The sequence below is a fragment of the Equus quagga genome, chromosome 3 (genome assembly GCF_021613505.1).
Source record: "Equus quagga isolate Etosha38 chromosome 3, UCLA_HA_Equagga_1.0, whole genome shotgun sequence".
Taxonomy (NCBI): Eukaryota; Metazoa; Chordata; class Mammalia; order Perissodactyla; family Equidae; genus Equus; species Equus quagga.
The window spans coordinates 95,959,252-96,082,064 of NC_060269.1; the positions used below are offsets into that span (position 1 = coordinate 95,959,252).

The 122,813-nt window shown below is 41.2% G+C and overlaps 2 protein-coding genes across 2 annotated transcripts; both read left to right on the forward strand.

Moving 5' to 3' along the window:
- Positions 1-18,001: 18,001 nt before the first annotated feature.
- On the forward strand, positions 18,002-87,632 carry SCARB2 (scavenger receptor class B member 2). Its single transcript, XM_046656279.1, has 12 exons — positions 18,002-18,368; positions 37,848-38,005; positions 57,479-57,623; positions 58,691-58,879; positions 66,189-66,280; positions 69,982-70,101; positions 72,744-72,913; positions 75,844-75,962; positions 77,387-77,460; positions 79,412-79,463; positions 83,246-83,404; positions 84,866-87,632. Exons 1-12 carry the CDS (start codon positions 18,252-18,254, stop codon positions 84,902-84,904), a joined length of 1,434 nt encoding a protein of 477 aa, XP_046512235.1. The 5' UTR covers positions 18,002-18,251; the 3' UTR covers positions 84,905-87,632.
- A 4,661-nt stretch (positions 87,633-92,293) lies between these two features.
- On the forward strand, positions 92,294-120,786 carry NUP54 (nucleoporin 54). Its single transcript, XM_046656733.1, has 12 exons — positions 92,294-92,528; positions 96,189-96,272; positions 96,361-96,504; positions 103,535-103,761; positions 105,367-105,554; positions 106,623-106,819; positions 108,151-108,205; positions 108,634-108,727; positions 113,000-113,107; positions 116,942-117,061; positions 117,398-117,508; positions 119,897-120,786. The coding sequence occupies exons 1-12, from the start codon at positions 92,462-92,464 to the stop codon at positions 120,023-120,025; spliced, it is 1,524 nt and encodes a 507-aa protein (XP_046512689.1). The 5' UTR covers positions 92,294-92,461; the 3' UTR covers positions 120,026-120,786.
- Positions 120,787-122,813: the final 2,027 nt, after the last annotated feature.

The window sequence follows — 122,813 nt, forward strand, 5'->3', positions numbered from 1 at the left end:
GTCATCCAGAAGAACCAAGCTGAAGAGGCAATGTAATGTAGCCGCTAAGACCAACCTGGGTTTGACTCGTGGCCCCACCACTTAATGATGCTGAGCAAGTCACTCGCGGTCTCTACGCCTCAGCGGTTTCTCCTTCAGCAAAATAGACCTGATAATAATCTGTGTTAGAAGGTTGTTATGGGGATGCAGTATGGAGATAATCTAAAGCTATGCTGTCAATAGAAATATAATGCAAGCCACAATGCTGAGTCACATATGTAATCTAAAATTTTTTAGTAATCATTTTAAAAAGTAAAAAGAAACAGATAAGATTAATTTTAATAATATATCTTATTTAACCCAATGCATCAAATATATTACGATTTTAACATGTAATCAACATAAAAATATTAACGAGATCTTTTACATTCTTTTTCACATTAAGTCAGAAATGTAAGCATATTTCAGTTTGGCCTAGCTACATTTCAAGTGTCATTAGCACACGTGATTGGTGGCTACCATACTGGACAACATAAACATTTAAAAAATTTTTTTTATTGCAGTAACATTGGTTTATAACATTATATAAATTTCAGGTGACACCATTATATTTTGACTCCTGTGTAGATTACATCATGTTTGCCACCCAAAGACTAATTACAATCCTTCACCACACACATGTGCCTAACCCCTCCTTTTGCCCTCATCCTTCTTCCCTTTCCCTCTGGTAACCACCAATCCAATCTCTCTCTCTATGTGATTGTTTGTTGTTGTTTTTATCTTCTACTTATAAGTGAGATCATATGGTATTTGACTTTCTCCCTCTGACTTATTTCACTTAGCATAATACCCTCAAGGTCCATCCATGTTGTCACAAATGGCCGGGTTTCATCCTTTCTTATGGCTGAGTAGTACTCCATTATGTATAGACACCACATCTTCTTTATCCATTTGCCCCTTGATGGACACCTAGGTTGCTTCCAAGTCTTGGCTGTTGTGAACAATGCTGTGATGGACATAGGGGTGCATGTATCTTGATGCATTTGTGTTTTCAAGTTCTTTGGATAAATACGCAGCAGTGAAATAGCTGGATCACATGGTCGATCTATTCTTAATTTTCTGAGGATACTCCATACTGCTTTCCATAGTGGCTGCACAAGTTTGCACTCCCACCAGCAGTGTACGAGGATTCCCTTTTCTCCACATCCTCTCCAACACTTGTTGTTGCCTGTCTTGTTAATTATAGCCATTCTGACCGGAGTGAGGTGATATCTCATTGTAGTTTTGATTTGCATTTCCATAATAGTTAATGATGTTGAACATCCTTTCATGTGCCTGTTGGCTGTCTGTATATCTTCTTTGGAGAAATGTCTGTTCAGATCTTTTACCCATTTTTAAATTGAGTTGTTAGGTTTTTGTTGTTGAGACGTAAGAGTTCTTTGTATATTTTGGATATTAACCCCTTATCAGATATATGGTTTGCAAATACCTTCTCCCAATTGTTAGGTTGTCTTTACGTTTTGTTGATGGTTTCCTTTGCTATGCAGAAGCTTTTTAGTTTGATGTAGTCCCATTTGTATATTTTTTCTATTGTTTCCCTTGCCCGGTCAGACATGGTACTTGAAAATATGCTACTAAGACTGATGTTGAAGAGCATATTGCCTATGTTTTCTTCTAGAAGTTTCACGGTTTCAAGTCTTACATTCAAGTCTTTAATGCATTTTGAGTTAATTTTGGACAAGATAAACTTTAAGTATTTAGCCAAGTGCCTAACACAAAGGAAGTACTCAAGGAATTTGACTCAAAGACATTCTCTGGGTTTATCCACAGGTGGGTTGAATTCCTTACTCTGTTATACGCATAGAAAATATTTGTTAGCAATACAAACTTGGAACCACATACTACAGGTCACATACTTTCTCCATTTCAGTTATTCTTGTCCTGTTTACTCCAGGGACTAAGGTGGTGCCCTTTTTTCCTTCTGACAGGAGTAGAGGGTTGTTAGCCCTGGAGCTGTTCAGATGAGGGACTTTCCTTGAGAACCAAGATGAAGAGCAGAGCCTCCATAAAGCATTCTACAGGATTTTAGTCCCAGTAAACAAATTGCATTAGCCTGGGTAGATATTTAATATGCTCAAATTACCACTGGAGCACACCTGGAGTCAAAATTTTATTACAAAATGTTATTTCTTTGCCTTGACATGGGTAAGCACCCTTTTTCTCTCCTTCCCATCACATCCCTCCATGACTTCCTTGGGACCTGGCCCTAAATAGGGCAATAGATTCATCTGAATTGCCTCTTTTAAGTCTGCTCCTTGTGGCCTCATAATTGCCGTTACCTGGTAAATTCTTGGTGATCAGTGGGCTGAGCTAGGAACCCTGTCTTCTGCAGGTGGCTACGCAGATAAGTGTGAGATAAGGAGCCAAACTCCCCAGGGCCCTGGCAAGATCCCTCAGCCAACTGTCCAACTGTCTTGGAAAGACTGTATTCACATTTGTAAAGTGGTAGAAACAGGTTTCCTGAGCTGGAGCAAAATCTGACAGGGAGGTGCAGGTAAAGGAAACTCTGTTCCTAGTCCCTGAAGGCTGAGCTAGGCTTGCAAACACAGCTTAACCCAAGGTGACCTGGAGCCGTCCAGCCTGACCTGGGTCAACCCTGGTACAGAAGAATATTTAGAGTCTTGGCAACCACTAGCCTAATAATGCTATAACCTTCCTTAAAGCTTTCCACTGCTCCCCATTTGATACAGAATAAATTCAGACTCCTCCAGCTGGCATTCAAAAGCTCCCAAATCTGGCCTGCTTGCATATTTCCCTTATTTCCCACTTATTTCCCTCTCCAATTACATTATTCTACTTTCTATTCTATTCATGTTGTACCCTTTGCCTAAAAATCCCTTAGTAGTAAGTCTCAACCACTATCTTTGAAGTCCCAGCTCTAATCCCACATCTGCCTAGAGGTGGAATCTTTTCTTCCCCCTTTTAGCTTCAGTAGAGCTCCCTTCATGGTCTTCCTTCCATTAAGTGTCAAGCATTTAGCGTTTTTAGTGGACATTACAGGTGCCTCTTCAGTAATCATCCTACCCCTTCCTCATGGTGTAGCAGTCACTCGTTTGGGCAGAATGACTACACACAGCTCTCATAATTAGTATAAATCAGTATAATCACATTCCACCCATGACTGGTTCAGGTAGGGACAGTAACCCAGCCCAAGTCAAGCAGTGTATAGCATTCCCTAGGCATCTGGTCCAGACTGGTCCAATGCAAGTTCAATGGCTGGGGGAAAAGAAGACTTTTCTCATGCTCTCAATGATATTTATCATTACAGTTAATAATTAACTTTTTTATTCACCAAAAATATTTGAAGTGGTTGACATTACGACTGAATTTGAGCCATTAGAGTGCAAGAAATCATTTACCATCCTTCCTAGCTCCTAGCATGGTGGCTTACGAGGAGCTCTTCAAATGTTGGTTGAATTTATGTTCAGTCTCTGCGGACTTGGAAGATACACACCAAACTCATCCATGGACCCTGATTCCTGGGTGTGTCCTTAGAATGGCTGGACTTTAGTTTCTGTGATACTGACAATATAAGAAACAGGACAGGGACAGACAGACATCTAAAGGACTAAAAGTAGCCCTGAGTCATGCATACCTTTACTGTTCTTCATACCAAGTCACGCCAGCTTTTGCCTAAATGTGGACTCTTCCAGGCTGCAGCAGTTTCCAACCTGCATTTATGACACATCACCTTTGATCATCTCATTACATAAAACAAATATCACTTGCAAAGTTCAGACCTGGTCAAGATCATAAGACATCTCCATTACTACAGAAACAAGGGAACTAGATCATTGTGCTCATATTGGGGCGAATCATTTAATGTCTGTTTGTTTTCATTGTTTTCCTTTAAAATTCTTGGGATAACTACAAAGTGACTTAAACCTGAACAGCCAGTCTGACAGGTTTCTGTTGGTTTGGGACGTTAATTAAAGCATTCTTTAGTCTCTCCAAATCACTCCATACATGTACAAAATTCAAACTGATTATTCCTCTTTGTTTTTGTGTCAGAGTTTATGGAAGAGCGCTGAGAGTGTGAACGTTGGCACCAGACCGCCTAGATTTGAATCCTAGCTCTACTGTTTACCAGCTGTCTACTAGGAATAGTCTGCTACTGTTAACCACTGTCAGGAAAGTCGTCCAGCCTCTCTACGCCTCTGTGTCCGCCTCTGTACAAATGGGAATAATACCAGCATTTACCTCGTTGGGTTTTGTGAGGATTAAATGAGTTTCTCACGGGGAAAGGGCTCAGAGCAGTGCCTAGCATGCAGTTAAGCTCCCAGTAAATATTAGGGCTATAATTCAGAGGATTTCTGACACGGGGAATCGGAATAGAATTAGTTAATGAATTTCAGTGATCTGTGCATCTGGAGATTCCCAGGCTGGCTTTGTAAAACAGCAGGACGCGGTAATAAGGTGGTAATGTGAAGATGAAAACCACTTTCTTTTCTCTCAACAAGTTGACAATCTCTCTTGAGTCCTTAACTGGGGATCCGTATCTGTGCCTCGTTACTAGCTTCGTGATCTTGGGCCAGTTATTTAATCCTTCTGAGATTCTCCCAGTTTTTTTCAAGTGTAAAATGGGGTTATGATCCCTACCTCACAGGATTACTGTAAAGGAAGGAATAGAGAGCATGCCCCCTCTCCCACCTCCCCAGGTCCCTGCCACAAAATGAAGGCTTTCCTTTTAATGTCGACCTTACGTTTATCAAGGATAGATAGCTTGAAATTATGTTTTAAGAACTATTGCCCTAAAATGAAATTTATCTTAATTTAATTTTACTATTTAAATCAGCCACGAGATAATTTTAAAGAACGACTACTATTCCCCAAAAGAAAATAATGATGGGGCATCATTTTAAACTATTCATTCAAACAAATTCCAGTGGTCCATTGTATATAAATGGAAACTATTTACACATATACACATATAAAGATTTTAACTATTGTTTAATCAACTTTATAACTTATCATTTTAAAAGAAAGTTTCTAAGTTATTTCATTTTGTACATATCCAGCATTTCTATGTGTTGACTTTTTAGAAAGGCATAAAAACAATATGTCCCATCTGAGTGAGGCTTCTTGCCTTTTGTAAAGTTTGACATGAGAAGACCAGCAAGTTCTGTCCGCCCATGTAAACCCAATTACTGTCCTACACAGAATGCTTAAGAATGGTAGTAACATTTACTGAACACTTACATAGTGCCAGGCACATCATATGCTTCATCTCATTTAATCCTTACAACATCTTCACGAGGTAAGTGCTATTTATTATTCCAATTTTATAAATGAAGAAACAGAGACAGAGAGAGGTTAAGTAATTTGCCTAAGGTCACACAGCTACTAAATGATGGAAGCAGGACTCAAACACAAATGGGCTTCAGAGTCCACGGATAATGTTGACCTTTGTCTAGCCCTGTGCTCTCAGAAAGCAAGTGAAATATCTCTGACTTTTCTGCGTTCCAGATAGCCTCAGAGGACCACCCTGTACCAGAGATAGGAACTGTCTTCACCCTTCTTCTTTACCTGCCTCTGCAAAACCCCAGCCACTCGTCATTTCTTTGAGATTTCATTTCTCCTTAATGAGCATCTTTGACGTTGTAATAGCCTGAATAAAATCATCTCCTTAATTGTCTGGTGTGTTTGTCTTCACGCTACAAACTTACCCGCTAAGGATAAGGTCCCCAATACCTGAGAAAATAAAATACAATTCAGAGGGTCCTAAACTATTGTCAGGCAATGCCTTTTATGGTAGAATGGCCCACACACGTTTCATCCATCCTCTCATAATCATTACAGAAACTTTTGCCAACAGAGAGAGAAGGCAGATCCCTGAGAAGATGTGAGGTAAAGTCAGTTCATAGAAAACTAAGACTGCTAAAGCTGACAGCTGCTGCTAAAAGAGAGAGCTAACACAGAACTCCTTTCAAATCAATCAATCACTCTCTCACTCTGCCCCCCTCTCTGCTCCTTCCCTCCCTGTTTCAAAATGCCACCAAATGCCACCAAAGCTTTCAATAGAAAGCTTTAGCAAAACTCCCAGTCAGCATTTACAAGCATCTGCTATGCGCCACTGCACTACTTTCTAGGATACAGAAATAAGGAAAACCCATGTCTTGCTCTCATAGATTTCATACAGAAATAGAGCTCAGATCTAGGTGTATTCCACCCTAAAGCTCTCTATACAGCTTGCTCATTGAGAGCACATTGGATGGGGACAGCTGTATGTGGAATACTCTAGAACGACGAATAACACAAGGACAGAGATGACTGTGACAAAAAGTTTCAACTTCCCTTAACTAGAACCTCTAAATTCCTCCCACCTTAGTCAAAGGTTTGACATTCAACTTTCAACAAATGTTAAGAATCTACTAGGGGCTGGCCCCGTGGCCGAGTGGTTAAGTTCGCACACTCCGCTTCAGGCGGCCCAGTGTTTCGTTGGTTCGAATTCTGGGCGCGGACATGGCACTGCTCATCGGACCACGCTGAGGCAGCGTCCCACATGCCACAACTAGAAGGACCCACAACAAAGAATATACAACTATGTACTGGGGGGCTTTGGGGAGAAAAAGGAAAAAAATAAAAATCTTTAAAAAAAAAAAAAGAATCTACTATGTTCCAGGAACCCCTCTATGCACTGCAGAAGTAATTTCATGGTTGAATGTTTCTGTGTCTCGGTTTCTCCATTTTTGTAGTGTCAAGAGTAGGGTACACATATAACACAATAAAAAGTTCTATATCCTCTTCTGCATGACAATTCCTTTCAATTTCCAGGAGGGAAATCTTGAGGACATACAGCAAAGACCTCCATCTCATTTTTATAAGGCTACCATATCTGTATTGTTAGTATCCAAGATTTTACTTTTTTTTCCTCAATCCAGGGAATAACTTTCTCTCCTAATATTGCCATAGATGGTAACCAAAGCAAATTATTTTCACAGTGTCCTTGGGGCAGTTTTAATAAAACTTTTAATTAAAATGAATTTGGGAAATGTCTAGAAGAAGGGAGCAAATATTGGTAAGGTCATTATTTGGAGTACATATGTCATCAACAATAATTTTCCAGGTGTCTGCTGTTGTATGTACTTTTTTACAAAAATTATGGCCCATTTACAGAACACGTGGCATTTCTCAGCAAGGGCTTTGGTTTCATGCAGCGTTTTAATTGTCATGATAGTTGCCATTATGCTTTAAAGTCTTTCTTAACGATGAATTAATTTTATCAGAAGCTGGGTCTGCTTCTTCTTAAAAGGCAATTATTGGTAGAAGACTGAGATGGCCAGAAAGTGCAGACCCCTCTGGCAGGCTCACCTCAGGCATCTTGGGGTCTGTAGGCTTCTCCTCTCTGCCCTGCCCGGAGGAACCTGTTGGCACCATCTGTTGTCTCCCAGCTCACCTGCTGTTCCTTCCCTTGGATGCGACTCCTGCCACCACGGCTACTTCGTCAAACTAGCCTCTGGGAGGGTGGGTAGCTTCACAGTGTCCTGTGGGAAGAGCAACGTCCATCGTAATGGTAAATACAAATCGAGAAAAAATGAGTTTTCCCTGGTGCAATAATGAAGGAGACCCCTCCCCTGCTTGTCTTAGAACGTTGACTTTAGAAAACTTGTAAATTCTTTCTCTGCCCCTTTGGGATGTATATAAATCTTTTTCAAAGCTAAATAAATCTCTCGTCACCTTTAAACCCCAGGAATGTCTTTCTCAAGGACCTGGGAGTCATCTCTTTGATATATCATCATCGAGAAAGACAGCGTCCCTATATCCCAGTTTCTGTGAGGAGGTAGGAGCAGGTCCCTGCTCCAAGTTATAAAACCACCTCCTGTTCTAGAGATACTAGAAATTTTATTTTTCCTTTGGATAAAGACAATTCCTAACACAGATGTCTGCCCAATTACCAAGCGAATTTAGGATGCACTACGTGTGACAAATGGTGCTATCAGGTCCTCTTACTTGAGGACCAGTTATTGTTCGCCTTGGGAGCATGTATGGAATGGGTTATATCTGCCTGGATATATGAGAGGATGAGATTTTTTCTGTCTTTGCCATCTCTTCAGCAGATTGTCTGTGAGGCACATCACATTCTGGTTTAATGCTTAGCAATAATAAAACTATTTTCTTTCACTTCTCCCTTGTGGTGAGGTTTCCCGGGTTGGCAGGAGATTTTGTTTTTAATTACATTCTCCTAACATCATCAGAACCTGGGAAGACACGGAATGACTGAGTCACACACCCCTCGGGGACACGGACAGTTGTCCATAAGATCAAGCCTGAATGTTCCAGGCTATACTGATCATCATTGGTCCAGAGAGACCCTGGGAATGGGGAGTAAACATGGACACAGTTCTTTAATTGCAAATGCTTGTGGAGCCAGAGGTGGGAGTGGAGAGTGCAAATACCAATTCTGAGGTCCATTGGAGGAAGGTTATAAAAAAGCACAATCATGGCCCAGTCCTGAAGGATTATGGTCCAGCCTGCTGTACTCCTCACACTTTAATATGCACATGGATGATCGGTGGTTCTGGTTCAAATGCTAATTTTGGTTCAGTTGGTCCAGAGTAGGGTCTGAGATTCTCTTTTTCTTTCTTTTTTTTTTTTTTTAAAGATTGGCACCTGTGCTAACATCTGTTGCCAATCTTTTTTCTTCTTCTTCTTTTCTTCTTCTCCCCAAAGCCCCCCAGTACATAGTTGTACATTCTAGCTGTGAGTGCCTCTGGTTGTGCTACGTGGGACACTGCCCCAACATGGCCTGATGAGTGGTGCCATGTCCATGCCCAGGATCTGAACCAGCGAAACCCTGGGCTGCCAAAGTGGAGCGTGGGAACTTAACCACTTGGCCACTGGGCCGGCCCCTGAGATTCTCTATTTCTGACAGGTTCTTCCAGGTGGTCCTGATACTGCCTGTGCCGGGATCACACTTTGAGTAACAAGACATTAGAGGAAGAGAGTGAGTCTTTCAACATTAGCGAGAAAAGGATATGTTTATGCGGTAGACCCCTAGAGAATCCGGAGGTTACACAGGTCTCGAGAGGCCCCTCCAGGACAGAGCTTGGTTGGGGGCAGGGCGAAGGGAAAAACTACGGAGATGATCAGGGAGACAATCCCCTCACGTCCAAGAAGTGCGTGCTGTTTGGAAGGACTGGAGAATTCATTTAAGAAGTAATATTTTGCACCATCTAATATTAGGATTTTATTTCAGGTAAAGGATGGGGCCTGTACGGCCTCCTGAAGTCCTACATAGAACTCTGGCATTATATTTGGCTGGGGCTTTCATTCTTTTTTTTAAGACCACTTTATTGAGGTATGATTGACATACAAAAAGCAGTACATATTTAATATATACGACTTGATGTGTTTGGAGATAAGTATACACACACGATTACCACGATCTGTGCCATAAACACATCCATTCTCTCCGAAAGTTTCCTCTCACCCTCTTTATTATTATTTTGTGTGTGTGTGATAAGAACACTTAACACAAGATCTACTCTCTTAGCGAGTATACAACACAGTATTGTTTACTATAGGCTCTCTTCTATACGGGGTTGTCATCTATTGTTGAAAACTTTGGGACTAATTCCACAATATCACCCAGCATAGGTGAAGGAATAGGCTTTACTCATGAAAAGGAAAACTCAACACCAAGGTCAAGGCTGCTGGACAGTGCATGGGTTCTGTTCTAGAGGAGAAAGCTTCTCCCCAGTGCCATCCCCCTCGTCTCCTTTCTGTAGGGCAAGGCCTTGTTTGTAAAGGAATAAACAGGTTGCTTGGTGCCAGGCACTCTGGATTTAGGATGCTGACTCTTTTTGTTTCTTTTTAAAGACCTTTACTTTTTTTTGGCTGGGAAGGATGAGCTCTGAGCTAACATCTGTTGCCAATTTCCTCTCTCTCATTTTTTTTTCCTCCCCAAAGCCCCAGTACATAGTTGTATATTCTAGTTGTAAGTCCTTCTAGTTCTTCTATGTGAGCTGCCACCACAGCATGGCAGCTGACAGACAAGTGGTGTGGTTCCATGACTGGGAACTGAACCCTAGGCCACTGAAGCAGGGCGCACCGAATTTTAATGGCTAGCCATCAGGGCTGGCTCAGGATGCTGATTCTTTATAGGAGTTTAGGAATGCCAGCTGTCCTGTACCTGAGAACCCTGGGGCCTGCGGGATGTGCAGTTCCCCACAGGGAAATAAGGAAGGCTGAGAGGAAGTCACCAGTCCAGTGAGAAGCTGAGTGTGGGTACTGTCCCTGCTGAGAGGATGAGGGAGCTCCTGGGGTCCCACATGACCCCTGGTGAACACCCAGAGCTATTCTTGGACAATCTTGCCTCTTATGTAACAAAGAATTTACCTATGACTGGTTATCCTTTTTATTTTCTCCCTGGGGAAAAGATGCTAGAACTTTCTAGAATTTTCTTACCATCACTCAATTTTCAAAAGATCATAGTCTAAGAGTGATTATCACTCAAATCGGAAATGGTATATGAGAAAGAAAAAAAATCCTTGAGAATATTTGATACCTATACATTCCCTTCTTATACTCTCCCATCTTCTTATAAAATTCCTCTGTAACCTGTATTTTTTTTTATTGAAGTGAAATTTACATAACACAAAACTAACCATTTTAGGAGCCGGCCCTGTGGCCGAGTGGTTAAGTTTGCTTGCTCTGCTTTGGCGGCCCAGGGTCTTGCTGGTTTGGATCCTGGGTGCGGACATGGCACTGCTCATCAGGCCATGCTGAGGCAGCGTCCCACATGCCACAACTAGAAGGACCCACAACTAAGAATACACAACTATGAACCAGGGGCTTTGGGGAGAAAAAGGAAAAATAAAAAATCTTTAAAACTAACCATTTTAAAGTGCACATTTCAGTGGCATTAGTATAATCACATTGTGGTACAACCACCATTCTATCAAGTTCCAAACCCTTTCTTCACCCAAGAGAAAACCGCGTACCCATTAAGCAGTGACCCCTTATTCTCTCCTACTCCCATCTCTGGCAACCACCAATCTGTTTTCTCTCTCTAAGGATTTAATTATCCTGGATATTTCCCACAAATGCAATCATACAATATGTGACTATTTGTGTCTGTCTTCTTTCACTTACCATACTATTTACAAGATTCGTCCACATCATAGAATGTATCAGTACTTCATTCCTTCCCATGGCTGAATGATATCCCATTATATGTATATACCACACTGTGATTATCCATTCATCGGCTGATGGACATTTGGGTTGTTTCCACTTTGGCTATTGTGAATAGCATTGCTAGGAACATTTGTGTACAAATATTTGTTTGAGCACCTATTTTCAATCCTCTTGGGTATATAGCTAGGAGTGGAATTTCTGGAACATATGGTAAGTCAATGTTTAACTTTTTAAAGAACCATGATGGTATCTTTGTCTCCTCTAGTTTAATTAGAAATGCAGAAAAATAGTGCTGCTCAAGATAGCTTATGATGCAGTTGAAGCAATAACTAGTCACGAATATTCTGAAACATTCTTCATTGAGGCTAAAAACAGATAGTGTTTGTTGGTTATCAGAGAACTGGAAGTGTTTCTAAACCAGCAGTCTTGTAAAGTTAACTGAATAACAAACTTTAATAAAGTTGGATCCACACAGGAAGCTTCTGGGTAATAATTTCAGGGAGGTTGAAGGAATATGGTCAGTGTGGCGGTCAGGAGTCCTGTGGGCACAAGGTTAGAGTTTTTACCTTTTCCATAGTCTAATACCTTAATCCCCACCCCCAACCCTTACAGCACCCCCCATCTCCAGCCAAATACTTCCTCCCCACCACTCAGGGCCGCCAAGGACTGCCCTGACCCTCAGGCAGTCTCCTCTTGACTCCCCATTTCCCCTCTCTCCCCCTCAGAGATAAATACTGAGTAAATTTGACTATCTCATTTGAAACAACTTCTACCCATGAAATAAATCATTAAAGAATAACTGTAAACTCTTGTGTCGTTTATTTAGCTCTGATTTCATAACGTGCAGGAATCAGACAGCCCTGATATTTCATAATGTGCTGGCTTTGCCACACTGATTTAAATGGCTATCTAAACATTAGCTTCATTTGCTTCTAGAAAGTACCATCAAACTACCTCAAGTGAGAATAGATTAGAATACTTTTCACATCAGAGTATACACTAGAAATTGTATTTTTAGTCACCTTGAGGTTGAAGAGAAGCTGCAACTTGTTCCTGGCTCGCCATTCTCAGCCAACATCAAGTCCAGGCGGGCAGACGTACTCTGTCTCTCACACGACGAACCCCAACCCCACTGCGCCTCCTGGTCACCATGTCACTGAGAATGTTGGTCCACCACAGCTTTCCCATCAGTTTTCACGGCTTTCCTTTTGCTCTCAGAAAACCCAAGCCCAGAAGTCCCAAGCAGTGGTTAAGTAGCTAAAAGCCCTGCTTAAGTGTCTGAGGGACTTGGGTTTCAGTTCAATCTTTGCTTCTTACTGGCCATGTGACTTTGAACCACTTTGTCAACCTCTCTGTGCCTCAGTTTCCTCATACTATAATAGACATGGAGTATCTACTTCACAGGCGTCATGAGGGTTAAATGAAGTAATTCAAGTCCAGTGTCTAGCACCATGCTTGGCATGTATACAACCAGCTGATGATACTGTTGACATGTTAACCACTTCTGCCCACTATTTCTTTCTCCTCTGCCTCCCCGCACCCCCTACATTCTATCAGTTAGAAGAGGTTGTACCTGTGGCTTCAGGGGAGGGAAGGGAACAAGGCAAATAGGTTGTCTCCTCCTAGCTGTTGTGTTTCAAAAGCTCTGCATCCTAGAGGAACGAAAAAAGAAACACAGATTTGAAGAGGGGGATTCTTTTCTTTTTTTTTGTTAAAGATTGGCACCTGAGCTAACAAATGTTGCCAATCTTTTTTTTTTTTTTTCCTGCTTTTTTCTCCCCCAATTCCCCTAGCACATAGTTGTGTATTTTTAGTTTTGGGTCCTTCTAGTTGCGGCATGTGGGACGCCGCCTCAATGTGGCCTGATGAGCGGTGCCATGTCTGCGCCCAGGATCCAAAGCGGCGAAACCCTGGCCTGCCGAAGCAGAGTGTGCAAACTTAACCACTCGGCCACGGGGGTGGCCCCAAAGAGGGGGATTCTTATTTTCCCACAACTCCAAACAGAATAAAACCAAAACCAAACCCAAACAAACTAGAAAAGATTCCCCTAGCATAGGGTACAAAGATAATAATGGGGAAGCCACAGAGTTTCCTGGTTGGAGGAGGCAGCAGACAGGGCCATGGAGACCTTCGCAGGTCCCCTCTGCTCTGGCACGCTGTGAGTGAGATATCTTATAGTGAGCGGTAAAGAAGCTCTTATCCCAGGAGCTGGGACTTGTCTCCTAAAGTCCTGTAAATGTAAGAAGTTTGGGGTGATGGATAAGGAAAGACGGGAAGAGTACAGAAATTCTTTCTTATGAATCCTGCATTGCTCAGGGCTAAGGATGCTCCCCAAACATTGAGAAACAACTAATATCAAATCACGAGGATGTGACAATACATTTTGTAGATCACCTTCAAATAACAGTTAAGAAAGCCAAGAGTTTTAGACACCTCTTATAGCCGGGCCTATCACAAAGAAAGCAAGGCCTAAGGGCTCCTCCACTCTTTTCAGGCTCCTGGAATATTAAAATAATTAATAAATAACAAAACATGGTGTTTTAGTTATCCATCATGGTGTAACGAACCACCCCAAAACTTCGTAGGTTAATCCATAGCCATGCATTTACTCTCAATTCTGCTTTGGGCAGGTGTCACGTGGTCATCTCACCGTCTCTGTTCCATGAAGCATATGGCTGTATTCACCTGGGAGTTTGGACAGGCTGTGACATCCTCATGGCCTCTCCTTCCCCAGCATCTCTTTCCATGTGGCCTCTTATCACCCCGTGGTCTAGTCCAAGCTTCTAACACGGCAGCTGGATCCTAAGAAGGTAAAGGAAGGAGCTGCCAGGCCCCTTAAGGCCTCGATCTAGAAATGGCCACTATCAGTTCCATTATATCCTACTGGTCAGAGCAGGGCACAAAGCCAGCCCAGGTCTAAGGGGACGGGAATAAACTCCACCTTGGATTCCAGGGGCCAGGAGCCTACAAAGAGAGGAAGAGTTGTTGACAGTCACATTTGGAGATTATCTCCCATTAAGGATTGTAAAAATTGTGGTATATTTTAAATGTTTACAGTTAACACATTAACGCTTTTAACATAAAAGTACACACTGACTATATGATTAACTTCCTTTGAGGATAATATCAACATTCTAAATTTAGAGTGGGGCCCAGACAGTCCTCCTTGCTTCCCCCGACCACTTAGACGCTGTGGTCCTAGAGCCTGTGTTAGAGCCTGTGAAGAAGTTCTTCTCTTTCTGAGCCCTGAATGATTGTGTAATTTGCAGCAGGCACGAATAGCCATTCATTCCTAAGTGCACTGGGTTTTCTCAAGTTCTCATTCTTTTGATGTTAAGCACAGAGAGGTCACTGGGAAAATTGCTGACTGTCTCCCTGCCGGGGCGTCAGCCTCCCTGTCTAACCAGTAGCAGCAGTAACCTCTCCCCTTCCTGTCTGACCCTCCAGAGTGGGACGAGGGTTATCAGTCTGTGTGCCCGCCATGTAGCAGCCATGCCCTGTGTGTAGAGAGGGAGTCTCACCTGTAGGGGAGATGATTCTAGGGCAACAAAAAGACTTACTAATGCTCACCAGCATTGGAGGTGACATGTCCTATAGATTGGAAATGAGGAGGAGGTCCCAAGGGGCTTTGGGAAGCTTGTATGAAATTTTTGGGGCTTTAGGCCAATAGGAGCAAAGTCCCTGTCAGTAGCTGCCACCGGGTGGAGAAAAAGATGGAACTGAGCAGAAAGACAGCCAGGCCAGGTGCTCCAATGTTGTGTCAGCTCTTTATGATAAGACACAAATTACTGTGGGAGCCCAGATTGCTATTTTGGGAAGACGAGTTCTTTTTTTGTTTGTTTTTTAAAGCTGTCTATATTTTCTGAAATTAGGTTCCTTTTGTTCTTAGTGTTTAGTACATTTTTAAAATGCTAGTCTGGTCAGCTGTGCTAAGAGGAACCAAGAAAGAGGTTTTTGTCCAGCTGGACTGGAGGTTTAAAGGGGAAGCAGCTTACCAACTGCCCGACATAGTGGAAACAACAGAGTGGTGTTGCCTGAGCGAGAGCCTCAAAGAGAAGGTAAACTGAGGGCAACTGAGTTGGAAACCCTTGTTAGAAACTCTCCACACTGAGGTGAGGTTAGTAAATCTGAATCCATCTCTCCATCCCCATAGTCTGTTACTCCCCTAGTGGTCCAGACAAGAGGCAAGAAGGGACCTCAATGAACACGGAGAAGGAAGAGAGCACTGGGATTGGTGGCCCAGGGCTGGAGTGGGTGGGTAGCTAGGGAGCTTGCTCTCAAGAATGAAGCCAGGAAACAGAAAATCTGGTCTCAGTTGGGAGATGGGGGAAGGGGTCAATTTGAGCGTGGACCGCTGCGTGTCAAGTACTCAGGCAGGCAGGTTACCAAATTTTTTTTAGTTAATGATGGAGAAGACAAACATAGATTGCAGAGGACCCCAACCAATGCCTAGGAGGGGGACAAGAGAGTGTAGTGGGCTAGTCCGGCCCCTGAGCCAAATTGGGGTGCAGGTCAGAGCTAAGGCAGACAGCTGGAACTTAAGGCAGACATGAGGGGAGAAGGGACCATGACCACACAGGACTCGGGGTAGGGAAAGGCTGCCGATTGTAGGCACCTGCAGACTGGGGACCACCAGGCACCCTGGCCACAAGGCCTGGAAGAGTTGCATCGTTCCAGGCTACCCAGGCCTGGTCTCTGGGGCTGCTGCTCAAAGACCTGTGGTAGCTGCAGCTGCTTTGAGCTGGGAGTGGGCAGCCACTGTCATTGCCAATGTCCCAGGCTCAGTCCTGCCCTCACCATCTGCTCCAGTTATCTAAAACTGAGTAACACACGACGCCAAAACTGAGTGGCTTAAAAAGACAAGAATCCTTCCTGTAGCATTTTGGGCCCAGCAAGGCAGTGACCACTCTGCTCCATATGTCTGGGCCTATGATTCAAATGGCTGGGAACAGCAAGGGGCTGGCAGGACATCTCTCTTCCTGCAGGCTCAGGCCATCACCCTGCTGTCTCTCCTCTGTCCTCTCCGGCATGGCAGTCTCAGGGTAGCTGGACTTGGTGATGGCTCAGGCCTCCGAGACCAGCAGTTCCCAGAGGCCTAGGCAGAAGGTGCAAGGCGTTTATGATCTTGCTTCAGAAGTTCCAGGATACGGTGATTTCCACCGTATTCTATTGGTTTAACAAATCACTAAATCCAGCCCAAATTCAAAGGGAAAAGTTATAGACCCCACCTCTCAATAGAAAGAGTGTCGAAGAACTTGCCACCATTTTTAACACATCACAGCATCTCACCAAGTCCTCAGCAAAGTATCCCAGCTGAACTCCCTGTCCCCAGGTTCTCACCGATGGCAGCTGGGAGGCAGCAACACACAGGGTAGAAATCGTGTGGGCCTTGGAGGCCTGCAGACCTGCATTCTGGTCCAGGCAGGACCCGCCACTCAGCAGCTGGCTGAACTTCTTCGGTTACTCTCAGAGCCATGGTTTCCTTGTGTGTAAAATGGCAATACTACTACTATAGTGGCCAAGAAAATGTACTTCTCAGATCTTCTAGTGCAGAGCCTAACTGACCAATGGCCTGTCCCAGCTGCTGGAGCTCTGAAATCTATCCTCCGATATTCATCCCCAGCTTGGTGCAGAGGCCAGTACCCTCGGGCTGCTCCCAGCCCATGACTAAGCACAAGAGGCCTATTCCGAGGAGATGCCGGACTCCTGAGACAGGCCAATTTGGCTTGAGGACCAACCATGGCCTTGCTGAACTTTCTTAGTGCTGCATCCTTCCACCCAACCTTCCTTCCTTGCCTCTTTCCCTCGCAAAGGTCACACCTGCGTCCCGGGTCCAGCTCCCTGTCTATGTTCCCTCATACATCTCTTGCACAGTGCTCCTGTCTGGTACAGCTTTGGGGGGACTAAGACAAACTGCCACCTACTCAAAAGGCCGCTGTGGGTATTAAATAAGCACCTAGCCCAGGCCTGGCATACAGGTGACATTCATTCATTGAGTCCCTGCTGTGTGTAAGCTTTAGCCTGGGGGCCTGGGACATAATGCTGAGCCAAGCAGATGTGAACGACGTCAGGGCCACCTGCTTGAAGCTTCTTGCTGACTCCCACTGCTGAGGGATAAAGTATCAACTCTTCTATGAGACACAAGAGCCCTTCAAAGTCTGACCCCAAGGGGCCTCAACACCTCCTACCCCACACTCCGCACACCTGAACCTGTAGTCAAAAGGAACTTCCTCTTTCACCCCGTGTCTTAGCACACCTTTTTCTTCTCCTTGAAATGCCTCCTCCCGGCCTTGTACACACCCCTCAAATGACAAACCCTTACACATCCCCGAAGATGTAGTTCAATTGTGGGGTCCTTGGTCACCGGGGCAGAACGTGCCTGTTGGCACAGATCTCAGCACGCCCCTCGTGAAAGCACTTGTTAGCACTCTAATTGCCGACACAGTGTCCCTGCTAACTTGTGAGCCCGTCTAGAGCAGCGGCAATGTCGCGTTCGTCCCTGAATCCCCAGTGCTGGGCACTTGGTAGGCCCGCAGTACGTCTCCGCGGGGTGAGTAAGTGAAAGAGCCAAGGAGGCCCGGCGATTTCCCGGGGCGCCGGGGGAGCCTTTGGCGAGGGGGCGGGGCGCGGCGGGGCCTGGCCGGGCTCCGGGAGCCGAGGGCGCGGGGTCACCGCCGGCTCGCGCGGGCCGAATCGCGGCCGCCGCTCCGGGGCACATGACTGCGGCCCGGCCTCCGCCCCGCCCGCTCCCCGCGCAGCTGCTGGCTGTCGCCTCCCGGGGCTGCGGCGAGCCCGGCCGCGAGCGTCACGGCCCTGCCGCTCTCTCCCTCCGAGCTGCGCCTGCCGGGCGCCGCGGCCACCCCGGCCAGGGAAACCGAAACCAGAGCGGCGGGTCCCCCGCGCGGCCGGCCAGCCGGGCGCAGCGCGGGCCGGGAGCCCAGCCGCGGAGCCGGGAGCCGGGCGCCGAGAGCCGGGCCGCGCTGCGGGCGCCGTGGTCCCGGGGCTTCCGGCCGCTGCGGCGGCTCCTCCCTCTTCCCTGTGCTCGGCCGCCCGGCCCGTGAGCGGCGCGCAGGATGGGCAGGTGCTGCTTCTACACGGTGGGGACGCTGTCCCTGCTGCTGCTGGTGACCAGCGTCACGCTGCTGGTGGCTCGGGTCTTCCAGAAGGCCGTGGACCAGACGATCGAGAAGGTGAGGGGGGCGGTGTGTGTGCGCACCCGCGCGCTCGCGTGTCGGGGTGGCCGGAGCGGGTGGGGGGGACCTCTGGCAGCTCACCATCCCCCTGCTGAACCTTGTGCACCCGGGCGAGCTCTCCCGACTAGAGCCCTCTTTTCTTCCTTGTTTTTTTGGGGTTGGTCGGTAAGGGTTAAAGAAGAATGGGGGGCAATGGAAATGACTGTTCCCTTTATAATAATAAGTAAGACTGTGGATCTAGACTTTAAAAAAAAGGCTTTCACTTATATTTTATCATTGGCATCTCGCCCCCCGCCCTCCCTACACCCCAATCTCTGTTGGGCCCAAACTCATTTCCCTCCCACTTCACGAAGACCCAAAACTAAATGAAAGACACCGCAGAGGAGGCAGGTTTGTCGGCTGCTTGCTGAGGCCTCTGAAGTGGTGTGAGGCGGTGGGCGTGTGGTCTATTGTGTGCTTGCCTTCCTGGGCAGGGCAGGGCACTGCACGGCAGTTGGTGGCTCTGTTAGGCCTTTGGGCTGGGTGACATTTCAATCCGTCAGTCTGTGCTTACCCCGCCCCACCTCTACCCCCCAAACACTTAGCAGCTTGGCATCTTGTACCAACAGCCTGCCTTGCTTTGTCTCGCCATTGATTCTTGCTCTTCTCAAACAGCCATAAGCTTCAGGCAAAGATTCATTTAGATTCTTGAAAGAATCTGAACCTCTCTCTTCCCCCTAGATGAGTGGGTTGGAGAGCTGATCATTTCAGAAGACTTCTCCATTGTTGCCTTCACCAGTGGTCATTTCTTCTGTCCTTTCACCCACCCCCACCGATCTGTGTGGAAGGAGGAACAAAAGAGAGTTACTTGGATCACTTTTTCCTTTACAAAAGAAAATCTCTGGAGCAGCCTTTCTTGTTAGCACCCATAACCGCATGCTTAATTTCTCCCACTGGCTTGCACTTGCTATTGGCCGGATAAAAAAGCCCGGGCCTGGTCCAGCTTGATCACTGCACTTCTGATTAATAAAGTATCGTTCCAGGTGGCAATACATATTCCTTTAGTAGAGGTTTCCAAAAGCCATCAGTTACTTGAAATCTGGCAGCTACGGCCTACTTAAAACAAAACAAAAACGAAAAATAGTCATGGCAAAGCATGATATAATTTTTTAAAAGTTCACATTGCCAAGGGAAGACGAAGTCCACTGCCTGAGCCTCTCAAGACCATGTTTTTCCCTGAGCACCCACGTTCAAGGGAGAGATTAAACTGAAGCTTCTCCACCCCTGTCCCCCTGCAAATCCATGGCGAGATCGTTTAAGGATGTAAACTCTTGCTTGGGTGACTAGAGTTCAGCAATGCAGCTCTTGTCAACATGTGAATTTTCTTGTGTGGCTTTGAAAGACTGTTTCAGGAGATCCCTATGAGATGAGTGATCTTCCCAGTGTCTCAGCTCTTACCAGCCCTCGGATGCTCTGTGAGTCTCCATTTCTGGGGAGGCAAGGGAGTGACTGTAGGGCAGCTTGGCTGGGGCTTGAGTTTGCGTTGATGTTTAGTGATTGGCTTTTCCACGTGGTTTCCTCCATGAGAAGTGAACTCTGATCCGGCTAATAAATTATATAGGGTAGGGAGACTTTCTGAATTGCCCAGTCCAGTTAAGCAGCACTGCACCATGTGGTGTATGAAACTCACTGACGAGGCTAGTTTCAGTGGACAGATGTGGGAATACTGTAAGTGAACCAGAGGTCACGCATTTCATCATTACCATTCAGCTCTCCTGGATCACCTGTGGGGAGGTAGCCTGGGGTAGTGGGAAAGAGTGAGGACTTTGTAAGTCAACACTCCTGAGCATGAGTCCTGGCCCCACCATGTACTAGCTGGGTGGCCTTGGGCCATGCGCTTAACCTTTCTTGATTCTCAGTTTCCCCATCCGTGAATGGGGATAATAACAATTCATGTAAATAGAGAGGTTATAAGAATTATTAAGGAAAATGGGTATAATTTTCTTGGGATATAGTTAGTGCTTGGTAAATGGTAGTTTTATTTTTGTTGGAAGCCACATAAGCAAAGAAAAAATACATGAGATGTGAAGTCAGACACCCTTTGTTCAAATCCCAGCCTTGCCATTTACAACCTTTTTGACTTTGGGCAAGTTATGTAGCTTCTTTGAGCCTCACTGTCATTATTTGGAAAAGTAAGGATGTTAGCTGTCTTGGGCACAGCAGTGCATTTACCATGAAGCTCACAAAGCTGAAGTTTTGGGCGATTCGCTCACATAGGCCCTTCCAAGACCCTGTACCTAATTCTGTATCCCAAATTCTCTTTTTCTTAGGAAGGGCCTCCTCGCATTGTGTGAGCTTCCCACGAGCCCTGGATGGAGTGAGATGATCTGTGTAAAGCCGTCAGCACAGGCTCAGGCAGGGGACAGGGGATCGATTTTGGCTGCCATTGTTATTTCTGTTAGTATTGTTAGGGCACAATTCGCTCCTACCTTGACTTGCATGTAATCCACTCTGAGACTTCCAGTTCTTAGTTTTTTCATTCGAAGATTGTTCATGCCCTGGCTTGTCTCCATCAAAAAGAGACGAGAGAAAAGGGATGAAATTCAAATGAGTAGGTTTGGCCACTTCTGAGAATCTTAGTAACATAATTCCTTTCAGAAGAATTTGCCTCAAGTGATAATTGTCCTTGAGCCCTGCAGTGAGCAGAGGTGATTGAAGGGAGATTTTCATTTTGTCCAGTGAATAAAGTGGAAGGAACCAAGACAGTTTACTTCCATTCTTGCCCTCACTGGTTACTACTTTGTATTGGGCAAGCCCTGTGGTTGTTTCTGCTTCAGTTTTCTCAATTGCAAAAGAGGCATGGTGATGCCTGCCCACACGTGCTTCCTGGGGGATGTTCTGAGCAGTAATCAGACCTTCTCTGTCCAGTGTTTGGACCTCCCAGAAGGCAGAACTTTTCAGAAACACAACAGTCTCTTTTCCTCCCGAGAGCCTGGAAGGGCAGGATTGTATGTTACACTTCATTTGGTAACCCTGCTAATTGTCCTGGCACCTAGCGCAGTGCCCGGTGCATGTAGGTACCTGATAAATGCCTCTTGCCTCACTTTGGTGGTTTTACTGTCCTGAGAATCAGCAGAACTTGGTTAAAATTCCTTTTTCTGTCACTAATGAATTCCTGGATTAAGTTGAGCAAACTGAGTAGCAAATTGTTGAACCCCTGGAAATCTCAGGTTCCTCATTCGGAAAATGGGGGTCATAAGAATACCGACCTTGGGGTTGTTGCAAGAATGAAATTAAGTGATTGATGTAAAGCATCTGGCACAGTCCCTCCCACATGCCTGACTGTTACTACCATTTGTTATTGTTTCTAGTTACTCTTTTCTCATCTAGGAACTGAAGTTTATGGGGTAGATAGGGTTCCTTCCAGCTCCAGACTTCTGAGATTCTGTGAGACTGGCATGTGACCTTTGCTTGAGAGCTGCTGTGCAGCACAGGATATTAAATTTGCCCTGAGACTTGAACATCTCCCAGAAATGGGGATGTGGAGCTGGCCAAGGTCGGGGCTGGCTGATAAGGAGAAGGGCTGCCAAGGGAACCAGTGAGAAGGAAGGAGACAGTTCACGTTTTTCCTTTTCACAGGCCAAGGAAGGATGATAGCGTTAGGACTCAGGAATGAGATGAACAGGACAAACACACTTGCCCTTTGCCGGAACCCGAGGCTCTGGGCAAGTGAGTACCAGCCGGTCTCTTTTGGGAGCCATAGCAACTTTGGAGCTGTTCTACTGATGCCTCAAGAACTAAAATATAATCACTGATGATTTAACCAAATAACAATGATTGGTGAATATGTGGGGGTCTTCTTTTTTAAAGTCTAACTAATAAACCATCTTCATTGTTGTTTATGTAAAGACAGTCAACTCTACACGATCTTAAAGGGCACCTTCTTGTATATCTACCTCATTTCCTGAGTTGCCTCTTTTCAGAGTTACGAAGACATAGAATCTTAGAATAAGAAAAAACCTTAGGCATCACTTAATCTGTTATTTTACTGTCAAAGCAGGTGAGAATATGTTGGTTTTGAGATGGGTGATGGTGGGTATCAAATCGCCTTTGTATTTGTATGACACTGGAAAAGAGGATGAGTGACTTATGAAGGCCAAATGGAGAGGGACGGGTAGGGTGAGGGATGGAAGCTGGGTCTCCTGATGCACGAGTTTCCCATCCCGAGGATGACCATACGTCCATTGCCTGCGACAGTCCTGGTTTATTTACACCTGTTGTCCTAGTGTAATTACTAGCACCCTCTTGGTTTAGACAATAAATTCTATCTTCACATACCACATTGTCCTCCGCTTCTTGGCATTAAAGAGGAGCAGTGCTCTCTAAGGAGCTGAGGCCCGCTCAAGCTAGCTCAAGAAAGATAGGATTTTTTTCTTTTTGTATAGCTGGAAGAGGAAGCTCGTGGAAGTCTGAGGGCGAGAACCACAGCACAGTGAGGCCTCCTGAGAGTACAGTAGAAACTGGAACATTGGCAGGCCCCAGGCACTCTCTGTGTCTCCGGCTCCTTCCTCTGCTTTCCCTACCAGCCAGATTCCCCTGTTTACTCTTTGGGCCCAGGCTGTTTACTCATCTGGGGCTTCCTCAGCCCCAACCAAAGTGACCTGCCAGCTGCGGAGCCTCCCATGAACATGCTTCATCTCTTAGTTTCTCCTTTCCAGATTTGTACCAGAGCAATGTGATTGGCTCAGCACAAACAGAAATCATCCATCTATAAACAGAGGCAGGATCCTTGCAAGATTTTGTGACTCCTAGGCAAAACTATACAGCTCCTTCCTGGCTTTTAGAAACGTGATCTTGTGATATCAAAATCATATTCCGTTTCTTTCAACATCTTATTCATGGTGACTGTGAGTGCATTCATTTTTTTTTCTTCTCTCCTTGACTCTCATTTTAACCCTCCAAAATTCATCTGACTGAACTACTACTGTCCCCTTCCTTGTGATAAAGAAAATAAGACACCTTCATATCCCTAAAGGATTGCCTGGCCTGGGCCTCCTGGCCTCTGCAGCCTCACAGCACACCCTATTCTCCCTGCTCTGATCCTGTCATCTCCACTCAGTGCTTTTTTCTCATCTTGCTTCCTCCCACCAGGGTCTTTGCACATGCTGCTCCATCTCCCTGGAATGCTTTCTCTCTATTCTTCCTCTAGTTACTTCCTACTCATCCTCCAGATCCAGCCCTGTCACCCCTAACTTCTGTCTGGATAATCTTTGTCTACATGCACAAAGTCGTGGGTTTTGCTCCTTCCTATCACTTACAGCACTTGAAAATTTATAGTCCTTTGATTGTTTGATTGGTTGTTTGATTAAAATCTGTCTCTTCCACCTGTGCATAAGCTGCATGAGGAGAGGGACCATGTTTCACTATTCAAAATCATATTATGTTTCTTTCAACATCTTACTAATTTATGGTGACCGTGAGTGCATTCATTATTAATGCTTAAGACAACGGAATAGCCAGTAGTTCTCAGTGTCGTCTCTAGACTCCAGGAACGGCATCAAAATCATTTCTGAAGATTTAAAAATTCCCAACCCCACCAGCCCTGCTGAATCAGAGTCTTTCGGAAGGGCACCCAGGTTAAAGAGCTGACCGTCAAGTCCATTCCTGCTGGTTTGGATGGTGCTTACGTTAGTCCATGTCTTTACTCTGTGCGATGGCAATTCTTTTTTTTTCTGAAACCTTTGTATTTTATTTATTTTTCTGATAAGATATACAGGCCATTATAAAAAGTCAGATACAACAAAAACTAATAAAACAAAGATAACTACTGTTAACATATTGTTGATTATTCCACATTTTTATTTATGCATATATAGTAACACGTGAACTTTCCAAAAATGAGGTGCTCCCATTCCTACTATTTATTTATTTTTAATTTCAGCTTTGTTGAAGTATAATTGACATATAAAAGAGACGATAATTCTAGTTGAGGGTGTTACTACTACTAATTATTATTATTCTGTAAATTTACAGTAAAGGAAAGGTTTTTGGGACAGAGGGGGAAGTTCTTGCCTGTGAAAATCACTTTTGTTTTCTTGTTTAATAAAGTGCAAGATTTCGTTCTGTCAGGCCGCAGCAAAGAGGCCATCTGTTTTGCCAGACATTTGCTTGTTTCCCAGGGAAGAATCAGCAGGTGGGATTATAAGCTTATTAATGAAAACATAGGATGTTGGCCAAGTGACAAGGCGTTTATGGCCTGTATCATCCATCTCTATACTGTATATGCACAACGTACAAATGAAGGGACCATTTTAATCAAAGCTGGTAACTAGTCAGAAGCAACTGAGGAAAATAAACGCTGCTTTCCATGTTTGCTCTCTATATCTAAAAGCATTTTTAGGTATATACTTTGGCAGTCATTCATTTATTTAGTAAATATTTACAGAGTGTGGACTGTTTGTGAGGCACTGTGCTAAGAGCTAGGGATGCGATAGTAAACAAGACTCTGTGCCTGTTCTTACAGAATTTATGATCTAATTCAAACTTTCTGGCCTCAGGCCCCTTTAAAAATTATTGAAGAACCCAAAGATCTTATGTTTCTGTGGGTCATGTCTATCGATATTTATAATATTAGAAATTAAAACTGATAAATTTGTAAAACACAAGACTACACAAGCACATATGCCATCAGCTGTCAGAGCGATGACATCATTACAGGTCGTGTAGCCTCCAGAAAACTCCACTCTACACTCATGAGAGAAAGAGAGTCAAAAAGGCAAACGAGGGGCTGGCCCAGTGGCATAGTGGTTAGGTTTGTGTGCCCCGCTTCGGTGATCTAGGGTTCACAGGTTTGGATCCTGGGCGTGGACCTACACACCACTCATCAAGCCATGCTGAAGCAGCATCCCACATACAAAATAGAGGAAGATTGGCATAGATGCTGGCTCAGGGACAATATTCCTCAAGCAAAAAGAGGAAGATTGGCAACAGATCTTAGCTTGGGGCCAGTCCTTCTCAGCACACACACAAAAAAGGCAAATGATGTCTTAGTATTATTATGAAAATAGTTTTTACCTTGTGGACCCCCTGAGAAGGTCTGGGGGACCCCCCAGGGGTCCTCAAACCATGCTTTGAGAACTACTGATCTAGTTTTCATTTAACTAATTCTGTTGATTTTTAGAATAATTTAAACAGTAATTAATATCCCTGTTATATGTCTGTAAGACCAATTTGGAAATCATATTATTAATGTTTTCAAACCACCAGGATTTTGTTTAGTATATGATGCATTTATCTGTCCTCTTAGTTTCCCCATGAGTCCAGGGTGAAATATAGTAGCTTGGCCATCGGTGATGAGTTTAGTGACCGTGCTGTCTCTCCCTGTGTGCTAATCAAACTAGACAAGAACATCAGCGTCTCCATAATGGAATTACTCGATAATTCCCCTCTAGCCTCATCCCTGCCAGGGATTTTCAATCCATATGACATAATTTAGTATTTAAAGCTAGCCCAAAACCTCTCTTTGAAGGTGGGGGTCCTGCTGTGTTTAGCTTTGATCATCTTCTCATATCGCCAAATACAATATCATACGAATAGATGGACAGTAAATGTTGCTTGGATGAACGGGAAGATGAGTAGACGAAAACATCTGTTTTGGGGAGTGATTTTGTTTGCATATTGTTCTTGTTGTCTAGCTTCACATTTTTGTTCTACTCTGTAGACCAGTGGTCACATGTTTGCCTCCTTAATAGTTGATACCTTTAAAATCTGGAAACTTCCCCCAGTTATCCAGATTGCCAGCTTCACTTGAAACATGGGGATGCTCTGCAGGGCTGTGTGGCAGCAGTCTGAGCAGGATAGAGGCTGCCCTTCAGATGGCGCCTCCCTCCCTGCTCCCGCCGTCCTTCACACTCCTGTTGGCCCCGACTGCAAGGCCCAGTGAAGGCGCCCTTGGCCATCATGCTTGCTCTGTTGTCTTTCTTAGAGTAGAGAAATATCTGTTTGGATCTGACCTTCTTTAGCAAAAGAAGGAAAATGAAAGCCTGAGAGGGTCGTGTATTTAGCAGAAGTGGCTGAGGGCATATTTCTCTGTAGACGTGGATGTTATTGCTAAGGTTTGACGTGCACGCAGATGTACACACTGGCGCCCACTTCACTCATGTACCTTACCCACTCGGCCCCTGCAGCAGCTGAGTTTTATGCTGTTTCAAGAGAAAATGAGCAGAATGCCCTTGTTGTAGTAATGTAATCCATGCAGGCAAGTCCCATTTTAAGGATATTTGCTTTTAACCCTGTATGCTTCTAATAACCCAGAGCAAAGGAAGGAAGAGAAGACACAGATATAAATAGGTGATGAAAACATCACTTAGTTCATCTCTGAGAAATATAATCACAACCAACAGGTTGTAAAGTAGTAAGACTGGCTGCACAAGTCACACACAGACCCCAGGCATTGTTTTCATGGCCACTCTTCTTATTTATTCTCATCTTAAAATCCTCTTTCTCATCCACTGCTCCCCCTCCACCCCATGCACATATATTTCCCCAATTTGACTAAGGTTCCAGTTGGTGGCTGCTTTTCTCCTTTTAGGCTGGCAGTTCTCAACCTCAGTTTCACCTTTGTAATTACCTGGAAGCTTTTAAAAGCTGTTCTAGTGGGTGTTTGGTGGCAGGAGCTTTTGGGGGCTAGTTATTCCACCACATTGTCCTGTCTATAATTGACAGATAGAGCAGCTGCTTACAGCTGAACTAACATTTGAACCTCAACTATCAGATCTCGTTAGCTGAAATTATTACAGTTGCAATTAAAGCAAAATGAGTTCAACAGCAGCGACATTAAAAAGAAAGAATGCCAGTGCATTTGTTCCTGAGTTAAATATAAGGTTAGAGAATAAGGGTAGAATGTTAATGGCAGCTTATTTCTTTTACCTCAATAGAGAATTAAAAAAGATAAAGAGTGCAAATTACTTATGTTACTATAAGAGTCTGGCTTGGCTTTGCCTAATTTCAGGGAGAAATTTTGTTTTTTTTACTTTTTATTAAGATTATGATAGTTTACAACCTTGTGAAATTTCAGTTGTACATTATTGTTTGTCGGTCATGTTGTAGGTGCACCCCTTCATCCTTTGTGCTCACCCCCCACTGCCCCTTTCCCCTGGTAACCACTAATCTGTTCTCTTTGTCTACGTGTTTAACTTCCACTTATGAGTGGAGTCGTACAGAGATTGTCTTTCTCTATCTGGCTTATTTCACTTAACATAATACGCTCAAGGTCCATCCATGTTGTTTTGAATGGGACAATTTTATCCTTTTTTATTGCTGAGTAATATTCCATTGTGTGTGTGTGTGTGTGTGTGTGTGTGTGTGTGTGTGTGTGTGTGTGTATACCATAATTTCTTTACCCAGTCATCAGTTGATGGGCACTTAGGTTGCTTCCGTGTCTTGGCTATTGTAAATGATGCTGCAATGAATATAGGGGAGCATGGAACTTTTTGTATTGCTGATTTCAAGTTCTTTGGATAGATACCCAGTAGTGGGATGGCTGGGTCATATGGTAGTTCTATTTTTAATTTTTTGAGAAATCTCCATACTGTTTTCCATAGTGGCTGCACCAGTTTGCATTTCAGGGAGCAATTTTTAGAAACAAAGCAAATCAACTGGTGTTTGATATTTGGCGAGTTTTATTAATCTGGAGTCCAATGAGAATCATCTACATGCTAATAGGCCAGGTGCTCAAAGTGGGTGGGTATTATCTCTGGTTGAATTTAGACTGTGTAGATGGCAACATGGTTGCTGAATTGTGTTTAATTATCAAGTTTCACCCTGTTGAACTAAAAGAACAGCCCACAGTGCTCTTGAGTCCTGAAAGTTTCTTTACAAGTATTACATATTCCCATCAAAGCCTAACGCAATCCCTGGAGTACCTATTTTTATCATTTGGAAGTGGCTTAAACCGGGACAGCTTGTTCAACAACCTTCCTCGTGTTGCCTTGCCGAAGTCTCTCTCTCAGGCTGACTTGGACGTGTTGTGTCTTGTGGCTGTATCAAGTCATGACAGCCCTCCCAGAAGCAGCTGGTCCAGCCCATACCTGGGGAACAGTGGGCAGTTGTGTCGCTGGTGCATAAAGTGCCTACCAGGAAATGACAGATGATGACTGGTGGCAGGGCTTAGTACAGCAGGTCGAGGACCTTGGACTTCATTCTGTGAGCCTTGGGGAGAGTGGCTGCTCCCAGAGGCACTTTCGGTAGAACACTCTGGAGGCTGAGGTAGGTAATGGATTTGAAAGGAACAAGGCTGGCGAGAAGGAGACCAGTTAGGAGACTACCTATAGTATGGCCGCGGTCCAGGCTGCTGATGAAATGGGCACAGGAATAGAAAGGGAGAAGAGGAGGAGTAAAACCAGTAGGACTTCATGACTGATTAGGGGAGAAAATCATGAGTCTGTTTTTGGTCACGTTGACTTTGAGCAACCTGTGAGATGCCCAGATGGGGATTTTGGGATGGATCGGTACAACTGAAATGATCCAAATAATTTCATGTGCAAGCCCTTTTTTGGACTGAATTACTGGACCTGGCACATACGTAATTGTTCACTAATCATTACATGCATGTCAGTTTGGGGTCCATAGCTAAATTTCTTGTTGAGGACAAGGCCTATGCCTTTTGGGCACATAGAAAGCTCTCAATATATGCATTTTGGTTAATTAACTGAAAAATAAGTTTTTCAATCCAAATGATTAATTTGGCTGTTGACACTGCAGAGTCACCATATAACTCAATAATCTTTCCAATATTTCTTTCGGTGATAGTGCCACAGAATTATGCCTGAAAAAATTCATCGTGTTCTGCTTGACTAAGATTAATAAACAATATGCAAAGTCACATTGTAAAACTGATTTAGGACCTTACATTGATTTTTAATTTAGCGTTAAAAGAAAATTCTGCTGATTACAGGGCTTGTCTGGTGGCTGTCACCACCACCGCAGAGTCCTCAGTCAGGACAACCAGTTGTTTCCAAGCCACAGCATTATGTTTAGACTGAGCAAAGGGCTCCTTGTGACCCAGGAAACTGGCTCGTTGTGTTAGGTGGAGTAAATGACTTTTTGTGTCAGACATTCTCTAGGCTTGAGGTTAGGGCTAGTACTTGTTAGTTTCTGAGTCCTCTCTTTGCAAAGCAAGCTCCTAGGAGTGTACAGTTGAATGTCCTGAGGATTTGGGGCCAGAAATTAGAAGTTTAAGGTCACAAGAGAACCTCTTCTAGACCATCTTGTTGCAGGAGGTCGAGGCGCTTTCTCTGGATGCATTAGCATAACCAGGGCGGAGCAGCCGCCTGGAAACTCCAGGGCCCAGTTCTCCCTTTCTCGGTTCCTCACATGTCAGTTCCAGACCGAGACTTCACCGTGATCTCACACCATGACCTCACGCAGCAGCCCTAGTTTCCTGTCCTGCAGAGGGAATTGCTGACTTCCCAGGAAGGCCTCAGAGCCTAGGTTGTGGTTTCTGCACAGTTTCATGGTCTCTCTGAGATAGGATTGCCGGATAAGAGACAGGATGCTTAGTTAAATTTGAATTTCAGATAAACAACAAATAATATTTTAGTGAGTAGGTCTCATGCAATATTTTGGTTCACTTCAACTTATCAGCTCTTAACATCCTGCCATATTTACCTCATCTCTCTCGGAGACACTTTTTCTTGAATTATTTGAATGTAAGTTGCAGACGTTACAACACTTTGCCCATGAATCCTTCAGCATGCGTCTCCTAAGAATTAAAGCATTTTTTACTTAGCCCATGAAATATTTGGGACATACTTGGGCATCCCGTGTTTTTATTAGCAGAATCTGGCAGCTCTCCCCTGGGAGTGCCGTGGGATGGCAGCTGCTGGAGTGGCCACCCACAAACCTGGACTTGGGAGGATTTGACTTGACTTACTGGCTCTGTGAGCTTGGGAAAGCCAGTGCCACCATTTCCTTATCTGCAAAATAGGAATTCTTACCTTGCAGAGCCAGTGTAACGCTCAGAGGTTGTGTTCATACAGCACTAGCACGGCACCTGACTCTTGGAGACTCACAGTAGACAGCAGCTGGCCCTGGCGGTAATGGTATTGTCCTTTGAGCTGAACGTCAGGGGAAGGAGATAAAAATAAAGAAGCAACTGTTTTAGAAATGTTGGCAGCTGTTTTTATGAACTTTCTCCTGTTCTCCCATTCCCCTTCTCCTTCCCTACTTAGTGTGTACACACACACACACACACACACACACACACGCACATGCAACAAGCAGTCTACTCTGGGATTTATGGTGGGTTCCTTGACCACCATCCAGCCATGTCAGGTGCAGGGAAAGAAACACGTTAAAGGTGGAGGAGAAGCCAGCATTCTTGAGAGCAAGGTTGAATGGAATAAAAGGTGGTGTAATCAAAGGAGACTGTGTGGGTGTTGACTCAGCTAAGAGTGGCGGGGGGGAGGAGGGGGACGGGGCGGGGGCAGGCAATGAGGAGAAGCCCGGGTCCTAACAGAATCTGCTATCCGTGTGACTCTGGCAAGCTGTCAAGGATTGGTTTTATTGTTAGGTTTTTCATTTGCTTTGTTTAGTTAAGGACTCAAGTCTACTAAATGTTTATTTCTATCCTGCAACTTCCTTAGTGAACTTGAAACTTGGAGGAACAAGTTCAAGTCTGACTGTTGTAAGAACTGCGAGTTTTACCCTCTCTTCTGGGAAGGGTTTTGCCCCCCTTCTTGGTGGAAACTCTTCCACTTGCCTTTGGACTTTTGGTTGCCTAAGAGCTGGATACAAACCAGGCAAGATAACCTTGGGCAGTTAACCATCTGTTCGTTCACACTCACTGACTGTTTCGGGGATCATAATTCCGAGGTGATTTTCTGTAATAAATAAGTGAGATTGCAAGTCCTTTCTCATTCTGAAGTTCTGTGCCTACGGTGATGCTTGTCAGAAATAGTTAGCGTGGAACACAGAATGCGAAAAATCAACCTCCTGACAACAATAGGAAGAGAGAGACGGGGCAGCCCAGGGAGGGGGATGGGACTCTTGGAGCTTTGTGTGAGAGCTGACCACAGCTGATGAGACATGAGCCTCGCCTTTGTTTTGCAAGAACAGAGGAAAAACCTAGCTGGTTCTCTATGTATCCACTCCTCCTTTCTCTTAGGGTGGAATTGCGTTTCATAGAATCCGGGTTTCTTTCTTAGATTTTCAGTTTTTAAAAAAACTTATAAGGGAGCAATTATTTTTTTCTGCTTACAGAAGTAATTTATTTCTGTGTAAAAAATCCAAACAATGCAGAAAAACAGAACAGAGAGAACGGAAGACCCCTCATAATCCTGTTCCACAGAGATAAGCGCCATTAGACGTTTGGTGTGGATGCTTAGAGATTTGGTGGGTAACTAAAAGATTGCAATTTTTAAATTATCTATACTTCACCCCCCCTAATATTTTCATTTTGCCTTTTATCTGCTAGTTTTGTCCATACATGTCCATATTTTACATTGTCTGCTTTTTCCATTTAACATAGATCTTGAGCCTGTTTCTTATTTCTGTGTAGTTTTTATAATTTTCATGGTTGCTTTCTACTCTGACCTGTGAATTATCATAATTTACTGTCATTCTTTTCCTGTTCAACATTTTGGTTATTTCCAATTTTATGCTAATTCCTTGTTGTTTCAACCTAAACTGAATTAGATTTAGAGCTGGAAGAGAGGATCATGACTAAAGACGTTCTGTTGTTGTTTCTCTCTTTTATTGTTTCTCATTTGCTGGGTTCGAGCAGAATCACGGTAGTGACATGAGTCCTTGTTTTCTTCAGACCAAGCCCTGGACCCCTCTCAGCCCCAGCCTGCACATGGGAACAATCAAGACCCCAGTCACCATTTATTGGGCATTTTGAGCGTGGCCTGAGATAAGCACTCTGCTCAAACCTCGTTAATCCGAACAGTAATCCTCGCCAAGCCCTCCTTCCCCGCTATGCCAGCATAACCTTCTAAACCGCCACTTGCCTGTCAGTTCAACATAGGCAGCGCAGCGCGAGAGTTAGGAGTCTCCTGCCTTAGGTAGGGAGGGACCGTTTGGAAGGACTGTTGCAAAGGGGAAAGGACTGGTGCAGGAGAAGGAGGGGACTTGCACACGGGAGAGCCTCTGGCAGTGTGACCTGCACAGCCGCAAGGGTCAGAATTTTTCCTTTAGCGGGAGGAGTAAACAAGGCTGCCGAGGAGAGAAACTTAACCAAAGTTTGGCTGACAAGCATTTTTTCCCCCAGCTTTATTGAGGTATGATTGAGAAATAAAAATTGTATATATTTAAGGCGTACAACATGATGTTTTGGTACATGCTTACATTGAGAAATGATGACCGCAATCAAGCTAATTAACATATTCATCACCTCACATAGTTACTTCTGTGTGTGTGTGTGTGTGTGTGTGGTGAGAACACAGGATCTATTCTCTTAGCAGCTTTCAAGTATACAATACAGTACTATTAACTATAGTCACCATGCTGCACATTAACAAGCATTTTGTTCCCATTGATGGGTGGGAACAAGTGGTTCAGCTAATCAATTATGAGGCAAAAAATGGAAATCTGAAGGGTCTGTGTCTGGCTTTGTCTTAGGTAAACAAAGGGGGCATCCGTGAATCTTACCCAAGTCACATGGGGAAGGGTGTTTCTTTGCAGTAGGCCATTTCCTGGAACATAGAAGTGGGGACTCTTGAACTGTTGCCGTTTTCCAGGAGCACAGGGATCCGATAAGATTCAGCATTGCCAGGAGCGCAGGTTTGGAGTGAGTCCTGGGGTGGGAGGCTGGCTCCACTCACTGCTAGCAAACCTTAGGCGTTCTGCTAACCTCTCCTGAAGTGTAAAATGGGGAAGGTGATTTTCACCTTGTAGACTATTAAGGGGATTAGATGAGATAAAGTGGCAACCTATAGTGCCTGGCTCTTGATAATATTCTACAGCCCAAAAACCTTCCATGGCTCCCCGTTGTATATCGTCATAGACTCCTATGATCTCAGCCTACCTCTCTAAAAGAATCTCCCTACTCCATATAAAACCCACACCCAGTCACACCTAATACTACCCCACCTCTGTATGCTTGACTGTCTCATTCTCCACATCTGCTATCTTTCTGATTAAGCAGAGGACTCTAGGAGAGATGGACACAGGGCAGGGAGGAAGGGCTCACTCTGTCCAGCCAGACAGGATAGTTGAATCAACTCTGGCTGTCCATAATGCATCTACCACCCTGACCTCCCCATGCTTGCAAAATTTTTATTTATTATCCCCAGCTCACTTTAAAGACCACGTTTTTCCATCTCCGTTCGTAGAATCCATTGTCTGAACGCTGTAGAGACCATCGTCTGGTGTACTCTTTGGCCATTTATCACATACTACTTTATAGTATTGATTATATTGCACGGGTGTATCAATATTCCCCTAAATAGAGGATAAGCTCCTGGAACACAAAAACCGTATCTATGTTGCTGGTTATCTCCTAGCACATACTACATAGTGTTTTGATGATTTGCAAGAATACTTCTATACTTAGCAAGAAAACCATGGGTATAACACTGCTTTAAATAGTTGTTAGGAAAAGAGGTCATGGAAGGACATAGATTTTTCTTTCCACCCACAAAAGGAACTGGCTGCACTTAGCTCTGTAGGGTGCCGGATTTCCGATAAGATAGACAAATTGAGAGGTGCTAGATCTGTGATTGGCACCTGTGATTCTAATGAAGCTATTGCTTTCTCCATATCTCAATGTGACTAAAATGGCCAGTAAACAACTACTTCCTCTGGGTACACATTAAAGGCCCTACTTGGATTTGGAGCTGTCGAGCTCCTGTTACAAGGCCTGGCACTGTGGCTTTGCGTTGGCCGTCCGTGCCTTTCATCTGCTCGTCTCTGATTGCCTCATATCCAGTTCTTTTCCCCAACATCTGATAAGCAGAGTCCATGGAAGCTATTGTGTAAGTGTTCTAGTACTGTATTTTGTTGATTGAACAAATATTTCTCCAAGAACTGCATTGTCCTAGACACTGTGGAGAAGATTAAAGAAAAAAACCCTACTTTGTTTTTTGTAGGTCAGCACCTCTGTTTTGAGAACCTAATATATTACCATATTGAGTAGCTGCACTTTCATTTTCGTTTTACGTTGCTCATATCACCTGCTTCATGTTGATTCCTGTTAACTTCAGTTTTTAGAAGATGTTTTCTGTCCTGACCACTTTTTTTCCTAAGAAATTCCTATGTAATGTTTTAGGGGTTCAAAAGAATGGATGATCCATCCAGTTGAAGGGGGCTACTCAAGGAATTCATGGAGGAGGGAAAATTATTGCCCTGCCCTTTTCTGGAAATTTATGGACAAGAAAAATTTCTTATTTTAATGAAATCAGACTTAAAAAAAAAAAAAAAGATTAGCACCTGAGCTAATATCTGTTGCTAATCTTCTTTTTTTCCCCCCTTTTTCTTCTCCCCAAAGCCGCCTGGTACAGTTGTGAGTGCCACTGGTTGCCATGTGGGACGCCGCCTCAGCATGACCTGATGAGTGGTGCCATGTCTGCACCCAGGATCTGAACCGGTGAAACCCCGGGCCACCAAGCAGAAGGGGCGAACTCAGTCGGCCATGGTGCCGGCCCCCAGACAACTTTTAAAATATCTATGAGCCTTCAAAATCCTCTAAAAGACAAAAAATTTGTTATTTACGTTAGACTTCTCATAGTTAACATATTAGTTTTAGGAAGGTTAAATTTATGTTCCTGAGCTGTTTCTAGCTGCTATATGCATACTTTATAGCAGAGAAACTGTACTATATAACTTATATAACTAAAATGTGTAGTATATTTATACCCATTTTATTAAAATGTTGTATGCAGAGGTAGGGTCGGAGAGTGGAGAAAAGCTGTACTGGGTTCTGGACCCAGCTCTGACATTAAGGAGCTCTCTGACCCTCAGCACAGTCCCTCACCCTTCCAGGGCCTCAGGGTTACATCTCCTTACCCTGAGGGCCTTTCCAGTTCTGGTGCTCTCTCACTCTCTGGGCCTGACTCTCTCCCTCGCTTGAAAGCTAAGACTCCTGTTTAGAAGATAAGATAAAAGACCACGAAGCTCTTAAAAAATTGCTTACAAAGACTGATTAGATTAAAATCTCCTGACTGGGGCAGGGAGAGTATCAATGCGTGTAGGGGCGGGTGGGGAGGGCTTCACCACGGAGAGAGTCTGAGCTGGATCCAGAAGGTTGGAGGAACAAGGTTTCATGGTTTGTCTCAAGATTTTTCTATCTCATCAATCTGATCTCAACTCAGTAAGTTAGTGCTGATAGTAAAGGCCAAGGATATTTCAATCATGTGTCATTCGGATAGAAATCTGATGATTACGTGTTCTGAACTGATGCCAAACCACAAGTCATCCCCAGTTCTATGACACGGCCAACTCGTGCTGTGAATTTGCATCTAGCTCTCCAGATGACAAGCTTAGGTGTTCTGCATTCATTTATTCCAGAGCCACTTTGATTTTCCCTACAAAGATTTTTGGAATATTTTCTTTTTAATGGTATAACAATATCGTTAAGTTCTTTTGCAACCTTGCTTCTATTAAATTGGAGGCTGGACTGCTAAAATTTGACATCCTGTTGTGTGCTTTGTCACAGTGCATTTTAGCATGTGGTTTCTACCATGTTTTGAAGCCGGTTCATTTGTTTATCATTACTCAAAACCTTACTGCGGAGAAGTCCCAGGTGACGTCAGGGGATGCTGCTCTTGCAATCTACTTCTTATTGTTTCACTAGTGGCCCTACATTCTCTCTGTCAATAGGTCCCACTTTTCCCTTTCGATTTTCTTTTTAAAAATTTTCTCAATGTTAATTTTTATTTGTTATAAAAAATTCAGAAAGTACAAAATTTCATCAAGGAGAAGATAACAGTGATCCAAATTTCCAATACGCAGAGTTAATCACTGTGCACGTCTCAGTCTATGCTTTTACCTTTCTTGTGTACTTCAATAATTTTTGCTGTGAAAATGCAGTTTTCTTCCATTGACAAATTATGAACCATTAGGGCTGCTAGATATGAGGTTTCTGTCTATTAACCTTGGGTGCTGGATTAATCAGGCTTCTGTTGCAATGCTGGATGACAAACAACCCCAAATCTCAGTGGCTTGTGACAGTAACGTTTGTTTTACTCTCAGGTGCGCAGGTTGGCTGCAGTTTGTGCTTGGCTGGCTCAGCTGAACGAGACTGGACTCCAGGCTTCGTGTCTGGTCCACACATCACCATTTTAGGGCCTTGGCTGGAGTGTCAACAGCTACCTGAGGCATGCTCTTCTCTTGGCAGAGGGTGGCAGATGGAAACTTGCCATGCCTTTTAAGGCCTTAGCCCAAAATTGGGGCATTGCCATTCCATCCACATTCTTTGATCAGATCATTTGGCCAAGCCTGAAGTCAGTAGGGTGGAAGATACCCTTCCCATACGGGGGCCCTGGCTTATTTATTTGCTGGGGCTTCCATAACAAACACCACAGACTGGATGACTTGAACAACACAAATCTGTTGTTGCATAGTTCTAGATGCTAGAAGTCTGAGATCAAGGTGTCAGCAAGGTTGCGTTCTTCTGAGAGCTCTCCCCTTGGCTTTAGATGGCTGTCTTCTTCCTGTGTCTTCACGTGATCTTCCCTTTGTGTGTATTTGTGTCCTAATCACCTCTTCTTACCAGGACGTCAGTCATATTGGATCACAGCCCACCCTAATGACCTCATTTAACCTTAAATTTGTCTTTAAAAACCCTATCCCCAAATACTGTCACATTCTGAGGTCCTGGGGGTTGAGACTTCAGTATATGAATTTGGGGGGCACACAGTTCCCATAACACATGGTACAGGTGAGAAACGAGGGAAGGATGGTAGACAAAGAATATGCTAAGCACTTAACCTCAGTGAGGCTCAGCTTCCTCCTCTTTAAAATATGCATAGACATGTCTGTGTGATGGGTTTGTCGGGGATTGAATGAAAAAGCATGTAAAGCCCCTGGGGGTGGAGGTGGTAAGGATGGGTGTGGCTCTACCTCAAGTGGAAGGACCAAAGCTTGTCTTCTTGGGCCTACCTCCCTGTTCTCTCATGTGGACCACCTGGGAGTGCGTGGTGTGTCTCAGAATGGCCTAACTTCCACAGCAGCTGTACAATCAGTGGCATCTTCGTAACAAAGCCAATAGGGCCTCTTGGGTTCTCAGTCTGTGGTCTTGTTTCGGTAACACCATGTTTCCACCCATGAGCTGTGGTTCCAGCATCCTTCTTCTACCACAAATATTTACTGAAGACCTTTTATAGAGCTGTGGGCTTCATATTGGCATAAGGCATGGTCCTGCTCTCAAGGGACTGCAGGTGAATGCCTGTGGAAAAAATAAGCGAGCTAGAAGCTCAGAGTAGGGAGTGTCCCTCTGCCTCTGTATTCAAAGCCAACTGCCTAACACTTTGTAAATCTCCTTTTGGTTTTCTCCCCTAGAATGTTGTGTTAAGGAATGGTTCCGAGACCTTTAACTCCTGGAAGAATCCCCCTCTGCCTGTGTACTCCCAGTTCTACTTCTTCAATGTCACCAATCCAGAGGAGATCCTAAGAGGGGAGACCCCTCGGTTAGAAGAAGTGGGACCGTACACGTACAGGTGAGTCCTGACCACCTCCCTGCCATACCTGCCAGAAATCTGGAGTGATCCCACTGCGGCCTGGGTCCTCGTCTGTTCCCACGATCCTCCTCTGCGTGCGGCGCGGGGAGCACAGTTTAGGCTACACCTGTCTGAAATCCGCTGATGTTTGGCACATGTGTGTGATACTGCAACAGAGGATGGCTTGTGTGGACTGGGGCTGAGTCTCAGCCTGTTGTGTTTAGAAATGCAGCTGCTTCCTCCAGAGTTGGCAGAACGTGGTAGTTGAGCCATAAAGAACTCTTCCCACCCGCTGCCCTTTTAAGGTCTCCCCTTGATTTTTTTTTTGGTGACTTTTAGGGCCTTCCCTTATTTCCCTCCCCGGCATATGTAGTTTTAGACCAGTGCCTAGAATTCATTGTTGGTCTGCAGACAGGCTTTTCTCTCTCTTATTCACTCCTTTCCCCACCCCTCCTGGCTATGAGAGATAACCCAGTGGCAGGGTGGGTTGGTGTCTCTGGCAGTGGCCACTAGTCCCAAACGCTGGGAAGTCAGGAGCATTGCCTTACTCGTTTTTTAAAAGACTAGTAGAGGGAGGCGCTTGGAGATCTTACCATCAGAGAGTTTTTTCTATTGCAGTATTCCTCCAACCCCTATGATGGGAGTCCCTTCTCCCCCCACCCCGTAATAGTCTTTCCTTAGGAAAGTTTCTTAGGAAGTACCTTAGGAAGTTTCTCCTTCCCAAGTTTAAAAAAATAGAGGAAGCAGAGAGGAAGATCTTTCTTCCTCAGAACTAAATGGTGAAAATGCCTCACAATTCTGCAGTAATCGATTGCTCAATAAATGGTTGCTGACTGATTCATTTCTTATGAGTCAGGACTGTTCTCGGTGCTGGAATTCAGAGATAAAAATCCTGGTCCCTGCCTCAGGTGCTCATGGGCTGGCTCTGGAGTCGAATTGCCTGTTTTGAATCCCACCTCCGCCACTTACTAGTTCTCTGTGCCTTGGTTCCCTTACCTATAAAGTGGGGATAAAAGGAGGACTCCAGCAGAGGATTGTGATAAGGATTAAACGGTTAATGAGTCAGGATTTATGAAGCGCTTGGACTAGTGCCTCACACATAATTAGCGCTACTTAAGTGTTTGCTGTTAGTTTTAGTGGATTGTCTTAGTCTGTGCAAATCGATATCCAGAATTGCAAAGATGAGCTCTGTTGTTATATAAAGGAATTTTTAAAAAACACTTGGGTCTTCATTTTAAAAAGCATTTATATATATATATATATATATATTTTTTTTTTTTTTAAAGATTGGCACCTGAGCTAACATCTGTTGCCAATCTTTTTTTTCTTTCCTCTTCTTCTCCCCAAAGCCCCCCAGTACGTAGTTGTATATTTTAGTTGTGGGTCCTTCTAGTTGTGCTGTGTGGGATGCCGCCTCAGCATGGCCTGATGAGCGGTGCCATGTCTGTGCCCGGGATCACCGGCGAAACCCTGGGCCGCCGAAGCGGAATGTGCAAACTTAACCACTCGGCCACGGGGCCGGCCCCTTTATACGTGTTTTATGCTTGAAGAAACTCTGTGCTGGGTCCAGCAGGTCTGCCTTTGAGGCTGTCCTGCTCAGGGACAATTAGACGTTGAACCAGAATTAGGATCTGAGTGTCTCATTTGGTTTGTTTGTTTTGCAATTGTAACCATTTTTTTATTGTGATTTTAAAAACCCCACATAATGTAAAATGTACCATCTTAACCGTTTTTAAGCATACACTTCAGTAGTAAGTATGTTCATATTGTTGCAAAACACATCTCCAAAACTTTTTCAGCTTGCAGATCTGAAACTGTATACCCATTAAATAACTTCTGTTTCCCCTGCCCTCAGCCCCTAGTAACCACCGTTCTACTTTGTCTCTAGGAATTTGACTGCTGTAGATAGCGCATGTCAGTGGAATCATACAGTATTTGTCTTTCTGCTGTGTTTGTTTTTCAACTAAATTCCTTTGGGTGAGAGACTCGCCTCCATGCAGGAATGAACTCAGCTGAGAACTAAGGAAAAACCCTAACCGACAGTTTTCCCTCTGGGTCTCCTGGGCCTGTTCCTGTGGTCCTAGGTTCTACTCATAACCCAAAGAAACCCAATATTCCATTAAAACATCTTCTGGGCCATTGTGTCTGCTGGCTTAAAGTGCTGTCGTAGACGTGGTGATGGGGATAGACAAGTCCTAGCAGTAAAACAGCGTCTGACTGTTACTCCCTGCACGTTCCCGTTTAGAGGGGCCCTAACTTACCTGTGAGGAACGCCCAGGAACATCTTACCAGGGGTTCTTAACCTAGGAATTCAAGGTGGTTCGTGACTTGGGTGCAGAAAAATTACATTTATTTCACTAACCATTCACTAAAATTTACCATTTCCTTTGAGCGTAAATGTAGGCAACAAACCACGGCAGGGTTAGCACACCCGTGGCCTCACCACTCGTGGAAGCACAGGTGTCATTGTGTCTCATGAAAGCTGTTGCTGGAAATATCGTTCGTATTCATAAATCCTTCAAAATTACATAATTGTTAGGCCCGCTGCCATATCTTATTTAAAGTGTCAATCAGAAGCACACCTATTGCCATATCACAGATTTTTTTAAATGATGCCTGTGTTCCAATCATTGGTTTCCTTTGTAATCCTGGGTGTTTTATTTTCTGTGTTTAAAAACGTTTATCTGAGAGAGGGTCCACGGGCTTTCCCAGACTGCCACTGGCTCCGTGGCACAGAGAAGGCTAGGAACCCTGAGAGCGGATGCAAGAGGTTGGAAGGCAAGTTGATCTCTCATTGACTGTTTCATTTTTGCCTCCGTAGTTTTCCTGCCTCTATTTCTCTCTCTGCCCTGGTCTCTCTTCCCCCCACTCCAGGGTGATTTTCCAAAGGGCATCTGACATTTCCTTCTCTTCCCTTCTTAGAGTCCCAGCAACTCTCCCTGTGTGATGTTCAAGACCTGAGCCATCTGCCTCCTGCTGTATGTCTAGCATCTTTATTTTATTTTTATTTTAATTTAATTTTTTGACACTCTCAACCTAGAATTTTGTACTCTAACTAGAGCTATCCAATAGAAATTTAATATGAGCCACATATGTAATTTAAAATTTTTAACAGTCACATAAAAAAGTAAAAAGAAACAGGAGGAATTAATTTTAATATTTTATGTACCCAATACTATCCAAAATAGTATCATTTCAACATGTAATCACTATTCAGAATTGAGACACTTTACACTCTTTGTTCATACTAAGCCTTTGAAATCCCGTGTATGTTTTACATTTATAGCACATCCAATTTAGACTAGCCACAGTTCCAGTGTGTAATAGCCACATGTGGCTACTGTATTAGACAGCACAGTTCCAACTGTACTCCAATTATTTCTAAGTCCCCAAAATAAAGTCCCCATGACATTGTCCTGCCAGTGTGTGTGCTGCTCCCTCCGTCACGAATGAACTCCTCACTGTCTCCTCTCTCAGCTCTCGTGCTGCCTCCCCCGCGATGTTCCCTGACTCTGGGTGTGCTCTCCCTGGTGTGTGCGGCTGTTACAACCGTGACTTCATGCATTTGAACAACTGGTTTACATATCTATCTTTCTTCCCAATGTACTGGAAACTCCATAAGGGGCAGGAACCAAGTCCTTCCGTCTCTCAATGTCCAGTGTCCAGAGAAGGTTTGTGGCACAGTGTTAAACATCCTTAGCCACGGTTTAAATCCACAGGACACAGATAGCTCAGCTGGAACCACAGGACTTAATCAGGGAGACCCCAGCCAAGGCTGGGTTCAGGAAAGGGAGGCTGGAGTCCTAAAAATGAACGACCCTGTGTAGGAATGGACAGGCGCACGTGCGGTGCAAACTGCTGAGTGTTCCTAGTGGGTTGGGTTGTAAGCTGGGATTTGTAGAAAAACGTGGCTTTTTAGGAAGACTTACAGCCCCTCTACTGGGCCTTTTGCATTTAGTGGATCTGATTTATGTCACTTGTGACTTAATTACGCTATTGTTTAGCAATATGAGAAAGAGAGCATTCCAGTAGCTCCTGCTCAACTGTTTCCGAGTCCCATGGGTTCCCTCCCAACCAAGTCAGCTGACTGTGTGCAAAGGGACCTGGGGCAAAGGAAGGGGAGGGCGTGGTGGCCTCACTGGTTGGCGCGGGTGGGTCTGATGCCAGGCGTCTCTGAGCCCGGGAAGAGGCCTCTCTGGGCAGTGGAGGGCCTGATTAATTGACCCACAGTTTACAGTGGTGCGTTTCCCAAAACTTTCACATATTGATGAGGTCAGAATATTAATGTTTTCGGAAAAAGGTGACGGCAATTTCACATGTAGATAAGAACCAGTCAGCCTGGTCTAAGGAGTGTCGTGTGTCACTTACATTTTTATGAAGCTGTGGACTCAGCAGCCATGGAACATGTCTGTTGACACAAAGCTAATTTGCCTTGTGACCCTTTTGGTTAGCGACGTATTTGCCTAAAGTGTGTATCCAATTTATGATATTCCATGGCTTCCACAGCCTTTTTGAGATTTATTTTTCATTTTTTCTGTTTTTTTTAATTTCTATTTTGCCAACTATTTAACATTTCAAGAGTTCCCAAAAAATCAATTTGTCTAAGGCTCTTTAAACTAACTTTCATATTTCGAAGACGTATTTGCTAAATTTACAATATCCCATTATATGTCTCATGTTTCAGTGTCTTAGTTTTGCTGTTTGGATGTTCAGTTCTTTTTTAGGCTTGTATTACTGCTTTGATAGTAAGGAAAAAGACGTGTGGGATAAATATCTCACAAGTATTTTTCTAATTATTCATTGAGCATTAAGTAATGCTAGATTATGGAATAATCAACATAAACAATATCATATATAGCATTAGCTTTAAAAGTATAAACTAGATTTTATGTTATAAAAATAATATATATAAGCAGTAAAGATAAACTTGAAAATGCAGTAAAATAAGAAGAACTACTACTATCCACAGTTTCACTGTCTCAGAGATAACCAGTGTCAGGGCCGGCCCCATGGCTGAGTGATTAAGTTCGCACCCGCCACTTCTGCGGCCCAGGGCTTCGCCGGTTCAGATCCCGGGCGCAGACATGGCGCCGCTAGTCAGGCCTTACTGGGGTGGCGTCCCACACAGCACAGCCAGAGGGACTCACAACTAGAATATACAACTATGTACTGGGGGCACTTTGGGGAGAAGAAAAAAAAGATTGGCAACAGGTGTTAGCTCAGGAGCCAATCTTTAGGAAAGAAAAAAAAGATAACCAGTGCTAATATTTTAATGGATATCTTCCCAGCCATTTCTCCGTGGGTGAGTTTTACTTTTACATGGTTATCAAACTAGATATACCTATGATGTCCATGTACATGTACATAACATGCATATTCTGTTCACTTAATATGACATTATAGGTGTTTTCCCACGTTATGTTTCGGTCTTTATACAAATATATTTTACTGATAATATTCAAGAGATAGAATATGTTACTGCACTTTGCTTAACCGTTCCCTTCTTCTTGGACACGTAATACAATTTGTTTACCACGTGGATTGAACGTTCTCCCCATGTTTGCCAATCGATTGTGTTTCCACCATCTTAGTTCTTGTCCTTTGCTGATCTGGGTTGTGGTGAGTTCATGCCACTCTGTAAACTTTTTATATAATAGTGATGTTAATCCTCTGTCACATTTATGGCAACTGTTTTTCTAGTGTTTGCCTTTTTAATTTTTAAAATTTATATGGAGTCAAATCTGTTCTTTCATGAACTTCTCTATCATTTCTGAGCTTAAAAAGTCCTACTCCCTTCAAAGTTTTGATATTCAAGTTTATTTTCTTGTAGTTCTTTTGCAGTTTGGTAAAGGTAGGAACTTCGTTTAAACTTTCAAATTTATCCTGTTAGCCCTTTGGTTCTTTACTCATCTCTGAGCCAAGCTGTATAAATTTTTTTCCTAATATCAAAAAATGATAGAAAATTTAGAAATGCCTTGATTGTTGTTTCCATTATTATAAGAGAATGTTTCTCTCTTTTTCTTAACCTGACTCATCTTTCTCTGATATCACCTTTTTTCTCAAAATGGAAACAGAAGTGTCTTTAAATTCATTTAAAAAAGTGCTTGGGGCCGGCCCGGTGGTGTAGTGGTTAAGTTTGCGTGCTCTGCTTCGGCAGCCTGGGGTTTGCAGGTTGGATCCCAGGCGTAGACTGACACACCACTCATCAAGCCATGCTGTGGCGGCATCCCACATACAAAATAGAGGAAGACTGGCACAGGTGTTAGCTCAGTGACAGTCTTCCTCAAGCAAAAAGAGGAAGATTGGCAACAGATGCTAGCTTAGGGCCAATCTTCCTCACCAAAAAAATAAAAATAAAAATTCTTGAACTACTCAAAAGTAAGAAAAATAGAAAAAGATCCCCCCACCCCACCTTCCTATCTTGTGCAAAAGGTGGTGACCAGGTACTTGTGAGTTTTAAATGCATGTGGTGGTCCTGGGTGACTTGCCTGCATGAGCCAGTTGAGTCAGAGCAACGCTTTGAGGACAGGGGACCATTTCCATCTTCAGGAGTGAAGTTGTTGCTTGTGGACCCCTGACAAACATGGGCCACATCATCTCCACACACTGCTTTTCCTCAGCATCCTGCTTGAGGCTCCTGGCTCTCAGTCTTTCCCTTGGCTGAGAGGCAGTGCTGATAGAAAGTTAAGGGCAGGTGTTGCTCAGCGCCCTGCCTTCGGCCGCTTCCCTCTCTCTGCCCTTTCTTCCTGGTCGTCTCACCCGCTCCGTGACTTCACTTCTCCGTTGACGTGTCTGTTCAGCCAGGCCTTGCCTTGAACCCCTCTTTCTAAACCTCCTCTGCACTGTGTCATCCTCCTCCACCACCAGTTTTCTCATCCCTCCGCTTCAGAAACCCATGCTGTGCTTTCACGCTGTGCTGTCTGCCCTCATTCTCCCTCTGCCTCTGTCTGGAAGCCCCTCCACCCTCCCACTGCAGAGAAGCTTACTCCTTCCAGAAGAACCCAAGAGTGCTCCTGCACGATGCCGCCCTCAGGACTCCCCTTCCAGGCACCATCCCTCCATTCTCTGGGTGTCGGGCTAGCACCTGGAGGTCAGCGTGCGAGCACTTTCCTCGTGTGAGGTGGCCATTTAATTGTCAGTCTCTCAAGCTGCACCACAGATTCTCTGAGGACAGGACCAGGTCTTATCTGTCCATCTGGAGAACTTGACACAAGTCCCCTCGTACATGGTATTAGGAACCAGTGCTTCCTAAGCACTGAGTGTGTGCCAGGTAGTGTTCTCACTGGATTACAAGCTCATGTGGATTTAACTCTCACAACAGCCTATGAAGGAGGTATGTTATTATCTCCATTCTACAGATGAGGAAGCTGAGGCCTGGAAGCAACAAGTAACTTCTCCTTAGTCCTGGAGCTAGTAACTGATGAAGGCAGAATTGCATGCAAAGCCTGGCGGTCAGATCTCAACTCACATTCCACCCACAGGGCTCGGTCACTTCTTCAGTAATTCTCAGCAAAGAGCACTGGATGAACGCAGAGCCGCAATGACCGGACGATAAAGATACCTTGATGGTACTGTGGGGATCTAACTTATCCAGCATCTCCTAGGAATTAGGTATTTCACAGAGGTTAATTTTCCAACTAATTAAAATTCTTCCTTTTGGCTTCCTTCTCTCAGGCCATTGTTTGCCTTCTGTGATGGGAAGATTTTAATGAAAGATTCAGGAGTTTAAAAAATTTTTTTTTGTTTAAAAAGAGCTTTTTTTTTTTTAAAAAAAAAAGATTTTAAATGAAATCTCTCTAAAATCCATCCTGTATTTTCCTGCCTGATTAAATAGTTCATGGAGCATAACTCAGCCTTTTCCTAGTGACTGGGACCATCATTGTGGTTAACAAATAGTCAGCTGGAGTCTGAGCCTGTGATGTTTCAGGGCCTTCAACATCAGTAGGCTTTATCAGCACCTACTGAGTACCAGGGACCATACCGGGCATTGAGAAGTACGGTTCCTTAAGTAATTGGCTAAGCCTAAGATTGGTTTTATTTATTTAAATTTCTAGAAGCTTCTTTGGTCTTCTCAGATACTGTAAAGTGGTAACTGATCACTTTCTGCTCTGTCTGCTGGTCACCGCGAGACCGCCCTGCTTCTGGCTGAGTGTTGTGGATCACCTGTGGGGGAGACGTGGGTAGCCAGACTCGTTGGTATTGTTACTGAAACCCCTATCTGTGCACAGTGGCCGCCCAGGGGGTTGTCAGAGTGACAGGAGTTCTAGGAAGGGGAAACATTTTGGATTTCCTCTGACTATCATATGTTGTTTTTAGAGGGAGGCCCCTCACCATCTCTCCTCTCGGTTTTCTTGTCGTGTGCAGGGTGGGAGGCCACTTCTGACAGCCCCATGGCACTGTCTTAACCTTCAGTCAGACCGCTTGACAAAGGCCACATGTCACTCATGCCTGAGGGTGGCGGTGGCTGAGGGAAGTCATGTGGTCGGCGCGAGTGACCTAACACGGTCCCTGGTGTCTGCCAAGGGAGCAAGATGTGTTTGTGGTTTGCGAGCTTGGCTTTGACCTTTTGAAGTTTACTGAGAAACCAAGTCACAGGGCTTACAGCGATTGGAGCCCCCATGCCCAACTTCCCTTTCCAACATCAGCTTCTTACAGGGTAAGCAATAAAGAAAACATTGTAAAAGTCATCTCCAGAGTCAGTAAACGTAAACAAACATAAAACGCAGCAGGCTCTAGGCTTGGAATTATTCAGGTCTCTAGGTTCATGACCCAGGTCTCAGGGAAAAAACAAAAAGAGGCCTTAGCAAGGTCATCGATTTTCGTCATTAGTCCGACAACTCGGCAGAGTTGATGCCTGGGATTCTGGACCTACGCTGAGTCCCAGCTCTTGGCTCCCTGGCTCCCTGGCTTTGAGTGCAAACTGGTGTTTACCCTGGGGCCACTTTTTCTACCTCTAGTTCCTTAGCCATCAGCAAGGCCAATGTGGGCTCCCAGACCCCGCATTATAAACGGCTACACCTAGAGGAGTCTGTCCTGGTCAGGTCACCTTCACTGCTGGGAGGGAGCGAGGAGGAAAGTGGCTCTGCAGCCACCAGCCTTGGCTGTGGCAGGAATTTGCCCCTGAAATTTCCTCTTCTCCAGCTTCTAACAAATCGCTTTGCATCAAATTGTGTGTAGAGTCAAGGAAAACCCTGGACGTGAAGTCAGGTGACCAGGATTCTAAACCTGGTTCTGACACCTCCTGGCTAGTCTTGGGCTAGTTTCTGTCTCTGAATCTCTGTTTTCTCATCTGTAAAAAGACTGGGTTATGATTTCTATATGAGGAGTTTGGGGTTGCAAGCAAGAGAAACTACCTCTGGCTAATTTAAGGGAAAAGAGGATGTATTTGAAGGCTATTACGTGGGTTACAGATTCCACAGAGTGGCTCGGAAGAAAGGGGCCGGGTCCTGGGCTGTTGGAAAGACCCGAGTGGCAGGGGCGCGCGGATCCCCGGGCCAGGGGCGCCCCAGCAGGGAGCCGTCTGGCCTGTTTGAGATGTTGAGGCTCTGAGCGCAGGATTCCGAGGCCGAGGGAAAGGAGCTGATGGAGTTCGGGTCCCAAACCGCTGCCCAGTGCAGGAGAGGAGAGGAAATCAGGGCTCTTATCAGAGGAAAGGAGGATGGGTGTCTAACAAACAAAAGTCACCGCTAACGCCCCCTGACTGCAAACTGCACAGGTGTCTTACCGCAGCAGCTTCGATCGGATTTTGTACGCGTTCCTCGTGAACTGGAAGGGCTAGCAATTTTTTTTCTCTCTTATAATTATTTAGATTTGGCATTTGTTAGCGGCACTTGGTTTCATCCTACAGACATTTATTAAGCGCCTATTGGGAGAGACCATCTGATACAGAGGAAATATACAAGGAAATGTGCGCAAGAATGAGAAGACTTGGCTCAAGTTCTGACTCTTCTCCTGCCCTGTGTCCCCCTGTGTCAAAGTGCGGTGAAAAGATTCGCTCTCTGTGTGCCACAGGCTTGTTGTAAGGACCAAGTGAAAGCAAATGGAATAGTGCAGTTAAAATCTTTGAGGAGCAATTCAAGTGTCTGGTATTTATGTTATTGTGCACGGCGTGGTGCTTAGTGCTAGAGAAGAACACCACCATCTGTTTTTATGCATCTATTTGTATGCTTTTCTTATTTGCTTGTCCGTTTTTATTTTAAAATCTAGAAAGCATTTAAGAGGTTTACAAATTTCTTTAGCTGGCTTGTCATCATCTGAGGCTTCACGATCATTCCTTCACAATCTAAATGACATGCCTAAGCAGGTTGTAAACACATCTCAGTTCCAATTAGCCACAGTTTGACGCTCAGGAGACGCGTGTGACTAGTGGCTGCCAGGTGAGACAGCACCGCCCTAGATGCGACAGGAAGAAGGAAAGATAAGCAGAGAGAGAAAAGGAGTAGGCCCTGGGATTTAGTGAACATCCACCGTGGACCAGGCAGGGTCAGGACTGGCACGAGGCTTTGATGAACAAAATATCAGATCCTATTTTTATTAAAAATTTTGATATTTTGTTTGTCCTGAATATTTTTGCATTAATTTTGATTTTTTAAAAAAATTTTTATTGAGTTAATGATAGGTTACAATCTTGTGAAATTTCAGTTGTACATTATTGTTTGTCAGTCGTGTTGTAGGTGCACCCCTTCACCCTTTGTGCCCACCCCCCACCCCACCTTCCCCCTGGTGTCACTAATCTGTTCTCTTTGTCCACATTTTTAAATTCTTCATATGAGTGGAGTCATACAGAGATTGTCCTTCTCTAACTGGCTTATTTCACTTAACTGTTTTTATCCCTCAAGCGGCCATCCCTCAAGGTCCATCCATGTTGTTGCAAATGGGACGATTTTGTTCTTTTTTTATGGCTGAGTAGTATTGCATTGTATATATATATATACCACATCTTCTTTATCCAATCATCTGTTGATGGTCACTTAGGTTGCTTCCATGTCTTGGCTATTGTAAATAATGCTGAAATGAACATTGGGGTTCATGGGACTTTTGGAATTGCTGACTTCAAGCTCTTGGATAGATACCCAGTAGTGGGATGGCTGGGTCGTATGGTAGTTCTATTTTTAATTTTTTGAGGAATCTCCATACTGTTTTCCATAGTGGCTGCACCAGTTTGCAGTCCCACCAGCAGTGTACGAGGGTTCCTTTTTCTCCACAACCTTTCCAACATTTGTTACCATTAGTTTTAGTTATTTTTGTCATTCTAATGGGTGTAAGGTGATATCTTAAATGTAGTTTTGATTTGCATTTCCCTGATGATCAGCGATGATGAACATCTTTTCATGTGCCTATTGGCCATCCGTATATCTTCTTTGGAGAAATGTCTGTTCATGTCTCCTGCCCATCTTTTGATCGGGTTGTTTGATTTTCTGTTGTTGGGGCATTCATTTTGATTTTATAAATTGCATCAAAATATTATGTATCTTGATTACTTAGTATTTTGGCACCTCTTACATTTTTTACCCAACTCAAGTGCTTCAGTCTCCTCACCCTAGTCCCAGCCCTGGCACCAGGCACTTTCGAGCTGTCCGAATACCTTATTTGGGGACACTAACCTGAACTGAACTGAACTATGTATCAGAAACGGGAGTGAACTCCTCTTATTTACTAAGCCTTGGGCCTTCTTTGTTTAATTGAAGTATGTCACGCTATCCTTTTAGTTTCAGGTGTATATCATAGTGATTGATATTTATAAACATGACGAAATGATCACCACAGTAAGTCTAGTTACCGTCTGCCACCACACGAAGTTATTACAATATTAGTGACTGTATTCCCTATGCCATATGTTACATCCCTCTGACTTACTTATTTTATACCTGGAAGTTTGTACGTCTTAATCCCTTTCATCTGTTTTTTCCCTCCTCCTAACTCCTCCCCATTCTGGTAACCACCAGTTTCTTTCCTGTATCTGTGAATCTGTTTTTGTTTTGTTTTGTTCATTTCTTTGTTTATTTTTTTTTTAGATTCCATGTGTAAGTGAAATCATATGGTATTTGTCTTTCTCTATCTGACTGACTTTGCTTTTCTTAGCTTAATATCCTCTGGGTCCATCCATATTGTTGGAAGATTTCATTCCTTTTTTTTTTTGGTGAGGAAGATTGACCCAGAACTAACATTTGTTGCCAATCTTCCTCTTTTTGCTTGAGGAAGATTGTTGCTGAGCCAATCTGTGCCAGTTTTCCTCTATTTTGTATATGGGACGCTGCCACAGCATGGCTTGATGAGCAGTGTGTAGGTCTGCACCTGGGATCTGAACCTGCAAACCCTGGGCCGCTGAAGTGGAGTGGAGCACACAAACTGAACCATTACACCACCAGGCCAACCCTTGGATTTCATTCTTTTTTATGGCTAATATCCCATTGTATATATATACCACAGCTTCTTTATCCATTCATCTATTGACGGATCTTAGGTTGCTTCCATTTCTTGGCTATTGTAATAATGCTGCAGTGAACATAGGGGTGCATATACGTCTCTTCAAATTAGTGTTTTCGTGTTCTTTGGATAAATACCCAGAAGTGGAATTGCTGGATCATATGGTAGTTCTATTTTTAGTTTTTTGAGGAACCTCCATACAGTTCTCCATAGTGGCTGCACTAGTTTGCATTCCCACCAACAGAGGATGAGGGTTCCCTTTTCTCTACATCCTCTCCAACATTTGTTGTTTTTTGTCTTGGTGATTGTAGCTTTTCTATCGGGTGTAAGATGATATCTTAAGTGTAGTTTTGACTTGCATTTCCCTGATATAGGAGTCCAAGAATTTATCCATTTCGTCTAGGTTCTGTTGGCATAGAGTTCTTCGTAGTATTCTCTTATAATCCGTTGTATTTCTGCAGAGTCTGTTGTTATTTCTCCTCTTTCATTTCTGATTTTGTTTATTTGAGTCTGGCTAGGGCTTTGTCAATTTTATTTATCTTCTCAAAGAACCATCTCTTTGTTTCATTGATCCTTTCTACTGCCTTTTTTGTTTCAATAGTATTTATTTCTGCTCTGATTTTTATTATTTCTCTCCTTCTGCTGACTTTGGGCTTCATTTGTTCTTTTTTCTCTAGTTTAGTTAGGTGTAGTTTAAGATTGCTTATTTGGGATTTTTCTTGTTTGTTAAGATGTGCCTGTATTGCGATGAGTTTTCCTCTTAATACAGCTTTTCCTGTATCCCATATGAGTTGGTATGGCATGCTATCATTTTCATTTGTTTCCAGGTATTTTTTGATTTCTTCTTTAATTTCTTCAGTGATCCATTGCTTGTTCAGTAGTGTGTTGTTTAGTCTCCACATCTTTGTGCCTTTCTCAGCTTTTTTCTTGTAATTAATTTCTAGCCTTATAGCATTATGATCAGAGAAGATGCTTGTTATTATTTCATTTTTTTTAAATTTGTAGAGGCTTGCCTTGTTTCCCAACATATGGTCTATCCTAGAGAATGTTCCATGTGCACTTGAGAAGAATGTGTATTCTGCTGTTTTAGGGTGAAGTGATCTATATATGTCTATTAAGTCCAATTGTTTTAGTTTTTCATTTAGCTGCACTATTTCCTTGTTGATTTTCTGTCTGGATGATCTGTCCATTGATGTGAGTGGGGTGTTGAGGTTCCGCTACTATTATTGTGTTGTTTTTAACATCTTCCTTTAGGTCTGTTAATAGTTGCTTTGTGAATCTTGGTGCTCCTGTGCTGGGTGCATAGATATTTATAAGCGTTATTTCTTCTTGATGAAGTGTCCCTTTGATCATTATATATTGTCGCTCTGTGTCTCTCTTTACCTGTCTTATTTTGAAATCCACTTTGTCTGATATAAGAATTGCAACACCTGCCTTTTTTTGCTTGCTATTAGCTTGCAGTATTGTCCTCCAGCCCTTCACTCTGAGTCTGTGTTTGTCCTTGGGGCTGAGGTGTGTTTCCTGGAGGCAACAAATTGTTGGATCTTGTTCTTTAATCCATTTTGCCACTCTGTGTCTTTTTATTGGAAAGTTCAATCCGTTCACATTGAGAGTGATTATTGATGCATGTGGACTTAAAGCTGTCAATCTGTTGCTCATTATCTGGCTTTCCTGCTTTTCTCTTCCTGTGTGCTTTATCCTACCCATTTGATACTGCAATTTCTTATGCTGGGTTTCTTAGATTTTTTCCTTATTTATGTTTTGTGGCTCTGTTCTGTTTTTTAGTTTAGTGGCTACCCTGAAGTTTGTATTTAGAATCTCGTGTATAATATAGTCTATTGTCTGGTGGTCTCTTACTTACTTGGCCTAGACTAATTTAGCCCCTTTGCTCTTCCCCTCCTAAATTATTATTTTCATTTCTTATTCCAACTTGTGTTATTAGTGTGTAGTTAGAGTGATAAGATCGTCTTTGCTTTGGTAGTTTCCTTACCTTTACCCTAATGCTATAGCTGAATATTTGCTATCCTGTTCTGGTTCTATCCATCTGTCTCCCTACTCTGTGGTTTGTGACCCCTTTCTCCCTTTTTTCTTTTTTCAGGTATGAGAGCCTTCTTGAGGATTTCTTGTAGTGGAGGACTTCTAGTTACAAATTCCCTTAACTTCTGTTTGTCTGGAAAAGATTTAATTTCTCCCTCATATCTGAAGGATATTCTTGCTGGATAGAGTATTATTGGCTGAAGATTTTTATCTTTTAAAGCTTTGAATATGTCACTCCATTCTCTCCTAGCTTGTAAGGTTTCTGTAGAGAAATCCACTGAAAGTCTGATAGGAGTTCCTTTGTACGTTATTTTCTTCTGTCTTGCTGCCCTGAGTATTCTTTCTTTGTCTTTCATTTTTGCCATTTGTACTACTATGTGCCTTGCAGTAGGTCTTTTTACATTGATAAATCTAGGAGATCTGAAAGCTTCCTCTACAAACATTGCTCTGTCAATCCCTAGATTTGGGAAGTTCCCTTCTATAATTTCATTAAGCACACTTTCTGCTCCATTTTCCTTTTCCACATTCTCGGGAATTCCTATGATCCTTAAGTTCTTTCTCCTCATTGAATCCACTATCTCTCAGAGATTTTCCTCATTTTTTTTTAATTCTTAGTTCTCTTTCTTCCTCTGTCTGGAGCCATTCAGCCTGTCTATCTTCGATTATGTTAATTTGCTCCTCTATGGTGTCTACATGGGCATTCAGGGAATCTGTATTCTGTTTTATCTGGTCCATTGTGTTTTTCATCTCTAGTAATTCTGTTTGATTCTTCTTTATAATTTCAATCTTTTGTGAAGTAACTCCAGAACTCGTTGGCTTGTTTCTCTATCTTTCTCTCTACCTCACTGAGTTTTTTGATTATAGCTGCTCTGAACTCATTTTCACTTAGTTTACCTAATTCCAAGTCCTCAGGACTTAATTCTGTGTTTCTATGGTTTTCCTTCTTTTTGGGGGCTTTTATAAATTGCTGGATGGTAGAGGAGCGGTTTTTTCGCATGGTGGTAGAATTCGGTTGCAGTTACAGCCTGTCGCCACTAGATGGGGGTCGAGAGCCGTGTGTTCTGAGCTCTCCGCCTTCCGGCAAGATGGCGGCAACCAGTGCACTTTGCCCGGGTGGCGGGGGGGAGGGGCTGTTTTTCTTGCATGCTGATCTGGATTCAGATCAGTTCTGTTCTCTGGTCTCCCGGGGCCCTGGGTTTATGGGGTCCCTGCGCACAGAAGCTTTACCCCGTCAGCGGGTTTCCACTGTACCGGCGGCAGGAGTACTTGACGATCCCCGGGTCGCACGGCCCCTCCCCTGCTCCTTGCCTCCCCCCTGACAGCGATCCCCCGTCTCTAGGGGAGGGAGTGAAGTTCTCTCCTACCCGTTCCAGCTCCTCCACGGCCTGCTGCAAGGTCTCCGTCCTCCGTCTTCTTGGTACTGTAGGTCTCTGACGTGTTGGCATTAGATTTATTATCTGAAATTCAGTTTTTCTAATCCTTTGTTGTAGTTTGGAGGGGAGGGAGTCCCCGGTCAGCTCACCCCACCATTTTGCTCCCCCCCCCCAGAAGGAGAAAGTTTGCATTTCCCTGATGATTAGTGATGTTGAGCATCTTTTCATGTGCCTATTGGCCATCCGTATATCTTCTTTGGAAAAGTGTCTGTTCATATCTTCTGCCCACTTTTTGACTGAGTTGTTTGTTTTTTTGTAGTTCATGTGAGCTCTTTATATATTACGGAGATTAACCCCTTATGGGATATATGATTTGCAAATATTTTCTCCAAGTTGGTGTGTTGTTCTTTCATTTTGATCTTGGTTTCCTTTGCCTTCCAGAAGCTCTTTAGTCTGATGAAGTCCCCCTTGTTTATTTTTTCTTTTGTTTCCCTTGTCTGAGTAGATATGGTATTCAAAAAGATCCTTTTAAGTCTGATCTCAAAGTGTGTACTGCCTATATTCTCTTCCAGAAGTTTTATGGTTTCAGGCCTTACCTTCAAGTCTTTGGTCCATTTTGAGTCTATTTTTATGCATGGTGTAAGATAATGGTCTACTTTCATTCTTTTACATGTGGCTGCCTGGTTTTCCCAACACCATTTGCTGAAGAGACTTTCCTTTCTCCAGTGTATGTTCTTGGCTCCTTTGTTGAAGATTAGCCGTCCATAGATGTGTGGTTTTATTTCTGGGTTGTCAGTTCTGTTCCATTGATCTGTGTGTCTGTTCTTGTACTAGTACCATGCTGTTTTGATTACTGTAGCTTTGTGGTATATTTTGAACTCAGGGATTGCGGTACCACCAGCTTTGTTCTTGTTTTTCAGGATTGCTTTGGCTATTTGGGGTCTTTTATTGACCCAGATGAATTTTAAGATTCTTTGTTCTATTTCTGTGAAGAATGTCATTGGGATTCTGATTGGGATTGCATTGAATCTGTAGATTGCTTTAGGTAGCATGGACATTTTAACTGTGTTTATTCTTCCAATCCATGTTCCCAGCACCATTTTTTAAAGAGACTGTCTTCTTCCCATTGTATATTCTTGCCTTCTTTGTCATTGATTAATTGACCATATATGCATAGGTTTATTTCTGGGCTCTGTATTCTGTTCCATTGATTTATGTGTCTCTTTTTTGCTAATACCATGCTGTTTTGATTACTATATCTTTGTATTATAGTTTGAAATCAGGGAGTGTGATACCTCTTTCTTTGTTCTTCTTTCTCAAGATTTCTTTGGCTATCTGGGGTCTTTTAGGGTTCCATACAAATTTTAGGATTCTATATTCTAGTTTTGTGAAAAATGCCATTGGTATTTTGATAGGGATTGCATTGAACCTGTGCATTGTTTGGGGTAACATGGCTATTTTAACAATATTAATTCTTCCAATCCGTGAGCACAATATGTGTTCCCATGTCTTTCTATCATCTTCAATTTCTTTCATCAATGTCTTATAGTTTTCAGTGTATAGGTCTTTCACCTTCTGGGTTAAATTTATTCCTAGGTATTTTATTTTTTTTTTGATGCAATCGTAAATGGGATTGTTTTCTTAAATTCTCTTTCTCACAACTTGTTATTAGTGTATAGAAACACAACTAATTTCTGTATGTTAATTTTGTATCCTACAACTTTACTGGATTCATTTATTAGTTTTATTAGTTATTTGGTGGAGTCTTTAGGGTTTTCTATATATAGTATCATGTCATTTGCAAATAGAGACAGTTTTACTTCTTCCTTTCCAATTTGGATGCCTTTTCTTTCTTTTTCTTGCCTAATTTCTGTGGCTAGGACTTCCAATACTTTGTTCAATCAAAGTGATGAGAGTGGGCATCCTTGTCTCATTCCTGATCTTAGAGGAAAAGCTTTCAGTTTTTGACTCTTGAGTTTGATGTTAGTTGTGGATTTGTCATATATGGCCTTTATTATGTTGAGGTATGTTCCTTCTATACCCACATTGTTGAGAGTTTTTTTTTTTTTTTATCATAAGTGGATGTTGAATTTTGTCAAATGCTTTTTCTGCATCTGTTGAGATGATCATAGGATTTTTATCCTTCATTTTGTTAATGTGGTCTACCACATTGATTGATTGGTGGATGTTGAACTTTCCTTGCATCCCTGGAATAAATCCCACTTGATCATGGTGTATCATCCTTTTAATGTATTGTTGAATTTGTTTTGCTAATATTTTGTTGAGGATTTTTGCATCTATGTTCATCAGGGATATTAACCTATAATTTTCTGTTTTTGTGGTGTCTTTGTCTGGTTTTGGTATCAGGGTAATGCTGGCCTCATAAATTGAGTTTGGAAATGTCCCTTCCTCTTCAACTTTTTAGAAAAAATTGAGAAGAATAGGTATTAACACTTATTTAATTGTTTCGTAGAATTCACCTGTGAAGCCATCTGGTCCTGAATCTTTGTTTTTTAGGAGTTTTTGAATTTCATTCATTTTCATTACTTGTAATTCTTCTATTCAGATTTCCTATTTTCTTCATGATTCAGCATTTGAAGGTTGTGTTTCTAGGAATTTCTCCATTTCTTATAGGTTGTCCAATTTGTTGGCATATAATTGTTCATGGTAATCACTTATGATCCTTTGTATTTCTGTGGTGTCAGTTGTAAATTCTTCTTCATTTCTGATTTTGTTTACTTGGGCTCTCTCTCTTCTTTTTTCATGATTCTGGCTAAAGTTTTGTCGATTTTATTTATCTTTCCAAAGAACCAGCTTTTAGTTTCATTGATCTTTTCTATTGTTGTTTTAGTCCCTATTTCATTTATTTCCACTCTGGTCTTTATTATTTCCTTCCTTCTACTAACTTTGGGCTTTATTTGTTCTTTTCCTCATTCCTTTAGATGTAAAGTTGGATTGTTTATTTGAGATTTTTCTTGTTTCTTGAAGTAGGCCTGTATCGCTATGAACTTCCCTCTTAGAACTGCTTTTTTACCCCCCAGTTTTCTTCTTGTAACTTTTTTCTAGTTTCATACCATTGTGGTTAGAAAGGTTGCTCAGTAGGATTTCAGTCTTCTTAAGATTACTGAGTCTTGTTTTGGGGCCTAACATGTGATCAGTCCTGGAGAATGTTCCATGTGAGCTTGAAAAGAATATGTATTCCACAGTTTGGGGATGGCGCATTCATTTTGTTAAGTGAATTTTCATCTGAATTCAGTTAGAAATAAAAAGACACTGGTAAACAAATTGCATTCACACTGAATCAATGCACTGAAAATATTTGAGGACCAAACCCTAACCCAGAAGAGAGTTCACTGACTTTGATTCCCTGGTCAAAGTGACTCATAACGGTAGCATTTCCCAAGTTGAGGAAGAAAGAATGAAAACAATCATTTTTTTGAGAGGACTCTGTCCTGGTCCTCATTTCCTTCCCACGTTGCAGCTTGAATCTCCGGTATTTGAAGGGTCTGTATTTGCAGTCTTTATATATGGTTATATGGGAACTGTTACATTGAAAATAACTGCTTCTGAAAGAAAAGAAAAGTATTGTTTATTAAACTGGTGCCTATTTTCAAACAAAATCCTTTCTTTCTTTTAGGGAACTCAGAAACAAAGCAGATATTGAATTTGGAGATAATGGGACAATATCTGCTGTTAGCAACAAGGCCTATGTTTTTGAACGGAACCAATCTGTTGGAGATGCTAAAACAGACTTAATTAGAACATTAAATATTCCTGCATTGGTAAGTAGGCATTTTCAGTATCATGATTGTGGATTTTAGAAGAAAGGAAAAAGCTAAGTTAAGGCCATTATGGTTTTACATATAGGAGTTATGAAATTGTGTTAAAAATATACATATATAAATAGACAAATACATTTTCCCCTTCCGTTTAAAATTCATCTTAGACGTATTTCGAGGTCTTTCAAACAAGGTCTTTTCAAATGGTGACAAAATGCATGTTTTAGCTTTTTTTTTTTTTTTTTAACAATTTCTTGCTGTGTGTTCAGGATCACCACTTGTGCAAGTAAACATGTCCCTAGGATTTTGGAAGGGTAGTTAATAATTTAAACAATATTTATTTGCCCCTTGTTTTGGTTCAGAAACTCCAACAAGAGAATCTAAAGACCAATTCTTATTTTGTATTTCTGTCTTGGATTTTTAAATTCACAAAATATATATTGACTGTTTTCCCCCTTTCCGAATAGCGGAGGCTGGACTGTTGATTACAACCTAGAGTGATTTCACTGGGCTGTGTTTAGAATGGCAATTTGATGAAATAATATCACACTTGAGACCCAGGAAGCTTTCTTGTTCACTGACACCAACCCCCTCTGAGGCTCCCACTCTAACTCCTAGGGGACCACTACATATACAGCTGGACACTGGTGATGGACCCAGGACCTAGAAAGTGTTAGATCCCAGATGTAGCCCTGCCCTGCTACCTAGCTCTGTAGCGTTTATGAGGGCCAGCCTCTGGCCCCAATCAGGAGGAAGGTAGCGCCACCTTGTGGCCAAAGATGGCAGTGTATTTGGAAGAGTTTTTCCCTTTCCGTCTGCAGCGTGGGGTAAGTCAGAGCTGCAAGTGGGGATGCTAAGCTCACGCTGACAAATGTCATGTTGAGAAAGGACAGTGTCATACTGAGAAAGGACAATAGCTTGCACACGCAGCCAGAAAAGAGCTTGCTGGCTGATTTTTCAGCTATTGCATTTCAACATTTACTTTTAAGTTTCCAGTCCCCTTTGCTGAAGGGGCAGTGGAGGAGATTGGGGTGGGGACGCTGCTATCTGAATTTCCCTGTGCTCCTCAGACCGCCATGCAATTGGCCCAGCTCCACATCCTCCGGGAGCTCATCGAGGCTCTGTTGAAGGCCTACCAGCAGAAGCTCTTTGTGACGCACACCGTTGATGAACTGCTCTGGGGCTACAAAGATGAGATCTTGTCCCTCATCAACATTTTCAAACCTGACATCTCTCCCTATTTTGGCCTGTTCTATGGGGTAAGTTGATTTTTCTTTTCAGATCGTCCTTATTTGGCTGATGAGGGGCAAGCCAGATTCCTCTTCACCTTGGGTTTCTTCCGGAAGACCAAAATTGCCTGGAATTCTGTAGCATACTTGAAAAATAAGAAAGGGTTTTAGTAGAGAAAAAAGGAGAACTTCTACAATTTCAGTGTGTTACCAGCACTGACTTTGAATGAAAAATTTGGCTGTGCCATTAGTCAGGTGTAATTTTACAAAGTGTCGTAAATTTCAGTGTTCAGTCCTAGGTCTCATTTTGATGACTTGAGGCCTAACCCCATGGATCAGCCTGACAGACAAAAAAGAAACTAAACAGGGACGTGATAGAGGTAGGAGCTACTTGTTGGATTTTCAGACGTGTCATTTGTGAAAGATGCTGGATAAACTGGAACTGTACGTCCTTCATCTGTGGTTCCTTATGCTTGTAATAGAATTTTGTGTCATTCTTTGCAGATTTTATTTACTTTGGTTCGAAACCCAAAATATCAGCATTCAAGTAATTATTATTCAAAGCATATGTTATTGCTGTGGAATGATTTCAAATGAATTAAAATGAAAATCAATTAAAAAATCCACATTGACCCCCACACCCCCCAAAAAACTTGAGTAAAATGGATAGTTGGGAGGTTGGTAAATGACAAACTTAAACTCAAGAAGAAAGTGTTAGATGAGGGTGGGAGCTGGGATTGCGATGAGTTTTCTCATCTTTAAGTCTGTAGTTGCTGTCTGGCTCTAACTACTCAGTCTCACCCTCATGTAATCCCTTAGCATTTCAGTTCCTCTATGGCAAAAGGGGCTAACACTGCCCCTGTGCATTCAGGGATATACAAAACTTAGAAATTGTTCAAACAAAATAGTACACAAGTTGAGCCGGCCCCATGGCACAGCGGTTAAATGCGCATGTTCCGCTTCTTGGCAGCCCGGGGTTCACCGGTTCGGATCCTGGGTGAGGACGTGGCACTGCTTGGCAAGCCATGCTGTGGCAGGTGTCCCATGTATAAAGTAGAGGAAGATGGGCATGGATGTTAGCTCAGGGCCAGTCTTTCTCAGGAAAAAGAGGAGGATTGGCAGCAGATGTTAACTCAAGGCTAATCTTCCTCAAAGAAAAAAAAAATAGTACACAAGTTTTTAACATTATCTATGCAAGATCCCAGAAGTAGGGTCCTGGTAACCCTAAATCCTTTACTCTGGGTGAGCAGACCCAATAGATGATCCCTAGAAGGTCCCATCTCATAGGCACCCAGCTTCCACAGGACCAGAGGAAGTGCTGATTTCTTGTTAAGCTGAGATTAAACCTCCCTTCTAGAAATAATTTCAGGAGAACTCCTACAGAGAGATACAAAGGTTTCGTGAAGCCCTTTTTGGTCCCAGTGGCTTCTGTCCATCCACCAAGTAGATCCTGTTCCCCATACCTCAGTATTTTTCAGATAATTTTCATGGTATAATTTGCTTTTTTGTTTTTACATCATTGACTTCATTGGATTTATAACTAATATCCTTATATTTTTTAAAAAGTTAACCCACATTTATAGACTGATTAGGAACTTTGCATTTCTGCTTTCCCATGGCAAGGATGTTGTTTTATTACTGTTTTCTCTTTCTCTGTCCGTAACCTTTGCTTCTTTTTTGCAAGCACCCCTGGATCTCCACAAGGCCTCAGGGTGAAAAGCCCTGGACCATTGCTCAGTTAGCTTAGTACCTTGAGAGGATTTCCCACCTCTGGGACGAGAGGATGGGACTTAGTCTTGGAGGACCAAGATTTGCGTTCTTTTTCATGTTATAACCGTGGGACTTTTCTGAACCTCAGTTTCATCACTTGTGACTAGAGACTAAAAGTACCCACACTTCAAAGGCCGTTTTGAAAGGCTCAGTGAGAAGTCCATGAAAGTGCTGTGCAAACTATGAATTGCGATACACGGTTTAAGAACCATGATTCCTTTTCCCCTCCATGACTGGCTCAGAAAATGATCCTGAATTAATGTGAAAGACTAGTATGTTTCCATTTTGGAGCCAGATAAACTGTCTGTAGTGTTGTTGGTTTAAAAAAAGGCAGTGTTTTTTGTTGTTTTTCATCTGTTCTGGCCGAATACCAGCTCTTTAGCCAGGAGCACAGAAGTTCACGCTTGAGCCATCATTCATTCCGAGACTTTGCTAGGCTGTGCACACCTTCACTGGCTTCGCTGCACACCCACTGTCTGCACCCCCGGAGCCCGGCCTCAAGTCTCTTAATCCTAGTCGCATTCTGCCGGCCTGCCCCTCTGATGCGCTGGGCCTGTACGCCTGTCCATCTGCTCCTCTACACAGTGTGATGCAGAAAGAAAACCTTAGTTACCGCTGTTGAACACTGTTCCTGCAAAGACTTCAGTGATGGACAAACCAAACAATTAATGGAGACGGCAGGGCGTGAGAATGAATAGGATGAGGTGACTGTAGAGAGTATGGGCACAGAACTCCTGAGAAAAAGGGACCTGACTAAATATCAGAAGCTCTTATTTGCAAATGGCAAGGCCTATCACCGTATCTATACTCATTGATTTTAGGGCACCTCTCTTCTCCCTGGCATAAGAGAATTCAAGTGCTTCCTACTGAGTGTGGGTTCTTGGATGTATTAAATTATACTTGTTGGGAAGTATCTTTGAGAGATCAGCCAGTCCAGCCAGTCCCCCTGGGAGGATGGATTATGCTTGTATTATGCTAGTGCTATGGAGGGTGTAGGCTTGTTCTCAGGTATCCGTAGGAAAGAACATTTCTCAGCCTCCTGCAATAATATATTCCTTGAATTCAACCCATATACTTACGGCCATAACACAAAACCTGTTTATTCCTGCTTGTCTTCAAATAATAAAAGTTCTAGTCAGAGATGGGGAAGCATTCACATTCAGTGCCTGACAGGCAGATAACAGCTGGACAGAACCCTTTTTGAGATACTCTGAAACATTTAGCGCACATCTGACTGAAGTGGAGAACTTCAACCAACAATATATATGCATTTTTAGAATTGCTGGTTCAGCGTTTTTTATATGGGGTATTTGAATTTGCTCCTAAATTGTTGTAATGTTCACATTGCTGCTTTTAGAGAGGAGTCCTTTCTCATGTCTTAAAGTCACGTAAGATTTCATATGTGGGTACAACATGACCATTAAGTAGGTGGACCATGTTGATATATTGACATAGTTGGTGAAATAATGGTAAGTGACAAAAAGAAGAACCCAAGTGGGCAAAAGACATGAAAAGAGAATTCACAAAGGGTATGAAAGTTTTTTAAGGCGAACAGCTAAATGACATGAGAAAAAGAGTTTAGGCTCAGTGAATACAGAAAGGCAAAAAAGGATAAACCATTTTTTTGTTTAACATAAGTTTAGCAAAGTTTAACAAAAGTGACTTGAGGAATGTAAACTGATTTATTCTGCTATTTCCACCACTTTCCAGCTGGGTGACCTTGAGTAACTTGGTTGTGTATCGAAAGGCTTAAAAATGTTCATGTTCTTTTATGTAATAATTTTACTTTTATTGGTTTGTTTAGAAAAAAGTACCAAAAAGGTTTTTAGGCATAAATATATTCATATAACATTATTTATAGTAGCAGAAAACTTCAGATCTAAGTATTGAATAATAAGAGAATGGTTAAATAAATTATTTCCATATAATATTATGAAGCTATTAAATTCTATCTATAAAGAAATTTAGATAACATGGGAAATATTTTACACACTTAAGTAAAAAAGTATATATGAATATATGTATATTCAGATATATACATATATTGTATATATACACAATTGTATATATGAGTAAAAATTGTGTATATAATATATGTATATACGTAATGTACATATATAATATGTGTAATATATATAACTATGATAATATATAGTATATACATTTAACATATATGTAATATATCTTAGTTCTATAAACAAATTTTGTGTAGGAAAAAGACTGAAAAGAAACAGACCAGAATACTAAGAGTAGTTCCCATTGGTTGGGAGGATGATGAACAACTGATTTTTTTTATACATTATTCTGTACTTTCTAATGAGAATTTATTACTTTTATAATAACAAGAAAAACCTACTTTAAAAAGAAAACACAAGTACGAGGCATCAACTTATTACCCAAAAATGCATCTGTGTTAATACTGAAAAATACATCTGTGACAAAGCTCCAAAATAGCTTAGAGCAGTGGAAATAGAACTGTCTTTGGTTGTTTTATTATTCTTATTATATCTATAAGGTGCCTGCCACATAATAAGCATTGGACAATAAACATTTAAGAGAATGAAGACAGTGTAATCATAGTATTAGAATGTCTGCACCACGAGGGAGGCAGTTTCGTCTGTTTTGTTCACTGGTACCTCTCTAGCATCTGGAATAACGCTTGACACATGCTGGGCTCTCAGTAAGTGCTTGTTGACGAATGAATGGGTGCTCAGCCTATGGCCACGAGCATCAGCCTGTGGACGGTGGGGTCACGGCCTGGGCTTCAGTCCTAGCTCCACTATTTATGGGTGGAGTGATTTGGGAAGTTAGCTGTACAGTGAGGGTAAAATAAAATAGTCTGCGCCGTGTTTGTTTTCCATTGCTGCTGTAACAAATATCCACAAATTTAGTGACTTAAAACAACACAAATTTATTATCTTCTAGATGTTGTAGATGTCAGTAGTCCTGAAATCAAGATTCGCCAGGGCTGCGTTCCTTCCGGAGGCTCTAGGGGAGAATGCGTTTCCTTGACTTTTCCGCCTTCTAGAGGCAGCCTTTGGTTTTTGGCGCGGCCCCTTCCACCATCTTCAGGGCAAACAGTGAGGCAGCTTCACTCTCAGTCTCTCCCTCTGACCTCTGCTCTGTCTTCACATCTGCGGCTCTGCCTCTGGCCCTCCTCCCTCCCTCTTTGTGAGGACCCTTGGATTATGTTGGGCCCACTCAGATAATTCAGGACAGTCTTCCCATCTCAAGATCCTTAATGTAATCACATTTGCAGAGTCCCTTTTGTCTTGTAATGAAACATATTCACAGGTTCTGGGGGTTAGGACGTGGACGTCTTTGGGGGGGGCCGTTATTCTGTCTACCACACTATCTTATGTGATGGTTGTGAGGATTTCATGAGATAATTCATGCAAAAATTTCACATCAGTGCCAGGCATATTATAAATACTAAATAATTGTTAGCTCCTATTACTTTATTATTATGGAGGAGCTAGTACTCATGCGATTTCCCAGAAATCAAAATTCCATCCCCAGATAAAGAATTTCTAAGAACGTATGGAGTGGCTGTATGTGCCCTTAAGAAGTGTAACTTGGAGAGAATACACAGCTGAAGAATCCTTAACTGAAAATGGGGCTGTATTCACACTGCTCTCTTCTAGTGCGGCTATTCATGCATAACTGGGTCCTAGCCCCAGACTTAGGTTTTCTTATTTTCTATTATTGAGATATAATTCATTTCCCACAAAATTCATCATCCTAAAGTCTACAATTTAGTGGGTTTTAGTATATTCACAAGGTTGTGCAACCACCACCACTGTCTAATTCTAGAACATTTTCATCATCCCCCAAAAAACCCACAGACCCGTTAGCAGTCACTTCCGTTCCCCTCTCCCACCAGTGGGATGGCCCCAGCACCCACTGATCTACTTTCTGTCTCTACGAATTTGCCTATGAACCCATAGAATTTATTTTTTTTATAGTTCAAAGGTTGGAATCTTTTTTGGTTTTGTAAAGAAAAGTAAGGTTGTTTTTTGTTTGAAACAAAACATAAGCAAACCCTTCCCTGCCCAGCCTCTCTCCTGCCCCTGTGGGGTGCTGGGACCACTGGTCCTGGGCAACAGAGGCCAGACTGGCCTGGTCCTGAGAGGAGAGGAGCCGGACACTCTCTGTGTGGGAGCTTCCTCAGAGCCAGAGAGGAAGGGCATTTGGGAATGGAGTTTGGCTTTGTTAGGCAAAAAATAAAATAAAATAACTCAACACACATGCCCATGACACAAATAGGGGCTAAGAGGCACCCCTCTGAGGTGGAACCATCTCTGGCAGTGGGACCTGCATATACAAGTTGGACGGTCATATATTATGGATATTCATATAAATGGAATCATACAACATATGACCTTTGTGTCTGGCTTCTTTTATTTAGCATAATGTTTACAAGGTTCGTCCATGTTGTAGCATGTATCAGCACTTCATTCCTTTTTATGGCCAAGTAATGTTCCGTTGTATGGATACCACACTTGGTTTATCTGTTCGTCAGTTGATTTGGGTTGTTTTTACTTTTTGGCTATTTTGAATAATGTTGCTATGCTGTGAACATTTGTGTACAAGTTTTTGTGTGAACATTGGATGTAGAACTTGAAGTGGAATTCTTTTGGATATATACACATAGGAGTGGAATTTTGGGGTCATTTGATAATTTTATGTTTAACTTTTTGAAGAGTTGCCAAACTGCTGTCTCCCACAGTAGCTGCAACATTTTACATTGCCACCAGCAGTGTATGAAGGCTCAAAGTTCTCTACGTCCTCACCAACACTTATTTCCTTTTTTATTTATTCCCATCCTAGTGGGCGTGAAGTAGTACCTCGTGGTTTTTGATTTGCATTTCCCGAATAACTAATGATGTTGAGCATCTTTTTATGTACTTATTGGCCATTGAATGTTTTTTCTTTGGAGAAATATCTCTTTAAATCCTTTGTCCATTATTTAATTAGACTCATACTTTTTAAAACCATAAAGTAATAATACAGTTAGTGTGATATTTAGCAAAACAATCACTCTATTCCTTAGTTCTGTTTCAGCCTCACATAGCAATTAGGCCCAACTAGAACAGTCTCATGAAGATTAAATTTGCTAGTTACTGTGTCAGGATTCTCCAGAGAGACAGAATCAATGGGAGATCATGTCTATGTCCATATCTATCTACCTATCAAGAGATTTATCTTAGGGAATTGGCTTATGCAGTTGTGGGGCCTGGCAAGTGGCAAGTCTGGAATCCATAGGACAGGCTGGCAGGCTGGAAACTCAGGCAGATTTCTATGTTGCAGTCTCGAGACTTCCTTTTTCTCCAGGAACCTCACATTTTGTTTGTAAAGCCTTCAGCTGATTGGCTGAGCTCACCCACATTATCGATGGTAATCTCTTGTACTTAAAGTCAACTGACTGTAAATGTTAACCACATCTCCAGAATACAGCAACATCTGGACTAGTGTTTGACCAAACAGCTGGGCACCATAGCCTAGCCAAGTTGACACGTAAAATTAACCATCACAGTTACTTTAAATGATCCTATTTGCTTATTTTCAGAAAAATGGTACTAATGATGGAGACTATGTCTTTCTAACTGGAGAAGACAATTACCTTAACTTTTCCAAGATTGTGGAATGGAATGGAAAAACGTAAGTCTGATGATTTATCAGCGTAATTAGTTTTTCAATTTTCATTTAAAGTGAGCATCCACTTATGCATTATTTCAAAAAAATTCTAGCACTGAAAAGTTTTTGGATGAGAAATCTATAAATATGTAAAATAACTTGATAATTATTTTATAAATCAGTGTTGGCATTATGTACTTTACAAATGAAATATTAATGATTTGTAGATTTATCATGGCTCGGTGTGAATTACCAGCCAGTGAAAGTGTCACTCTTCTGCTTAGTCATTGAATGCCGTGTAGCTGCAGCATAAATACTTTTCAAACCTCTGTGTACACATCTTTTGGGGGAAGGGAAGAAGTTCTTTTTTCAATTTGATTTAGTGATTGTGGCTTGTTTGTGTATTTTTCTTTGAAGATGAAATACGTTTGAGCTCAGTATTATAGCATTTCAAAAATTTATTATATTTATAACTTATAAAAAAACTACTTCCAAAAAGGAGCTGAGGCAGCTTGCAATAAAGCTATATATAAAATAAGATAATTTTTTAAGTCAGAGAAATTAGAAACCTTTGAGAGAAAAGGAAGCTACTTCTTCAGGGACTGAGGTCAGAGTTCTATTCTTGAATATTAAATTTACTTCTAAGCTTCCCAGGAATACAGGCAAAAAACTGGTGTGAAATATAGGAGAACTCTGTGCTATCTTTGCAACTTTTCTGTAAATCTCAAACTATTTTTAAATAAGAGGCTTATTTAAATTTTAAAAAGTACACATGTCTCTGTACTAAACGTGCTTGCATGCGCAGACGTGTGCAACCCCACTCCCAAGGAACTGGCAACAGTGTTGCCTGTGGAGGGGCAGCTGGATGACTGGGATGCTGGGCGGGGAGGGAAATTTACTTGTAAACAGGATATAGCTGGATTTTGTTTTAAACCCAATCTATTTTCTTTCCAGTCTTTTAATAGGAGAGTTTAATCCTTTTATATACATGTTATAATTACTGGCATATTTACGGTATAATGATATATTATTTAATATATTTGGACTTTTTTTTGTTTATGTCTATTCTATCCTTAGATTTTTATGATTCATGTTTAACAATATTTTCCTAACAAAGTCTAAAGCTATTTGTTGTCTGTCTTTTCTTTCCAAACAGGACGGTAAGTTTATTCATTTCTTAACGCACACACATCTTCCATGTTATTCTTCTCTACAACTTGTTTTACTGTCTTAGGAAGCCAAATATGAGTAAAAATTTCATTATTTTTATAGTAAATAATTAAATGTACCAACATATTTTATTAATTTTTTTTCCCATTTGTACATTGGTTCTCAACCAGAGGCAGTTTTGCACCCCCAAGGGACATTTGGTGATGTCTGGACACTTTTCTTTTTTGAGGAAGATTAGCCCTGAGCTAACGTCTGCTGCCAATCCTCCTCTTTTTGCTGAGGAAGACTGGTCCTGAGCTAACATCCATGCCCACCTTCCTCTACTTTATATGTGGGACGCCTACCACAGCATGGCTTGACAAGCAGTGCCGTGTCTGCACCTGGGATCCGAACCCGCGAAGCCCGGGCCATCGAAGCAGAGCATGGGAACTTAACCGCTGCGCCACCAGGCTGTCCCCCTCCATTGGCTTTTAATATCTATTCTTTTCCTTGGCCTTTTACAGTTTTACTACAACATATCAGATTTGAATTTATTTTTATTTATCCTGTTTGGCCCTTGGGGCATGCTTTCAATCCAAGGCCTCATATCTTTCTTAAAGTTTGGAAAACTTTCAGCAGTTCTCTCTGAACTTACTGCTTCTCTGTTATTTACTCTAGTCTCACCCTCCCCCCCAAAATCTATTAAACCTTTATTGGAGCCTCCCAATCTATTCTCTGTATCTTAATCTTTTAATTTTTCATTTTTTTGAGCAAATTACTTAGAACTATCTTCCAATTAACCATGTCTCTCTAGTTATGTACTGTCTAGAGTTTTATATAGAGGTTTTTTTTTCAGAAACTGTCTTTATTTCTAAGATTCTATTTTTCCTTTTTTGGATCTCTCTATTCTTGTTTCATTTTTGCCTTTTTAATAATTTACCATTCATTTTCTAAGGATGTTATTCTTTCGTTTGTCTGTTTGAGGATACTAAACAATATATTTATTTAAAGTATTAGCCAAATTGTTCAAGTATTTGAATTTCTTCTAAAGTGAATTCATCTTCTCCTTGTTGATTTTGTTGCCTGTCTCTTAGCATAACTTTTATTTTTTTTAAAAATAAATGTTGATTTGCAGAATTATTTTCGTTGGGAAGTCAGTCCGTATCAATGTGTGTCTGTCTGTCTATCCTCTTCCCTCTCCCTATGTAGTAGTTTTGCAGTTGCCTCCACGTAGCCCACCCTGGAGCCCCCAGTACACCCAGTGCACACGGGTGGGCCTCTTACCCACAGCTCTGCAGGGCCATCACAGACCCAGCCACAGTCAGCATAGCTGGACTCAGGTTCTGGTCATGAGGCCTGTCTGGGGCTCCCTGCCCCCCAGTACTCGGCTTTGTACCTGTTTAACTCCACATGGCAGGTGGAAGCTGCTTTCTTTGGCCTCTCTTTTTTTTTTTTTAAAGATTTTATTTTTTCCTTTTTCTCCCCAAAGCCCCCCAATACAGAGTTGTGTATTTTAGTTGTGAGTCCTTCTAGTTGTGGCATGTGGGATGCCGCCTCAGAATGGCTTGATGAGCGATGCCATGTCGGCACCCAGGATTCGAACTGGCAAAGCCCTGGGCCGCCGAAGCAGAGTGCGCAAACTTAACCGCTCGGCCACGGGGCCGGCCCCTGGCCTCTCTTAATGAGCAGGGAATCCCTGCCCCGAAGACCCTGATTTCAAGCCCTTGGTGGACCTCCTTGAATCTTTATTAACCTCAGGAGCTAAACTTCCAGTTCTTCTCCTTGCTTCCAGATCTGCAGCCCTGTGGGCCAGCAGCTTTAGCCCGACTCCCCACTTTGCATTTATCATCTTTTTACTGTCTAGGGAGATGTTCGTGTTTGAGTATAGTGTAGACCTTCTGAATTTCTCTTTTGGGTTTTGTCAGCCCCTGTTCTGTTTGTATTTGGAAGAGGCCCTCGATTCATGAACTTAGAGGGCCACCGTGAGCAGAAGTTGGGGGAATCACTATTTATTGCCTCTCCTTTCCTTTCTTTTGCATTTTGTGCCATTATTAAAAAAAATTAAAAAACCTACTATCTCAACTGTGGTTTTAGCGAGTATGAAGTTGATTCAATCTTAAGCTTCCTTGTGGCCCAGGAGAGTCCTCCATTAATTCTGGAACAGAGAACTGTTCTGCGAGGAGACAGAGTTAATGCCCTGTCATGAATATTGAAGAGCTGGGCACATCTGGCCAGAGCTCATCTCTCAGTGGGCTGGCTCTGGACAGGGCTGTTGTTCGTGCTCAGTTGGGTCACTGCTTTCGGACATGGATACTTCTAAACCTCTATGTAGGCTACTCTTTTTTGGAGGAAGGAAAGAGGAATTTTTGGCTATCATTTCCATCAAAATTCAGGGACCAGGGGTCTCCTTTTCCCCGTCTTGATTCAACCCTAACCAATATCACTCTGTGTCTGCATATGAATAAAATTCTGTGGTTAGCCAGCTCCCAGTTAAGTCTTGAAAAGTCCTGAGCATTTGAAAAAATCTAAAATCAAATTTGATTGTCTTGACTCTTGCTTGTGCTTATCAATTACAGGTCACTTGACTGGTGGACAACAGACAGATGCAATATGATTAATGGAACGGACGGAGATTCTTTTCATCCGTTAATAACCAGAGACGAAGTCCTTTATGTCTTCCCATCTGATTTTTGCAGGTAAGAACTTAACAAGTTCCTTGACTGCAAGACCACCCAAAGTGTGAAGACCACATGTAGCTACACTTACCAGGTGTAGCTATTTATGCTTCGTCAGTGATAAGTGCTGATGGCGTGTAGAGAGGCCATGTGGTGTCGTGGTTCACAGCAGAGCCTGACTGCATTGGTTTGAATATTGGCCCTACCACTTACAGCTGTGACCTTGGGAAAGGGAGGCCACTCTGTGCCTCAGTTTCCTCATTTGTAAAATGAGGGTAGAAATAGTTGCCTACCTTGGGAGTTGTTATGAGGACAGATGAGTTACTGTTAGTAAAATACTTAGCCCAGGGTCTGTCACACAGGAAATAATATTAAGTGTTGCTGTCAGTTCTTATGATACACTCTGTCAAGCAGGAAATTTGACCTAGTCTTTTTCCAGTCAACAGGTAATCGCTACCTAGAAGATAAGTAAATCATACTGCTGCCCCTCTTTCCGAGTTTGTAGGTGTTTGCTCAGCTGTAACCTTCCCCTCGGTCGTATTTGCCCTCCCTTGCCCTGTAATCCCTCCCTCTCTCCTGCCTGCTCCTTCTCTACACATGAATGTGATTGAGTCTCCTCAGTGGGAAGAAAGCAGCCTCCTCTCCACCCTGGTTCCCCTCTCGCATCATCTGCTCCACCTCCCGCCCTTCATCCTCAAAGTGCTTGGATGAGTGGCTTCCTCACGCAGCCTCCATTTCCTCTCCCACTCAGTCCTGCAAGGCTTTCTGTGAAACTTCTCCTCAAAGTCTGAGTGACCTAGTCTCAGTGGACACTGTTGATTCAATATTCTCAAGCATGGCCGTCCTCCTGGGGTCTCATAGCTTACATAATCGCACCACCTACCCAGTCAGCCCTGCCAGAAGCGTCAGTGGTGCTGTAAATTTCACCTCTCTCTTGTGCGTAATCAGTCACCAAGTGCTGTCAGTTCCTGCTCAGAAATAGCTCTTACGTTCATCCCCACCTCTCCACTCCGCCATCTGTACCGCCATCTAGACCCTTTCCATCTCTCCTACAGAATAGCCCAGTCACCTTCAGGCTGGCCGGTGTCTTTAACAAATGTTTGTGGAAGGACTGAAGGGAGAGAAAGCACAATTGAGCACAATGAATGGCACACGGGAACCTAGGAGGACAGTGGGAGGTCTTTAGAAAAGATTTGGCACAGAGGAAACACATTCTTATCTGGTACAACCACTTTGAAGAGCCGGTGGCAATGTTTAGTCAACCAAAGACATGCAAGCTCCATCATTCTTCAGTGTTCTTCTAGTAGGTTCCAGGCCTGAAGAAGTCTGTGTATAAATGCAAGGAGACATATACAGCAATGTTCATTGCAACATTGCTTGTAGTAGTGAAAAATTGGAAGCAATATAAGTGCTTATAAAAAGGAGAATATAAATAAATAGTGGTGTATTCATATGATGGAAGATCATAAGGGATTTAAAATACAAGAAACAGAGCTATGTACATTCATGTAATACGTCCTAAAAATATAACAGTGAATGAGAAAGCAAATTACAGAAAGAGAATATAGCATACTGTTTATATAACACTTAGAAATAGCAAACAGTGCCACATATTGTTTATGAGTAGGCATGTATGTAAAAGTGTAAAGACCTGAATGGGAAGGATAAACCCCAAATTCAGGAGAGTGGTTACCTCTAAGGACACAGAGAAGGACTAGAATCAGGAGTGCTGCACAGAGAGCTTCAGTTGTATCCATAATATATTTTCCATTTATCTGAATGGTATTTGTTATAAAAGGTATTTATTATAATATTTTCTCTATTTTTGTTTGCTTAAAATATTTCATTAAAAAAAATGTTGTAGAGGTGGGATGTGCAGTGGATGGCAACATCCGTGTTATTCACAACCCTGCGAGAGATGGATTCATCTGGTGCCAAGGTGAAAAAGTGAGGCGTCCGGAGCCCTTCCCCTCGGCCTTCAGGGGAAAGGGCTTTGTCAGTTAGTTCCTCAGGGGCCATGCGAATAGGAGGATGGTTAGTGTGATATGGGTCTCCTGTTTGAAACTCTGTAACAACTGAAGGCAGAATTGTTTGACCTCCGTTGAAATAAATGACTGGGGAGAAATATAGAAACTATTTTTATTTGGGGGAAATGGGTATCAAAGGATGCCTCCTGATCAAGTATCTGTCTAACGTGGCGCTTTTCCAGGCCCTAGGAATCCTCCAGGCCAAACCCTTCGCTGCCTGGTCTGCTCCTGCTCCTCTGCCTCCTCCCTGCTGCCTTTTCTTTGCTTCTGCCTCATCCACGCTGCCATGTGTCCATGCTGGTCTACATGGCTCTTTTATTTCTCTCAACATGCGTCTCCATTCGAAAGGTCGTCTTCTTAATTTTCTACCATACATTATGTTTTTCTTTTCTTGGCCTTGTTTGGATATTACCGTAGTTGCTACATCTTAGACATCTTTCAAGCCAGTTCATCTTCTACTTTATGACACATTGAGTGGGTTGAGCTCCTTTCAAGCTTTCTTTTGCATCTTCATTTTCCACTGACCCCGTAAGCTTTCAGCCACGTTGTACCTGAGAACGGATGCTAGCTTACTGATTTGGGGCAGATGACACTGACTGGAGCCCACATTGACTTTATAATCTTACCTCCTAACAGGTCAGTGTATATAACTTTCAGTGACTTTGAGAGTGTCCGGGGACTGCCTGCCCTTCGGTATAAGGTGCCCGCAGAAATATTAGCCAATACCTCCGACAACGCCGGCTTCTGCATACCTGAAGGAAACTGCTTGGGCTCAGGAGTTTTGAATGTCAGCATCTGCAAGAATGGTAAGAACTCAGACAGGGGACCTGATGATGAGTGTCCAGAAGGTGGGATTGGTGTTCTTCCCCAAAGACTGTCATCAGCCCAGTAGAAAGAACGATTCTGACCTGTCAAGAACAGTGTTTCGTAGGACAGCTATAGAATGGTAAAAAAATGCTTGGCTTTTCTGTAATGCTTTTTCTTGCTAGAAGACCATGTTGTGTTTTCTCTGGGCAATAGTGTATATGTCTTAACAGTCATAAAAGCTCATCTTTACTGAGCATTTGCACTAGTCACTGTTCAGCTAGTCGTTCTAAGTGGTTTCTATATTTATGTGTAGTTAGTACATATAAAGCATTAACTCATTTCATGTTCAAAACAATGCTAAAAGAGAAGTGGAGAACTCACTAACAAGTACAGATCTTGGTAAAGATTCTCAATGATTTCAAAGCAGAGTTAGTTTTAAACCCTGACTACAAATTTCCTGGTGTTTCTCTTTCTTTCCTTTTTTTTTTTTTGGTGAGGAAGACTTGCCTAGAGCTAACATCTGTTGCCTCTTTTTTTTTTTCCCTCCCCAAAGTCCCAGTAGAGAGTTGTATATCCTAGTTGTAAGTCATTCTAGTTATTCTATGCGGGATGCCGGCACAGCTTGGCTTGATGAGCAGCTTATATGTCCATGCCCAGGATCCAAACTGGCAAACCCCACGCTGCTGAAGGGGAACACGCGAACCTGACCACTTGGCCACAGGGCTGGCACCCTGGTGTTTCTTAATGTCTGAGACACTCTGCTCCTTTCTGGGAATGAGGCAGAATTATCAGTGGTACAACTGACAGAAGCATTTTCTTCATCCTAAGGACTAGTTTTAACTATCATATGTTGCATGATTATTCATAATAGCCTTGCTGGATAGACATCCAGTGGGCTCTTTTCATAATTGTGGAAACCAGGGCTCAGGGAGGGAACATGATTTTTATCGGGTCCTTATCTCTGAGCAAATCCCTGCTGGCAGTGAGGGTCTTCCCTTATTCGTCCGTGATTCCTCTCAGGCTACCATTCCTCTTTCAAGTTTCTCTTGAGAAACTGGGTAACCGCTTTCTCCTCAATAAAGTTGTCCTTTTCTCCTGAATAAAGTAACATGCTAGCTTTTGCCCCCTTGTCTGATTAACTTGAAAATCTCCTTTCGGGATAAGGCTGAAGGTCAGTGGTATACGTGCCTATCCTTGTCTCATGGGGCAGTGGCTCCCAAACCTGGTCTTGCATCAGAATTATCTGGAGAATCATTAACAATATCTGTCCCAGAGCCCACATACTAGGCCCCAAAATCTGTATTTTTAACTTGAGCTCCAGGTGATTCTCATGAAGATGGTGCCTACAATTTGGGCACCCCTGTGCCAGGGAACATGGCAGCCATTACCTGGAGATGAGACCCACGTGAATGGGAACAGGTTGCTGCTTCTGACCTCGCCTGCTGTCTGACTGGGTGAATGGTCCTGAAACCGTGCCGGGAGTTTGAAAGCTCTGAGACCTCTGGCCAAGGCACAAAGGGGGACATATCTTCCTTGTTGTTTTATGAACGTTCTGCTTCCTCAAGAAGTTGATGTCAGAATCAACAGGAAGATTCCACTTTGCAGCAGTCCAACCTCTTGCTACAAACCTTTTCCTCTTGCTTCTTATGTATTCCCGAGTGTGGACAGAAGCGTTAAACTCACCAGGATTATCCTCAGCTGTTTTGAATTCCTCAGGAGCACATTTTGGGTAATGAGATGAAGGGAGTATTCTGGGGTGAGGCAGGTAGGGTTTGAGTCCTGTTCTATTTGTTAGCAAATTGGCCAACTTGACGAAGGAAGGTTCCAGACGTCAGTTTTCTCATCTGTAAAATGGGAGTGATGATTGCTTGCTTGGAAGGTTGTGTCAAGGTTAGAGATAATGTATGTCAAATACTCAGGACAATGTCTGGCCCTTATTAAGTTCTCAACAGATCTTTAAGAACACATTTTAAAGGTTACTGTAGGTCACAAAGAAGGAAGTCATATCTTTGTGAAACTGTTTAGCAATAAAGAGCAAAACTCGTGTATGTGACAAATGATGTGTATCTTGAGCCATGGGCTGGTGGATTTGTAAGCAGAGTTAAATTATTTGCCAGTAAGTTAGTTTCTCCAAAAATATTTTTACCTGGCAGCAATTATTGAGTTCCTCTCTCCTCTTAAATAGCAAAATCTAGAATAGGTTTCCTTTAATAACTTGGTTCCCTGTGTTTCTTAAAATGAATAGGAAAGAAAAAAAGAAAAAACCAGAGTCTTCTTGTGGGCAGACCTTAATCTAGCCAGAGACTGGGCGGATGGCATGACCAGGCAGAGTCGTAAAAACTTCTGCAACATCATATGCAGGAGAACAAAGCCTCTCTTAGCTAAAACAAAACCAGAAAGACAGAAAAGCCGGGGGAAAAGACCATTTACTGGTAGAGAATGTGGTTGAAACAGGTGCTTTGAGATGGGATTGGCTCATTCAGTCAGACTTCTGCCTCTGTCACCTCATAGCTGCATGTCCCTGGGTACATTTTCTAACTTCTCTGAACCTCACTTTCCTCAAATGGAAAATGAAGATAATGGTTCTAACTTCATAGGGCTGCTGGGGACGTTAATTAAAATAATGTGCGTAAAGCATTTACATCTTACAGGTTCGGCATATGTTTGTTGAAGAATGAATAATTTAGCCAGGACTTCAGTGTATATTGTTGGATAAAATGATGTGGGGGTGAATGAGATGTCAGGAAATGCAGTGTAAGTCCCAGACTAGGCAGTGTGGAATGGAATTGCGGTCTGCCCCTCTTCCCCACCCAGGTTTGCTTGTGTCTAACTTTCCGCCCCACCTTGGGAAGCAGGTTTGTGGTCAGCTTTGTCTTCATCTTGGACTCTTAAGAGCCACACCCTCAGCTCTGTTTTCCTTCACACGCAGGTGCACCTATTGTTATGTCTTTCCCACACTTCTACCAAGCAGATGAGAAGTTTGTTTCTGCCATAGACGGCATGCATCCAAACAAGGACTACCATGAGACATTTGTGGACATTAATCCTGTGAGTACATGCGTCCTCCTGGTGAAAGAGCGTGTGTTTTATTCTGTCTGTCTATACGGTGTTCCCCAGTTTAGTCCTGAGCACTCGTAAGAAAATGAAAATTCCTTTCATCTACATTCGCGTGGAGGAAGCTCAGCTCAGTGCAATGTGGTGCGTGGCCTCAGAGCCCTGTGGTTAGAAGGCTGGATTCTGTGGATCTGATATGCAGAAATATCAGCAAACCTGCTTTAACAAGCAAGCGACAGTGAAAGTTCCATCATTAGAAACAACTGAGACTGGACCCGCGTGACCTGGTCCACCTTCTGTCGCCAGAAGAAGATTGGACCTGAACACATGCATTTGTCCCATCGGGGCACAGATCAGCAAGGTTGAAGACGTTCCTCTGCTTTGCCAGGCGTATTGTAGTTGAAATTTAAATATGTATATTAGCTTCAGTCACTTTTGGCAAACCTCTTTCTACAGGAACTTTTGAGAGTTTCTTATGTTAAGGTAAAAGGTATCAGATATGCATGTACTTTAATCCTGTATTCACAGAGGAGAAAAAGCAAAACCGTGTTAAAAGGATGTGAATGGCATTTCACAGTGTGAGAGCCCTCACTGTAGAAACTGAACTAAAGGTCAGGTATCTTTGTTCATGGGCTTTTGAACACATGGCACAAGACAAGAAAAGTGAAAACAGTCCTTTAGCACAGCAATGCATGGGGACTTGGCTGTTAGCTCCACTCATTGCATTTGTGTCTAAGAAACTGGTGGTCGTATCTTTTTGTGAATAAGATCTGGAGTGGTTTTTTTCCCTTTTCTCTCTTAGCCATCAGTCAGTTCCTTTTCATCAGCCAAACTGTTAGGAGGTGCTTGTCCCCAAGGGCTAGGCGCAGCCCCATAACCTTAGCGCAGAGGTGGAGCTGTCACGGGGACGATGGCCACCAGTGCACCTGACCCTCCCTGCCCTGTTAGGTGGGCCCCGACCATACTTGGGCACCATTCTCTAGCTGTGACCACCATCCTCTTAGCTCTCTGGACATCTGAGAGATATCCAGAGCTGACAAGGTATCTGCTGGATCCCCCTCCTGCTGGGGTTCTCTAGGGCTCTGCTATTCAAAGTGGCAGCATCACCTGGGAGCTTGTTAGAAATGCTCAGTCTCAGGCCCCACCCGCGACGCACTGAATCAGGACCTGCATTTTAACAAGGTCCCCAAGAACCCACATGCATAGTAAAGCTTGAGAAACATTCCTCTACCAGGCACCTAACACAACACAGGGCACAGTTCTTGTTCTGTCCTTGTTTGTCCTTGTCCCACTCTATCAGATGTGGTGGTGGCCACAGTGTTTATCAGAACCACACGTAAATGATGCTCTATTGAAAAAAGCCGTGTTTGTGGTTTTAATAAATCCTAATGTTGTCTTTCCGTTTCTCTAATTTACAGTTGACTGGCGTTATCCTAAGAGCTGCCAAGAGGTTCCAAATCAACGTTTATGTCAGAAAATTAGATGAGTTTAGGTAAGTTTTGCTTCCTTCTACAGAGGCAGAGGGTAGAAACATTTTGCTACGTTGACTTTCTAGTAGGGTCGATATTGGGAGGGGTGCAGCCCACTTCCTAACTCTGCTCACCCCTGCCCTTCAGGATGAGGCGAGATCAGCATTTTCATAGGCTGCCTCGGTCTTGGAATTCACTTATCTTATTTAAGCAAACATGTATAGAGTGCTCTCCGTGGGTCAGGTATCGCTCTAAGTACTTTACATCTGTTAACTCATGTATTCTTCCCAATAACCCTCTATTATCCCCATTTTACAGATGAGGGAACCCAGGCACAGAGAAGTTAAATAACTTGCCAGGACCCACACAGCTCATAAAGCCAGAGTCTGCTCTTCCCCAGGGCACCAAGCAGTTCCCTCGCCGGCACTGTGTTGCCTCCCCTCCCTGCTTTCCCGCTGCTCCCACCCAGGGCCAGCCACGAGCTCTCAGTCGGACAGTTAGAACAGTGTGCTGAGTCTAGCCCTTCCTCCCGCGCTCCCTCCGAAAAGCACTGCTTGATTAGGATTCCTAAGTATAATCTCTGCTTAAACTTTGCAATGGGAATTTTTGGATATGAGAAAATGCTTATGATTTAATGTTGTATGAAAAAACAGGATGTAAAACTATATGTAATATCATATGTATCTATCTATTCTTTCTATCTGTAGTCTATCTAACCATCGACACAAGTAACCAATAATCAATCTATAGATTAAAAACGGGGTGAGTTTACTGTGTGAGTCAGCTGGAGGACCGTGGTGCGGAGGCACTCTCTCCACCAGGGAAGAAAGCACAGAGGAGAAATGGCTATATACCATTTCAGAACAGGGAGCGTACATCACACATGACAGGAATGCTTGCTTTGTCTTTCCTGCAGTCACAGGATGTTTTGCGGTGCACACAGCAGGTCACTCTGACCATGGCTTTGGGGAAGGGATGCTGATCTTGAGAGAAATCCTGATATGGGAGGGAGGCATTTGTCCCTGTCTTTAAAGGCAGCACTCCTTGCTCTGAGAGACTGTTCACTGTTTAAAGCAGACGTGCAATGCGGGCTTCACGGGCTGTATCGGGCCATTCTGGAAAAAAGTTCAGGCTGATTCAGTTTTAAACCAAAATGGCTTCCTCATATACCTCAGTGTATTAACTTTCCTTATTAGTTTTATTGCTTTTCATTTATTCCATCATAACTAGCTATCTATCTATAAAACTTGGTTGGTTCCCCATCACATTTGCCAGATTTAACCCCACATGTCATGAATCTTTCCAGGAAGCATATGTGGTTTGTAAGAATGCATTTTGTCACCTGTATCTGCATTTCTGAGGCAGTATTTAGTAGTTAAGATCTAGAGCCGTAGAATCAAAATGGAATTACAATCCAGGCTTCACCACTTACTTGTGGTGGTGGTCGGCAAATTGCTCTGAGCCATCATCTCTTCATCTTAAACCTGGGATAGTAATATCTACTGCATGGGACTACTGTGAGCATTAAACGAAATAAGTCCACGGAACGCCAGGCGCAGAGCTGGTGCCTGGCAAAGGCTCGGGAAGTGGTTGCTCTGGGCTCCTGTGAAGACGACACTTAGTGGCTTGATTACAAAACATTCTGAGGAATGGCAGCATTGTTCTGGTGGCTGTTGCCTCCTCTCTGATAACTCTTGGGAGAATAGTGATCATTTTGATGAATTTGCTCTCAGGATCTTGTGTTTGGTTAAAAACACTTTACATAAATGTGCCAGACTTGGAATTGTCAGACTGACAAATTGGAATCTAACTTCTGATTGGTAAGTGTTTGCAAAGATAATTAAGAAGTCTGCATCAATTCTGGTTAATTTAATGAAATGTGTGCTGGAGTTTTTATATAAACTTATCTTTCCAGACCAGTGTGCCATTACAATGAAGATGTCTAGAAAATAATCTCATCTTTTGTCTTTGTAGTGAAACAGGAAACATTAGAACCTTGGTTTTCCCCGTGATGTATATCAATGAGGTAAGTCCTGGGAGGGAGTCCCGGGTGTGTTTTAGCTGTGGAAGCTTGGGAAACTTCCCTTATGATGTCCACTATTGTAGCTACGTGTAACTTAAGATGTGAGACAGGGGAAAGGGGATTTTTAAAAACCTGCTTGTCCTCAGAAAACTTCTGTTTATATGTTTACATGACGTGGCCTTCCATGAGATTTGAAATGGCAGAAAGAAATTTCCCTTCTCAAGAACATTATTTGGGTAAAACTCCTTTCTGGGAAGCTGGTTATGTGAGAAACATAATGTAAATCAATAGCCATATAATAAATAGCCTCGGATAGATGTCCAGTTCAGCCTCTCGTGGGGTCTCCTCCGTCTTTGAAACCCTGCCAGTTTGTAAAATGCAGTCGGTTTACCGATCATTGTTGAGGAGGAGGGAAAGAGTAAAATTAAAACGGTTTGCAACATTACATGAAAATTTTATGTAAATTGGTTAAAGCAATGATTAAATAAATGGTTGAAGAAGTGATTAAATAAATCACAATGCGTGCCACTGGTTTTAGTTATCCTTATCCTTCATCATAGCACAGGGTTTTTTCCTACTTTCTGGTAAACAAATATATATCATGAATTTTAGGAAACAGTTCTTGTCTTAGTTGAAACAACAGGAGTTTCCCTGAAGAATTATTTCTTTCATAGTGTACCTACAGAAATTTTATCCATAAATGTTATGTATAAGTTGAAGTTTTATAAATAAAAGCATATTCTGAAAGCTCAGGAAACACCTGCTATTTAAGATACTTGTGATCAACTCTTTTCCAGATTACATATCACATTTACTGTATGTAGTTCTGTCTCCTTAATTTTCCTCTGTCTTCCACCCAGTTTTGAGGGGAAAATTGCGACCTTTTTTTTTTTTTAAATTGCAGCCTTTTTTCCTCTCAATAAATTCTTGATTGGCTGGCTTCTGTTGCTAACAGCTGCATATTTCAAAGTTTTTATTATTTTTCTCTCTTCCTTAAAAATACTTGTCCTTTTTAGAAAATTTAGTAACAGAGATTAGCAAGAAAAGGGAAAATAAAAGTCACTTTTCACAAAACTTGAGCTAGACTGACATATTGTCTTTAACTTGCTTTATTTTCTCAACAATGTGTTGTAAAATTTTTGCTGATAATGACTTTGTGAAAAGTCACTCAATGTTTTACAGTTTGTAAAACTAACCTGTGGTCTTTATAGAACTCTTAGGAAATTTAAAAAATACTTACTAAGCGAATCACTGTATGAGCATGGAATCGTTATGTTGTACACCTGAAACTAATATAATATGTCAGTTAGACCTCAATTAAAAAAGAATTTAAAAATATTTAAAAAGTGAGTCACTGACAAGCCTGTCCCTCAGAGACAGGTGCAGCTGACATCTGCTTCCGTTGCCTCTTACTTTTTCTCTGGTTTTGATATTATGTAGTTGGGACCATACTGTAGATACAGTTTTAGAGCTTTTTTTTTTAAATTTGGCATTATATTGGTAGCCACGTTTATAAACTTTTGAAGGGTTTGTGATTACAGTTCTAAGACAAGGCTTTTATTGTTTGATAGGAAAAATTCAGGCAAGCTTTATCAATTTACAGGACCTCCTGGGTCATCACGGTTATTGTCTGTGGAGAGGGGTGTGAAAGCAGAGCTTGTTGAAAATGAGGAATGGCCCTGTTCTGGCAGCTTCTCTTCCTAGTTGTGGCATATTTGAAGTCCCCTCCACCCCATCTTCTGCTCTGCTTTTTGCTGAAGACTAGATTTGGTCCAGGGAACGATGGAATGAAAGCTGTGCTTTTGGTGCCTCCTAGAAGTACTTGACTTCTCTCTACTCTAGAAAAATAAGACATTAGACCTGGGAGTGGGCTTGGAGACTCTTCTCCCATCTCCTTTTTCCAGAGGCAGAAACTCTGACCCTGATGGACTCAGCCATTGATTGGAAGAAGCAGCCCTGGAACCCACCCTCTGCCTCAGTCTGTTGCACACTGAGTCTAAATTAAGCTAAAGTCTCATCTGTTGCGTGGAACTTTTATGGAATTAAGCTTTCCAGATATCTCACCCATGACAGTTTAAGGTGATAATACCTTTGCCTTGCATACAAAAAGTGCTGTTAGAACATTTCCTTGGTTGTCAACACCTTCTGGAATTCTGGTTAGCCTCAAGACTTCCCTGAATTCTTTCTATCTAGACCTTGGTCCTGATTAGTATAGATCTAAACAAGAGAGAAATTATACTTTTCCACATATCATTGTTAGAATGTTCCATACATTCATTCATTTAATCAGCTGACATTAATTGAGCACCTACTGTGTACAGGATGCTCTACCCACTGTTGAGGTGACACATAAAAATCTTGCCTTCAGGGACCTCATAGTCACAAGGAGACAGACAGGTAAACAGACAGACAGAATGCAGAGTGTGAAGACAGTGATGGAAGATTTTAGAGACTCAGTGGGAAGCACATAAAGGGGCCTTTGACTAGGCCTGAGGTGGCTGGAGAAAATTTCTAGAAGGAAGTTATGCTTAGCTGGAGTTTGAAGAATGAGTTGGAGTTATCTGATACGAAACAATGATACTATCTCAATATTTCTGAATATTTTCCCTCCCTTTTCCAACCTGTGTTTTTCTCCAAAGAATTATTTTATTGCATATGTATTATTATTTTTTATTTTATTGAGGTCATAATAGTTTATAACATTGTGAAATTTCAGGTGTACATTATTATTTGTCAGTCACCATATATATGTACCCCTTTACCCCTTATGCCCACCCCCCAAACCCCCTTCCCCTCTGGTAACCACTAATCTGTTCTCTTTGTCCATGCGTTTTTCTATCTTCAGCATATGAGTGAAATCATACAGTATTTGTCTTTCTCTATCTGGCTTATTTCACTTAACATAGTACCCTCAGGGTCCATCCATGTTGTTGCAGATAGGATGATTTTGTCTTTTTTATGGCTGAGTAGTATTCCATTGTGTATACATACCACATCTTCTTTATCCATTCATCAGTTGTTGGGCACTGGGTTGCTTCCACGTCTTGGCTATTGTGAATAATGCTGCAGTGAACATAGGGGTGCGTGAGTCTCTTTGAATTGCTGATTTCAAGTTCTTTGGATAAATACCCGGTAGTGGGATAACTGGGTCATATGGTATTTCTGTTTTTAATTTTTTGTGAAATCTCCATACTGTTTTCCGTAATGGCTGCACCAGTTTGCATTCCCACCAGCAGTGTGTAAGGGTTGCCTTTTCAACATTTGTTGTTGTTTGTCTTGGTAATTATAGTCATTCTAACAGTGTAAGGTGATATCTCATTATAGTTTTGATTCGCATTTCCCTAATGATAGTGATGTTGAGCATCTTTTCATGTGCCTGTTGCCCATCTGTGTATCTTCTTTGGAAAAATGTCTGTTCATATCCTCTGCCCATTTTTCGATCGGGTTGTTTGTTTTTTTGTTGTTGAGTTGTATGAGTTCTTTATGTATTTTGGAGATTAACCCCTTGTTGGATAGATGATTTGCAAATATTTTCTCCCAGTTGGTGGGTTTTCCAACCTATTTTGAGAGGAAAACATCTTCAGGAGCAAAGGGAAGATGTGTATGAATAAATGCCTCACCTGGCTGCTCTAATTTATGAATGGATTTTCAGTATGTCTGGTTTGCTAAGAGGAGGACATACCCAAATTATGTTTAATGATTTGGAAGGAAGATATAGAAAGAAACTTTACCCCCTGGATATTTAGTAATCAGGGGAATACTATTTTCTTGCCTCCCCGCCCCAGAGTGTTCTCATTGATCAAGAGACTGCGAGTCGGCTGAAGTCGGTAATTAACACCGCTTTGATCATCACCAACATCCCCTACATTGTCATGGCGCTGGGCGTGTTCTTCGGTTTGATCTTCACCTGGCTTGCATGCAGAGGACAGGGATCCTTGGATGAGGTGAGCAGTGGCTGGAGGACTTCTCCCTCACTGGATAGCGTTCCCTGAGGAATTCAGCTGTGCCTCGAAGGGCTGTCAGCTGGCTCATTCGGGTGGATTTTGAGATTTTATGCTGGGCACAGTGATTTCATGATTACTGCTGGACCAAATGAGGAGCAAGACAAGTGTGTCAAAGAAGGAGGGGTGATAGAATGGGACTGCCCAGTACTGGGGGCCCTCTTGGTGGGAATGAATCCCTGTAAGCTTTACATCTTTGAAAATAACCTGAAAGAAGAATATATTACAGCTGAGCACCTAGGCTTCAGTGTCAGACTGCCTATGTTCAAATCCCAGTTCTGCCACTTTAATAGCTGGGTGACCCTAGAAGCTGTGCCCCGGTTTCTTCATCTGTAAAATGGGATAATAATAGAGCCTCCCTTAGGAGTTTTTCATGAGGAATAGGTGATGCAGCATATATAAAGCACTTGGCCCAGTGTTGGCGTTTAGTGAGAGCTCAGTAAACATTAGTTATTTGATACAACTGCTCCAAGATTAGAGAGCATGGCAGCGAGAGACCTGCTTGGAAAGAATCCTTGATGTATCAGAACACACCTGCCACTGAGTCATCATTGCGTATTGAATGATTGGCGCAGGGGGGGTAGTTACTTTCCTGGAAGGATGGGAACAACCCCAAATGGATGGGATAAACAGAGTCCGGTTGGCCTCCCTAAGTGACCAGCAGGCCAACCCAGGGGCCTAAATACCTTCAATGAGCCTTTTCTGTAGAAGCCTTACTTAAATTCTCAGCAATTTCCCTTTTTACAGCAAAGGCTTTTTGTTTTCCTCCTAGCTGCCTCAACTGAGTGTCTGAGGCAAATGTGAAGTAGGAAATGAAATAGGCGGAAACCATCTGAATAACATTAGCTCGGATTTCCATGCCTTCCACTTTCTTCCATTGTGTCTCCTAACCATGGCCGTCACGTTAGGTGTGAGGCACCTATTTTGCCATTCCCATCTGTGGATCTTACTTCCAGTCTGACACTGTGCAGTCACTGAGATTTTCACAAGCACAGAAGAAAGCCCATGTCAATGTTATTACTGCTCCTACAGTTAACCGTCTTCACGCATTCAACAAAGCAATTATTGAGCACCCACCACCTCCAAGACATTGTTCTCTGGTAGGTTTGAAACTAGGAAGGAGGGGAATTCAATAGAGTGTGATGAGGGTTATAGTCTGGGTCAGCACAGTGAGGGTGCTGCTCCTGTACTGGGCAGGGGGTGGTCAGAGCAGGCCACCACGAGAAGGTTGGCGCTAAATGTTAAAGAAAGAGCAAGAAGCAGGCTGAGAGAGGAGAGAGGTGTGTGGGATGACTGCCTTCCTGTCACTCTCCTCCTTCCACCACTGCCCTCAGCTTTTCACATCTGCGGACAAGTTTCTGACGTGACACCTAACTTCGCTGTCCTCTCTCTTCTGAGTCACAGGGAACTGCAGATGAAAGAGCGCCTCTCATCCGAACCTAATCACAGCCAGAGGTTGGTGAAGGAACCGTGTGAGCTGTCCTCACCTGAACCAGGACGTGGGGAAACTGTCTGCGTCCTCACAGGCTTGTTGCCTCTTGGAGAGAGAAGGCGAGAAGACCCAGAGCTGGCAAGTGATGAGAGCATTCCAGCCGGAATTAAACTACAACAGGCTGACATGGTTGGCCATTAGGCTTTATAAAATCCTGTGGTCCCTCACAAATTGTTTTGTTTTTCACTGTCTAGCAAGTATTTAATAAACTCTTGTATAGTAATATTTTTTGTTGTTGGGTGCTGGTAGCTCCAGAATTTTGTGACCACTGTTGTGGTTAGAATGTCTTTGCATCGCTTGTTAATGCTACTTGGTCTAACCTTATTCACTATGCCTCCTCGTTCACCAGACTTTGTGCTTAAAATACATACATACCATTTTATGTTCTGTTCCTCCATTCATTTCATCCTGAATGCAGAAGTAAATGAGAGTTTGGAACCCAGGGTAAAATGGTAGCCTCAGTTAGTACATCATTCAAATGCAGCTGATTTCGTCTTTTAAAAAATTACATATTGCATTTCATGCTAATCTTTGGTTCGAAATTCCTCCAGGAAAATGATTCCGTGTTCCGACTACTTTCCTATGGGTAGGAACCCACTGGGGCCGGGCTTGGGTGGGGGGAGGTGTTTGGTGGGGGGTGCCCGTGAGTTGATAGTTGATTAAAAAACCTGAGGATTTTTTACTTGTAGTTTTGTGAATTGGGAGAATGCATATATAATGTTGGTGAGGACAAGTACAGATATTTCATAGAGAGTAGAACTAAATGCTAGTTATGACATTTGTGGATAGTTTGTTATTTTTTTTAGTCAAAATGATCTTGATGTGTGGAAAGGTGTTTGGAGAATGTAATCAGCCACTGATTCCCCCCCCCCCATCACCCTTGCCAAATACGATGCTGTAGTAATTACAATACTATTGAGTGATTATTTGTAAAATTATTTATGAATATGGGAAATCCATCCATCTACAGCCTAAGTTACATATAAATTTCAGGAAGTCTGACCACACTGAAGAGACATTTTTTGGGGGGCAGTCTTCTTGGTAACTTTGAAATTCTTTTTATAAGTTGTTCTTTTTTCCTCAGACTCAACGTTTTCTGGCTCCCTGTCACTCACTGTATAGAGACATGTGTCCTATACTTCCTGTGACAATCATTTTGCTGACAGAATAATTTTCAAATACTGCACAGAAAGTGCTTTAAAGAAAGGTCCCTTTAAAGAAAGGACCAGAATCAGAGCCACCTCTCTTCAGAAGACCTCTTGGCTATCAGTGTAACCTAAGTCAGAGGATTGGGAACCATCCTATGTCACAGAAGTCACGCATATTTAAGGGCATTTTCTTTGATTCTCCAAATTCACTATTCATTTTTGATTGAGAAATCTATACAGTTATCTGGCAAAGTGCTCATAGAATTTCTTAACTGAATCATTCTATGGGATTTTTTTAAAAAGCTGGATTTCATTGTAAGCAAATGAAGAAAAAAAAATCCCTGGATTTCACTAACGTAGCTTCTGATCCCAGGATGGAGGTAACGAACCTTTTAGTTTACTTGCCCTGATTTTCCTTCTCTCTACGCTAACGCAACTTGTGATATGTTTCCCTTCTTCAAGGGGCAATTCATTAAACTCTCAACTTCTCTGTAAATTAAGATAGAACCTATAGATACCCTAAATCACCAAAATGTGAGAAACTGAATCAAAATATTTTGTCTTTCAAATATCTAGATTTTTTTCATTTCTCAATATTTAACTAGATAACTAGCATATTTTATTCTTCTATGCGTCCACTTATCCACACTAATAAAACTGATGAGCCAGTGCACACCCACTGGTTCGTCCAGTTATTAGGATATAACTATCTAAGGGAGAAATTTTTGAATACTATGAATGATAACAGCTAATGACGTACACTTTCAGACTGAATCTCACACAGGCAGGGAGACCAAAAACATATTATTTCCATATCCATGTCATGATTCTTAATATTTACTTGGCTTGAAAATACATTTGATATTTTCCTTCTGAAAGTCTGTGGCAAACCCATAAACTGCTGTCAAGATTATAGATTAGTTAAGAAGAAAGAATGTACCTATTTGGTTTTACATTGAAAATAACAAACTATTCCTCATGCTCATTCTCTTGGAGCCATTCTCCTGGAAAGGCCCTCAAAGTCTTTGTGATTGTCAGGATTGTTGCAGTCACAGAATACGGGCGTCCTGTACTATGATACTCAACTTAGGGAGAAATCAAGTCAGAGAGAGGTTACCTCACTTCTCTCAGGGAAAACTGAGAGTTGAACACAGGACGGGAAAATGGGCTTTGCCACTTTTAGCTCCAGACTTCTCCCGCTAGACTTTATTCCTTCCTGTTCTAGAAAGATCACTAACGGTCAAGTGGAGCAAGTTCTATACGACTAACCCCTATTGGGGTTTTTACTTAAGGGAGGCTAATTTTTTTATTTAAATTGCCCAAGATATGAGTTCTGCAGAAGGTGACCTTCATACTTGGCGCTCTAGGCATTATTACTGGAATTAATTGCTTGTGGCTATTAAAGAGAATACTGACCAGAATGCTCTTCATGTAGCTTATACAGTTGGTTCATTTCATGTGATTCTTGATATGTATATTTCTATCCTTAATGCAATGAATGTTTCACTAATAAAAAAAAGTTTATATGAAATTGTACTGAAAATCGTACGTTATGTCATCAGAAGTGCAGTTTTCTATGGGGTTTCATTTGAAAGATGCCCTTTGCCCTCTTGTTGGATGCAGGCCTGAGTTACATCCCCCGACCGCTGTTGATTCCAGCTCTGCTGTGGTAGACGGTTTTAGGCAGCCTGCCAACACTACCTCAAGCAGGTCCCACACACTCTGCCTTTTCTGCCTCAGGGCTTTCTCCAGGTCCTGGAAGCCCCTCAAGAGCACTGAGCAGTTAATGTACCCAGGGCAACGCTCAACCAAAGGGGGCAGGAGGCAGCTGATAAATGTCCGAGTCCTCAGAGGAACAGTTCTCAGGCTAATTCGACATGGTTCCTCAGCTAGGATTGCCCACAGTGGGAACCGCGTCCTAGTATCATTTCTTCATTCCCTGTCTCACTCTCCCTGCCCCGTCGCTGCTGCTTCCTCCCAAATAACTAACATCCTTATTCAGATCTGCCTCCAAGTAAATGCAAACTAACTGCAGACAGTCCACCCAGCAGGGCTCGGCAGGACCAGAGAGCTACTGGAGAGGTACTGGACTTTTGTTTCTGGTGATGTTTGGACTAAAGTTATTAATACAAAAAATTTAGATTACCTTTAAAACTTTTCTCATCCCAATAATATTGCATCTTATGTCTGAAATCAGAGCAAATCCAGATCAGTCATAAAATATCTAGCTCAGTGTTACAAATGTCCTTATGTATTAAGGACTCTTGATGCCTAGCGAATGTGCTTCGTAGGAATCCCAAATCTGATTTTAGTGTCTTATGTCATAAGAGAAGCTCCTTCTATCTATTTCTGCTTCCTCAAATGTACGTAGAGACACCTGGAACTTTCTGACATACCAAGTCTAATTATTTCAACTCAAAGAGTAAGAAAAGTCCAGAAAATAGATTTAAAAGAATACTAACAAGGGGTGACATGTACTGCCAGGTATTAAAGCATATACCCATGAACAATAATTAAGAAAGTGTGGTATAGGGTGCGTGGTATAGATTACAAAGTCCAGAAACATGGATACACATTTAACACAGGATACAGGTCCCATTTCCAACAATAACTATAGTCTCCTTTATTCAACTAATATATTTTTTATTTTTAAACCTTTATTGAGGGATAATTTACATACTATACAAATTCACCCATTTTGAATGTACACTGCAATGATTTTTAGTAAACTTACTCAGTTGTACAGTTTTAGAACATTATCTCAATAAAACCCTCATGCCAGTTTACACTTAATCCCCATTCCCACCCCCAGCCCTAGGCAACCATTAACCTACTTTCTGTCTCTATAGATTTGCCTTTTCTGGACATTTTATATAAATAGAATTGTACAATATGTAGTCTTTAGGGCCTACCTTCTTTCTACACTATACTTACAGTGTTAAACCAATTTTATTGAGCAGCCACTTTATGCCAGGCACTATAAACGAGGCCACTGGTGACCAAAAAGAGACATATAGATCTAATGGTTTAGTGGGGGAAACAGACAGTAACCAAAAATCATCAATGTAAAATTTCAACTAAGTTTCATGATGCTCTGGCAACATGATTCCTAGTTGAGGGAAGGCTTCCCCGAGGAAGTAACATTTGACTGAGACTGGAGAGTAGGTATTACTTACGCAAAAGCATTTCAACGGAGGAAAGAGGATGTGCCCAAGAGCAGGAAGGAGAATGTTTACAAGTGACTAAGAAAATGTTTGGCTGGAGCTCAGAGGGAGAAGAATAGTGGGAGATAAGGCTGGAGAGAAAGGCAGGGGTCAGGTCATTGTTGGGTCTTATTAAGCCATGTTAAAGATTTTGGTCTATTTTTGACCAAAGGGAAGCCACTGAAGTGTTGTAAATTGGGGTGGGGTGGGGGAATGGGAGACATGACAGGTTTGTTTAGAAAGACCCACTCTAGCTGCAGGGTGAAGAAATTGGAAGAGAGTCAACATGGATGCAGGACGTCAATTAGGAGGCTGTTGTGTTAGGTCGTCCCCACTGGCAGGTAAAATGGATCTTATCTGGGTGTCATGCAGTAGCCTCCAGGGTGAGTTCCACAAAGCCACACTGTGGGTTAAGTAATGGGTTTTACTGGGGAAAATAAAAATTTATAGGGCCAGGACAGCTAGAAAAAAGAAGGCACAGACCCTCCATTCTGTCATCCCATGGAGAAGCAAGCCAAGAGCCAGAGCACTGTTTGGTCTCACTAAGAAGAACATATCCACCTTCTAGACCCCCTTTCTATAGGGCAAGTGTGAAGAAGCAGTCTTGTCAAAGGAGGAATACACAAGCTGCTGAACAACAGGCAGTTTGGATTTGGGGTGATAGTGGCTTATAGAAGTTGTCCAGGAATGCCAGCTGCCCATGGAATGTTATAATCTCCACTGCTGGGGTGAAGACATTGGTTCCAGGGGATCTAAGCCTGGATGCAGCCCCCTCCTCTAGGAGAAGGGAGAACCCCTAGCCACAGCCAGCTCATTCTCCAGGCAACCCAGAATGAACTGCTAAGGGCACAGTCCAACAGTCCCGCTCGTTGCACTGCGGCGGCTACTGCAGTGCCTAGGTAGGGACTGGCAAACTTTTTCTGTAAAGGGCCACATTGAAAATAATTTTGGCTTTGCAAGCCTCTTTGTCACAACTACTCCCCTCTGCTCTGGTATCACGAAAGCAGTCATAGCACGTAAACAAATGGATGTGTCCGTGTTCCAATAGAGTACACTTACAAAAATGGCAGCAGCCTACATGTGGCCTGTGGGCCGTTGTTTGCTGATCCCTGGTCTAAGCAAGAGATTGTGGTAATTTGAACCAGGGAGATGGCAGTGGAGATGAGGTATTTTAGAAATATTTTAAGACAAAATATGTAAGACTTGGAGATGAATATGGGAAAGGCAAGGGAGAGGGACATGTCAAGGAACTCATTCATTCATTCCACAGTACTGAATAAGGGTCTGTCGTGGGGGCAGGCACTCTGCTAGCACTAGGGATACGACCAGCAAATAAACAACCGTTCCTCGCCCTCATGGAGCTTACAATAAATGGAGAGGGCGAGTGGGGGGGGGGGGGGGGGGGATAAATAGGGGGTGGTAAGTGCTAAGATATTCAAGTAGCCAGAGTGACAGGAGTGGGATGTGCTATTTCAGAAAGGGTGATCAGGGAAGGCTTCCCATCAAAGGAATATTCTCCTACCCTTTTACATCCCTGATCATTCTCCCCTTCCATCCATAATTTCTGCGATTCTGCCCTGCTGGTTCTTCTCCCATTCCTCTGGCCACTCTCTCTCAGGCTCCCTTCATGGCTGTCGGCTTGCTCTGTCTTAATACTGGCGCCCTGCCGCAAATTCTTCTCACTTGATCCTCTCTCCCTGACAATCCCATTGACTCCCTGACTTCAACTGCAATCTAAACCTGGGCCTCTCTGTTCAGCCTTAGCCCCATATATCCAAACACCTACTGGATATCCTCAGTCAGGTTGTCCTCAAATACAGTAAGTAAAGAAAGGAACTCATTTTTTCTCATCTTCGTCCCAAATTCCCAGTACCAGGGAATGGCATCACAATCTACCGCGCTGTACAAGCCAGAAACCGGGGACTCCTGCTAGTCTCCTCCTTTCCCCTCGCCTCCACATCCCCTCAATCACAAGTCCATCGGCTCCTCAATCTTCCTGCCTGCTGTCTTCATCCCAATATCAGCGCTCTCGCTGGCACTCCTGCAGTTACCGCTATTAGCATTACTTGATTTTTTGAATAGGTAACCCACTTACATTTTCAAAAAGCATAAAAGGGATTTCTAGTGCAAAGTCTCCCTCCACCCATCTCCTTGCCACTCAGTTCATCATCCCAGAGGCATCCGATGTTATTCATTTTTTAATGTATCTTTCCAGGAATATTTTATACAAATACGTGTATTTCTTTATTCTAGCCCTCTTTTTTTCCACCAAAATTGCAGCAGACCATATACAGTGTTCCAAATTGTGTGCTTTTCGTGCAATTTACCTTTGAGATCTTTCTTTTCGGTACATAAAGAGCTTTACTCTTCTCATTTCATGGCTGAATAGTATTCCTTTGTATAAATGCAACTATTTAAGCAGACCCTTATTTGCTTCCAGTTATTTGTTATTATAAACAATGCTGTAACAAATAATCTTGTATTCCATAATTTTGCCAAATCATTTATAAGATAAATTCCTAGAAGTAGCATTGCTGGGTCCAAGGATATTTTTAAGTATGGCAGATACAACGGCTTTTTTGTTATTGTTTATTTTTATTAAAGTTATACAAGCACATAGATTAAAGAATCAACTCTACAAGGTTTCGTATATAAAAAAACTAAAGAGACATAATTCTCAGAGGCACCTCTTTAGCCTTTTTTCTAATTTGCCCTCCGGACGGCAGGCTGCCTCGTGAATCTTCGTGTGAGCATCAGCCGCCGACCCTCCGGCACGGAGGAGGACTTCGCTCCTTCCTCCTGTGTCTTCATGACACGCTCGTATCCAGCCTCCCGCGCAGCTTGTCCAGGGGACCTCCCTGAGCCAGTCATTAAGGGCTCTCAGGCGGCACGCCCCCGCGAGCTTCCCAGCGTTCCAGCCGGGGGCGCTCCACGCCCCGCGAAGCCGCAGAGCCCCGGAAGCTCGCCGGCCGGGGGACGTTCTCCCTCCGCCCTCCACCCCTTACGCTTTCCTTGCGTTCCAGCGCCTCTTAAGCTAGGCCAGGAACTCCGAGAAGAGGCGGAACTCCGTGATCCGGGGGCAGTTTCCTCGCCGGACCGAAAAGCGGAGTGCACCGAGTGTCGCGGGAGGAGCGCCTTGGTCCCCTGCTCCCGCGACATGGCCTTCAACTTTGGGGCTCCGTCGGGCACCTCGGGCACCGCTGGAGCCACCGCGGCCCCCGCGGGTGAGTGCTCCCAGCACCTTCTCCCGGGGAGGAGGGGAGGCCTCTGGTCTGCCCCCTCGGCGCGAGACTTGGCTGGAGGACCCTGGGGACTCGTGCCCGCGCGGAGACTGTCGGGGCTTCGGGAAAGGGCGGGCGGCGGCCCTCAGGAGGCCGCGGGGGACTCGAGGCCCGCCTTGGGGCTCGCACGGCGCGCGGGGGACCCCCGGGGCACTGTCGTTCCAGGGCTCGCTTCCCGCTGCCGGGGAGGCGGACTCGGAGAGAGCGGCGGCGGCTCTGCTGTCCGCGGGACGGAGACCGCCTTGCCCTCCCCTGCGCTCGGCCGGCTCCCGCCGCGGGCTCGGCGAGGATGGGGCTGCGGAGCCCCGCCGCTGCCCTGCGGCTGCCGCCATCCCAGCCCGGCCCCTGCGGCCCTCGCGGGGGGACCGCCTGCTCCGGCCTCCTGGCCCCGCCGCTCCCGCGGTTACCCCGTTGAGAGCAAGTCAGGGTTTGTCTTTGTTCACTTCTGTGAAACCTCCTGCTGACTCTTTCTAATCCTTCTCGCTTTCTTTTCTTTTTCTTCTTCTCCCTCCACCCTTTTAAAATTTTGTTTGTTTGTTTGTTTGTTTGCCTACACGCCTATCAGGATTTGGTGGGCTTGAGACTGCCAACTCCACCGCCAGTGGGTTTAATTTTGGGGGTTTCGGATTAACTGCTAATCCTGCAGTGAACTTTAATATTGGGAATTTCGGTGTTTCTACTACCTCGGCGACTCCGTTCAATTTTGGTAACAGTCTGGCAAGTGCAGGTAGATACTGCGGGTCGTATGTGTAACGAATGTTGGGAGCTGGAGTCCAAGAATATTTTGTGGTTTCTCGGGTTTGGGAAAGAACAGTGACTTGTCTAATAAGGAAAGAAAATTCCTCTCCTAATGTCGAATCAAAAACATTTGTATCAAGTTTTGACTGTCTTAAAAGATTTGGTTTGGGGAACTCTTGCAAGTTATAATGTTCCTTTGTTAAATTTGCGTTTAATTGAACAGAGTATACTTTCCAAGCGATAAGAATTTTGAATGGATTATTATTTTGAGTGGAATATATCTTCCAAACGATTAGCTATCTCTTTCAAAGTATAAGTTCAGCAGTTAGGCCCGTTTTCCTGGGATTCTTGGACTCCTGCAGTCATTTTTTCATTTTTCCTGCATCTTCCATTGGAATTTCATTTGATTGTCCTTCTGTTTCCCAAGAGAAACAAGTCTTATACGAACAGCAGTAACCTGTCTTATTTTTTAAACTGTATAATGACAATAGTGTATTTCTTTGGTCAACTCAGCAGATTAGGATACGTTTCTATAAGATACGTAATTATAGAAATAATCCCCAGTTCTTTACTGGATTTTTTGAGAAGTGATAAGAGAGAGCAATTTAATTTATCAGATGGCTTTGAGTTCCAAAAGGTAGGCTAGATATCTTTGCATTCAGAAAGGTAATTACAAAGATTTTAGTATTTATATGGATTGTTTGATGCTTGTTGGAAATTTTGCAAAACGTGAACTATAATGTGCGTGTGTGTATATATATAAATTTAAAATAGGTGTATACAATGACTCTATGAAAGTCTTGTTCCTCAGCTGCTCGTATATGAATTTATTGTCTCTAATCTTTTACATTATGCCACTTATGCCCATGCCAATTATATGCATTTGGTAAACATTTATTCCCTAGAACTTAACTGGGAAGTCTGATGTTTTGGACAGTCACTTGTTACTGCAGTATGAATATGACCTTGGCATCTGATTTGAAAACATTTTGAAGAATACTTGAAAATTCCAAAGATAAATAATCCATTATTATTAAGATATATTTAAAGTGATCACTGTCACTGTCGTTTGGTATATTTACTTTTTCCTGTTTGCTTAAAATTGGCACTGGGTGAAACAGAAACATTATTTTGAAATTTGTGTTTCCAAACAACGCCACCCAGCTCGTAATTAAATGACAATAAATAAAACTGTTGGGATATTTGCTTGATTTCATGTTCATTTGGAGTTATCACTGTTAAGTTTTGAGTTGTAATAATATAGCTGTGTTTTAACTACTTTTGTATGTGCTCATTACCTTAGCCTTCAGCAAAGGGCTGATAGAAATTCTTGTTTATTTTTTTATTTTGTATCCTTGCAGATCCACTATTATTAAAAAACATTTTAGGTATCATGGAGTATGATAAGATACAGACTAGTGCTTTTATCGTGTAGCCAATTCAGAATATATCTTAGTTTTTTTATGAAAGTGAGGAGTAATGAAAAAGATTAAAAACAATATTCACTACTTTAGATGATTTTATCAAAGTATTTACAGTTACAGAACCTACAAGTAGAGTATTTGGTTGTGCCTATATGCAACATATAGTCTAGAGTAATTTTCCAAATCAGAGTTATATGATGACTATCAAAGGGTGTTTTTCTTTCCTTCTTATATCTTTTATGTTACAATATTGATGAATCTCTGCCTCTTATACCAGAAGCATATGAGATTAAAAGCTAGAATCCCAGAAAACCTGTAGCATAACTCAGCACTAATAGTTCAAACATTTGTCTTAAAAGTCTTTTTGGCACCACATTAGTAATCAGGTAAAGAATGAACATAAGGAGAAAAACATAAAACAATTTTAGATTGTTAGGCTAGCATTTCATTCCCTTCATATGTCAAGTTAGATATGACTGAGATTAATTTCGCCCCTAGATTTATCTAAAAATGAAATTTGTGTATCTGTCATAGTTGCCAAGTTGTGGGGCAGAGGCCTGGGATGGCTCTGCTCCTCTTCTGTGCCACTGCCTTTCACTTGGGGCTTTTTCCCCCCTTATCTCTTCCTTCAAGAAACACATTCTTGTTGTATAGAGGTCAGTATTTTGATATGTTTCCTTTGAAAAGTTGCTTAATATTGATGGAGACTAAATAGAAGTATAAGCTAAAGTAGAATATAAATTAATTCACCAAAGCCAAGGGTGCAGACTGGCAACACAGTCTGCCCACATGATCTGCTTGGCACACTATTTTAAAAACATTTGAATTAGTTGCAAAAAAAAAATTGAATTAGGTTTAAGATTCTGGACATTTGACATGCAGAATGTAGATCTTCTATTTCTCTTGGGAAAATGGGCATATATAACACTACTAAACTGCCCTTCTGCCGCAGTGGTCTGCTGGGAGGTAGGAACTGCTGCCATTTTAAAAACTGTTCACATTGAACAGTTCCACCGGTCAGTAAACATCCATTCTACTTGACTCATTAATGTTATCAGCCTAAATCTTGTAGGTATTTGAATTTGTACCTGCTGCTCTAAAAGTACATAGTCCTTTTAGAGTTTGTTAAATATTATGGCAGTAGGCTTAACGTGTTTTCTCAGCTGTAACTGTTAATCATTCCTTTAATTGAAGGGTATATATTGCATTGTGGTATTTCACTTTAAATACTTAGTCGCTTGTTTCTTGCAACATGTTGACTTCTTGATCAGTAGTATAGTTTTTAAAAAATTGATGCTGAAAGTAGAGAAAGGAAAAATTAGATCAATATATTTTGTCTTTATATGTAGCAATTACTTATAAAAATAAGTTGAAAAAGAAATGACCTCTTATGTATACAAAAGATTCTTCCTTTCTATTTTATTTACCCTGTTTCAATCAGGCGGGTTTGGAGGCTTTGGGACAACCAGCACCACAGCAGGTTCTGCGTTCAGCTTTTCTGCCCCAGCGAACACAGGCACTACTGGTAAGCGGACAGGTCATTTGTAGAAGTAAGTGAGCTAGAGGGCAGATTTGTTTTTTTGACTTGTGCAATTTCTATTTTTCATTCAAAGGACTCTTTGGTGGCACTCAGAACAAAGGTTTTGGATTTGGTACTGGTTTTGGCACAACAACTGGAACTAGTACTGGTTTAGGTACTGGTTTGGGAACTGGACTGGGATTTGGAGGATTTAGCACACAGCAGCAGCAGCAAACTAGTAAGTATCCAAGGTTTTCATCTTACCTCAGATGTAAAACCATAACAGTATGAAGTGCACTGTTCATAGTGGATATCTTTTTTTTGAAGAATTATATTATGTTCTACAGGATTCCAAAAGCTACTTCTCATGTTAATATATGATGATAGCAACTGGGGAGAAGACTGATTGGCATGATTAGGATTATAAGGCCTCTGTGTTTAGTATTATTCCATTTAATTTTTTGTTGTTGTTGCTAAAAATAACACAAATATAGAAAACTGCACAAAAGTACAACCTAATGAATTATATATAAGGTGAACACCCTTGTAACCACTGCCCATGTCAGGAGGTGGACCTTATCCAGCCTCTTCAGAAGCCCTCCACATTTCCCTCCTAGTCACTTCCCCATCAGAGGGACTGTCGTCAGGCCTTTTATTGTGATCACTTCCTTTTCTTTACAGTTTTGTCATTGAAGTGTGTAAATAGTATTGTTTAGTTTTATTTGTCTTAAATCTCTGTAAGTTCCCCTTTTAGCACTAACTCTTTCTTTTTTATTTGTTGAAAAAATCAAATCATTTGTCCTGTAGAGTTTTTCATTCAGGACTTTACTGATTGCATTCCTATGGTATTGTTTAACATACTCATTTGTTCTCTGTATTTCTTGTAAATTGGGTTGCGTCTTCGTTAGTGCCATCGAGTGGACTGGGTTCTAGCAAGCCTGTGTACAACAGAGTAGAACCATGGCCGGTCTTTTAGCACCATCCTCTCACCTTCCCATGCTATATCAGACAATGCTCCGCTGCTGTTCATAGGGTTTTCATGGCCATTTTTTAGAAGTGGGTGGCCAAGTCCTTCTTCCTAGTGTGTCTTATTCTGGGAGCTCTGCTGAAACTTGTCCACCATGGGTGACCCTGTGGGTATTTGAAATACCGGTAACATAGCTTTCAGCATCACAGCAACACACAGCCGCCACAATGTGACATTTGACAGACAGGTGACGTGGTTCCCTGACCAAGAAAGGAACCCAGGATGCGGAGGTGAGAATGGTGGTGGGAGCACCGATTCTTAACCAGATTCTTAACCACTAGACCACCAGGGTTGGATCTAGGGGCTTATTTATGTTGATGGGTCAGTTCTTTGTTTGTTTGTTTGCAAGAGTACTTTACAAGTAGTGGTGTATTCTTTATCAAAAGGCATATAGGGGCCGGCAGGGTGGCACAGTGGTTAAGTTCATGCACTCTGCTTTGGCGGCCCAGGGTTCGCTGGTTCGGATCCTGGGCATGGGTCTAGACACTACTTATCAAGCCATGCTGTGGCAGGCGTCTCACATATACGAGAGGAAGATTGGCACAGATGTTAGCTCAGGGCCAGTCTTCCTCAGCAAAAAGAGGAAGATTGGCAGCGCATGTTAGCTCAGGGCTAATCTTCCTCAAAAAAAAGGCATATAATGTCTGATTGTCTCTCTTTTTTGTGATGTTAGCAGCAGCCATTGGTGATCATTACCTAGATCCAGTAATTCACTAGGGGTTGCAAAATGGTATTATTCCAACCCTATGATTCCTTTTCCATTTATTTGTTGGAATACTTCTATGACGAGAAACTTTACCTCATCTACTATTTGGTTGATTATTTCCCTTTATTATTATTAGTGGGTTTTTTTTGAGGAAGATTAGCCCTGAGCTAACATCTGCCGCCAATCCTCCTCTTTTTGCTGAGGAAGACTGGCCCTGGATCTGTGCCCATCTTCCTCTACTTTATATGTGGGACGCCTGCTACAGCATGGCATGCCAAGTGGTGTGTAGGTCTGCACCCAGGATCCGAACTGGTGAACCCTGGGCCACCGAAGCAGAATGTGTGAACTTAACTGCTGCACCAGCAGGCTGGCCCAACCATTTGCTATTTTTTAATCCATTGCAGTTATTATCCTTATTGATGCTTGAATTGTTCCATCTTTGGCCAGTGTGAGCCTCTTCAGGTTGGTTCCCAAGTCCTTTTGACACAAGCATAGAATTAGCCTTTGATAGCTTCCTTACTAGCTGGTATGGCAATATATTCCAGAATTATCTTGTCTGGATTAATTTATTTAATTGTCACAAGAACCCTAGGAAATAGTATTCTTGTTATCTCCATTTTATAGGTGAAGAGAAGAAACAGAGATTGTGATTTTTCCATATACCTCCCAAGAAGTATTATAGAAACATAAATTCAAGTTCCTTGAATTCCTGTGTAATGCTGTTTTTGCTTTTCCACAGTCTGCTACCTCTTAAAATCACTTTTGTTTCATTTTTCTTAGGTAACTTGATTGAATGGCTAAAATTCATCCTACTCAGTCATTGAAGATTATGTAGTACTTCACAAAACATGAGTTTCAAGAATTCTCTAACCAAAAGGACAAATAGAATAGTGGTCTCAGAATTATTCTTTCTAGTGTTGTAATCATTCATCTTTTCTACTATCCTCCTGCAAAAATACAAAGTATGATGGAAATCCAAGTAGTTAAGGAGAAGAAAGGAAAAATGAAGTTTTTTCTTTGTTTCTTGAAATAAAGTATCTCAACTATAAGTTAACTGTGGTTGCACTTACTTTTGTTAGGAAAAATGAGAATTTGAGTCTGGTGCTATTCGTTTTCAGAATGAAGGGGGCTCATTCAGTTCTGTAGTAGCCATTTATTGAGTGTATATTGTATGTCAGTGGTTGAATATATAAGATTGAAGACTGCAGTCCTTGCCCATAGTCTACAAGGAGATAGAATAATAAACATCCAATTAGACAGAATACTAAATATTCAATTATAAAAATATATATATGTGAAAGTACCAAAGAGACCCATACAAGGTGCTATGGAATGCAGAGGAAGAGCTGGATCTTGAAGGAATTAGGCAGTTGGATAAAGTCGGTAAAGGGAATTCTGGGCAGAGGGAATCACATTGACAAAGGCATGAATGCATGGCATAGCATAATGAATTTGGGACCTCCTGCTGTAAGGAATTTGAGATTAATCTGCAAAGATTGTGGCGCCATTGCCTTATTTTTAAAAACCCTGCTTGTATGAGGTGCTTGCTGACTGCTACACCATCTCTGATACATCTAATCTCAGTGATCTGCTGACTTTCTGGATAGTACCTCTTATTCATTGAAAATTTTGGCAACTGGCTCTTAGTCTTGCTTTTCTTTTCAACTTCTGGCTTATTTTAGCTTCCACATGGCTATGTATTCAAACAGCCATGCCATCCACCTTTTATTCCAAAGACCTTCTCCATTTCTCTTTAGCTACAATTCTCACCCTGGACCTTGGCAACATCTGAAACTGTTCTAATTCCACAATCACCAATGTACACATTCCAAACCTATTGTTCTTTTAGCCTGCCTTTTCAGCTACTTCCACTAGAGCTATTCTTAGACCTCATTAGGATCTGCAGACCACTGACAGTTTCTGCTCTTCCCTCAGCTTCTTCCTGTCTTAACTGTCCTCTCTAGCTTAGATTCTGTGTCCTTCCATTTCAGTCACTCTTGCCAATATGCTAAACTTCCTTGTCCTTATATCACATCTGCCAAAAAAAAAAAAAAAACAACCCAAGACTGTGTAAGCCCAACTGTGTATCCGGATACTGCTTGAGAAAATCACAATATAGAAGATTGAATAGTACCTATAAATCTTGGGGGTTTTTTTCCTGTTTTTTCTCCTCAAATCTCCCCAGTACATAGTTGTGTATTTTAGTTGCGGGCCCTTCCAGTTGTGGCGCGTGGGACGCCTCCTCAGTGTGGCCTGATGAGCGGTGCCATGTCCACGCCCAGGATCCAAACCAGCGAAACCCTGGGCCACCGAAGTGAAGCGTGCGAACTTAACCACTCGGCCACGAGGCTGGCCCCAGTACCTGTAAATTCTTAATCACCAACCTAAGTTGGGGCTTCAACATTTCCTGGTAATCCTGCAAAGTTTCTATTTTCAGTTTATCCTCCCACTTTCTATAACAGTTATTTTAAACCTTTATTCTCTTTAAATCTCAGATTTCTCTGTTCTCACTTTTAGCACATGGCCTTCACCTCTACTTCAAAGGGAAAATAGACTCTCTCATTGTAATTCCTTCAACTTCCCACTACCAAACCTACTTATATACCTCCCTCTGCACTCATCTTTTTCTCTTTTCACCTGTGCTCTGTATCTCATATCCTCCCACCTTCTGGGGAGCCTTGTGCTATTGATTATTCTTCCCAGCAAACCACTCCCCCAAAAAAGAAATTCTTCACCTTCTCTCCCCAGGGATCCTTCTCATTCACATTAAACAATCTGAAGTTTTTTTTTTCTCAAAACAGTAACTACAAAACAAAACTAATCTTGCATCTCACTTCAGCTATCACTTTCTCCCCTTCATAAACTACTTGAAATAGTTACAGAAGAGTGAGATCCCCTGCTTGCTGTCTTCTGTTACCTCTTAGCCCACACTAATTTGGTTGCTATTTTCTTTACTCAAATAGTTAAGGTCATTAATCATCTCAAATCCAGTGAACACTTACCATTCTTTAATTATGAAGAATTCTAACACAAAAGTAGAATAGTAAATACTAAAATGACCGCACGTTCTACCAAATCGATTCAACAAAAGTCAGAAATTTGCTACACTTGTTTTAGTTATCGCCTTTTTCTTTTTTTTTTTTTTTGATTGTTGAAGCGCTTTAAAGCAAATCCCAGGCATGTCATTTCACCCTTACTTTACTATACTTCTCTCTTTAACAACAGACATCATTCCAGCTCACAGTTAATTCCTTGGTATCATCTAATACTCAGTCCTTAATCAGATTTCCCCATGTCTCAGTAAAGTTTTCTTCAGTTGCTTGGTTCAAATCATGATCTAAACAAGGTCCACACATTCATTTTCTTGTTATGTCTCTTAAGGGTTTTCTTTAGTGTGGAGAATTCCCCACTCTTTTTTTCTCCCTCATGAATTGTTGCAGAACTGGGCCAGTTGTCCTGTGAAATGTCCCCCATTCTAAATTTGTTTGTTTCCTTGTTGTATCATTTAACTTTATCCTCCATATTTCTGGTAAATGAAGTTAGCTTTAGGTACTTTATTAGATTCAAGTTTGACTTTTTAGCATGAATACTGTGCAGGTGGTGCTGTGTGCTTCCTATTGCATCATGTTAAGAAGCTCTCCCTCTTTAGTGATGCTAAGATTGGTCACTGGGTTCAGGTGGTGAAACTGATCTGTCTTGTGAAGTTCTCCATCAGTATTTAACCTAATGGCTTCATTCACTGATGGTTATTGCCTCAATCAGTTATTTTATTAGGGGTTGCAAACTAGTGATTTTCTAATTCTGCCCTCAGTTCTACACTAAAATTCCTCTGTAAAAGGTTTTCTTTATCCCCCTTGCTTGGTCACCCTGAAATACAGTTTCTATAGGAAAGGCAGGATAAATTCTTTCTTTTTACTTGACAATTTTTGTAAAAAGTTGTTGGTGGCCTGATTATTTCCAGTGGTGTCCAAGGAGTTGAGGTTTTTTAAATTTTTGATCTTTTAAAAATTGCCATTTTGATTGCATGAGCTTTAATAAATTGAATGTTTGAGTTGGTTGCATTCATTATTCTTTTTGAGGCTCAGATTGTCACATTTTTGGCCACTGTGAGCCCTTAACTTGCGTGATACCAGTCTATTTTTTTCCTGCCTTATTGTTCAGTACTCCCTATTGCTCCCTGCTCCTCCTCTTTGCCACAGAGATTTTGTGCATGCTGATCATCTTTGCCCCTACCCCATGGCCTGGCTGACTACTTCCTTTTAGGCCTTAGCTGAAGTTCTAATGGGACAGCCTTCTCTTGACCCCTCTCAGGCTTGATTAGCTCCTCATTTAGTACTCTCATAGCCTCTGTACTTCTCTGAGACACTTATCAATTGTTAATATTTGTTTGATATGCTTAGTTTCTTTAAAGAACCTGTTTTATTTACCACTGTATCCTTAGTATTGAGCTCTATGTCTGACACTTAATGGGTACTCAATATTTGTTGAATGAATGAATGAAAGTATGTATGTATATAGTATGATATATAAAACCAGGAGAGACTGTATTGTCAGGAAGTTTGAGAAGAGCTTTTCAAGGAGGATATGTGTTCAATGAAAGCTGAAGATTTTCTTTGGAGGCTGAAGGAATAATCAACAGCCCTGAGAAGGGTCCTGAGAAGGTGGAAAGGTATGAGAAGTCTAATATGCTATGGCGTGAAAAGAGTCTATTGGATTTTGTAATTTGAGTTCCTCGATACCTTCCAGCTGGCGAACTCTAAGTAGACTAGTGTGGCTGTAATCCAGTGTGAAGTAAAGCGTAAAAGGAGAGGCTGAATGTAAATCAGTATAGCTCATAGTTTGTTTATCTCACTTAAAAGTTGAGGAAAATAAAGCCTAGGGATTTCTTGGCCAAGACTGCAGCATGAGCTTATAATAAACCAGGATTCAAGTCTTCTGGCTTCTAATCCAGTTCTCTACAATTTTCATATACAGTCATGTGTTGCTCAACGATGGGGATATGTTCTGAGATATGTGTCATTAGGTGATTTTGTCATTCTGGGATCATAGGGTATATTTACACAAGCCTAGATGGTATAGCCTACTACACACCTAGGCTATATGGTACTAATCTTATGGGGCCACCGTCAAGGTGTTGGCATGGCCTTGTTACTTTCAGAGGCTCTAGGGGAAAATACCTTCCCTTGCTTTGTCCAGCTTCTGGAGTTTGTCAGCATTTCTTGGCTTGTAGCCCCTTCCTGCATCTTCAGTCAGCAGCATAGCATCTTCAAATCTTACTTTGACTCTAACCTCCCTTTTCCCTAATAAGGACCCTTATGATTATGGTGCGCCCACTCTGATAATCCAGGATAATCTCAATTTAGTCTCTTAATTTAATCACATCTGCAGAGTCCCTTTTGCTATGTAAGGTAACATATTTATAGGTTCTGGGGATTAGGATGTGGACATCTTTGGGAGAGGGCTTTATTCTGCCTACCATACCTAGGATCTGAATTGATTCTTTTTTGAAATACTAATTTTGGGGTGCATTTTTAGCATTAGGTGGTCTCTTCAGTCAGCCTACACAAGCTCCTACCCAGTCCAACCAACTGATAAATACTGCAAGTGCTCTTTCTGCTCCAACGCTGTTGGGAGATGAGAGAGATGCTATTTTGGCAAAATGGAATCAACTGCAGGCCTTTTGGGGAACAGGAAAAGGATATTTCAACAATAACATTCCACCAGTGGAATTCACACAAGAAAATCCCTTTTGCCGATTTAAGGTATTAATATTGCTTTAGATATTTACTTGAAGAGTATATGTAAGAGTGAATATGATAATTGGATTAAAATAATACCAAGAAAACAACTGCTTGGTTTTTTAGTACTCTTTGAACATGGTACAACTATACTTTTGTTTTACAAATACAGAAATTACAAAATTGAAGTGATTCTTAGAAATATGTGATTGAAGGTGACCAGAATATGACTGAAGGAAGATGTGACTAGAATGTAATTTAAAACTGAGGAAAAAATGTTAACAGTAGGAGAATCGTCTGCTTGGCACCTATAAAGGGGAGACCCCAAACTAGAATTTAGTAGTATTCATCTACATTGTTCAAGAAAGTACAGCCTAACCAGCAGACAGCAGTATCTGTTCTGCTTGGCATGTATAATCCTATTGTCACCATTGTAGTTGGATGCCAACGCCACTGAAACAATATAGTCCATTTTCTTTGTTCTGATTTCATGCCTACCAAAGAATCTTCTCATTTCAATTTGACTTCTCAGAGATTCTGTTCATCAGCCCGTGAGAATATTTAGGTTAGCTTGGAGGTGTATTTCTCATAACAAATTAAGGTATAGCAATCCTGTTTATACTTGAGCCTCTCTTGAGTTTTGGTGGCCTGCCAGTCTCTTAAACCTAATCACTGTGTACGTAAGTGTTTGGAGCTGCAAGGCTGAGGATCAGACCCTTGAACATGGTTAAACAACAAAAAGTGACCAGCCTATCTGGTTAGAGAACATCTCTTTATCTCATCACTTTAACAAAAGGAAAGTATATCTTTTGAGTGTATATACTTGAAATTTTAATAATTTTGGTTAGTGACTAAGTCACTTTTTCTAAGTGACTAAGTTACAGTAGACATAGATTGAATATAACAATTTAATTTTTTCTTTTTTAAAGTTGATTTTAACATACACATGGTAAAATGCATGAAGAACTAATCTAGAGTGAATTTAAATTTTTAAAGTGTTATAACTGATGACAAAAGAGAAAAAGCTTCTATCTAAAGGAGTAATTCTTTAGAAAGGTATAGTTTGTCAAGTTTAACATTATGTAAAAAACTAAACTGTTTCATAAAGTTTTGTATTATGTGAAGCCATAAAATGATGTAGACATTCTTTATAGTATTTGTAAGGTATCAATGTTATTATTGTACTTTAAAAGTATTTATTTAGTAAATCATTTCCTTTTATATCTAAAACTTAGTTTAAGATTCCATGAGTCAGATACACAATAAAATAAATTATATTTTGGTCATGATGTTTGGAGTAATTTTTATAATAACATGCAAAGTTGTTTCAGAAGTGTTCAAAAACACTCAACAATAATGGTATCACAGTTTTTCAGAGGAGAAAGCTATTTAGTTATGCTGTTGAAGAGGAAATTTTAATTTCACTCCATAAGTTTATGTTATTCTTGGGTAAAATAGTTTTTCTTTATAATTGTGCGACCTCGTAGGGCACAGAGTGGTGGAAAGAATCATTATTCCCTTCATTATCAGACATTAAGCTGTTTTCTTGTTTTATTGAGCTGTTAATGTTAACACCTGACTTAAGATCTGTACATATTTTTTATATCGTTTATTTTGTCATTTCAACAGGCAGTAGGTTATAGTTGTATGCCCAATAATAAAGATGAAGATGGGCTAGTGGTTTTAGTTTTCAACAAAAAAGAAACAGATATTCGAAGCCAGCAACAGCAATTGGTAGAATCATTGCATAAAGTTTTGGGAGGAAACCAGACCCTTACTGTAAATGTAGAGGGTATTAAAACATTGCCAGATGATCAGTAAGTATACATTAAATATACTATTTGTTTCTGTGTGCCTTGGTCCAAAGAGAGTGATCAACAGTATTTTTGTTGCTAAAGCACAAATGAAATCTCAGAGCAGAATATTTTTTCTCAGCTAATAATTATTCAGTATTTATAGACGCATTTGTTTAAAAGCTTTTTTCTTTTTCTTGTTTTTTTGAGGAAAATTAGCCCTGAGCTAACATCTGCTGCCAATCCTCCCCTTTTTGCTGAGGAAGACTGGCCCTGAGCTAACATCCGTGCCCATCTTCCTCTACTTTGTACGTGGGATGCCTACCACAGCATGGGGTGCCAAGCGGTGCCATGTCCGCACCCGGGATCCGAACCGGCGGATCCCGGGCCACCGAAGCAGAATGTGCGCACTTAACTGCTGCACCACCGGGCCGGCCCCTAAAAGCTTTTTTCTTAATCTTGGATTTCTTAACTTGTTAGATGCTAATAATTTCTTAGGTTTTTCATTCAGAAACAGAAGAAACATTAATCACATCTGTGTGCAAATCAAGGGCCACAAAGACATTATTGGAAAGTTTTAACTGATTACTATTTATGTTCATTCATGGATAAATATTGATTGATTAACTTCCCTTGACTTACGTATAATTTTATACTTAGTGGCAAGACATTTACTTTAGGATATTTTGTGTTAGAAGAATTATTATTATTAGTGAGATATAATAACTGAAATTAGATTTTACTTCTTGCTCTTAATTGCAGTGAAGCAACCAATGAACTTCAACAGAATCTCCAAAGTACTTCTTAATTCTGGAAAAAATAATAAATAACATTTACATAGGACTTTGCAGCTAAGCAAACCTTTTACAGATACTACTTTATTTGCCTATCTGATTTTAACTTTATCATTTAAGTTTATTTACAAGTAAGGGTTCCTTATTTTCTAATTTTAAGAAAAAAATATTTTAATTCCCTTCTAAAACAACCATGTCTGAATTCAGCTAGCATCCTTCTAAAATCACATGCTGCACTGATATTTGTGGCTATGAGTTATGTGCTCCATATTTTATAAGTTGGTTATTTTTCCCTCAGGACAGAAGTTGTCATTTATATTATTGAGCGTTCTCCAAATGGTACTTCAAGAAGAGTTCCAGCTACAACACTATATGCCCATTTTGAACAAACTAATATAAAAACGCAGTTACAGCAACTTGGTGTAACCCTTTCTATGACTAGAACAGAACTTTCTCCTGCACAAATCAAACAGCTCTTACAGAATCCTCCTGCCGGTATGTTTCTAGAGTCATAGAATCGAGGAAATGAAAGATTTAGAAATATACACTTCCCCTGTTTGGAGACGTGTTGGTTGGTTTAATGTTAGTAAAACCAGTATCAGCTTGTCACATGTCTGCTTATTTGGGACACAGTTTTGGATGTTTTTATTGTATTAATTCATTTGTGTAGTATTTTTTATTATAGCTAATATGTTTGTTAGAAATTTTGGGAAATGATGAACTAACGGAAAATAGTTCATAATCCATTTACCCAAAGGCAATTCACTTGTAATATTTTGATTTTTTTTCCTAGCTTATCTCTTACTTTAACTGAGTATTCAAGTAAAACCTGGATGTGTTCTTAGCATAAACGATTCTAAGTGGTATAACCAGATTGACTGTATGACAGATCCTCTACCTCTCTTCCGCAGAACTAACTATTAGTAACGTATTGTACTCTATTAGTCCTTAATTCATGAGCTTAATATAAGCTTATGTCCATGGAAGTCCGTAAAAAAACTGGAGTCTGCAGTGTACATTTACTGCAGTTAGCCTTTCACTTTACAGTATTTCTTAGTACTTTCCCTGTCAGTACATGAAAGAAAATCTTATTCTTTTTAAAAACCACATGGAATGCCATGGATGTACCTTACTTCACTTAACCTCTAGGTTGTTTTCACCTTTTCACTATTATAAACTATGCAACAATTTTAACATCCTTATAAATATATGTTAGAACACATGGGTATTTTTTTTAGAATAGATCTCTGAAATTTTTGAGTCAAAGATTATGTATGCTTTATATTTGTTAGATACTGCCAAATTGCTCTCCAAAGATCTACCATTTACATTCATAACAGAAATGTGTTTATTTTTCTCATTTTTCCCTAATATTTTCTCATTTTGCTTTATTTTTGCCAACAATGGAGATTATCAGTCTTTTTAATTTTGCCACTCTTACGGCAAAAAATTAATAGTTCTTTTCATTTGCATTTCCCTGATACTAGTAAAGTTGTATGTTTATTAGCCACGTTTATATTTTTTGTGAATTACCTATTCATGTCCTTTGCCCATTTTCTGTTAGATTTTTTGTCTTCCTTATTTATATAAGGAGCTCTTTCTGTATTCTGGAGGTTAATCTATTATTCCAAAGGTTATAGATATTTCCTTTGTCTATATTTTTAGCTTTATCCTACAAAAATTTTTATTTTTGTAGTCGTCGTATTTGACATTTTTTGTTATAGCTTCTGGGTTTTGTGTCTGACCTTAGGAAAGCTTTTCCCATACAAATATTATAAAAATGGAAAATAGTTTCTTTTAGAAACAATATTTCTTCTTTGTGGTAGGTGTTGATCCTATTATTTGGGAACAAGCCAAGGTGGATAACCCTGATTCTGAAAAGTAAGTGTATCTTCATCTTGTTTTCGTATGAGAACTAATATTTGCTACTAGGGAAGCAAATAAATGCAAGCTATTAATTATAATTCTTACATTTGAGGTGAGTTTATTTTCATTGCTTCTCAAAGAACGTCAGCTACGGTAAGGCAGCACAGTGTGGTGAAGACATTGAAATCTGAGTACCAGTCCCCTAATTATATTTGTATTTAATAGTGCAATTTTTGACTAAACTGTATTTCTTCATTTGTAAAATAGGGAGGTTCAATAAAATTTCCATGTTGTAACATTATTGAATTCATAGTTATAGATCTGCCTTTGAACTCTAGAAATTTAATGTGAAATTATATGAATGTTATTATGAAAACCTTCACTTCTTGTATTTTATAAAAATAGGCTTAAGGTCTGAAAATTGACCACTTGCATTTCTTCAGGTTAATTCCTGTACCAATGGTTGGTTTCAAAGAACTTCTTCGAAGACTGAAGGTTCAAGATCAGATGACTAAGCAACATCAGACCAGATTAGATGTAAGCATTTAGCTTCATTCTCTGGCCCTGGGCATAGTAAAAGGGATTGTAGACATTTCTTTTTACCATGTGTATTATTATTTTGTCTTACAGGGAAACAATATAGTGTACACTGCAAATTAATAATTATGGTTCTATACAACTACTTTATTATAGAGCCCCCAAAATCATGTAAATCTGATATGATATGTTTTAACAAGGAATTTAGAATTGTTGACTTAGCAAATTAGACTATCATTTCTGTCTCCAGCCAGAGAATGCATATTATTTTCCTTATTAAATACTTTTATTTATGGGGCCTTATGAAAAATGAAGGCTACAATTATGATTCTTTATGTTGTCATAATATAACTGTAGGTTAATGAAGCAAATTTAAATTATTAAATGCTTAAATCTACTTAATATTTTATTTTATAAAGTAAACTTTTGTAGTAAAGGTTCTTAAAGGTCACCTCCAAGTTCTCTTATATGGAATTCCTGATGAGACATTCATTCAGACTCTGAGTCATGAAAAGCTTACTGTTTTATGAAGCAACCCATTTTATTACCACCTAGCTCTGATAGAAATTCTCTGTCTTACATTGATGCAGTATCTGCCTTGGTATAATTTACACCCATTTTCTCTGGCGTTGCTTTGTAGCTAATTACTGTGCTCCCTATGACAGCCCTACAGCTGTTTGATCATCATAATTACCCTTCCTTTTTCGTACTCTCTTCTCTGGCTAAAAATTCCGGCATGGTTTTGCACGTGACATGATTTCCAGACCCTTCATTATCTTAGACTGGATGTACTGAATTTATCAGCATCACTTTTAAAATGAGTTGCCCACAGTACTATAAATGGAGTGTGACCAAAGTTCTTCAAAATAAGACCAAAGCAGCTATTAATCTCTCTAGGTTTTTGTCAGTCTTGCTAGATGTTTATCAATTTCATTGATCTTTTCAAAGTAGTTGTTTTTGGTTTCATTGATTTTCTCCAGTTTTGTTTATAATTTTATTAATTTCTGTAACCATTTCCTTTATTCTGCTTGCTTTGGGTTTTTTCCCCCTTCTTTTCCTAGTTTCTTTAAGTAGCAGTTTAGGTTATTAATTTAAGACCTTTCTTCTTTTCTAATATAAGCATTTAATGCTATTAATTTCCTTCTAAGCACTGCTTTACCTGAACCCCACAAATTTTGGTATTGTTGTATTTTCATCTTTGATCCATTCAAAATATTTTCTAATTTCCTTTGAGAGTTGTATTTGTTCGGTTTTTTGACTAATGGGTTATTTAGAAGTTATGTTTCATTTCCAAGTGTTTGGAAATTTTCCTGTTATTCTGTTATTGATTTCTAGTCTAATTCTATTATGATCAGAGAACTTTGTATGATTTCAACTCATTTACTTTTGTTAAGGTTTTGAACCCATGTGCTTTTGAAAAGAATGTGTATCCTGCTGTTCTTTGGTGGAGTTTTCTCTTAGTGTTGGTGAGACCCATTTGGTAGATGGTTCAGTTCTATATTCTTGTTGATTTCTCTGCTAGTTCTGTTGTGAGAGGAGAGTTGAAGTCTCCAGCTATAATTGTGGATTTGTTTTTTCTCCTTTCAGTTCTATCAGTTTTTGCTTCATGTATTTTGAGGGTCTGTTGTTAGGTACATACATATCTAGGATTGTTATGTTTTCTTGGCAGATTTACCTTTTATTATATAAAGTCCCCTTTATCCCTGGTAATTTTCTTTGCTCTGAAGTCTACTTTCTCTGATATTAACATAAAGCCACTCTAGCTTTCTTTTGATTGGTGTTTGTATGGTCTATCTTTTTCCATCTTTTTACTTTTAACCTATCTTCATATTTGAGGTGAGTTTTTTGTAGACAGCATAAAGTTTGGATTCAGGCCTACCATTTTATTGTTTTCTGTTCCCTCTGTTTTTTGTTCATATTTTCTCTTCTCTGCCTTCTTTTGGGTTATTGGACATTTTTTAGCTTTCTATTTTTAATTTATTGCCATTTCAACGACCGGTTTTTTTAGTGGTTGCTCCAGGGCAGTAGTTCTCAGTGGGAGGTTGTGGTGCTGATGATTTTGTCCCCCAGGGCACATTTGGCAGTGTCTGGTGATTTGTTCCATTGTCACAACTGAGGGAGTGCTATAGGCATCTAGTGGGTAGAGGCCAGGATGCTGATAAATATCCTAGAGTGTACAGAACAGTGAGTGCCCCTGCAACAAAGAATTATCTGGCCCAAATTAATAGGGCTAAAGTTGAGGAAACCTTCTCTAGATATTAGAATGTATCCCCTTACACCAGAGCTAATAGGTTTTTCTTGGAGCAGTCAGCTTGATGCTCACTTCCAGGTTTTGGGCTCTGCTGAAACCAGACTGGGAGATGCCTGAGGGAAAAAACTGGTAAGCTCACCACCAGTTCAGTGTTACTTCAAATTTTTGTCTCTTTCCCCATCCTCCTGCCACTATTTATTTTTCAGAGTCCTCAAATAGTTGCCCATGCATTCTGTTCAAGTTTTATAGCTATATTCAGTTGGGGAGGTAGAGTGGCATGTACTTAGCCCATCTAGTCCAGAATCAAAATATTTCATATCTTTTCTTTAGTGAATTTTAGGAGTTCATCATTTAATCTAGATTTTAATCTCTAGTCTGTTTATAACATTACAGATATCTCCTACTTTCTCATCTTTCTGGTAACTCTTGTCTTTGGTGTCCTTAGTTGAACAGGAAACCTTAATTTTAATGTAATGTTATCCCGTCAATTCTTTGCCTTGTGTTTTCTTTTTTGGGAATTTGCTTAAGAACTCATTCTTCACCCCAAGGTCTAAGAGTCTCCTACAGTTTTTCTCTAATATTTTAGAGTTTAAGCTTTCACATTTGGGTCTTCTGTGCTCATGGATTTCGACTTTATATATGTATATTAACTGGTATGAACCCAACTTTCTCTAAATAGTGGGTCAATTTTTCCAATGTCATCCACAAAAAACTGCTGTTTTCCCCGATGATTTATCAAACCAGGTTCCCATTTATATGTGATGTAGTCTGTTATCTTAAATCAGTTTCATAGTGTTTTTACTTTTATGGCTTTGTAGTATCTTAATATGTGGTAGAGTGAATTTCCAATCTTTGTTGTTCTCTTCTAAGTTATTAGAGCTCTTTATGGATCTTTATTCTTTTGTAACAGTTTTAGAATCAGTTTGTCAAAAATGCTAGAGTTTTAGTTGGAACTGCATTTAATGTAGAAAATTGAATCTTAATAATATTAAATTATTCCATTATGAACACGTTTCTTTACTCATTGAGGTCTTTTATGTCCTTTGAAATAGTTTTAAAATATTTTTAAAAATCTTGTGCATTCTTTGAGTTAATTCCTAGATTATTTTAGTGTTTGTCAATAAATACTGTTGAATGGTAACGTTTTTCCTTAGTTACTGCTGATATAGAAGAATACAATAATTACTCTTATGTCTGGAAGCCCTGCCGACTTTTCAAAACTGGAATGGCAAGGGTGTCTGGGTTACATAATATAAACCATGGCCACCTGATTTTGTCCCTTGAGCAAGGCCTGGCATTGTAAAGTTGCCTTAAAAGGTGACATGTGCAGGTAGACAGGCTAAAATATGTCTTGCACAATCTTCTTACCCTCTTACAACATTTCAATATAAGCCAATACCATAGAATGATTAATTATGACAAGAACAATTATGGGATTAATTCTGATTGGGAAGCTTTAATGAAATGGGATTTCAACTCAATCTGTAAGTTTAAGACTTCATAAGGCAGAACAGTGGGATTTCAGGCCAACCAAAGAGCAAATCAAAGATTCAGAGGCATAAAAATGTATTTGGTTGTGTAATTAATATCTTTCATTTTCCCCTCTACTCTGGTAGCTCCCTCCAAAGTATTCTGTAACAGTTAATACTAGAGTATACTATGCTTTCCAGAAGTAGTTAGATTTAATTGTGTATTAAGGCCCCTCTTGGATGTTACTTTATAGATCTTAACTTTTTCTATTCATGGCCTGGTTGTTGGCTTTGTTCCATTAATAGTGCTTCAAATTCCTTCATTATTTCTGAGTTATTTTTCTGTAAATTTTGCCTCATCACTAAATTTCCTAGGGCTCTAAAATCTTTGAATGGTACTTTTTAATTTTTAGATGTACAACAGGGAAAGTGTTCATATTTTGAGAGAGGAATCTCAGGCTCATCTTAAAATTAGACTTTGCATATAGGTAAACTTGATAAATAGTTGTGATATCAGTTGGATTTACCTTAAAATAATTTTTTTAAAAACAGATAATATCTGAAGATATTAGTGAATTACAGAAGAATCAAACCACAACTATGGCCAAAATTGCACAATACAAGAGGAAACTCATGGACCTTTCCCATAGAACCTTACAGGTAGTAATTTTGAATTTTTTTCCAACATTTATAAGACTGTATGGTGATAAAAGTGTTAAATATAGATTTTTGCCATAGGAAAAACAGACTAATGGAAGTAATAATAGTCTGAAACTGAAAGAAACAAACTTTCTCAGTGAAGTTGGAGAAGAGGTCTCACAGGATTGGGTAAAGAAAGTAAAAATATTCTAAAATTCACAACCTATTGAGAGGATGGGGGAAAGCAGTGAAGAAATAAATCATCTTGGTGCAAGGAAAGCATGCATGAGATCACTGAATCTGGTTTTCATAAATATAGTAGAAAAATATAATTTTGATTATTGAGTGCTAGAAAAGGGAGTGTAGCCATTAATGGATGAAAAACAACAATAGAGCTTCCAAATTAACAGGAGGAAATAAAAGAAAAATAGCAACAAAAACTGAAATCATGAAAACAGAAACATTACATATCAGAATCAAGGGGATACAGCAAAAGCTCTACACAGAAGAAAACTTATGGCCTTAAAATACATTTTAAAATACAAATGCAGAAAATAAGGAACTTGATACTCATCTTAAGAATTTAGAAAAAAGACTATCAGGATAAGTCAAAAGAAACCAGTAAGAGAAATAAAGATGACATGAAATGAGGGAAACAAAAAAATTAATCACAATACAGAGAATAAATTGAAAAGCTGTTTCTTTGAAAAGACCATTAAAATAGCTAAACTTCTCATGAGTCTGAAGAAGGAAAAGAAAAATTAGTGAGAAAAGGAGAATTACCACTGATATACAGAACAGAATGAGAAAATCATGCAACTCAGGGCAACAAATTTGGAAGCTAGAGGAAATAATGATTTTCTGGCAAAATTGAAATTAGCAAAATAAATCTACAGAGAAGTAAAAATCTTAAATAGACCATAGCTGTAGAAGGAATTGGGAAAGTTATTAAAGATCAACCATGGAAAAAAGCATCAAGCCAGGTATTTTCATTGCTGAATTTTGTCTAACCACTGAAGAGCTAATTCCAAGGTTACTTTGATTATTCCAGACAAAAGGAAAAATATAGACAGCTTCCTCAGTTTTTAAAAGCACCTTTTACTGAGATATCATTCATATACCATACAATTTACCCATTTAAAGTATACAATTCAGTGATTTTCGGTAGATGCAGTCTTGTGCAACTATCACCACAATCAATTTTAGCACATTATCACCAGCCAAAAAAGGAATTCCATGCCCATTAGCAGTTACTCCCCATTTTCATCCCCAACCCCCCAGCCCTAGGCAACCCCTTCCTGTCTCTGGATTTGCCTATTCTGGACAGTTCATATAAATGGAATCATGATATGTGTTCGTTCGTGACTAGCTTCTTTCATGAAGCATAATGTTTTCAAAGTTCATCCGTGTTGTAGCGTGTAACAATACTTCATTCCTTTTTATTTCAGAATAATATTCCATTGTATGAATATACCAAATTTTATTTATCAGTTGATGAACATTTTGGTTGTTTCCACTTTTTGGCTATTATGAATAACGTTGCTGTTAACACTTGTGTACAAGTGTTTGTGTGGACATATGGTTTCCTTTTTCTTGGGTACATAAATCTAGGATTGGAATTGCTTGGTCATGTGGTAACTCTGTTTAACTTTTTGAGGAATTGCCAAACTGTTTTCCAAAGCAGGTACGTCGTTTCACATCTCTGTTTTTAGTACCCCCCCACCCCAAATAGAAATCTATAAACAGATATTTCTAATAAGTACAGATGCAAATTTATGCTAATTAAAAGAAACCAGACTTAAAGGCTACATATGGCATAATTCCATTTATATGACATTATGCAAAAAGCAAAACTAGAAACAGATAACACATCAGTTGTTGCGAGGGGCAGGAGGTGAGGGGACAGGAGTGACTCCAAGGGACAGGAGAGAACTATCTGGGATGGTGGAAATGTACTTTTCTTTTTTTCCTTAAGGAAGATTAGCCCTGAGCTAACATCCACCACCAATCCTCCTTTTGCTGAGGTAGATTGGCCCTGAGCTAACATCTGTGCCCATCTTCATATGTTTTATATGTGGGACGCCTGCTGCAGCGTGGCTTGTTAAGCGGTGTGTAGGTCTGCACCTGGGATGTGAACTGGCAAACCCCGGGCCACTGAAGCCGAGTGTGCTAACTTAACAGCTATGCCACCAGGCCGGTCCCAGAAATGTTCTGTATCTTGATTGTGGTGATAGTAACATGACTGTGTTCATCAAAATTCATAGAACTGTACACCTAAAAAGGGTGAATTTTGTTGTTTGTGTTTTTGTTGTATTGTCGTACAAGGATGTGTATGATAATCCTTATGATAATGCATCCTTATCAAATTCTAAAGGAATATACTTTGACTAAGTAAGGTTTGTTTCAGGAATCCAGGGTTGGTTCTATAACAGAAAATATATCAACATAATTTATCATATCAACATGTGAAAAGAGAAATATATAATAAAGACTGTTACCAAAAATGAACAGCAAATACTCTAAGAAGCAAAGCACCAAAATCACATTCAGAAACTAAACCCTGATACCCAATATTATTATTCAGTGTAATCTTGGAGGTTTTCATAAACAGAATGAGCCAAGGTAATTAACTAATATAATATAAAAGAGATTAAATTATCTTTCTGCTGATAACATGATTCTATGTGTAGAAAATCCAAGGGAATAAACCATAGAATTAATGTGGTAAGATGGCTAGATACAAAGTAGATGTACAAAAATCAGCATTTCTTCATACCATTAATGGAAATCAGAAAAGAATCCATTCATTATGATGAAAAAACTGTAAAATACTTAGGAATAAATTTATGAGGAAAGTACAAAATCTGAATTAAAGTCTCTGGAAAGATAAACCATATTCTTAGATGAGAAGACAACATCCACTTTATAAAATTTATAAATGAATTACAACTGAAGAATTGATTAAACTCTAAGTTTGTAAAGAAGGATAAGTGTTTTGAGGGTAGCTTCTAGGGGAACAAAAAAAAATAGTGAAGGGGACTTGCCTTAGCAAATTTTAAGACCTATTTTACAAAAGCTCTTGTAATCAGATCAGTGTGGGATTGGCATAGGATTGGACATAAAGATCCATAGAACAGAAGAGAGAATTCAGAAATAGATGCAAATATATCTTAAAATTTAATGACAGGTGTATTTCAATTATGTGGGTTTATTTAATAAATAATGCTGGAGTAACTAGCTATTCATCTGAAAAAAATAAAACTGGACCACTGTTTCACACCATGTATAAAAATCAGGTGGATTAAAGACTTAACACTAAGAAATCTGAGACTACATGTACAGCCTAGGGATTGGAAAGACTTTTGGCCAGAAAGCCAGAAACTATAAAACAAAATTGACTACAGAAGACTTACAAAATTTTGTTTAGCAAAAGATACCAGAAGCCATTTGTCAATAGTCAAGTGACAGATTTCAGAGAAAGAAAATCATACCCAGCAATCTCATTCTTGGTGGTCTGTACCAGTAAAGAAAGATACATACACAACAATGTTTATTGCAGCATTGCTCATAGTGTCAAAACTAAGAACAAAATATATGCCCCTCAACAGAGGAGTACTTGAATAATTAATAATGTATGAAAAATTGTGCAACAATTAAAAATAAATTAGAGGCATACGTCAACGTACTAATGTAACTTGCCTAATAGAAATGGACAAATGTAATTCAAATCTTGAACTTTCACAAGTTCTAGTATTGTTAGTATGTATTCAGCTGACTTCTTTGAACTGATTGTAATAAAATTACATAACTGAAAAGAGATGATTCTATTTGTATTGGTGGGTTTTCTTTGTATAGGTCCTAATCAAACAGGAAATTCAGAGGAAGAGTGGGTATGCCATCCAAGCTGATGAAGAACAGTTGCGAGTTCAGCTAGACACAATTCAGTGTGAACTAAATGCACCTACTCAGTTTAAGGTGAGCATTTAAAAGACCATAAAGCTAGAATTTGTTTTAGGTGGATCTGCAGAGAAATGTTAATTGGTCTTCAAAAAGCAGAATTTTGTATACTTGTTTTTATTAAGTATTCTCTTTAATCAAAACTTCCTTTCCTAAAGTATAGACAGGAGTCTATAATCATTATGTTTTTGGCTTTGTATTAATGTTTCAAATAATATGCTGAGGGAGAATTAGACACCTTTAACAGAAGGTGTTAAAAGAATAATCTCTTTTATATCTCTTTAAATAAAATAATCTCCTTTAGAAGTTGCTGCTGTTGTTAGCAGTAGTAATTTAACTCAGTTTTACTTTTAGGGCCGACTAAATGAACTGATGTCCCAAATCAGGATGCAGAATCATTTTGGAGCAGTCAGATCTGAAGAAAGATATTACATAGATGCAGATCTGTTACGAGAAATCAAACAGGTAAGTCTTGCACTAGAGTATACTTCTAAAAAGGTGAATTCACCTTCATTAGAACGGCTGTTATCCAAAAAAACAGAAAATAAGTGTTGACAAGGATGTGGAGAAAATGGAACCCTTGTGCATTGCTGATGGCAATGTAAAATGGTGTGGCTGCTGTGCAAAAGAGTTCCTCAAAAAATTAAACATAGAACTACCATATGATCCAGCAGTTCTACTTAGAGGTATATCCCTATACGAGGATTGAAATCAGGGACTCAAACAGATATTTGTACACCTATGTTCATAGCATTATTCAGAATAGCCAAAATGTGGAAACAACCAAAGTGTCCATGGATGGGTGAATAAAATATGGTATATACAAACAATGGATTATTATTCAGCCTTAAAACGGAAAGAAATTCTGACACACTACGACATGGATGAACCTTGAAGAAATTACGCCAGGTGAAATAGGCCAGTTTAAAAGGACAATTATGTTTCCTCTTATATGGGGCACCTAGAGTAGTCCAATTCAGAGAGAATAGACTGGTGGTTGCCAGGGGCTAAGCGGGGGGAGAATGGGGAATTAATGTTTAATGGATATAGAATTTTAGTTTGGGAAGATGAAAAAGTTCTAGAGATAGGTAGTAGTCATTGTTGCACAATGTGAACGTACTTAAAGCTACTGAACTGTACACTTAACAATGGTTAAAGTGGGAGCTGGCTTGACGGCACAGCGGTTAAGTGCGCATGTTCCGCTTCGGTGGCCCGGGGTTAGCTGGTTCGGATCCTGGGTGCGGACATGGCACCGCTTGGCAAGCCATGCTGTGGTAGGTGTCCCACATATAAAGTAGAGGAAGATGGGCACAGATGTTAGCTCAGGGCCAGTCCTCTCAGCAAAACGAGGAGAATTGGCAGCAGTTAGCTCAGGGCTAATCTTCCTCAAAAAAAGAAAAAAAAGTTAAAGTGGACATTTTTATGTTATCTGTTTTCCATAGAAAAAAGTAAATCACTCTCTCCCCTGCCTCCAAAAAAAGGTGAATTCAAAGTTCCCTAGACCCTGGCTACTCAACGTGTAGGCAGCAGCAGTAGCACCTGGGAGGTCACTAGAAATGCAAAAACTCGATCCTTACTCCAGACCGCCTTAATCTACATTTTATCAAGATCATGGAGTGACTTACATGCACATTAAAGTCTGAGAAGTAGCTGTTCTATATATCTTCCCAACCTGTATGCCACATACAAATTATAAATATGTAGACTTACTGATGACCTAGGCCCTAGGGGATTTGGGTTAAGGTTAGGGTGGCTAGAACCTCCAACCACTTGTGCAAGGCTCACCTTCCATACTGCACTAGCTTATTTTCATTGGTGTAAATACAGATTGGTTTAATGAAAGCTGTCCAACTACTGACTTTGTCTCAAGAAAGTATATTAAGATGGCAAACTTTGTGGAACATTAGGTAGGACTGTTGGCATGGCCTTGAGGATTTTAGATGGTTATAAATGTCATCAACAAATCCAATTTTATTATGTGCTTTAGAATGGATACTGCTGTTTTATGCAATTAAAAGCTAGTTTGGCTCGTAGGTTCTTGGAAAGTATACATCCAATCTATTCCATTGTAAATATTTGCAATAAAATTAACTGAGAAAGATTTCAACATATTGGAATAGAGAACTATATTAAAGAGTTTATGTATGCAGTATAAATTGGAATAATATAAACACCTACCTAAAATGATGAAAACCAATATATTGTTTTGGGATTGAATCATGACTCATCACCTAGTTTATGACCCTGAGCAGATTACTTACCTGTATCTCACTTTCTTTATCTGTAGAGAAGAGATAATTGTGGTACCTCAAAAGGTGCTCAAAAGGATTTTAAATGAGTCAAGTTAGTTAATACCCATGAAGCTCTTAAAACTGCCTTAACACCTGGGAAGGACTCTTAAAAATGTTAGCAGTTGTAGTCATCACCATTATCATCACCATATACACTGTATTTCAAAACATGAAAATTCTTAGTTTTCAGAATGATTATTTTGCTGGTCATCTATATTTGAGTACCTTTTTGCATTGTTTTAATATCATACCTTTTTTTAATCAAAGGTTGATAAAAGGAATCTAAACATCATCTGCATCTTCTGTAAAATTTCTGTTGAAGCTGTTGTTAATTATATATTCGTTTGATTCTACTGCTTTTTATAGTATGTATTTTACTGTAGGATCGTATAAAAGTGTTAGCAGATATGTAGTACAAATGTTTAAATATAAATGCCCACTATATATAGAACAGCTACTAAGTGCTATATTGCTAGTAAAATAGTTTGAGAAAGTCCTTTTTTCCTTTGAGTAGCTTGTAGTTTAATAGACTATACATTAATATTTTTTAAATTCCTTCTAGCACTTGAAACAACAACAGGAAGGCCTCAGCCACTTGATTAGCATCATAAAGGATGATCTAGAAGACATAAAATTGGTAGAACATGGATTGAATGAAACTATCCACATCAGAGGTGGTGTCTTTAGTTGACAGTTCACAAACTTGTGTTAAAGATTTGTGAAATGTATCTTCTTAGAGTTCACAAACTTGTGTTGAATATTTGTGAAATGTATCTTCTTGCTACATCAGACCTTCCTTAAGAATGAAACTGACTACCTGGAGGAAAAAAAAAACATACAGTCCCCTCCTGGCTTGGTTTTTGAGAAGGTTACTGACAAATTCTTGTTCATAAAATCTGAAATAAGTCACTTCACAGCTCTTCAAAGATGGATAGGCTTTGAAAGATTTGTATCTAAAAGCTGTATTTACTTTAAAAGAGAAGTACATAATCACCAAAAATATGTACTATTGTACATTTTTACAACAGCATTGTTTTTAAAAATAATCAGTGTTTAATGATTACTCTATTGAACCTGTACTCTGCTTCCCATAGCAAGTAAATATGAAATACCTACTTTGCACATAACAAAATAAACTGTATAATTACTTGGCTGTTGGAGATTTGTACTTCAGAATGTAAATGTACATCAGTTTTTATATTTGTGAATTCATCTGTAGGAGTAAAGAAAATCCAAGAGTATTTAATGATTAATGTAGTTTTCATTCTATAAAGATTTGAAAATATATTTTTATATTATTTTACTTATTTGGAATTTACAGAACACATCTAAGCAATTAGGATATAACAAAATTACATTTTATCATTTTTGCAACTTTTTTCTTTAAACCTTTTTATTTCTAAAAAAGATGAAAACTTATAAATAAATTCTTGATTGTAATTACTTTTATATAATTCTGTCTGATGCTTTGTTTCTTTGGGTCTGGGAGAATGACCATTCATGTTCGTACAAGTATTAAATCATAATCACAGTTGAAGAATTTCAATCTTAAGGTCTTAAGTCTGATTTTTCCCTCTTAAGAAAAATATAACCATGCTGATATATTTTGACTAGGGTATGGCAAATAAAACTTACTTCAGCTATCATCTAGGATAAAGACTTCTCTACTATATCATTAGTATCTGAAAGCATTAGAAAATCTGCATTAGACATCATAATGTGAAATAGTGATTCTTTAACCACCAGATAATTTTAAACAGTTTTTCTGACTACAAACCGCACACCTGGGCTGCATCACGTTGGCCCCTCTTGGAATGCCTTGACTTGGCATGTTTGTGTGATGCTTCGGCTTGTGATAAGAGGTGGCATAAGCAACAGCCCCATGAATCTTGCCACTGTGTTTATTTTGGGGATGGGGAGGAGTGTGAGGCACTGTATATCCAGACAGGCTATCCTCTGGATCCCCTGAAGGAATTTCTGTCCAGTTGCAGACTAGGTTAACAGTTGTGTGGGAAACTGGGAACTTCAAAACTGACTGTCGCTTCCAAGTTGGCTGCTAGAAGTCTGCAGCCACTTCTGCCAAGCTTATGGCATGCAAACTTGTATACCCCCTTTCATCATAATTATTTCCTACTCACTGTTGCAATTCCAACAGGGTTGGGAGAAGAATTTCTTCTCCTCGTCTGTCTTTTCTCCTTGGACTAGAAGATAAGCACTCCCATTCTTCTCATCCACGCAGTCACGTGTAGAAGTTTCTGTCCTCTGCATACCCTTTTACAGTAGGAAGACTTGATCTGATGAGAATTGTTACCCATTGAGCCACATTCTCTAGTGGACAGACTGCTAACCATGGATACCATGCTCACTTCTCCAGCCTTTCATTTTTCGTGTTCTGATATTGTTAAGTTCCTAATTTCACAAGATAAATACCCCTTGATAGGGCCTGCGGTCTGCCTTTTAAAGACAGGCCCAGTTGGCTTCCTAAGTTTCTATCCTGCTGGTGACAACATACGTAAAAAGCAGGCCTGCGGTCCTTGTTCATGTAGCTGGTCAGATAACTGGACTTGGTCTGTACTACAGGTGTGTTCCAAGCAAATGATAACCAAGTTACAGATTTGGACAAGAAGGGGGAGGAAAGACCCACTTTGGTCTCAAGACTGAGTTGTGTTCTCCAGCGCAATTTACAGAAGTTCTGTGTTTAGTCTTCAACTGGCTGACAGTTCTTGTAGATAGTCCACTCAAAATACTGAACATCAAGAGAGGTAAATGGTAGAATTACAGCATAGTGAATCCCTAACACCTAGTTTAGATTTTAGATTTAGTTTTTCTGTATCTTTGAAAGTGACCTTAAATCATTTTGAAACACTGGCAAAGTATAAACAAGTGTCAGTTACCAAAACCCATGCCTAAACCAGTCACTGATCAACCAGCAAAATATGGATGGTCCCCAACTTTAGACAGTTCCACTTAAGATTTTTTGACTTTACAATGGTGCGAAAGTGATATGCATTCAGCACAAACCATACTTTGAATTCTGATATTTTCCCGGGCTAGTGATGTGTGGCAAGATGCTGTCTCATGATGCTGGGCAAAAGCAGTGAGCTGCAGCTCGGTCAGCCATGCAGTCACAAGGGTAAAGAACCAATTCACTTATTAGACCATTCTATTTTTCACTTTCAGTACAGTATTCGATAAACCACATGATATATTCAAAACTTTAGGGGCCAGCCCAGTGGTGTAGTGGTTAAGTTCACATGCTCCACTTCAGCAGCCGGGGGTTCAGAGGTTAGGATCCTGGCACGGAACGACATGCCGCTTGTCAAGCCATGCTGTGGTGGCATTCCACATACAAAATAGAGGAAGACTGGCAACAGTTGTTAGCTCAGGGCCACTCCTCCTCACCAAAAGAAAAGAAAGCTTTATTATAAAACCAGCTTTGTGTTAGACAACTTTGCCTAAATGTAGGCTAATATAAGTGT

Excerpts from the sequence above, each read along its gene's own strand:
- NUP54 (XM_046656733.1), top strand. The coding sequence starts at position 92,462 with ATGGCCTTCAACTTTGGGGCTCCGTCGGGCACCTCGGGCACCGCTGGA. Across the intron at positions 92,529-96,188 it reads AGCCACCGCGGCCCCCGCGG|GCGGGTTTGGAGGCTTTGGG; the intron begins GTGAGTGCTCCC and ends TGTTTCAATCAG. Across the intron at positions 117,509-119,896 it reads TGTTACGAGAAATCAAACAG|CACTTGAAACAACAACAGGA; the intron begins GTAAGTCTTGCA and ends AATTCCTTCTAG.
- SCARB2 (XM_046656279.1), top strand. The coding sequence starts at position 18,252 with ATGGGCAGGTGCTGCTTCTACACGGTGGGGACGCTGTCCCTGCTGCTG. Across the intron at positions 70,102-72,743 it reads TTCCCATCTGATTTTTGCAG|GTCAGTGTATATAACTTTCA; the intron begins GTAAGAACTTAA and ends ACCTCCTAACAG. Across the intron at positions 72,914-75,843 it reads TGTCAGCATCTGCAAGAATG|GTGCACCTATTGTTATGTCT; the intron begins GTAAGAACTCAG and ends CTTCACACGCAG.